Here is a 144,179-nt window from a genome sequence, read left to right as displayed (position 1 = left end):
AATTCGCTGTATCAGCCTCTACAACTTCTGCTGAGAGGCTGCTCCACTTATCTACCACCCCCTCAGTAAAGTAAAACTTCCTTCCGTTCCATCTAAGCCTCTGACCTTAGTAAATCTTCCCAACGTCCCTCAGCATCTGTCTTTAGTATGAGCTCTACAAGCGTCGCACTTCCTCCCAAGCCCCAAGTTTCGGGACTCTTGGCAGCTACCGATCCCCAAAGCCCCAAAAATGATTATATTAGAATAGAAATTTTTCGCCATTTATTTCAGCTTCACATGAAATCCGACAGCCTCGCCCAAAACAAGCAAAGAAACGTATCGCCAAGTTAAACAACGAGTCTTCCGAAAAATTCCAATTTCTTTGTATCTGGAATGAGCCAGAATTCTAAAACGAAAGCCGACGTCACCGGCAAAAAATAAACAAACAAATGTAAAGAGTGGAACCGGCAGAAGCTGCTCCCAGAATCCGGAACTTTTCATTGTAAAAATAGCCGTATTGGTAACAGCCAAAAAATATCCGTTTTATTTCCAAACTTAATCCCTATCAAGGCTGAGAACGGAAACTTAAAATAGAATCCGAGCCGTGGGGAGCGCATCCGGAGCTTCTTATCCCAGAAAATGAATGTATTTTACATTTTAGGATTCCTGCCCTGACGTTTCTCAAAGACTTAGATACAAACCCAGAACCTGCCCCAGATCGGCCCCCGCCGGCCCCCGTCTAGTCGCCCGTTTCTCCTGCTGTAACGACTCAAACCTTAATCAGTCGTTGGTCTCATCTTAGATTCAGGAGCCGTATGTCTATCCCATGCATGTTTAATACACTCCCTGTATTACCCTCTACCACTTCTGCTGGGAGACAGTTCCACTTATCTACCCTACATTACATCTAAACCTCTGACCTTCTATGATTGGAGAGGATGTGACTTTGTGCCCAAGATGGCAGCTTACATACAGGTCATGCTGCCCAGCCATGGAATCTGACTGACATCAGCACTCGCTGGACACTAACTTTTCCTTCTTTCTTCCCTTTTCCTTCTTTCTTCCCTTTTCATTCCGTACATAATTGAGACTCTGATCTAGATGTATCCAAAGAAAGAATATATCAAAGGTCACTCGGCAAGGTCTAACCCGAGCCCCTCACTGACCCCTTCCCTGAAACTCTGTACAGATCAGGACCTCCAAGTGTGCAGAATGTGAAGAGTTTGGGCAGCTCACAACTGCAACAGTGAAGCCGGATCTCCATCCAAACCTCCAATATAACAAATACCGTTTCTACCGGATACTCCGATGGAGAAGAACCTGATCACCACCAGAACAATTTGTGGCTACAAGAGTTTATCGGTCTTGACCTCCAACAGGTGGCCATCCAGCCCCACATCTCCCACCGCTAGACCTGCTGCTCGAGAGGACGACACGCTGGACCTTCTGGTGGAAGAACAGCAACCTTCTCCTCTGAATCGTTGGTTTTGGAACATCAGAGGCCGGACTCTTGGTCCACGAGAGAAGCTTTCCTGCTGATAACAAGTAATGCGTCCCTTCGGTGGAGTCTCCAGAGACGGTGACCACCGGAGAAACCGGAAACGAACCAAATCTAAACCAAAGTGCTAGAACAGAGCAAAGAGTCCGGGCGAGTCGAGTGAGTGCAACGTCCAAGAAGAAGACGTTCCTTCCTGCGTGGAGACGCCGAGGGCATAAAGAAAGCACCCTATGACATCATCCCGAGGAGGGAGACCTATAACGCGTGGATATAACGCGTGGATATAACGCGTAGATATAATTTGTGGATACAATGCATATATATACAATGCGTGGATACAATGTGTTGAATATATTGCGTGGTTATAATGCGTGGCTATAACGCGTGTATATAACGCGTGGATATAACGCGTGGATATAAGGCGTGGATATAACGTGAGGATATAACGCGTGGATATAACGCGTGGATATAATGTGAGGATATAACGAGTGGATGTAACGCGTGGATATAATGTGAGGATATAACGTGTGGATATAAGGCGTGGATGTAACGCGTGGATATAACGTGAGGATATAATGTGAGGATATAAGGCGTGGATGTAACGCGTGGATATAACGTGAGGATATAACGCGTGGATATAAGGCGTGGATATAACGCGTGGATATAACACGTGGATATACAATGTGTTTTGCGTGTGCGGGATCCGCAGGGATCCGGGATCAGTGTTTTTTCTCTCTCTCTGACATAATTCTAGGTTTCTGCGCAGTAATTTTATTCCCGTTCCCGGAGTTGTGTTGAAAGCCGTCAGAACGTCTCGCTGCGCATCTTTCCGAGAATAAACGAGGGGGTGACGAGGGGCCACTTAACCCCTAAATAACCCAGATGCTTTCATTGTTAGCTTTTGAGGCAGAAAGGCTTTAAACACCTTCCTGTAACGTTACATTTTATTTATATGGCGCCTGCAGATTCTGTAGCGTTGCTGCGAAATGAAGAATATCGTTATCACGCGGTTGTCCAATGTCTGTCCCGGATCGCGTGAAGTGCACAGCCGTTTGGCTCTATAGTACGGTTCCTGTTATTCACCTGCACTCAAGCAGGGATTTCAGCTGCAGCATCCGAATTAAGAGGTTTGTCCGGATTATTATATTCCTCCCCATAGGGTTATCTGTCTCCGTAAGAGAACGTTCATCGCGGACGTTCCCCGGGGACTCGTCTCGCGCTGTTTTTTTATCTTCTCAGGTTGGGTTCTCAATGATGAGCGGAATCTCGGGACGTTATTACCATATGCATGAGAAGAAATATAATCCGCTGGGGGAGAAAGACGAGCGATGACTCCGCCACGGCCACTTATCTTCTAACGCGCTATTTCTATTCCAACAACTAGGACACCATGCGCGGCTCTGTAACTGGGTCTCAAACACCGCGGCCCTGCCATGAGTTTCTAAATAAAGCTCTGTGAATCTACCTCTCCACAGGAGCTCGAGTAATAATACATTTATACAGAAGCCTTCCGAGTCCTGCCTGCCGGAGCACAACCCACACGATTCAAAAAAGAGAAACGTTTTAAAAGTTTCTGGGAGAGAAAATCCCAGGACCCCCCCAGCGCTGTATATACACTAATATAACCCCCAGCGCTGTATACAGTAATATAACCCCCAGCGCTGTATACAGTAATATAACCCCCAGCGCTGTATATACAGTAATATAACCCCCAGCGCTGTATACAGTAATATAAGCCCCAGCCCTGTATACAGTAATATAACCCCCCGTGCTGCATACAGTAATATAACCCCCAGCGCTGTATACAGTAATATAACCCCCAGCACTGTATACAGTAATATAACCCCCAGCGCTGTATATACAGTAATATAACCCCCAGCGCTGTATACAGTAATATAAGCCCCAGCGCTGTATATAGTAATATAACCCCCAGCGCTGTATACAGTAATATAACCCCCAGCGCTGTATACAGTAATACAACCCCCAGCGCTGTATACAGTAATATAACCCCCAGCGCTGTATACAGTAATATAAGCCCCAGCCCTGTATACAGTAATATAACCCCCCGTGCTGCATACAGTAATATAACCCCCAGCGCTGTATACAGTAATATAACCCCCCGTGCTGCATACAGTAATATAACCTCCAGCGCTGTATACAGTAATATAACCCCCCGTGCTGCATACAGTAATATAACCCCCCGTGCTGCATACAGTAATATAACCCCCCGTGCTGCATACAGTATACGCCATTTTGTCAGTCAGGTGATATTTTGGGTGACTTTCCCGGCTCAAACACCTAACTGAGCTGATGCTTTATGGTAATGCTAATGAAGTCCGTTTCTCCATAGACTATTATTAGTCAGAGAGTCCATCTGGGTGATTAAGACTGAGCCATTCTATAGTTCCCCACAGGCAGTATGATAAGGAGTCGTGGGGTTTAGTAGATCGGGGATCAGATAACAGAGCGAGAATCATACAAATGATATGCAGCTGCCTGAAAACTTATTAGGCCAATATATATCTACTTTAAATGTAATAAATAAATAATTTCCTAGCGGGGCTTCTGTGCTCCGGCAGGGATTTGATTCGCTGTTTGTAGCTGGGATGCCCCTCAGGTCGGTGCCGTGTTGTAATATGTGAAGCGTATCCTCAGGTCTGACGTTGGAAAATTTTTTAATTATAATTTAAATAAATTTTCACTGCCAGCTGTTATCTTTTAACGATTTCTTGAGTTCTGGAATCAGCTTTAATCTCTGCATATGGGCTTTCATTTCTAAGCAGGCGCCAGACGCCATCTTCTAACCCCCCACCCAAAATGTAATAAAGAATCGCCCCCTGTAAGCGTTAGTCACTAACAAGTGCCATTAAATGCCCCCCCCCACCTTATGCCCTCATTGTGCCGCAGCGTTCTTTTCTTGGAATTAGAAAGTTGTTCTAGAATGTGGAGAAACTCATAAACTGTAAAGATTGGATATTCTTCCTTCAAGAAAACGCGACAGACTGCAGCGGGGAGGCCATTCCAGACGGACAGATTGAGGGGAAACGCATCGCTTGGACCCCCACTCAACGCTTTTCAGCACAAAAATCTGTACCAGCACTCCGCGATCTGCTAAACTGGAACCGTACATTTATTTATATATATAATATCTCGGAAATCACCATTATGACATCATTATTTTGAAAACAAAAATCTTTACATAGAAAAATAATTTAAAGGGACACTAAATCCGCGATTCCTCCAAGGATTCGTCCTGCTGCAGGGGTGCAGAGCGCACAAAACGTCGAGGGGGTTTTCAGGGCGTCTTCTTGTTACTCGTCTTCTCTGTCGTTCGTTGGCTCTGAGATGCAAATTAGAGAAGCTGGAAACTGGATGTGAGTTTGGTTGTTGGGACTGTCCTGACCACCTCAAGACTCTTGGGAACTATGGAAGTATCTTAAGTTTAAACGCTTCACACCTTTTTTTTTAAATAACTTACAACTTCTGCTGGGAGGCTGTTCCACGTATCTACTACCCTCTCAGTAAATGAAAAGTTCCTTATATTCTACCTAAGCCTCTGAGCGATTGATCGATGGGGGTGACGCAGAGGTTCGGTCTGCCCGGGGCATTTCTCTATTTGCAGGGGGGCTGCGGAAGGCTGCAGGGGGGGGCAACGGGAGGCTGCGGTAGGTGGAGGGAGTCTGCAGGGGGCGGCAGGGGCAGGGCGAGGCTGCGGGGGGTGGAGGAAGGCTGCGGGGGGGGGGTGGCGGGAGGCAGCTCGTGGCTGAGTCAGCATGTTAACTTGACATCTGGCGGGGGTCTGCCGCCTGACCGCCGGGAGCTGTCCACTTCAGCACCGACAAACAGCCAATTACCCGCTTAATTACCCCGCAGAGAAAGCTGGACTTCGCTCTGTAACGGGGCGACCTGTTATTCCAGTTACCCGGCCCGGGGAGTACACACCCCAAACACCCTCAGCAGGTAGTTACGCGCTGCTCCTACTCCCTGAATCCGCTGCCCTGTTTACTGCCCTACTTGCACCCTCCTAATACCCTCAGCCAGAAGCCATACGGATTTACGGTATAGAAACGTAACATTCTATGAGGAATCGATACATTTGTTTCTTTTCGCAGACATTCCGGGAAGCGCCCGGAGCTTAATCATCACCGCCGACCCCCCGCCTGTGTTATACGAGGGTCCGTGAGCACCCTACGAGCCGGCGATGAGAACCCGGGTAACGGTAACCGGCGGGATTCACGAGATTTAACCCCAGCGGATGCTTCATCGACGTCAGACGGCCGCCTCGCTGGCTAAAAATAGAGCGCAGGGTGAACGCGGTGAGAGAAGCCCAGACATGTGACGCGGCTGTCATAAACCCGGATTAGATAAAATTATAAGTCGGCCCTGGATGGAGATCCAGATGGCTCGGCGAGGGCCGGGGGAACCGGAAACGCTTAATCACTTCTGACGAGACGTGTCCCATCCGGCCCCCGTCTAGTCGCCGGTCTCTCCTGCTGTAACGACTCAAACCTTAATCAGTCGTTGGTCTCGTCTTAGATTCAGGAGCCGTATGTCTATCCCATGCATGTTTAATACCCTCACTGTATTACCCCCTACCACTTCTGCTGGGAGGCTGTTCCACTTATCTACCACCCTCTCACACCTAAAACACTACAGTATTCAATATGTAAACCAACCCCTCCCCACTTTCCTCCCAGTTCAGTTTCTTCTATGTGACCGGAGTGGAAAATAAAAGCACGCGGTCTCTGCTAATATTAAACCTGATGCAGATGCTAATGGCTGAAAATGCTTTCGATGAGCGTGAGAACGAAGTGACGTGTTTGTTCTGCAGCCAACCACAAAGAGAAACAAATGACTTTGTCACCTAAGTGAGGCGCGGCAAAAAAAGTTAAATACTAGCAAAAATGAAAAGGACTTTTTTCTGTAACATGTATACTGCATTTCATATATATATATATATATATAGATATATATATATACACCAGTATATACCGTATTGGCTCGAATATAGGCCGCACTTTTCCCCCCCACTTTAAGTGGTAGGCAGCGGGGTTAGGATACAGATCTCCCGCAGCGGTGCAGGGGACCCGCATCCTACTCCCCGATACGCTCAGACACGGGGGGGGGGGCCGGCACGGGAGGTTGTCTAAGCGCATCGTGCGGACGGTCACCGGCTGGGGAGGTTGTTTACCCGCATCGCCGCAGCCGGTGACCGTCCGCACGATGCGTTTTACCTCTGCCCCCAAGACTTACCAGAGCAGACTCCCGGGTGTCTTGCGGGGCCGGCGGGGGACACCTACGCAATACGCGTATACAACTTCCGGTGCCGGCACATCCGCTGAGTGTTGTACACCAGAAGTTGTATACGCGTATTGCGTAGGTGTCCCCCGCCGGCCCCGCAAGACACCCGGGAGTCTGCTCTGGTAAATTGGGGGGGGGGACAGTGGCAGCATATCTCGGGGGGGGGACAGTGGCAGCATATCTCGGGGGGGGGGCAGTGGCAGCATATCAATATATATAAATATATATAATATGCAGCTACATATACTATATATATACATATATATATATGTTTTTTTAAGTCTGGGGCCGCCGGGGGGCCGGTAATATAAATGTGGCCCCCTAAGCATTTTCAGAATCTGGATGAAACTTCCAATGTCACCCACTTTGCTGAATTTAAACATTTTAAAACCAAGTGCAGCTACCCAGTAATCAGGGCTGGGCTAACAATGGGTTAACATGGAGAAATTGCTCCAGCGCCCCAGTGCTGTGAGGGGCCCGTATCTCACATGTCCCACGAAACGGTGGTCTGATTGGGTCCAGCGACGTGGTCTCCCCCGAGAGGGAATCCATTAAACCAAGATAATAATTTCAGATGAGACACAAAGCTTCATGTGCTGAGTATAATGTCATGTTATTATATTATTATCATTATTATTATATTATTATTTAGAATTAGTTATATTATTAGGTAGAATTATTATTATTATTAAGTAGAATTGTTTATATTATTATGTAGAATTATTTATATTATTAAGAATAATTATTATTTTTATTATTATTACTATTTAGAATTCTGTATATTATTAAGTAGAATTATTATAAATTATTTTTATTATTATTTAGAATTCTTTATATTATTAAGTAGAATAACATTACCTGGTGGAATAAGATTTAGGTAAATGGGGGAGAGAGCGTCGGCTGCAGTTCAATGCGGATAAATGTAAAATAACGCACTTATTACGGTTTGACGGGGGCCGGATGGGGCCGATCTGGCAGACATTGCTCAGGTTCCGGATCAGGACGCGTAATGCGAGATATTGCGGAGGAGACTCTAGAAATGTAAATAAAAGATCACATTCCCAAAAATGGCATCTATTGAGAATTTGTGTTTTTGTGACGTTCTGCGTGAAGCGATGGAATTAATGAATAGACATTTCTTTTTGGGGACCCTTCTTTATCCCATTGTAAGGGCCCCGTGACGTTAGGGCCCCGTACCCCCTGCCGGATTTCCACTTCAAAGGATGGCAGGAAAGGCCGCTTTATTACCCCCCCCCCGCGTTAATTAAAATAATAAGCGGGGTATAAATTAACTATTAATCACAAGAACCGGAGAAACGGGGGGGATGTGGCTACTGGGTACATGCAAAATGCCCCATACTTCCCAAGTGTCCCTGTTTACTTGAGCCAGTCCCTCTTTCAGGGTTGTATTTCTGGCAACCAATTGCCCTAAAGTGGGGTCCCTCGCAATTCCCAAGAATTTTGGGAGCAAATGTTTCCCCAGACCTGCCAAAAAAAACAACAAAATGCACAAAAAAAATCTGTCGGTTTTGTCACGGATCTGGCTAGTCCCAGCGACTACCTCCGCTGTCTTGTGCTCCCTTAGCCTGGGACTCCACACTTTCCCCGGTTCCCCAGTCACTCGCCGAGACTCAGTGTCGGGTAAAACCAAACGAAGACACACATTATATATATATATATCACACACACACACATTATATATATATATATATATATATATATATCACACACACACACACATATATATATATATATCACACACACATTATATATATACATACATACACACACACACACACTATATATATATATATCTATCACACACACACATTATATATATATATATATACACACACACACATTATATATATATATATCACACACACACATTATATATATACATACATACACACACACACACATTATATATATATATCTATCACACACACATTATATATATATACACACACACACACACATTATATATATATATATATCACACACACACACACACACATTATATATATATATATATCACACACACATATATATATATATCACACACACACATTATATATATATATATACACACACACACATTATATATATATATATATATATATCACACACACACACATTATATATATATATATATATCACACACACACACACATTATATATATATATATCACACACACACACATTATATATATATATATATCACACACACACATTATATATATATATCACACACACACATTATATATATATATATATATATCACACACACACATTATATATATATATATATCACACACACACACATTATATATATATACACACACACACATTATATATATATATATCACACACACACATTATATATATATATATATATATATCACACACACACATTATATATATATATAATGTATATATATATATATATACACACACACACATTATATATATATATATATATATATATCACACACACACACATTATATATATATATATATATCACACACACACATTATATATATATATCACACACACACACACATTATATATATATATATATCACACACACACATTATATATATATATATATATATATCACACACACACATTATATATATATATATATATCACACACACACATATATATATATATATATCACACACACACATTATATATATATATATATCACACACACACACATATATATATATATATATATATCACACACACACACATATATATATATCCAGCAAAACACACATTAACATAAAACAAGATATTGGGACACAAACCGCCCCCTTAATCTGCCTCCCAGAGACAACAGGGGCAGTAACGGGATTAACAATACAATAGGGGGGAGACTGATTTATACAACATTAAACTGAAACAATGGCGGCCTCTCCCTGGTGGCAGATCCTGGCTGTCTGCTGGAGATAATCCCCTCAGCCAGTGATGAGATGATACTGCTGGGGGTAGCCACAGAAGTCTCTACAAACCCAGGGCCCATAGTCAATAGGGAGGAGGCCGGCAGTCAGGCTTCTCCAGTGGTCCCAGTGATGGAGGCTTCCGTCACAGGTTTATCTTCATGTAAAGGGTTAATAATGGTGAAGTGGGTGCGGAGAAGAAAGTGTTTACATGAAAGGAGGTCTCTGAAAAGCTCTGCGTCACTCGTCCCGAGACATAAAGGAGACGTTTACTATGGCAACGTGCGGCTCCTTTCATGCCACATCGTTCACAATTCATTAAGTCAACGGCCATCAACAGGACGGGCAAAGCGGCTCCTCCCCGCCCCCGCCCTGCTCACCCCAAATCTGCATCTCCCCTTTAATGCCATCACTGGACCACCCGCTTCGTTACGGCCCCAGCTACAAACTTTCCCAAAAAGTCGTTAATGGCCCTTATAGAAACTGAGACAGGGCAGGAGGTAAAGATGTTCTGAATGGAGTCACCTGTATTCAAGCGGGGATTCCAGCTGTGATAAAGCAGGGAGAAAAGCACCAATCAGGAGGCTGGGATATCATTAAATAAGAGGAGAATATGAAGACTCCAGATTGTGTGACTCCAAGAATCTGCCCATTCCCCCCCCCAAGACCTTAAAAGTGGGGTAAAAGCCTGAGAATCTGCCCATTGACCCCGAGGCGGGGGTATGTCGCGGGCATGTTGTGGGAATGTCGTGGGCATGTCATGCGTATGTTGTGGGTAAGTCGTGGGCATGTCGCGGGTATGTTGTGGGTATGGCGTGGGCATTGTATGGGTATGTTGCGGGCATGTAGTGGGGAATGTTGTGGGTATGTCATGGGCATGGTATAGGTATGTTGTGGGTATGTCGCGGGTATGTTGTGGGTATGGCGTGGGCATGGTGTAGGTATGCTGTGGGTATGTCGCGGGTATGGCATGGGTATGTTGTGGGTATGGCATGGGCATGGTATGGGTATGTCGCGGTTAATGTTATGGGTATGTCATGGGCATGGTATGGGTATGGCGTGGGTATGTTGTGGGTATGGCGTGGGCATGGTGTGGGTATGTTGTGGGCATGGTATGGGTATGTCGTGGGCACGTCATAGTGAGTCCATAGAGTTCTCGCAGATACCAAATGCCGCAGCTCCTACAAAACAGGACGGGTTTTACCAAACCACACAAACCAATGACGTCCCTCCGGCCACCGTGTCCACGCACAGCAGCCGCATCGCCCCCCAAACCGCCCCTTCCCGCACTCCCCACCGTCCAGCCAACCTGGGAGCAGCTGCCTACAGTTACGGAGGCTCAGAGGTCACAGCAGTCTCCCCCACTACGCCCAGGTAATCCTACCATGACCATGCCTAATAGAGTTAACCCTTCCTCGCGGCCATGCACTCCACTTACAGCACGGCGTGAGATTTAACCCCTTGCTACCTGTCCTTAGTGTAGCCATCGTGTTAACCCCTCGGGAACAGAGACCGGAATCCCCCCCACAGTACTGTCCGATCGCTCATACAGGAAAGACCATATGTCCCAAGTGTCCCTATTTAGTATGACCAGTCCCTCTTTAGTCCCCAATCACTGTGCCGCTCCTTGGCCATTTAACATGTTGGGAATTATTCATCGATGTTAAAAATAAATCCCTTTTGGGGACCGGCGGCCAGTAATTTATCCCGTCCCGTCTGTCGGCTTCAGGGACAGCTGGTATTCTGATTACAGAACGTCCATCCCTGCTCTGAGAAGACAGTCCCTCCACTCCGGGGAAGCAAGGAATTAAAGCGACAGCCTCTGCAGCCTCGTGGTAATAAATCCTGACAGAATCGTGCGGCTGAGCGCTGCGCCGGGGAGCGGGGGCATTAATGCTGCAGGAAGTCTCTGGGGCAAAGAAATAGGTTTATGCAAAAAAATAAAGTTTGCTGAAAAGAATGTACATAAAATACATACATATATATAACACATACATTTATATAATAAATACATGCATATAACACATACATTTATATAATAAATACATACATATAACACATACATTTATATAATAAATACATGCATATAACACATACATTTATATAATAAATACATACATATATATAACACATACATTTATATAATAAATACATATATATAACACATACATTTATATAATAAATACATACATATAACACATACATTTATATAATAAATACATACATACATATAACACATACATTTATATAATAAATACATACATATATATAACACATACATATATATAATAAATACATACATATATATAGCACATACATATATATAATAAATACATACATACATATAACACATACATATATATAATAAATACATACATATAACACATACATTTATATAATAAATACATACATATATATAACACATACATATATATAATACATACATATATATAACACATACATTTATATAATAAATACATACATATATATAACACATACATATATATAATACATACATATATATAACACATACATATATATAATAAATACATACATATATATAACACATACATATATATAATACATACATATATATAACACATACATATATATAATACATACATATATATAACACATACATTTATATAATACATATATATATAACACATACATTTATATAATAAATACATATATATAACACATACATTTATATAATAAATACATACATATATATAACCTTATGTTTGTCACCCCATTTCCCTCTAGATTGTAAGCTTGCGAGCCGGGCTCTCTCCACCGAATGTATCGTTTTGTCTCGTCTTGTCAGACCCCTTGAATATATGGATTGTATTAAGCGCTGCGTAAACTGATGGCGCTATATAAATAAAAGATAATAATAATAATAAACACATACATTTATATAATAAACACATACATATAATACATACACATAACACAACAAATACATATATATACTACATACATATATATAATACAACATATACATATATATAATACATATATATTATTATTATTATTATTATCCTTTATTTATATAGCGCCAACAGTTTACGCAGCGCTTAATACAATACATAAATTCAAGGGATATGACAAGACAAGAATTGACAGACTAAGACAAACCGATACATTTGGTGGAGAGAGCCCTGCTCGCAAGCTTACAATCTAGAGGGAAATGGGGTGACAAACATAAGGCATAGAGAAAGGGTGAGAGGTATTGTGGGGGTTGTATCGATGACAAGGAAGTTCTAGCAGCTAAGATGGTTGTGGCTTCTCTGAAGAAGTGGGTTTTTAGATGTTTCTTGAATGTCGGGAGGGAGGGTGAAAGCTGAAGGTTCGGGGGGAGATTCCAGAGATATGGGGGCAGCTCGAGTGAAATCTTGTAGACGGGAAAAGGAAGAGGTGATGAGTGAGGAGGAGAGCCTCAGCCCATGGGAGGAACGTAGGGATCGAGTAGGAGAGTATTTGCTAATGAGGTCAGAAATGTACGGAGGAGCGGTATTATGGGGGGTATTATATGTCAGTACCAGGATCTTAAATTTAATTCTAAAGGTAATTGGGAGCCAGTGGGGGGTTTCACAGAGGGGGGAAGCAGAAGAGGAGCGACGTGCAAGGAAGATGAGCCTAGCAGCCGCATTAAGGATAGACTGTAGAGGAGAGAGTCGAGACAGTGGAGTGCCAACCAGAAGAGTGTTGCAGTAGTCAAGACGGGAAATGATAAGGGAATGAACCAGGGTTTTTGTGGATTCTTGGGTGAGGAATGGGCGGATACGAGAGATGTTTTTTAGGTGCAGGCGGCAGGATCTGGCGAGGGACTGAATGTGAGGGATGAAGGAGAGGTTTGAGTCAAGGATGACCCCAAGGCATCGGGCCTGGTTAGTAGGAGAGATAGTCGTGTTGTTAATGGTGATAGAGAATTCAGGTAGTGGAGTGGAGATGGAGGGAGGGAAGATAATGAGTTCAGTTTTAGAAAGATTAAGTTTCAGGTAGTGTTGTGACATCCATGAAGAAATAACAGACAAGCAATTGGTAATACGGGACAGGAGAGATGGAGAGAGATCAGGAGAAGACAGGTAGATTTGGGTATCATCTGCATATATATAACACTTACATATCTATATATATATAGAATACAACACATACATATATATAATACATATATATATATATATATATAACACATACATATATATGTAACACACACATATCTATATATATATATATATATATATAATAAATACATACATATAATACATACACATAACGCAACAAATACATATATAACACATACATATATATATATATAGAATACAACACATACATATATATAATACATATATATATATATATATATAACACATACACATGTAACACACACATATCTATCTATATATATATAATAAATACATACAATACATACACATAACGCAAGAAATACATATATAACACATACATATATATAACACATACATATATATATATATATAGAATACAACACATACATATGTATATAACACATACACGTACATATATATATATATATATAAAACACATACATATATATTATACATTCATGTGAAAAGCACAGGGGACAGGTTGCTGGAATGATCGTAGTATAAAAAGCAGGGAAGCAGCGCATGTCCAGCTGGAAATTTGCTAATCAATAAGTTACATACGTGTCATACCTCAGGGGCCCCTAACCTGTACCTATAATATCTGAGCAGGGACCCCACAGATATGCCTGTAAAAGTATTTGCATTCCATTTGCAATTTAACATCATATATAATATATACATAAAATGTTTACCTCTCCTCTTTATATGGTATCCATCCACCCCACATGTTTATTTCAGTGTTCAAAATACTCTTTCAGTTATCCAGTAGGGGTCGGATGAGGTCATGCTGTGACATCATAGGTGAAATCATTCCTCCTAACACCTCAAGCCTCAATATACCCCACAGTTAATGACTATTAACCATTCGGTGTCAGCGAAAAGCCTACATTAAGAGCTGTGATGATAAAACAATTTTTTTAATACTTTCTAATTTTTTTTTACAAAAACAAACACATTGGCTGTTTGCAGAATAGAGAATTAGTTTTTTTTTGCCCCCCAAAAAGCAAATATTATATTACAAAAAAATCCTCTCAGCGTGTGATATTTACCAATTGCCCCTAGATAATCTGTCTTTGTATATAGGTACAAAACAATTAGCTTGTCATAATTGCACTAATTTGAGGGTGCGTGGAATAATCGTGATGTCACGCCTCTGGGAGGAATTTTAAAAGAATCCAAAAAAAGGTGCCAAATATGACATCATTTACAGCAGTTGAAGACGTGCTTTTGCGCCTGTATTTTATCTGAATGAAGTCACCTCAGGTGTTCGGAGACAGTATTGGAAAATGTCTATTTATTGACATCCCCAGTGAGGTGACATAACCACAAAAGTGCAGAAGTGAGGTAATATAGTCCCTCAGGTGTGTGCTTCCCCTGGGTGAGGTGTTGCCAGGTGTGATCCGCCCCACGCACGGATACACTCTGTGACAGGTCCTACTCCACCTCACAACACAAAACCTGCGGGACCCGCCCATCTGTCAAACAACCACGCCCCGCCTCTTCCATTGGCTGACATCCCGGGTCCACGTCAATCATCGCTGTCACCTGTATGGTTTAATCCTTCTTGGCCTGTCTCCGCCCGTTCTCCCCTCTTGGCGCTGTGGATGGGCCGGGCCGTCCCCTGGGGCCGCTGAAGGTGAGCTGAACCAAGTAGGGAGGAAGGGGTGTGTGTGTTGTATATGGGACAGGAGGGGGCGGAGTTAGCTAGAGGCGCTGTGTCCTCCGATTGGGTCAGTGCTGGATGCACCTGCAGCAGCTGCCGCTCCGAGGACTCCAGGCTAAGGGGGAAACCAAGGAGCCCGGGAGTGAGGAGGTGATCCCAGGACCCGAGGAAGACGTGATCCCGCCACAACTTTCCTCTGGCCAGCTCCTCATCAGCTCTTACCCCGGGCTTTCTCTTCGATACCGCTCTGCGCTCAGTAACCCCAGCCCCCCTCGCTGAGTGGCCCCAGCAACTCAACTCCCCTCACGCAGTGCCTTCTGATTACTGCACCCCAATCCTACCCACAAACCTATCCCACCTAACTAACTCCACGCCTCAATACTACCCCACTAATACCACTGCCCCTCATAGTACTGCCCCAATTTATTTGGGGTTATCCTGCCTTTAGTTGCACCCTAATTTCCCAGTGTACCCCAGTTATTTACTCCCCCCCATCTTTGCCTTGTGCTTAGTAGCTGATACCCCTGGTCCCGCACCATCGCCTGTTTCTGTTTTCTATCCCCAATCCTGTTATCAGCAGCCTCCTTTTCTCCTCATTCTGTCACCCTTACCAGCTGTGCCACCCCCTCCATCCTGCCTCCTATTTACTATCCTCATCCTCCCCTGTTATTTGCCCCTTTTCATCTTCACCGTTTGCCTTCCTTGGTGCCCCCCCCCCACATGGAAGCCATGCCCTGGTGGCATCCCTAATACTTGGCGGTTAATCCTCCCTAATCCCTCTGCAGAGCTGCCCTCGCCTCATGCCCCCCAGGGGGTCACCAACCCGCTGCGGCCATGTCTCTGCTGTGTGTCCGAGGTGAGTGCGGGGTAAAAATGGGTGGAATCCGGGTTATTATCACTCTGCTTAAAGTTTGTAATTGTATGGGATGCTCCTGTTTAACATCCTGTGTCCATTAACTGCTTCAGTGCCATTCGTGTGTTTAACCTCATGTGACCAAGGTGGTACCCGTTATACTCCTCACTGGCACTTCAAGTGTTACTACGTTGCCTGGTAACACTTGGACCTTTTAACAGAAAGTGGAAGCCTTTGACCCGGCTCCAATTGGACCTTTACATAGGAAGTGATGTTTTCCTTAAGCGCAGTTTGCGTTAAAATGATGTCATATGAAATTTCTTACAAAGTACCGGTTTGAATCCCCACCTTCCACCCCGGAGCCCCCGGATGACGCGGCCAATACTTGGATTTCCTTTGGATCTCCATTCACAGCTACAATGTCTCTGCGGAACTTGTCTGGGATGGGCCCCTGTGTAACCCCCCCGTGCTCCTGGTTTAAGAAGGCAATTTAATGCCCCCCTCCCTGGGCAATAACAGTAAATTGTGTTTTCCAGTTTGCACTAATGTGCTGCTTTTAACCGTTTCACGGCCATGTCTACATATTTGCGCGCCGTTGAAGTAGGAAGTCCCGTCTGTGTGTTCTGGGCTGTAAGTTGTGGGTTGGGAGGCAGGCGGCCGGTTGGGATGTGATTAGTGGGATTTGTTCCCTGTGTATCTGCCATAGTAGGAATTTAGCAGTGGTTAAATCACAATCAGATCACGATACCCCCCCCCCCGTAATCCCGTTCCGATCCCCCTGAAATCTTAGAATTTAGTTTTTATCACGCTTTTGAATTTATATTTCTAACATTGAAGCTAATGTACGGAATGTATGTATTATCTCTACATACCTCCCAAGTGTCCCAGTTTAGTTTACCCAGTCCTTTATCGGCCCCCAAATCCCCCGATGCCCCTCTTTTCTAGGGAATCAGAGTGTTGGTAAAGCCCTGAATCCAGCCACCCTGCACCCCGTAACTGCCCCCTCTCTAAACCGGCGCCGGGCGGTAGGTGATTACACGAAGCACAAGAACAGGATGTTGTGTTTAGTGTCGTACGTATGATATGACATCATATATCTGCGTGTATAACCGGTCAGAGGGAAACGGCCAGAAAGGAAGTGAAAATAAACGGGGAAAAACCGCAAAAATAAACTGGCAGAACGGTAATTCCTCGAACGCTTTACTCGTTCACCAGATAAAGCCCTATCAGGTGTCAGGAACCCATTTAAAGGATATTGATGGATTCAACTAAAGACGTCAAACCAGGTCCCTCTGTATTAATCAGTCATAACCCGGGGAACCCCAGATATGTATATATATATTATATATATATATATATATATATATATATATATATATATATATATATATATATATATATATATAATGCTCGAAGGGGGGAGATTTCTGTTGCCCTTCTGGATAGTTCTACGTCCCCTGCACTAGAATGGCCGTATGTGGGGGGCAATCCTGCCAGATGTGCAGATTTCCAGCGTATGGCCTGTTTTAGGGGGCCGGCGACATTCACATGGTGGGGTTGTTGCCAAGTGGCCTAGCAATTAAGCAGCCCAACACGCTCCATGCGCGCTATCCATTCCTGTCCGAAACACATTTACTAAAAGAGAGGTATAGAGAATCCATAGAAGGATCCAGTCATCGTGGAAATGCTACCTGAAGCCCTTCTTAAAGACTCTGGTGGTTGCTACATAAAATACCCAGAAAAAACTTCAGGCAGTGGCACAAAATCTTTAACTCGGGGCCAGCTCAGGTGGCAGTTGCCCCGTTGCCAGCCTTCCCCTGAACACGCATGTGCAGAATCATCACGCTTGGTCCCCGCGCTCTGAGATAAAGTATTCGCTGTGGACACCGGTGGAATATCCCGGCCGATAAATACGGGCCGGCGCTCCGGTAAACCGGATATTCTCGGCAGGCGGCCGCTGTGAGGCTCATGGCTCGCGGGGTTAAATCACCGCAGCGGTATTAGGCTGTCTTTGTGCGGCCTGTGTGTGTTTGAGGCTGCGTTTAACCCTCTACATGCTGTGGTAACACTCAGCTGCTGAACATTTCCATCCGTGAGCCAAGAATTATGATAAACCGAGCGATTAAAAGGGACGGGAACACCCCAGGCGGGGGAGGCCATCTGACCCCAAATATCTGCACTTTGTTTATTTTGGGGGGAAGGTATTGTCCGCACCCCAAAAAGGCTTCATATGAGACCCAAACTTATTCAGCTGCAGATACTTAATAAATATATGTAATCAGCCATAACATTATGACCACCTGCCTAATATTGTGTAGGTCCCCCTAAACGGTCCGCGGCACCGAGATGTTGAAGTCCTGTAAGCTGCGAGGTGCGGCCCCCATGGACACATCCCAGTGCCGCGTGTTCTCCATGTGATGTAAAGGAAAACGGGATTCATCAGACCGGCTGCCTCCTTCTGCCGCTCCGTGGCCCGGGTCTTATACTCACGGGCCCATTGTAGGCGCTTCTGGCAGCGGATGGGTGGTCAGCATGGGCTCCACGGCCCCCACACGCAACAAACTGCGACGCTCTGCGTGTTCTGACTATTCACTCGCTGCGTAATAATATATCCCCCCCCCCAATGACAGGAGCCATGATAACAACTTTATCCGTGTTATTCCCTTCACCTGTCAGTGCGCTGAATGTTATGTCTGTGTGTAATACTGTGTGTGTATATATATATATTGGCTTCACTAAGAAATGCCCTTATTTTTGGAAAAAAACTGATTTTGTCCATTAAAATGACATGAAGTGGATCAGAAATCCAGCGCAGACGGGGTTAATGTTGTAAATTGCTCTTTATCACTCCCATCACTCCTGTGTCCCAATGGCCCTTTATCACTCCCATCACTCCTGTGTTCCAATGGCCCTTTATCACTCCCATCACTCCTGTGTTCCAGTGGCCCCTTATCACTCCCATCACTCCTGTGTTCCAGTGGCCCCTTATCGCTCCCATCACTCCTGTGTTCCAGTGGCCCCTTATCGCTCCCATCACTCCTGTGTTCCAGTGGCCCCTTATCACTCCCATCACTCCTGTGTTCCAGTGGCACGGTGTGTTCGCTGATCCCAAAACCACGGGCAGTAACATGGAGCCCCCCCACTTTATGGAGGAAATTGTTCCCGTTCTGCCACTAGAGCGCTTCCGAGGCCGGGTTCCGAGGCCGGGTTCCGAGGCCGGGTTCCGAGGCCGGGTTCCGGTGTCAGACGAGACGATCGGCTCGCAAGCTGCGTTCTGCTTCGTCCCCGCGGTGTCCAGCGGGGTTGAGGTCGGGGCTCTGTGCGCCACTCGAGTTCCTCCTCCCCAAACTTTAAAGTGAATGCAGTGGAGGGCGAATGTGGCGATCGCCGGTTCTTAGCTCCTGAGTATTGATCCGCGCGGAGCCGTCTCGTACTATTGGGTTAGGGATCGCGTGTGTGATCCGTCGCCGCGGTAATTGTCAGTTTTATGTAAATGTTTGTATGCAGAAATGTCTGTTTGCGACATTCTTGGGATTATTCTCTGAGTATTAAAGTCTGAACTCTGAACAACCTCTCGGCGTATTTACTCTCACAGATTCCCGGCTGCCGCTCTCATCTATCGACCCGCACAGCCGATTGGCTCCGAGATATTATTTTCTATCACCCGTTCCGGGGCAAATAAAAGCCATTTTGGAAACTTTGTTCGCCAACAATACTTTTTAGTGGTAGATACACAATATCCATGACTAATTTATTATAATTCTGGATTTATATGGCGCCCTCGTATTCCGTAGTGCTGGGAATTCCCGTTAAAGACACTTTTATAGCTTTTACTGTGATTCATTTCACTTTTGTCGCCTTTCCGCGGATTAATCGTTTAAAAGGCCAAACTGGAATATCTAATTCCCTGTCCCAATCAACCATTCAATAATAACCGGCAACTTAATAGGAGAGAGATAACGGGGAGGAATAAGATAAGATGTCTGCTCCCGTCGGACACATGCAAATATACACGGCTTTATTTCATGCATAGAGTTTGAGAACGCAGGCTTTGGGGAAAAGCGGCCGATCCGGTTTAAATTCTCTCTTCTAGCTCTCCGGCACGGTGCAGAATGTTCATTTCTTGTGGCTTTTAACCATTTACACCATTTATTTATTTTCTTTTGAATGGTACGGTATATATTCTATATAATATGGTATATATTCTATATAATATGGTATATATTCTATATGACTTTTTTGCTATTAAAACAACTAAAGTACCGTAGGTGATCCTGGAATTGAACCTTAAAGGGGCAGTTTAATGTCAGATGCCCCCACTCTAGAAGACTGCATATTAATGCACCCTGTAGGTAAGGCATCTGTGGGTATTTTATTGTGCATTCTTCACATATAGCCGGCAGAAGCCGCCCTTTCCTCTGACGGTTCTGGAAACATTCAGATCGTTGGAGGCGCTTTCCACCCGCACACCTCTCAAATACCACGCCTGGGGTGCCGGGCAGCAGAGCTTGCATTCTACAGTGTCCCAGGCAGCGGAGATCAAAACTGTGGCCCCCGGATCCTGCTGTCCCTCCAAGATCTACTTCCGTCCCGAAAAGCAATACAGAGGCAGAGCTCGAGGGATAGAGCTGCAGAATCAGGACTGTCCCACGCAAAGCGGGACAGTTAGTTCAGATCGGCCCTTCCACACAGCGCTCCCCGAGCCAGTGCTGGAGACGGCTGGAGGCGAGGGCATCGCGATTAGTCTAACGCACCCCCCCCCCCCAGGGCATTTAACTTGGGGAGGGGGGTCAAATGAGGGCATTCTACAGTACATGTGATGGCCGGAGTGTCCATTTGAACAGAACTTTTCCATATGGAATATATGGCGGGTTCTCTCCCCGACGGCTGCGGCGTCGGCATACGGGAAATGAACGATATCGCTACGTCTGTGTGAGCTCGCGTCCGGCAACAAAGGGTCCGTTCACTAAACGGAGCGTTGGGCCCCTCGACTTCACTATACATAACATGAAGCTGCAGAAAGTCCTTGGCCGGCCCTGGATAATGGATTGTCAAATACGTTAAGGTTCTTGAAATGAATTGAATTTTGTGGGGCCTGGTCAGACCTTCTCGCTGGACGGACCTGTTACTGCTGGCCGTTCATAATGAATAGTTATGCGCATTTAGTGAATATACCCCCAAAGTGTAATTTTTTGCGGTCTGCTATAGATAAATATTGTTTTTTCCGAGCAGGAGATGGATTTTTGGTCACCAGAAGCCTTTCTCTTCCCGCTGACTTTTCCGTGTTGTAAAACCCCCCCCAAAAGTTACAATTTCCGATGCTGTCAAATGTTAAAAAAAAAACCCACCAAAAACCCCTAATATTTTATGCTGAATGCGTGTTTATGATGCAGGTCGGTGCTGCTGCTGGTGGCTGATGTATATTCGCTATATGCAGGTATATGTCAGAGTCCGCGCATGCAGCAGAGCTTTTTGGGTAGATGGGATTAGATTGTGAGTATGAGCGCGGAGCGTGGGAATAGTTCCTCGGGAAAGTAAATATAGATTAAATCCTTTTAGTCAAAGAACCGTTCCGTTTCATGCTTTGTTGGTCTATAAAGCTTTCTTAACCCCGTCTGTCGGACGTATAGAACAGATCTGATTAACGGTGTGAAGCCCTCTGTACAGGGAGCTCCCCTACGCAGGAGTGATGGGAGTGATAAAGGGCCGTCGGAACACAGGAGTGATGGGAGTGATAAAGGGCCCTCGGAACACAGGAGTGATGGGCGTGATAAAGGGCCGTCGGAACACAGGAGTGATGGGAGTGATAAAGGGTCGTCGGAACACAGGAGTGATGGGAGTGATAAAGGGCCGTCGGAACACAGGAGTGATGGGAGTGATAAAGGGCCGTCGGAACACAGGAGTGATGGGAGTGATAAAGGGCCGTCGGAACACAGGAGTGATGGGAGTGATAAAGGGCCGTCGGAACACAGGAGTGATGGGAGTGATAAAGGGCCATTGGAACACAGGAGTGATGGGAGTGATAAAGGGCCATTGGAACACAGGAGTGATGGGCGTGATAAAGGGCCGTCGGAACACAGGAGTGATGGGAGTGATAAAGGGTCGTCGGAACACAGGAGTGATGGGAGTGATAAAGGGCCGTCAGAACACAGGAGTGAGTGGGAGTGATAAAGGGCCGTCGGAACACAGGAGTGATGGGAGTGATAAAGGGCCGTCGGAACACAGGAGTGATGGGAGTGATAAAGGGCCGTCGGGAACACAGGAGTGATGGGAGTGATAAAGGGCCATTGGAACACAGGAGTGATGGGAGTGATAAAGGGCCATTGGAACACAGGAGTGATGGGAGTGATAAAGGGCAGTCGGAACACAGGAGTGATGGGAGTGATAAAGGGCCGTCGGAACACAGGAGTGATGGGAGTGATAAAGGGCCGTCGGAACACAGGAGTGATGGGAGTGATAAAGGGTCGTCGGAACACAGGAGTGATGGGAGTGATAAGGGCTGTCGGAACACAGGAGTGATGGGAGTGATAAAGGGCCGTCGGAACACAGGAGTGATGGGAGTGATAAAGGGCCCTCGGAACACAGGAGTGATGGGCGTGATAAAGGGCCATTGGAACACAGGAGTGATGGGAGTGATAAAGGGCCATTGGAACACAGGAGTGATGGGAGTGATAAAGGGCAGTCGGAACACAGGAGTGATGGGAGTGATAAAGGGCCGTCGGAACACAGGAGTGATGGGAGTGATAAAGGGCCGTCGGAACACAGGAGTGATGGGAGTGATAAAGGGCCGTCGGAACACAGGAGTGATGGGAGTGATAAAGGGTCGTCGGAACACAGGAGTGATGGGAGTGATAAAGGGCCGTCGGAACACAGGAGTGATGGGAGTGATAAAGGGGCCGTCGGAACACAGGAGTGATGGGAGTGATAAAGGGCCGTCGGAACACAGGAGTGATGGGAGTGATAAAGGGCCGTCGGAACACAGGAGTGATGGGAGTGATAAAGGGCCGTCGGAACACAGGAGTGATGGGGAGTGATAAAGGGCCGTCGGAACACAGGAGTGATGGGAGTGATAAAGGGCCGTCGGAACACAGGAGTGATGGGAGTGATAAAGGGCCGTCGGAACACAGGAGTGATGGGAGTGATAAAGGGCCGTCGGAACACAGGAGTGATGGGAGTGATAAAGTGCCGTCGGAACACGGGAGTGATGGGAGTGATAAAGTGCCGTCGGAACACGGGAGTGATGGGAGTGATAAAGTGCCGTCGGAACACAGGAGTGATGGGAGTGATAAAGGGCCGTCAGAACACAGGAGTGATGGGAGTGATAAAGGGCCATTGGAGCACAGGAGTGATAGAGATTCCATTAAAAAGCCGTTTTTTTAGCTACAATAGTCATTTACAACTTTAACCCGTCTGTGCTGGATTTCTGTTTCATTTCATGTTATTTTAATGAGAAAAAAAATCTGCTTTTCTTTCAAAAAGTGCAGCGAGTTCACAGCTGAATATTTAGCATAAACCTAAATCCTAATATAGTGACAGAGAGACCAATAGATCTGGAATTATGAAATTAAACTTCTTAAGATTAACTTTTCATTGGTGAAGAGGTAGAAAAGAAGCTGCAGCTCCAATCGATGGCAGAAAACGGCTCTCGTTGAATTTAGTGGGAGCGTTTTCTGCGCATGGAGAAAGTTTGGTTAGATGTATAAACCCAGAATTTGATGGCAGATAAGCCCCATTCTCCCCGTCTAGTCTACCCATGATGTAACAACTCAAACCTTAATCAGTCGTTGGTCTCATCTTAGAATTCAGGAGCCGTATGTCTATCCCGCGCGTGTTTAATACACTCACTGTATGACCTTCTACCACCTCTGCTGGGAGGCTGTTCCACTTATCTACTACCCTCTCGGTAAAGTAAAACTTCCTTACATTGCATCGGAACCTCTGACCCTCTAGTCTTAGGATATAAATCCTTCAGACACTTGGTGAGCCAAGGGGCGACCACGAGACAATTTAAAGTGACCCCCCAGCTATCACCGGCATTAAAGTACATCTGATGGCTTGAGTGTCTTTATAAACAGTATGTGGGTGACCTGCTGTTTGCTCGACATTTTATTTGTGAAGAGGGGATCAGGATGAGAGCCGACTCTCTATTGGCCGCTTTCTCTCGCGGCGGCCCGTACGCCGTCTCAGAAGAACGCAGAGGGTCTTAAGCTCCGCGGTCATTGTGAAGAACGAAAAGCTATGGATGGTGCTCCAAAAAACTGTAGGGCCGCAGTGTATACAGAGGAGAGGGGCTCAGACGCTCTGGAATAAAATAATGCCTGGAATAAATAAATAAACGGGGAGACTTAAGAGGCCTTCTATGCGGATACTCGGGTCACACAGATACTTTGTAACTTCCAAAGGGTATAACTTTGTATCCCTGCCGGTTACATTCGCTAACTTCTTGCCAACTCCAACGCCAAACTCTTAGTGGATGACCCCGCCTGGCCGTGGATGACCCCCCGCCTGGCCGTGGATGACCCCCCGCCTGGCCGTGGATGACCCCCGCCTGGCCGTGGATGACCCCGCCTGGCCATGCGTGCGTACGAACGCTTTCGGTGTAATATGTTTCAGGGAACATTCATTTTACTAGAATGTACAGAATGTGCTGTCAATCAAAAAAGCTGACTTATTAATTGGCTGACCGGTTATCAGGCGGTTTAAGGGTTACTCGGGGGCAGATTTCATTCTCCAGAATAATCCGCGCGCAGCATTCTGTACTGCACACGGCTGCCATGAATATATAATATATATAATATAATATAATGCTGAATTAATGGTCTCCGTTCTGCCTTCCCAAAGAGGTTTATTTAAAGGTGATCTGTGAAACCGCAAATGTTCAAATATAGAATATAGAGGATGGCAGATAAATGGAACAGCCTCCCAGCAGAAGTGGTAGAGGGTCATACAGTGAGGGGATGAAACATGCGTGGGATAGACATACGGCTCCTGAATTTAAGACGAGACAACGACTGATTAAGGTTTGAGTCGTTAAAGCAGGAGAAACGGGGGGACTAGACGGGGGCCGGCGGGGGCCGATCTGCCGGCGGGGTCTATGTTTCTGCAGGTCCCCTCTGCTCTCCACGACGGGGCCGCGATCACCGTGCGGGATGACTTAGCGCGGCCGCCTGGCACGCGGGGCTGTGATTGCGAGGCGTTTGATACGGGCGATAGGATCTCCAGCGCAGGCGCGTTCAGACCCCGTCTCTTAAAATAACCTCAACAGCCGCTGCGCTCCGCGGAGATAATCGCAACGACGTCCGCAGCGCTTGTGAAAATGGGATTAAGCCGAAGCGCTTACCGGCTGACGACCAAATAGTTTCACGTCGGACAGATTTCCTCTTTAATTACAGAGTTTGAGCCGTTTCCCCCGGGAGCGCTGCTCATCGTTTACAGGGAGAAACACTGTGCGCAATACATCTCCGGTGTGTGTATATAATATATATAATGTGTCGTGTGCGTATATTATATATATATATATATAATGTGTAGTGTGTGTGTATATAATATAATATATAATGTGTCGTGTGCGTATATTATATATATATATATTGCAACCTGCTTATTGTTAAGCTATACGATGAGAAGTACGCGGACCCCCTCCTAATTACGGAGTTGTTATTCGGATCGGCGGGGGTTGACAGGGATTTCCCGGCGAGTTGTTGCTGAGGCCGCGTGAAGCTCTTAATCCTCAGACTCGACAGATTTCTGAGAACGGGGTGATAATGAATTTTTTCACTCCAGGAGTTTATGATTTCGGTTCTGAGGCTCGTGGCTGATCTTCACACAAGCGTCAGGGGGGGGTCTCGTGGCTGATCTTCACACAAGCGTCAGGGGGGTCTCGTGGCTGATCTTCACACAAGCGTCGGGGGGGTCTCGTGGCTGATCTTCACACAAGCGTCAGGGGGGTCTCGTGGCTGATCTTCACACAAGCGTCAGGGGGGTCTCGTGGCTGATCTTCACACAAGCGTCGGGGGGGGTCTCGTGGCTGATCTTCACACAAGCGTCAGGGGGGGGTCTCGTGGCTGATCTTCACACAAGCGTCGGGGGGGGTCTCGTGGCTGATCTTCACACAAGCGTCAGGGGGGGGTCTCGTGGCTGATCTTCACACAAGCGTCAGGGGGGGGTCTCGTGGCTGATCTTCACACAAGCGTCAGGGGGGTCTCGTGGCTGATCTTCACACAAGCGTCAGGGGGGGGGTCTCGTGGCTGATCTTCACACAAGCGTCAGGGGGGGTCTCGTGGCTGATCTTCACAAAAGCGTCGGGGGGGGTCTCGTGGCTGATCTTCACACAAGCGTCGGGGGGGGGTCTCGTGGCTGATCTTCACACAAGCGTTGGGGGGGGGGGTTGTGTTTGGTTGCGGCTGATCTTCACGCAGCCCGGAGGTTTTCAGCGTATCCTGAGAGCGTCGGGGGTCTCGCTGCTGGTGAAACAAGCTTTTCTTACGGAAGGCTTGTGTGATCTTTGACCTGGGGGGGACTCCACGTTAACATGACCCCCGACATTATTCAGGAGCCGTATGTCTATCCCATGCATGCTTAAATTCCCTCACTGTATTACCCTCTACCACTTCTGTTGGGAGGTTGATCCACTTATCTACCACTCTCTCAGCATAATAATATCGATGTTTCTTTGATGAGATCCTAAAGCCAAGTATTGTAACGCCTGGGATTGTGTGAAAACACAAATTTACCTGCATTCATTTTTGCCGATACAAGGTTAATAAGGTATGAACACACAATAGTCATTTACGACGTTAACCCTGCCTGCGCCGGATTTCTTTCTGATCCGTTTCAGGTTATTTTAATGGACAAAATTTTCTTTCACAAACAGGTACGTTTCTAAGTGACCCCAAACTTTTGAGCAGTAGTGTGTTTGCGTGTGTGTACATATAGATATGTATAGATATCTACACACGGTGCCGATTCCTTTCCGTAAAGGGCTTTTAATGTCGGCTTTGGATTTATTTCTAGTAGAAGCAGACGCTCCCGGAGGGATTTTCTCCGTTTTATTAGGACGTCAGGCCGATGCCATCCTTTTGTTTGCCGCTAAACACAGAACCAGCAGCTGCTGCGCTGAGACTGCATCGCGCTTCATCTCCGCTTATTATTTTTAGGGTCTTTTGTGTTTTTCTAGTAAAGGGCTTGGAATATCTTTAATTACCTATTGGAAAAGCAAAGGCTTCTAGATGGCTTGGACTAGCCGCGTGCCCCTTAGGCCGGTGATCGCTGGAGAGCCCTGTGTGGTGGATGAAGAATAAGATGTTATTGTGGAGAAGACGTTCTTCTGAAGTTTTTATTTTTAATAAAATGAAATGTCGTCTTCTGTTCAGCGACGGTTTGTTGTATGTTTTATCTCAGCCCAAAGGCCAACGCGAGTTTTTTTTTTTTTATCCTGCTACCGTCTATGGGGGAATTTTCCTGCGTCACGGAGGTCTTGCTGTCCCTGATGGCCCCGTAGAAATTCCCAGGCGTAATTCTCCTCTCCAGAGTGTCTCTTTCGAGAGGTTTGTCGGGACCAGGAGAGACTGCAAGACTTCCAGGAGGCAGCAGCGCTAATAGTCGGCGACCGCAAAGCTGCATGAGATGCTGTCATTTATTTATTTATATTTGCTCATTAATTCATTATGGATAGATCTTGGGTCATATCTCCTGGGGCAGCATTTATTAGAGTGATGTTTAGTTGTATATATGTGTGTTTTATATTTTTTATGCTTTTTTTGTATAGCACCAAAAATGTGCGCAGCGCTTGTTACAATACATACATTCAAGGGTTCTGACAAGACGAGACCGATGCATTAGGTGAAGAGGGCCCGGCTCGCAAGCTTACAATCTACAGTTTATTTATATTCACTGCTCAAAAAACAACATAATTATAGGCAATTAGCAAGACCCCCCCAATAAAGGAGAGGTTCTGCAGGGGGTGACCACAGACCACGTCTCGGTTCCTATGCTTCCTGGCTGATGTTGTGGTCTCTTTTGAACGCTGGCGGTGCTTTCACTGAGACGGAGTCCACAACCCACACAAGCGGCTCAGGTAGTGCAGCTCATCAGGATGGCTCATCAATGCGAGCTGTGGCAAGAAGGTTTGCTGTGTCTGTCAGCGTAGTGTCCAGAGCATGGAGGCGCTACCAGGAGACAGGCCGGTACATCAGGAGACAGGCCCGGTACATCAGGAGACAGGCCGGTACATCAGGAGACAGGCCGGTACATCAGGAGACAGGCCGGTACATCAGGAGACGTGGAGGGGGCCGTAGGAGGGCAACAACCCAGCAGCAGGACCGCTACCTCCGCCTTTGTGCAAGGAGGAGCCCTGCAAAATGACCTCCAGCAGGCCACAAATGCGCATGTGGCCACTCAAACGGTCAGAAACAGACTCCATGAGGGTGATATGAGGGCCCGACGGCCACAGGTGGGGGTTGTGCTTACAGCCCAACACCGTGCAGGACGTTTGGCATTTGCCAGAGAACACCAGGATTGGCATAATCGCCACTGGCGCTCTTCACAGATGAAAGCAGGTTCACACTGAGCACGTGTGACAGACGTGACAGAGTCTGGAGACGCCGTGGAGAACGTTCTGCTGCCTGCAACATCCGCCAGCATGACCGGTTTGGCGGTGGGGTCAGTAATGGTGTGGGGTTTCTTTGGGGGGCCGCACAGCCCTCCATGTGCTTGCCAGAGGTAGCCTGACTGCCATTAGGTACCGAGATGAGATCCTCAGACCCCTTGTGAGACCATATGCTGGTGCGGTTGGCCCTGGGTTCCTCCTAATGCAAGACAATGCTAGACCTCATGTGGCTGGAGTGTCAGCAGTTCCTGTAGGAGGAAGGCATTGATGCGATGGACCGGCCGCCCGTTCCCCAGACCTGAATCCGATTGAGCACATCTGGGACATCATGTCTCGCTCCATCCACCAACGCCACATTGCACCACAGACTGTCCAGGAGTTGGCGGATGCTTTAGTCCAGGTCTGGGAGGAGATCCCTCAGACCATCCGCAACCTCATCAGGAGCATGGCCAGGCATGTAGGGAGGTCATTACGCACGTGGAGGCCACACTCACTGCTGAGCCTCATTGCGACTTGTTTTAAGGACATTACATCAACGTTGGATCAGCCTGTAGTGTGGTTTTCCATTCTGATTTTGAGTGCGACTCCATATCCAGACCTCCATGGGTTGATGAATTTGATTTCCATTGAGGATTTTTGTGTGATTTTGTTGTCAGCACATTCAGCTATGTAAAGACGGACGGACGTCATCCGATTAGTTCATTCATTCAGATCTACGATGTGTAATCTTAGTGTTCCCTTTAATGTTTGGAGCAGCGTATAACAAAATATCTAACAAAATGCAAAGCTAGTGAACAGAAGAAAAATCCAAATCAAATCAATATTTGGTGTAAAAAAAAAAATCAATGTTTGGTCTTAAAAAGGCAGCCTTGCAGAAATTGAGGGATTTTGAAGGCATATAGTTAGGGGCCGGATAACAACACACAGGGTCGCTCCGCTGCCTCAGCACGGTCTCTCCCAGGAAATCCCTTCGAGACAGACGGCGGTTTCCAGAGTGTTCTGTTCAAGGTCGTGGACACGTTGGTCGGCCAAGGAAACTCGAGTGCTTTCTTCCCTTCGTGAGTTCGGGCTGCGTTTGCGCAAGTTGGGAATTTAGTTCGAATGAACGGTCTCCTCAGTGCTGAGAGGTGCAGGCAGACACTTCTCCATCGTACGATCCCGCTAGGGAGGCATCTGATCGGCCCCAAATATATTCCGCAGCGCGACTACGACCCCAAACATACAGACAGCGCCATTAATAACTCCTCGGGATACGGAAGATCAAGGAGTTCTGGAAGAGAAGGTTTGCCCCCCCCGCAGAGTCCGAGTCGAGTCGATCTCAACGTTAACGAGTCTGACTGGGATTACATGAAGAGCCCAAACCTGCAGAAGAACTCCAAGAAATCTGAAACGACCCCCCTGCCGCGTTCCTTAACATATCGTCTGAAGGCAAAGGGCGGTCGCACCGAATACTGATCTAATTTAGAATTTTTCTAGCAATTAACTTTAAACATGACTGTTACTGACAGCCTCCTTACTGCACAGCACACTTTATACCCCTCTGGGGATCATTGGGGGGGATTAGAGCCCTCAAGCATCTTAACTTCTCTTTAAAAAATACTTTTAATGTCATGTAGATTGTAAGCTCCTGTGCATAGGGCCCTCCTTACATTTTGTTTCTGTCACATTGTAATACCCGGTTTACCCATTGTACAGCGACGCGGATTATGATGGCGCTATATAAATCAATTCCAAATCTGCCCGATGTCTTATTTATTAACACTGAGGCTTTGGGGTAAAAGAACCCATTAAAGGACCAGCCTCAGGACGCAGGGCAATAAATACCTGGGGTTCCTCCTCTTCAACCGATAGTAAAATACCAAAGTGGGGCAATTATTTTAAGGCGTGTGGCTAGCAAGATATTTTTATGTTGCTGTTGGTAACTCGTTAAGGCGTTTAGAACAATAATGTATTTAATTTGCACTTCATTTATAAGCCCATTCGGTTAATTAGTCATCACTTTTGCTGGGAATGCTTAATTTTCATGTGATGCAAAAGTAGACATGGAGGTTGTTGCCATAGAAACTAATAAGCTTCCTCAGTGTTCCAGATTGGCTAAGATTTATTGGCCTGACGTGTGATGGGAGTGCGATGAATGGTTTTTTGTAGAGGTTTGATGAGGCCGCGACCCGCTCTGAGAGTCCGAGCCGTACGATTCCTCTGACGGGTCGGGGGGGGGGGGGTAGCGTTTGGTTGTCTTTGGAGAAGTTCCCGGGGATCAATATTTACGCTCGCTATGCTGGCACATTAACGGCCGCTCCCGCCATCGCACTCAATCGCTGAAAGGACCTACAGCTTGTGCGTTCTGTTCGTCGTTGGTCGTTATTATGGAGTCGCCTCCCGGCATCTGATGTCATAATGTGACATAAAACATTATCTGATCAGCTTCAGGACGGGGAATTACCTCTCGTCTCCTGACACCCCGGCAATGGATCCCTGAACAACTTACCTTCCACCTCTGCTTACCTGGACTCCAAACCCCTGATGCCCCAGGGGTCGGAATGTTTGCTGGGTATGAGGGGATCGCAGGGTTCTACAGCCCTAAAAGCCCCGATAATGTGTATAGAAACAGCTTTATAAACTAATCGGTCTTCTAAGAGCCCCACTCAGTTACACAAATAGCGGCACAAAGTCACAAAAAAAGTCAAAAAAAGTGGAAGAGGGTAATACAGTGAGGGTATTAAACATGCGCGGGATAGGCATACGGCTCCTGAATCTAAGACGAGACCAACCACTGATTAAGGTTTGAGTCTTTACAGCAGGAGAAACGGCGACTAGACGGGGGGCCGGATGGGGCCGATCTGCCGGTGGGTTTTCCGCCCCTCTGCGTTGCCCGTGTGTTAATGCGTTGGAACAGGGGGCTCATTAGTAGGTAGGTGACGTGCTGTGTGACCCTGCGCACTTCACGTGTAATACCTGCCGACGGCGTGTGGGGCTTCACCCAGTGCTGACAATATCTGTGTCTAAAGCGTCAGCTCCTCAGCTTGCAGTTCATTCGCTGCGATATTTTCCTTCCCGCTTCTCCCGTCCTGCGCATGTTTCCATTGGCTGCCGTCTCGCTGTGAGCCACCCTGCGTGCTGTCTCCGTGTTTACCGCTGTGCGTCGGGGCTCGGATTTGGCCGGCTACTTCATGCTTGTTTTGGCTCCGTAGACCGGGAAGTAGGAATTGGCAGCATTGAGTCGTTGCCATGGAAATCTGCTTGTTTGTAGCCGCACCGGTGCCTCGCTGTATTTACGGGCTGTAAATATTGCGACGTAATGCCGCAGTTTGTCGCCGTGAAGGTGATCGCGCCCGCTTCCTCCGACGCGTTTCCCGGGCAGGTATTGGAAAACCTTCTGTCTCCGGTTCCCGGCCGCGTCTCTGCTGATAGCGAGTGAATCGCACCGCGCCGTAAACACGCCGTGCGGAGAATAACATACGGGTTTATTTACACCGTTTAGTTTATAAAGCCCTTTCCTGCTGTTTCGATACACATTATCGGGGCTTTTAGGGCCGTAGAACCCTGCGATCCCCTCATACCCAGCAAACATTCTCACCTCCTAGAAAAGAGGGGCATCAGGGATTTGGGGAACAAACAGGCACTGAATAAACTGAATCGGGACACTTGGGAAGTATGGATTTGTATTGTTGCTGGTAACCTGACTACATCCAGCGTACAAAATGTCGTTATTTGATAAGCTTTAACCTGTCTGTTAACCAGCGTTATATGGTAACGGGCCGTGTAGGGGTTAACGGGCCGTGTAGGGGGTAACGGGCCGTGTAGGGGGTAACGGGCCGTGTAGGGGGTAACGGGCCGTGTAGGGGGTAACGGGCCGTGTATACGTCGTGCTTTAGGGGTTATTCACTAAAGCTGGGCTTGGCAGGAGAGTTTGCCGGAGATTTTGCATTATAAAGGGCGAGCCCTGCACGATGTATAGTTCAATTACTGAGCAGACTTTGCAGAAAACTTTATACGGGATTATTAATGCTGCTCTTCATAAAGATAAAGTGATGAAACTGCAACTCTCCTGCAGGTGCCTTCTTTAGTGAATAAACCATCCTGTTTCCCTTTTTTGCTGCCAAAATGATGAGAATGTAATGTATCGGCACGATTTAGAACGGACGAGACCTTCCCGTTATACGCAGGGCTTGCGGCGCGGTATCGGTGGGTCGCTGACGGGCTCCGACCCGCTCGGTTTGGGTCTGGGGCTGCTGTGCCGGTGAAGCTGCAGCAGGGAAGATGATCCGCTTTTTTTTTTTTGTGTGTATAGTAATGAAATGCCGCTATTTCATTGTTCCTCCCCGTTTCGTCCTGCTCTGCGTGATTCACTGCCTTTTAGATTATTATTATAGTTTGCATTCGTTTATTCCTCCAAAAAGCGGGCGGACTGTGATTCAAAACAAACCCGTCGGCGCGGAAGTGGATGCTAAATGTTTCTCTAATTAATTAAAAGGTTCCTAGCGCGGCCCGGATCCAGCGCCCTGCCGCTCCGTGTTTGCACAGGTGCTCGCTCCGTTACTACGGCAACCTCGTAAACAAAGAGGCTCAAAAAATTGAGAAGCCGGAAAGGATTCCGCTTATTTCAAGAGGAGAATATAGAAGCCCAGAACCCCCCCCGGCAGATCGGCCCCATCCGGCCCCCGTCTAGTCGCCTGTTTCTCCTGCTGTAAAGACTCAAACCTTAATCAGTCGTTGGTCTCGTCTTAGATTCTGGAGCCGTATGTCTATCCCGCGCATGTTTAATACCCTCGCTGTATTACCCTCTACCACCTCTGCTGGGAGGCTGTTCCACTTATCTGCCACCCTCAGTAAAGTTACATTTCCTTCCATCTCTGCTCCTCTAGTGTTAGATTCTGGTCTCTTGTTGGAACTTTTCTCCTCCTTTGGAATAAACTTCGTTAAATCCCTTTCTGTATTTAAATGTCTCTCCTGTCCCCCCCAAGCCGGGACGCATTTGCTTTGTGGATGTATTAACCCCCCCGGTTTGCCGGTGAAATGAGTCCCGGCTCTGAAACAGTATAGAACAGGGGAATCAGAATTGTATACATGCGCGGGCCGCACTCATTTATCACTGTGAGAAAATACGGCCTTTAATAAAATATGCAGATTAAAATAAAGTAAATGACACAAAACCTTTACTTTTCCTCTCACTGATTTCTGGGATTTCTGGGCCTACAAATTCAGGATTCTGGATAATTAAGAATAAAATAGTTCTATTTATTTTAGGGATGCACTAAAATGAAAATTCGGGACCAAAAACAAAAATTCAGGGTTCACTTAGCTGAAAATGACCCCCCCCACCTTTAAAAATAATAATAAAAACTCTCATTTTTTATAAAAGTAGGTAACACACCACAATTGGACAAAAAAAATTAGCAATACGACTTGGCATGATAGGAGTGTGATCGCTAACAGGCCGTCGGATTCATACTGGTGGCCGGCAGGACTCGGAGTGTTGGCTCTGCCGGCTGATGCCGCCTCGCTCTGGGTTGACCCTTTCAGAACGAGTCCTTTGGCTTCTCCCGGGCCCCGGCGGGTTCACGGTGTTTGGACTCGCAGCAACTCTGTCCTCATATTCTGTCCTCACTGCGTGTGGAGTATTACCTGTATAGATAAATCAGTGACCGGCCCCTGTATAATGTATAGATAAATCAGTGACCGGCCCCTGTATAATGTATAGATAAATCAGTGACCGGCCCCTGTATAATGTATAGATAAATCAGTGACCGGCCCCTGTATAATGTATAGATAAATCAGTGACCGGCCCCTGTATAATGTATAGATAAATCAGTGACCGGCCCCTGTATAATGTATAGATAAATCAGCGAGCCGGCCCCCCCTGTATAATGTATAGATAAATCAGTGACCGGCCCCTGTATAATGTATAGATAAATCAGCGAGCCGGCCCCCCTGTATAATGTATAGATAAATCAGTGACCGGCCCCTGTATAATGTATAGATAAATCAGCGAGCCGGCCCCTGTATAATGTATAGATAAATCAGTGACCGGCCCCCTGTATAATGTATAGATAAATCAGTGACCGGCCCCTGTATAATGTATAGATAAATAAGTGACCGGCCCCTGTATAATGTATAGATAAATCAGTGACCGGCCCCCTGTATAATGTATAGATAAATCAGTGACCGGCCCCTGTATAATGTATAGATAAATAAGTGACCGGCCCCTGTATAATGTATAGATAAATCAGTGACCGGCCCCTGTATAATGTATAGATAAATCAGTGACCGGCCCCTGTATAATGTATAGATAAATCAGTGAGCCGGCCCCTGTATAATGTATAGATAAATCAGTGAGCCGGCCCCTGTATAATGTATAGATAAATCAGTGACCGGCCCCCTGTATAATGTATAGATAAATAAGTGACCGGCCCCTGTATAATGTATAGATAAATCAGTGACCGGCCCCCTGTATAATGTATAGATAAATCAGTCACCGGCCCCTGTATAATGTATAGATAAATCAGTGACCGGCCCCTGTATAATGTATAGATAAATCAGTGACCGGCCCCTGTATAATGTATAGATAAATCAGTGACCGGCCCCTGTATAATGTATAGATAAATCAGTGAGCCGGCCCCTGTATAATGTATAGATAAATCAGTGAGCCGGCCCCTGTATAATGTATAGATAAATCAGTCACCGGCCCCTGTATAATGTATAGATAAATCAGTGACTGGCCCCTGTATAATGTATAGATAAATCAGTCACCGGCCCCTGTATAATGTATAGATAAATCAGTCACCGGCCCCTGTATAATGTATAGATAAATCAGTCACCGGCCCCTGTATAATGTATAGATAAATCAGTGACCGGCCCCTGTATAATGTATAGATAAATCAGTGAGCCGGCCCCTGTATAATGTATAGATAAATCAGTGAGCCGGCCCCTGTATAATGTATAGATAAATCAGTGACCGGCCCCTGTATCATGTATAGATAAATCAGTTCTCGGCCGCCTGGGAAGCGGGATTCTGATGCATTTTGGGAAATATGGGTTCGTGGAATCGCGTTATCTCACCGCCTTTCCATCTTCGTATTACCGTGTAATATATAGAAAGGCTAAGAATAGATGTGCCGGGACGTGACGGCGCTCCGCATGGGGCATAATGTGCCGGATAATTAAATATGCAGCGTCGGGGGATGTCCGGTCACGTCTCTGCTTGCACCGGGCACGTCGGGAACGAAACTGCCGGATCCCAACGCGTTTTCTGTAATTATTTGCAGCTGTCAATCATTTTGGGGTTCCATAGAACTCGCTTTATTCCCTGCCCCCCCCCCTAAACATCTAAACTTACTGGGGACCAAAGCTCTGAGCATCCTGAACTTGCCACATCTTCCACCAGTCAGCACCACATGGGGGGGGGGTTTGGGGGTTTTGGTAGGGGTATAAAGAGACCCTTTAAGGGCTCCCATTGACTTCAATGTTTTCCGGCCACTGATTGGTTGCTGCAGAAAGTATATTGGTGCCGCCGTAATCCACTACTTCAGTCATTCAGACCCCGGACTTCAGACTAGGGGCCCCGGTATCAGTGCGTGGCCCTAGCTGGCTGGGGGGAGCTCACTGCATGCTGTAGCGGGGGAGGGGGGGTGTATATATATATATGTGTGTGTATATATATAATATAAATAAATCCTCGCTACAGCTTTGGATGTTGGCTCTGTTTAGAAAGCCCCCGGGCCAAACTGCAGCTTCCCGGAATGTATTTTTAATGACGAGTAAGCAGAGTAAATACAGATGCGGTTTGGCCGGGCAGCGGGTTGCCCGGCGGGTGCAGAATGCCAGGATAGGCAGGTTAAAAAAAACACACAAAGGGTGATCGCCGAAGGGTTAAACGGTGCAGGAAATCAAATATTTGCCCAACGCGACAGACGGCGTCCACGTGAGATGAAAGTTGGGAGCTCCCCGCAGCCGTCAGATGTACGCTTTAATGCGTGCCGACCCTTCGTGTTCCCACCATGTACCCCTTGGAAATGCATGGTGGGGGGGGGGTCCTTTTGCCCCAACAATGACAATTTACCTCCAGTCTGAGCGCATAGAAAAGGGGGGCGCGGGAGGGGGGGTGTAGGTAGAATGTTTGCTTGGTATGGGGGTATCGCAGGGTTCTACGGCCCTAAAAGCCCCGATAATGTGTATAGAAACAGCAGGGAACGGCTTTATAAATTAAACTTGGTTACATCATCTATTGAGATTTCCAGAAATGCATATAAAGAGTTAACCCCGTCATTTAGTCATAATTTAGGGTTTGCCGCGGATCACCTGACCCTCGGTTTACGGCTTTCTAATCCTTTACGGTCCCTTTCTTTGTATATTTCATTTTCTGTTCTATAAAGGTGCGGCCGATAACCGGGACGATGCGGTATTTAATTTTGGATAGAAACCGTTTTTTGCAATCATGTTTTCTCGATTTCTTTACTTTCTGTGACGTTATAAACAATTCTTTACTAATTTATACTATCGATGGGGGATTTATTTCAATATATATTTCTTCAGTAAATCATTTTGGTTACAATTTTTTTTGTTTAAATATTTGACTAATCTCACGTTCTTAATCTTCAGAGCGCAGGGATTGGGGTTTTATACAACTTTTTTAAATAATTTTTTATGCTTTCCTTGATATTGCGCTATATACAGACTAATCAGTTATTTAAATCAAACGAATCCAGTGTGTGAAATTTCTAACGAAGCTGCAAAAGAGATGTTTACATAGTAATGAATTCTACGACACGTTACATACTTTAGAAACATTTTATGTGGAATTAACTTTTTCTGTTTTTTTTATTTTGCAGTTAAAAAGGCCAAACTCCAGGGGCCCCCAGGTGAGATTTCCATTCATTTTATTCCAATTATGTTTCTGTTAATGCGTCTCCTTCGGACAGTAAGGGCCCGTTCTATCCCTGTATATTCCTCATATTATATATTATATACTCTCCCTCCGTATAACTAATCCCGTCCTTATAACCCGTTATATACTGTATATTCCTCATATTATATATTATATACTCTCCGGGCGTATAACTAATCCCGTCCTAATAACCCGTTATATCCTGTATATTCCTCATATTATATATTATATACTCTCCCCCGTATAACTAATCCCGTCCTTATAACCCGTTATATCCCTGTAAATTCCTCATATTATATATTATATACTCTCCGGCCGTATAACTAATCCCGTCCTTATAACCCGTTATATCCTGTATATTCCTCATATTATATACTCTCCGGCCGTATAACTAATCCCGTCCTAATAACCCGTTATATCCTGTATATTCCTCATATTATATATTATATACTCTCCGGCCGTATAACTAATCCCGTCCTTATAACCCGTTATATTCTATATATTCCTCATATTATATACTCTCCGGCCGTATAACTAATCCCGTCCTTTAACCCGTTATATCCCTGTATATTCCTCATATTATATATTATATACTCTCCGGCCGTATAACTAATCCCGTCCTTATAACCCGTTATATCCTGTATATTCCTCATATTATATATTATATACTCTCCGGCCGTATAACTAATCCCGTCCTTATAACCCGTTATATCCTGTATATTCCTCATATTATATATTATATACTCTCCAGCCCGTATAACTAATCCCGTCCTTATAACCCGTTATATCCCTGTATATTCCTCATATTATATATTATATACTCTCCGGCCGTATAACTAATCCCGTCCTTTAACCCGTTATATCCCTGTATATTCCTCATATTATATATTATATACTCTCCGGCCTGTATAACTAATCCCGTCCATATAACCCGTTATATCCTGTATATTCCGCATATTATATATTATATACTCTCCGGCCGTATAACTAATCCCGTCCTTATAACCCGTTATATCCCCCTGTATATTCCTCATATTATATATTATATACTCTCCGGCCGTATAACTAATCCCGTCCTTTAACCCGTTATATCCTGTATATTCCTCATGTTATATATTATATACTCTCCGGCCGTATAACTAATCCCGTCCTTATAACCCGTTATATCCCTGTATATTCCTCATATTATATATTATATACTCTCCGGCCGTATAACTAATCCCGTCCTTTAACCCGTTATATCCTGTATATTCCTCATGTTATATATTATATACTCTCCGGCCGTATAACTAATCCCGTCCTTATAACCCGTTATATCCCTGTATATTCCTCATATTATATATTATATACTCTCCGGCCGTATAACTAATCCCGTCCTTTAACCCGTTATATCCCTGTATATTCCTCATATTATATATTATATACTCTCCGGCCTGTATAACTAATCCCGTCCTTATAACCCGTTATATCCCCCTGTATATTCCTCATATTATATATTATATACTCTCTGGCCGTATAACTAATCCCGTCCTTTAACCCGTTATATCCTGTATATTCCTCATATTATATATTATATACTCTCCGGCCGTATAACTAATCCCGTCCTTTAACCCGTTATATCCTGTATATTCCTCATATTATATATTATATACTCTCCGGCCTGTATAACTAATCCCGTCCTTATAACCCGTTATATCCTGTATATTCCTCATATTATATATTATACACTCTCCGGCCGTATAACTAATCCCGTCCTTATAACCCGTTATATCCCTGTATATTCCTCATATTATATATTATATACTCTCCGGGCGTATAACTAATCCCGTCCTTATAACCCGTTATATCCTGTATATTCCTCATATTATATATTATATACTCTCCCCCGTATAACTAATCCCGTCCTTATAACCCGTTATATCCTGTATATTCCTCATATTATATATTATATACTCTCCGGCCGTATAACTAATCCCGTCCTTATAACCCGTTATATCCCTGTATATTCCTCATATTATATATTATATACTCTCCGGCCGTATAACTAATCCCTTCCTTATAACCCGTTATATCCCTGTATATTCCTCATATTATATATTATATACTCTCCGGCCCGTATAACTAATCCCGTCCTTATAACCCGTTATATCCCTGTATATTCCTCATATTATATATTATATACTCTCCGGCCGTATAACTAATCCCGTCCTTATAACCCGTTATATCCCTGTATATTCCTCATATTATATATTATATACTCTCCGGCCGTATAACTAATCCCTTCCTTATAACCCGTTATATCCCTGTATATTCCTCATATTATATATTATATACTCTCCCCCGTATAACTAATCCCGTCCTTATAACCCGTTATATCCTGTATATTCCGCATATTATATATATTATATACTCTCCGGCCGTATAACTAATCCCGTCCTTATAACCCGTTAATAAACATGACATCAGAGAGCGGCTGGTATTGTCCCCGTATGTATCTGTATGACATCATATTCTCTCTAATTGTCTCGTGTATTTTACAGTTAATATGTTTAGGATTTTTGGGCCGATATTTCTGGCTTCTGGCTCGCATCAGTAGTCAAAGAGCGGAGTTTAATTTATAATGAAACCTCTTCCCGGGGTGCGTCGGGTTGGATATCTCGCTTGTGGCCCCTCACGGCTCCCGTTCGGTTCCCATTAGTTAGTTACAGGGTGGCGGATCTGGAGCGGACGCTTCTGTGTAGATGTCAGCAGGCCGTGCTGGAGATCGCTGTCTGTCGCAGGAATCCGGAGCTTTTTGTTAATACGATAATCCGAGCCGGTATTCTGCCTTCCTGCCACAGTCTGTTTAACCCTTCGAATGACAAAGGTGTGGCCTGGGGCTTCCTGGATAAAGTGATGAAAGTGCCCCGGTGACGGCAGCTATGGTGCTGCTTTCGATTGGGGGGGGGGGGGGTGAAGTCATTCTGTCATCTGGCCCCTCTGTGCTCTGACCTCACGGCCGGCTGAGAGTGCTGAGAGTTATAATCCTTAGACTTCATCGCAGACACCTGCGGGACATCCCCGTCCTCAGACGTTAACGTGGAAACCCTCAGGTTAATTTACGAAATACTTTAACTCTTACAGTGCCACACTGGTAGGCTTCAGGTCCGTGTCTGCTAAACGCCTGATGAGACGTAGCGTGAAGATGAACAGGTGCCTCCTTTCATGGGTGATGCTTATGAAAAATGTCGGCTGCAGGGCAGCTTTAAGATCGCGGCCGCCCCGCAGGATACGTGGATTTCCGATCCATCTGCCAGCCGTCCGCTAGGTGCGGGAGCGTGCATGCGCGGGAGCCATCCGGCACGGAGGTTTAGAGAGGACATTTACCAGGTGACCCTTAAAGAGGCTTTTCCTTGACCCTCGGACTATGTTTGGAGCCCAGAGGATACAGGAATTCCTCCCCGTATCACGTGTTACCGGCATGCAAGGAGAGCCTGTGCCCGGCGAGCGCATGTTCTCGTGTGACATCATAACACGCTAACGTCTCGTTACATTGTAAGCGGTGTCGCTGCTCGTGTCAGTCATGTTTCTGTATTAAATGTATATTCACTCAATAAGTTCCTGACCGGTCGCTCTCACACGCGTCGCCTCAGATTGTCCGGCGGGTCGCTGCCCCGCGGCGTCGTTCGCTTCGATGGATCTGCTTTGTATTTGTGGCAATTGCGACGTCATTTGGGCTCTCAGTACTGACCTAGAAATACTCAGTTTTGGCGGTTTTGGGAATCTACATGATTATTCCTCCCCGTTCCGTTATCTATTTTCTGTTGCTGATTGGTTCAGGCAGCCTTTATAAGGGGTGGGGGGGAATAACTTCAGGGTGGAAGATTAATATGCTTTTTTCCACCAAATTGGCAGTGGTGCATGCGCGGTTAGAACATTGGGTTGTGTTTGATTTTCTCGTATTCCCAGCGCTTGTTTTGCTGGTTTTTGTGAATTCGCCGTCTCCCGGTGTCCCCCTCTTCCCACCCCTCACGTCTGCTGTGATCTAGCGTGGGGCAAATCTCCTCGTGGCGCACGCAACTACCAACAGCCCCGGGCTGAGAGTCAGACCGAGTCCTGGCGGATACCCCGTTGGGTCTGGCCGTAGTATTTACATATCCAGTGAATTGGGGGCCATGCTGGAAGGGGGTGGAGGGTGGGATTCCTTGGGTGAGATGCCCTGTGACATCATATTCTGGGTGGATCTGTACATGATGTCATATGCTCTAATGATCTAGTGTGCGACCCTATACACTATGCAGGGGGCCGGCTCGCTGATATAACTATACCTTATACAGGGGACGCTCACCGATTTATCTATACGTTATACAGGGGCCGGTCACTGATTTATCTATACATTATACAGGGGCCGGTCACTAATTTATCTATACATTATACAGGGGGCCGGCTCACTGATTTATCTATACATTATACAGGGGCCGGTCACTAATTTACCTATACATTATACAGGGGGCCGGCTCGCTGATTTATCTATACATTATACAGGGGGCCGGCTCGCTGATTTATCTATACATTATACAGGGGCCGGTCACTGATTTATCTATACATTATACAGGGGGCCGGCTCGCTGATTTATCTATACATTATACAGGGGGCTCGCTCTGACCCGGCGCTCTCCTCCTTTTCTTTTCGCAGATAAGTATAACACGTACGTGACGTTAAAGGTGCAGAATGTGAAGAGCACGACGGTGACCGTGCGAGGGGACTGTCCCTCCTGGGAGCAGGACTTCATGTTGTAAGTAACTCCATTAATGACTCTGTGTGCACGCTTATTGCCCGGCCCCTAGGCAGTTACCCCAGGGGGGTCCATTATAGAATCAGCGGGCAGATCGGCCCCCGTTTCTCCTGCTGTAACGACCCAAACCTTAATCAGTCGTTGGTCTCGTCTTAGATTCAGGAGCCGTATGTCTATCCCATGCATGTTTAATACCCTCACTGTATTACCCTCTACCACCTCTGCTGGGACGCCGTTCCACTTATCCACTATCCATTAGTTTTTGGCCTCTTGCGCCATTCCCTGCACCTTGCTAAATAAATACGGCCTCAGATCTGCCCCATTTAGTGAATGTTTAGCTCAACTGTTGTGGTCTGACGCCCTCTAGTGGGCAGATGTGCTAAGTGCCGGCCTTATAATCAATATAATGCAGTACAGAAAACCGTTCCAGTAATTGGGGGGGGGAAGGGGGCTTAAAGCTTTTTATTATTATTATTATTATTATTATTTTAAAGTGTTCATGAAATCCGCCTCTCCTCGTTTTCATAGGAAGCTCTTAGCCTTTTGTCTCTACGCGATACTCTACTTACTGTCCCGCTCGCCCCATGTATGTTTAATAATAATAATATACAATGTTTCTGATACTTTGCGCCGTTTTTTGTTTTTTTAAATGTTTTTGCCCCATAATATAAAGTTTTCAGGCAGCTGCATATCATTTGTATGATTCTCGCTCTGTTTTATCTGAGCCCCGATCTACTAAACAAACTCCCCGACTCCTTATCATACTGCCTGTGGGGAGCAATAGAATGGCTCGGTCTTAATCACCCAGCTGGACATTCTAATCAACGCAAGTCTATAGAGGAACGGACTTCATCAGCATTGCCATAAAGCATCAGCCCAGTGTGGTGTCTGAGCCGGGATAGTCACTGACGGCAATGGCGGTCTCCCGATTACTTTGTTACACACGCGTGTCCTTAGAATGTTTATATGAACCCCCGGTGTGAATCGTAGATCCCCGTTTTACAGAATTTTATAATTAACACATTCGCTGCCGGAATCTTTGGCCGTCCGCGTATAAGCCTGAGGTTATGCCAGAGGCGGTAGGCAGGTATATGGCGGCCGGAGGGTTAATGTCCTGCATCCTGTTAACCCTTTCCTGTGGTATATTTACATGTTGTTTCGCCAGTTATACAGCTTTTTTCCTCTTTGTTACGATTTTGGTTTAAATTTAAGAATCTAAACGGTTTATTTGGCCATCTGATGCCCGGCGGGCTGCTGGCCAACGGCCCCCGCCGCTCCCGCTCTCCCCCGACGCTCCCCTGATCTCCTGCGCTGTGCGCGGCCGGCCTCTGAAATAAACTTCCTCCTCTACTTCGTTAAATGCATTTAAATGTTTCTATCACATCCCGTCTCCCTCTCCCAAGTCTCACATATTGATTCTGAAAGGGGAGGAAAAAGTGTCTGTGATAATCGAGCTGCTGGCTGCTTGTAGTAACTGTCTGCCTGGCTGGATATTGTAGTCCCAACAGAACCGGTACTAGATTTGTTCCAGACTCACTGCAATGTTCCCTGTTTCATTATCTTACACATAATGTAAGTAAGCTTTACTTGGTGGATAAATGGAGCAGCCTCCCAGCTGAAGTGGTAGAGGGTAATACAGTGAGGGGATTAAACATGCATGGGATAGACATACGGCTCCTGAATGAGACCAGCGACTGATTAAGGTTTGAGTCGTTACAGCAGGAGAAGCGGTGACTAGACGGGGGCCGGATGGGGCCGATCTGCCGGCAGGTCCTGGGTTTCTGTCCGGCGGGTGGGAGAGACGTCTTCGCGTTTGCTCCGGATGCAGACCGTGTTGCGCCGGTTACTTTCTTGTGGCAGCTTTAAGCGCAGGTGGGAGCCGAGTCGCTGCACGGAGAGCCGGACCCCCCCGACGCTGAGAGCCACGGGACGGCTCTGTGATAATTACCGTATTTGCTCGATTATAAGACGACCCCCCAAAATCTGAATATTAATTAATTAAAAAAAAGAAAAAGCCTGAATATAAGACGGCCCTATAGGAAAAGTTTTACCAGTAAATGTTAATTCATGTAAACCATGTGAACTATTTGTTTGTTAATAAAAGCTATGATTGAGAAAAATATTTTTTTTATTTCCTTTTTTTTTTCCAACCTGCCCCCCCAGTTATGCACATCTGCCCCCAGAAATGCCTTATACCCGCTATATGCCACTGTGCCCCATGATATATGCCTTTTGACCCCCTATGTGCCACTCGGCCTCCAGAAATGCCTTATACCCCTATATGCCACTCTGGCATTTAGGGGGTTAAAAGACATATTATGGGGCAGAGTGGCATTAAAGGGGTTAAAAGGCATTTCACAGAGCACTCTGCATCCAGAAATGCCTTACACCCCCCATTTAACACTCCCCCCCCCAACTTACCGGTGCTTCTGAGTTGGGGGGGGGGTGCATAACACAGGAGGATCCAGGTCCCCTGCTTCTGAGCCCCCGGTGCTTAGTCCGGCTCCATGCGAATCGCGTGGAGCTCTACACGCTGCCCGGAATAAGCACCGGGGACTCAGATGCAGGGGACCTGGATCCTCCTGTGTTATGCACCCCCCCCCCAACTCAGAAGCACCGGTAAGTTGGAGGGGGGGGGGAGGATCCGGGTACCCTGCATCGCTGCGGGGGATCTGGATCTTAGTCTCATAATCAGACCTATTTGAGGTCTGATTATAAGACGACCCCAATATAAGACGAGGGGTATTTTTCAGAGCATTTGCTCTGGAAAAAACCTTATCTTATAATCAGGCAAATCCGGTAAATGGAAAGCCCCCCGGTCCAACTTTACATCGACTCGGCATCCTTCCCTCCCGCTGAGGCAGTCGCTGCGGCTTTACCGTCCAGTAGATGATATGTTTAGCGCATCGGGGGTCTCACTGCGGCTTTATGAGATGCCGGTGGGGGGATTTCCTGGGGTAGTTCTAAGCTTGTCAGATAAACTCTAAATGAGACCGTCCACAAAGCTCAACATCCTGCGTTTAATGAAACGAGTGATAGGAGTGAGAGGACTCTCCGGTGGTGTTACAGGGTCACCGTACCCAAGGCTGGGTCCCCCTGTTTGAGGGCTGAGGAATCACCAGTCAGTCCCTCATACGGATCGCACTCAGCTATCCACGGATCATCCAGACCACCATTCGTAGTAAACCAAGAAGAACTCTCTTTATTACAAACACACAGAATTTATATACAATCTCAATGCAATGTGTACCGAACCCAACCCCCAATCCCATCACTCCCATCCCATCACAAATCCCATCAGTATACAGGGGATGTATCAGGTGAGGGGATTACAGAATACAATGGGTTCCCCCACCTGTGTTATCCCCCCTGTAGTGCGGGGGCCGTCTGGGCAGACAGGGCTGTGCTGGCTGATTAAGAGCCCCAGCCAGATTATAGGATCGTCTCTTTGAAGGCTGGGGCTGAATCCACATCAGTCTCTGGGCCGAATACACAATAAACACAATATAATATATTACCGGGTCACGGTATACGGAACCGGACACAAAAGTGCTCCGTGACCCGGCTAAACTTCATATGACATATGAGCCAGCTAGCCTGGCCCTGTCACAGATCTCCCCCTTGACCAACGGTCCGGCAGACCACGCAGATCCACACGGGTCTGCTGCAGGCTGTCCGAGTGGACAAAGTTCAAAGGTGCAGGCCTTAGTTCATGGCGCCCTTTGTCAGAAGCATCCAGAGAAGGTGGGCCAGGGCCCTGGTTGCCCAAAAAGATAGTCAGTAGTTCTCTGTGAATTGGAGGACGGTCCCAGCTCAGCCGGGGGCACATGGCTATCCCCCTCACCGGGGTAACAGGGGCACGTGGAGACTCTTGCTCCCTAGTCTTGGGAACTGAGTCTGGGGCAGCTGCCAGGCCAGGGTGGTTGCATGGAAGGAAAACCCTGCTGATCGGGCCGGGGGCACTCGGGGAACCAGGGAAACACGTAGAGGTAGTAAGAGGGGCCTCTACCGGGACACTGGAGTGACCTAGGGGACACTCTGGGACAGGAACAGGTGCCCTTACAGGGTTATTGGGCGAGCTAAGCAGCTCTGCAGGGTACTCAGGGGACCCAGGGGAATACTCCGGGGCAGGGACAGGTGCCAATACTGGACCACCGGGAGGGTTAAGCAGACCCTCGATCTTCCTCTCTGGGACAGGTGCCTCTGCCTGGGCACGGGGAGAGTCAGAGGAACACTCTGGGACAGTGACCTGGGCTTCTAGGAGGACACTTGGGGAACCAGGGATCACTTCGGAGAACACAGGGATAGGAACCAGGGCCTGCGCCAGGCTACTGAGAGGACCCAGGGAACTCGGCAGCCCCTCTGGCGCCCTCGCTAGGTTAGGGAATGGTTACCTCTACTGGGTCACCGGGGACTTCAGTGGGAACCTCTGGGGCAGTGACCCGGGCTTCTTCCAGGACACTCGGGAAATCAGGGGGACAGTCTGGGGCACTGGCTTCTACGGGCATAGATAAGGGTTTGGTGAGGGGGATTGTGCCACTTACTCGGGAGGTGGGGACAGTCATCTCTTCTGCCTGGGTAGAGCAGCCAGGGTTGTTGGTGAGGACTTGGGTCGGAGCTTTTGGCTTCCTCCTCCGCTTCTTCTTGCTGGCGAGGACCTCGGTTCTTCTCGCCAGGGCAGGGGCCGCAGAGTAGGTGAAGAGGACCTCGGTCCCACTCCCGCAAGTTGTAGTACCATGCTCCCAGTCTCCTTGTAACTCCTGGAGCTCCACTCTCCGCAGCAATTCTTTATAGTCCCTCTCGAGCTGCCATTCCTCTTGGACCAGGCAATCCATAACAGCCTCCAGCTCGGGGGGAATAGCATAAACCAGGACTTCTGCACGGTTGTCCCAGATTGTATCCCTGCGGTACTGGCAGGGGCTTCCGAAGGACGAGTCAAATTGGAAGGCATCATATATCAGTCCTGGGTCGACGGGGCAATACAGCATCAGAGGGTCGCTGTGGTCTTCACCTGCTAACTGCTGGGAGAATCCCTGGTAGCGGCTCTGGAGGTCGAGCTCTGCATATATGAGACCCCTCAATTCGTCTTCCCACTCCGGCAACGGGTTCTCCCCCAGGAGTGGAACTCGTATATCCCACATTGTCCAGTACTGTGCCCAGTACGTTTCAAAGTGGGGATGGGAGAAATCATCCCTCCAGTCTGCAGGCGCAGACTCTAACTGCCATTGCTGGTGTTCCAGCTCACACACCTCGGCTGTAACCCGGTCTCTCTCATCCTCTGGTTCTCGGAAGGGTTGGATATCCTGGTATGATATTTTGGGGGTCTGTTCCCCTAGTCTGGGAGATACAGACCCACTCTGGCTCAGTTCCTGGTGACACATTTTAATCACCGCCGTCACTTGCTCCGATGTAGCCCCTCCTGGGTACAGGGATAGGTGCCATAGAATGTTCTTTTGTAGAGCACTCAGTCCGAGGCTCTCCTCTGGGCCATCCTGGTGCCGGTCCATCTCTCTGCAGTCCGCAATCAGAGTAGCCTTTCCTTTGCTACAAACCTCCAGGAGCTCTCTCGGTGTCTCTCGTCTGCAATCCCAGTTGGTGGTTTGGATTTCACCCAAGTCGTGGGATTCATCCCACCGCTGCCAACCAATGTTACAGGGTCACCGTACCCAAGGCCGGGTCCCCCTGTTTGAGGGCTGAGGAATCACCAGTCAGTCCCTCATACGGATCGCACTCAGCTATCCACGGATCATCCAGACCACCATTCGTAGCAAACCAAGAAGAACTCTCTTTATTACAAACACACAGAACTTATATACAATCTCAATGCAATCCCATCAGCCACATCCCATCACAAATCCCATCAGTATACAGGGGATGTATCAGGTGAGGGGATTACAGAATACAATGGGTTCCCCCACCTGTGTTATCCCCCCTGTAGTGCGGGGGCCGTCTGGGCAGACAGGGCTGTGCTGGCTGATTAAGAGCCCCAGCCAGATTATAGGATCGTCTCTTTGAAGGCTGGGGCTGAATCCACATCAGTCTCTGGGCCGGTTACACAATAAACACAATATAATATATTACCGGGTCACAGTATACAGAACCGGACACAAAAGCGCTCCGTGACCCGGCTAAACTTCATATGACACATGAGCCAGCTAGCCTGGCCCTGTCACAGGTGGCAGGAGCCGCATCCAAGATCTTCTCCCTGTTCGGTAAAAGTCGTGAAACGTGTCGTAGTCCGCACCGGACAGGCGAGAGGTTTGAGTTCCGATTCCGCCCCTGAGTGGCGACGCTGTCGTTGTGGATGCGGCCCCCCCCCGTCTTTGGAGGGACATTGGTGGAGGGTCCGGGTCGAGGGTCTGTATTCCTAGTTAACCTCAGGTGGGGCTCGGTCGGTTGCTTCTCCCCGAGTCTCCGCTGGCCACGGCTGGATCTGACGTACGGAACACGCGAGCCCCCCGACATCCAACGGAAAATCCGAGCGTCGTTCTAATAGAACGCGTCTGTGGGGGGGGGGGAACTCGTGGGCCGGGGCTCTCCTCGCGTCGTTATTATCAGAATAAAGCTTGGATTTTACTTTGGATAACGCGGGCGTCGTTATTCTGCTACGAGACCCCCAAGTATTATTATTTATAGTCATATATATATATAGCGCCATCACATACCGCGGTGCCAGTATCCGCCCGTACGGTGCGGGGGTCTTATATTATTATTATTATGCGATTTACTCCCCGTAACGTTGGCAGCCGATCGGCGCGTCGGTTCTGGGAATCGTATTTTAGGTGAAATCTTCAGGTTACTTCAATAAAATTAATAAAAACCCCAAAATGCACAAACTGTTTGTTCGTTTGTAGAATATTTTTGCAGCGTTATAAGTATTGCCTTTAATAAAGAAATATTACATTTCCGCTCGTGTCCAACGTTCCTGCTCGGAATCATTGTGGATTCACAGTCCGCCCGGGATATATCGCTTTGTCTCGTCTCGTGCGCCCCGTTGAGCCTGCGTGTCGTATGAAGCGCTGCGGGGGATTGTTGGCGCTATATAAATAAGAGAATAATAATAATAACAGTATAATAATCCGTTACCTCGGTTCCCCAGCAGGGGGCAGCAGAGCCGCAGTAATCCAGCTTCCGTACGCCGCTGATATTCTCTGCGCTTGCTTCAGTTACTCGGCGGTTCTGATGAAGGTTTTTGACGGTTCGCTCCGCTGTGGTGTCCGGGGGGCCGCCGTCGGTTCTTCAGCATATAACGTGTGGTTTCCAGATCTATTATAACACATTTAACCCTTAATACCCCCTCTGCCACAATGAATTTGGTCCCCGGGGTGATTCAGCTCCGTCCTTCGCCGCGGTGGAAAGTCTTATTTGTGTCCGTCTGTCCCTTTCAGCCGCGTCTCCAATGCTTGCTGCCGATCAGGATAGTTACAGAGACATCCCGCCGGTTGCCAGTGGCCCCTGAGGATCGGCTGGGGCCCGGTGCCCATCTGCACGGCCAGGGCCTGTGTTACCTGCTTACCCCGCGATGTGTATTTTATATATAAAACTTTTGCTTATTTTTTGTTATCTATTTTCTAGTGAAATCAGCCGTCTGGATCTGGGGCTCCTCGTGGAAATGTGGAATAAAGGGCTGATTTGGGACACCATGGTGGGCACGGTGTGGATCCCGCTGCAGACCATCCGCCAGGCGGACGAGGTGAGCGACGTATGCAGAACGCGACGGACAAAGACAGGGCATCCGTATCCTACGTGTCAATAACACCAAAGACCGTAGACTTTAGGGGTCTGCAAGTAATGTGCGGACCCCGGCGCATGCATGACTGGTCACCCATAGAACGCCAGCAGATACTGTAGCGCTGTCGATATCATTGAGATGGGCTGTTTGAGATTTGCGCATGGTAAGACGTACTGCTGCAGGAGGAGGCGTGGGGGCTGGTCCTGGGAGCTGACAATCTCTGCCCTGCTGTCTATGGAACCGTATGCGTCTTTTATATTTAAATAGCGGCCGGGACTGACTGTGGTTCGGGGTTTCTCCGCGGTATGTTTGCATTCTGCGCATGCGGCGTCGCTGTCCCCTGACTGATGGCGGCTGGCGGATCCGTTACCGTTTTTTTGCAGTTAAGGTTATTATAAGGTGCAAAGTGATAAAGGTGATGCCGTCTCCATAGCAACGAGCGGAATGTTCTTGCCGAATGCAGCATTATTGCCACTATGCACCGAATTATACTAAACAGATAAACTTATAGTCATCTTTTAATCAAAACTATTCTTTAACCCCTTCAGTCCCGGATGGTTTTCATAACCAAGGGACCAAAATATTTGATCTTTTTACTATATATTTATCCTCCTTTTCCGTATTTACTGAAAAAATAACTTTTTGCAGTGTGTACTCTACTGTAAGCATCTCCTGATTACGCTCATACCCCACATAAATATTATTATATTCCAGAGGGCCAGATCCATGCTTTACATATTACCCGATATTGCATATTTTTAATACTATTGACTTAAGGGGTTTGAGGGTAGTGATTTTTAATATAAGAGGCCCTTTTTTTTTTTTTTTTTAAACAGATGCTATTGCTTTTTTTTTTTTCCCTCTGGGGGTCTCTCATACATTTTTTGACAGTGATGTCATCAGTGGGCTCCCAATAAGTTTTATTTATTTCATTTATGTTTTTTTTGGTTATTTTTGTTTGTTTTTTATTTATTTATTCTTTAAAATATATTTTTGGAAGGAGGAGAAACAGTTTTTCCCTCCATCTCCTCCTCCTGATCGGTTTGTGCTGATCACAGAGTGATCAGCAAGCAGGGCTCCAAAGCTCTACATCGCAGATTGCAATAATGGAAATCAGCCAGCAGGGGGAGCAATGGGAGAGCCCAACATTGTAAAGAGAGACCCGCTGAGGCTCTCCTGTCCTCTGGGAGTTGTTTGCAGTGACACCTACCGGTTGGGTGATTGCCATTCCTTGAATGACGGTGTACCGGCACTCGCAATCAGTTGTCGGGCAGCCAGCAATTCTGGTTTCTGCCGACGGGAAAGTCCGGGCAGTCGATAGATGATCTGATATTCCTGTCGCAACAGTCAGGACGTACCTGTACGTCCTAATGGTCTACTTGCCATGGCGGGTGTTGTTACAATCTCCCGAGACCCCCTGATTGATTATTGAGCGCAAAAAGTTTCATGGCTCCTCTCACTTGCCCCTCTGTAGCCACTAGACGTACGGAGTGACTTTATATACGCAGAACCTTTGGTTTGGTAAACAGGTGGCATCGGTAGGGACTGTAGAGCTGCAGTCGAAGCAGTGAGCAGCTATATATTATATATATATAATATATAATATATATCTCATGCTGTGCTTCAGGATTAGTTTAGTAAATTATGTGTGGTTGGCATCCTGGGGTAATGTATAACTCTGCCGGGAGCCGCACAGACATCTCCGCTCCGTAACCTAAATCCAGTATCTATCCCTCAACAAACCAGGCCGGGGTAACAGCAATTCCTATGATTCCCAGCCAGCATTTATCTATAACCTATTCTGTGCGTCTACTCCCAGTGCGGAGAGACGGCTGACCCTGTAGGGGGGAGCCCATTCCTGTCAGCTAACACCCCACGGGAGATAGAAACCTGGAACCCGCCAGCAGATCGGCCCCTGACGGCCCCCTTCAAGTTGCTCGTTTCTCCTGCTGTAAAGACTCAAACCTTAATCAGTCGTTGGTCTCGTCTTAGATTCAGGAGCCGTATGTCTATCCCATGCATGTTTAATACCCTCACTGTATTACCCTCTACCACCTCTGCTGGGAGGCTGTTCCACTTATTTATTTCTCTTTTGCACGGAGTAGAGGCACAGAAATGGGTTCCTCTTCTCGAGCGGGATGGCCCCTGGAATAATGTTATTTCTCGTGTGTTTTCAGGAGGGTCCCGGAGAATGGGTGGCTCTGGAGTCCGAGGTCTTGATGAAAGACGATGAGATTTGCGGCACCAGGAATCCCACCGATCACCGGATTTTGCTGGACGCCCGCTTTGAGTCGCCCTTCGGTGAGTCTCCGCGGCGTTCGCTGATTGTTACGGCGGGTTCTAGAGTCCCGCGGACTTCACTTTTTTCTCTTTATCCTTCGTTTGTTTCCTGGTGGGGTCGCGGTGAGACCCCCAATGTCCCACTTTGTTGGGGTAAATATGTGAATAGACGGCGATCAAAACCTCTATGAAATGAAACTGCCTAATAATCCACCCCGATTAAATGTAACCTGACGGGATGCAGCAAGTAAATGGTTAATTTTACTGCTGGCGACCAGCCGACCGACCGTCCAACCAACCAATAGGCTCTGAAGGTGAGCAGGTGGGAGCCATGATGTGCTAGGCCTTCCCTAATAGCCCCCTTGGTTCTGGGGCTCTGGGCTATGGAGGGTTAATCGCCACATGATTATGTTTTGCTTACCTTTCTAGATTGTAAGCTCTTCTGGGCAGGTCCCTCCCTACCGTTTGCTTTCTTAAATCCAAATTGGTATATGATGCACTACTTGCTGTACAGCGCTACCCAATATGGTGGCGCTACATTAATCCATAAACACAATGTGACCGACCCTGAGTCCTCCCAGCGCAGGTGGCTGGAACACGGTTCGCAACAGGAGTTAAACCGAAAATAACCGGGCCGGCGGCGTCCTCGTCCCGTGAGGGGATCGGCTCTGACAGCCGCTGAGAGACGTGCGCCTGATCTCATGTAATGACTTCCTTCCTCCGCTCCCACGGGGGATGTATGATGTCACTCGCGCTCCGACGGATGAAAGCTGTCACCGACAGATCACCTGTCACGAAAGGCCCTGTACTCTGGATATGTAACAGCCCGACACACAGGCTATATCAGCTATACTATGAATGTACGAGGGCCGCTTTACGTGTGTAGCATACATAATCCGCTTAACTTCATCTTCCCGGGATCTGTGTGATTATTCCTCCCCATTAAGCTATCGCCTCCTTATTGTTAAGTTGCTGATTGGCACAGGCAGCTTTTGTCAGCGCATAAAGACGAATTCGGGGAATGCTGACTCTGCCACAAGCTGCCACCCATCTCAGAGATCAAACCTATGTCAAAAATAATTGCATTGTGATCCAAGAAAGCGCCGGCTGAGGGGGAGGGGAACAGATGGAGACGAGCGTCATGTGACGAAATTATCATTATTTTCATTTAAATATCCCTGGAAAGGTGAAAATATGGAGTTTGGTTACATTTACACTTTTGTCTTCTGCCTTTTCTGTTTTTATAATTTGTTTCATTCCACAAAATCTTTGCGTTTCTTTACTTTTCTAGGAGGTGAGAATGTTTGCTGGGTATGAGGGGATCGCAGGGTTCTACGGCCCTAAAAGCCCCGATAATGTGTATAGAAACAGCAGGAAACGGCTTTATAAACACCATTCTTCTTCTTCTAAATGCCCCACCCAGTTACATGAATTACCCCACCCACAACCATGCCTCCAACCACACCCCTAAAACAAAAAAAACCCTTTTCCTGCCACTAATTGGCTGTTTCAAGCTTCCAATCAGTGGCAAGAATCATTAGACCATATAAGAGAAGAGCAGCTGCTGCAGCAGTAGGGCAGCAGCTTCCAGCTCAGGTAAGGGTTTTTTTTTTTTTTAATATTAAAGTCCTAACGGAGGGTGAGGGTCACTCACAGAGTACTTTAGTATTAACTCTTCTGTAGCGAGGGTGTCGGGGACATGAAACTGTCCGTTTAAAGGGACGCTGCTGGCAGCGCATGCACTTTAACCCCTTCAGTCCCCTATGGACGTACCGGTACGTCCAAAAAACGCATCCCAAGAATCCCCTATGGACGTACCGGTACGTCCTGCCCTTTTTGCAGCGGCAGGGACACATCGTTTGGAAGCCTGGACTCCCCCTAACTGCAGAAGCCATCATCGCCGGCTTTCTGCTGCCCGATCTCCTGTAACGGCTTCCGGCACAAACGCCGGAAAAAGGTAATATTTTTAAATGCCGATGGAGCTTTCCCTTCCGGTTCGCGAGGAAAGGAAGATGGTTGGATAACGCTGGCTCTGCCACCTCATGCCGCGGGGCTTCTTGGAGCAGAACAGCCCCTTATCTCTAAAACAATTACAACAAAAAAGGCAATTTTAATAAATTCAGACTAAAAACTATAACTGCGACAGAACTCCTCACCAATACAGCCCGATATTTCCTACTCTTATTTCATTCATTTTTTGTGTAACTGCTGGGCTGGACTTTTTCCTCCCCACGCTCTACGGTGTATGCGGTGTACAGGTAACGGTTCCTGCTTGTCGCGTTTCTCTCCAGGCGCAGGCGGCTGCCGGCGGTGTACCGGAGGCTGGCGGTATGTCGCGGTTTGGCGTGTGTTGCTGTGACCTGATGTGCACGGAGTTTGACTTAAACGCCGGGGGTTACGTGCGAAGAGCCAATTCTGACGCTAAAAAATAAACTTTCCCTTGGTTACCGTGGCGATTGCACCAGATTGACTCTCTATGTAATACCACGTTCTGCATGCTTGCATTCGGGTAGCAGGGTGGGGTGGGGGGGGGATCTCCTGGAAACATTGTGTCTCCTGCTGTTTGGAGTGGGGATGATTTATTATTCCGGAGCGCAGGTTCCGGAGCCGGTTCCGTGAGTAAGCGTGTGGTTTTGGTTCGGTCGGAATGTATTTCGTGCTCCGGGACAGTCGTCTCTTCTGCCGTTAAAGTGTTTGCCGCTCTCTGCCGTGGCCCTGCGTGCCGGGGAGTCTCTGCGGTATAGAAATTGCCGTTTCTTACCCCGTATTCAGTGCATTATTCCGGTTTGTTTCTGTTCCGCAGATCTCCCGGAGGAGGAGGCGAGGTACTGGACCCGGAACCTGGAGCGCATTAATTCCCGGGGAGACGCTGGAGAGGTGAGTGTGGTTTTCGGCTCGGCGGCCGGCGGTCAGCGGCGTGACAATCCCGACCGGGAGTCGCGCTGTTACAGCGTCCCTTTCTGCCGGGGGGGAATAAAGGAAGCCGCTGTCTGTACCGGTGGGATATGTGGACACGGCCCATGTCTCGCTCACCACGAGTCCACGACTCCCATCATCCTCAGCCAGAGCCTGCAGAGTATTATATTGAAGTGAATCTGTTTGCCATCAAATGAATCCGTTCTCTCATTAATGAAAAGTCTGATTAGTTGGTTTCCGCTCGTTATGAATGATCCAAAATAACCGATCCCCTGCGATAAACCGAGGGAACTCATCAGCCTCTCTCTGTTTCTCTCCCTCTCAAAGCTTTTTTTTATCTTTTTCTTTCTCTCTTTCTACCTCCCTCTCCAAGCCTTTTCCCCTCTCTCCTTTTCTCTTTGTTTGTCTTTTCCCTCTCTCTCTTTTTTCTTTTTCGCTCTTTTCTCGCTCTTCTCTTCCCTTTTTTCTTTTTTCTATCCCCCCCCCTTTTTTCTCTCTCTCTCTCTCTCTCCGTCTTTCTCTCTCTCTCTCTCCGTCTTTCTCTCTCTCTCTCTCTCTCTCTCTCTCTCTCTCTCTCTCTCTCTCTCTATCCGTCTCTCTCTCTCTATCCGTCTCTCTCTCTCTATCCGTCTCTCTCTCTCTATCCGTCTCTCTCTCCGTCTCTCTCTCTCTCTCCGTCTCTCTCCCTCCGTCTCTCTCCCTCCGTCTCTCTCCCTCCGTCTCTCTCCCTCCGTCTCTCTCCCTCCGTCTCTCTCTCTCCGTCTCTCTCTCTCTCAAAGTCCGTTCACCACTTTTTGTTTTATATTTAAACTATTTCTTATTATTCTCACCATATCTATCTATATAAATAAATATATCATCATCATCATCATCATCATCATGTTTATATAGAATCTTACATGAGATATATTTTTATATATTTTAAACTCCCCGCGGTAAACACGATGACCGTCCCTCTGGGAGTAAAGCTGTCCGGCCGGCCCTTTAACGAATGGACTTTTCAGTATTTAGTCTTCTGAATGTTTTAAGGATCTCTTCCCCCGTTTTTCGGCAGTATTAGTTACAGAAGCAGACGTTTCCTCCCCGTGTTTAACTCAAACATTAGCCGCGGGGAGAAGGATTCGTACCTCGTCCTACAATTACCCCCCCGCGCCGGAGATGAACTCCCCGCCGCTGACACTCCGGTCACAATTGGTGTAAATAAAAGGAAAGCGTGTGTTTTCGGTGCATTATATTATCGGGAGAGCAGAGGCCTCCGCGGCCCCCTTTATCTATAATCTGCCCCTCGTTACGTTCCTGGCCCGGGGGGGGGGGGGTTCTAGAGTTACGATGCTAAACATATTCTCGGAGATGCTTTTAGTGGAAATGTTTGCCAACCCGGCTGCTGGAGGAGAAACGCGGGTGACCACGAGCAGGGCCGCCGTCAGACACCTAGGGACCCCCAGCTCTTTCTGCCACTACGATCCCTGCTCCCCCCATGACCATTAGTTCTCTGGAAAGAAGGCACTCGGCCCAAATCCCCAGAAAGGCTACTAGCCCGGACATAGATAGCAAGCCACGGGGGCCAATGACGGCGTCAGTGACAGATCACGGAGTCTGAGACCCGCTGCTCGTTAGCCTCTGATGCCGGCCCTGACCCCAGGGACGTGACAATGGCGTTTCCGTGTTAAGTTTCCTCGAAATCATTGTCGAAATTGTTCAGAAATAGCAAATTCCCAAAGAGCCCTTTGCTTTGCTGAGGATGATGGGAGTTGTAGCTCGCTGATAGCCGGAGAGCCCCGTTTTGCCGGAATAAATCCCGTATGGTTGTGTTTTTTTGTTTTTTTTTGTAAACGCCGCTCTTGTGTTTTTCAGTTTTCCTTCGCCGAGGACGTTCAGAGGACGCCGTTACCGGTTGCGGCCTCCCAGTGCTGTAAGTGACGGGGCCGGTGCGAGCGTCCGCCTTTACCCGGCGCGTTTCGTAATTCTGTTTATTTCCACGTTCACAATGATTTTCTTTATAAAAAGGGGGTGCGAGAGGCTGTTTTTGATGGGAAATTTATTTCAAATCAGGTTTTTCATAAATTGACTGATTTCTGGGGAAAAGTCCATAAATATTCCCAGACGGGTCTGCCTTTTCTGTTTTAAGCATACATGATTGGGTGGGGTGTCTGGGTTCCCTGTTTTAGTTTGGCTGAGTGTGTTGGGAGTCCTTGGACCCTAAACTTTCTCGGGGTTAATTGCGTGAATCTGTGCTATCTGTAGGACTTCGTATCTTAACGGCAGGCGGACCGCGACCTCCGTCCTACAGCCGGGTCCAGCCTGTAAGCCTCGTTCTCCTGTATTCCAGGGAGCGGAGAGCTTTAAGGGAGCGGAGAGCTTTCTTTTGAAGGGTTAATTTAGAAATCATTTTATCGCACTTTTATCTGTATGGAGTGACAGGGGTCTAAATCTGCCCCCCCCTCCCCCGGGGACCACAATCTGGTTGACTAATTACAGCGCGGTCTGTAACCGGGAGCTAAATGTAATAATAGACAATATAATATAATAAATACTACTAATAATAATAAAAGGAAAAAACATAAACGTATCAGTTAGGGGCACCGGCTCTCAAAAGACTTCAGGACAAAATTACAATTCCAACTTTCTGACAACCAATGGGGTGGGCAATGCCCGGGTCTTAAAGGGTTAACGTTTAACGGCAGGGCTCCGCTAACGAGGTGGAAGTGGAGCAGCTGCGGTAAGGTGCCGCTTTACCGCTAGATTAGCCCTCATCACGCGGCGCTGCGCGTCGGGTCGGATCGCTCCCTGATTTCACATCGTCCGCTAAAACATCTTCGTTTCTTAGAAACGGGAGAATGCGCTGCTTTTTATGGATTTTTGATTCCTCAAAACCTTCAAGTATTGTGTTTTTCTCTTTTTCTTTAACACTACAAAGTTAAATGCTCCTTTCCGATTGTTGTTTCCATGGCGACTGCTCCACTTTTAGAATGTTGCATCAGGAGTGTTCTTTGTAAGCGTAATATCTGTACGCGAGACGTTGGGCTATAATCCACCCCAAAAAACCAGTAAATAGTTTGGAAGTTCGGTCACCTGGGGATAACGTAACGCCCGACCATCTCGCTGCTCTTCATCGCTTCTTGGAAACGTTGTACCGGCTCTAAAAATACCCGCTGATTAACGATCCGATTTGTTACAGCGAGCAGATGAAGCGCTAAGTTAGGGAAAAAATAAAAAAAAAGACCCTCCTCCGATTTGCAAATTATGTATTCCGTGACAAACGGGGAAAACTATACCTTCGGTGACATCGTAATTAAGAGAGTGATGTCGTAATTGAGGAGACAGATGGCAGCTTTGCCGGGTGATAAAACCATGTTATTACCAGGGCTGGGATCCTGTTGTCATGGAGAGAATGAACCATTTCTGGGCTATTTATTGCTGCCATCGGGAAGCAGGAGACAGATCATTAAAAAAAAGGGTTAATTAGAATATAATTATTTGATGGTTTAAACTTCTTTCAAGAGGCGAGCGGCGAGGAAGCAGATGCAAGCGAGAGAAAAAGGTTATCGGGAAGCGAAGAGCCAACTTTGGCTGGATAGAGGAGCTGCGCATGTGCCGGTGGCTGTAATGCGCTGCATGAAGACCCTTTAAGACGGATGTGGCGTACGGGGCGACGTCTCGAGCGCCAGGCAGACAGCGTCTGGACAAACCCTTAAAAACGTTCCGCTCTCCACGGGGAGAAGAAGCTGCATCTCCCTGTGGAGAGCTGAAGCTTCTCCTGGTGGCCAGGCTGGCATCGTAGACGTTCATTACCGGGGTCCTCAGAAGCCCACCATTCTTGCCAGGAACTTTGTATCAAAGATGGCAAACTCATGGACAAGCAGTACATCTCATCAAACGTTGAGGAGGACCTTGCTCAAAGAGCTGACAATCTAGGAACATTTAACCTGCCCAGGAGAATTCTCAATATACCGGTGTTATCTGGACTTTAATCCATTGTGTTGATTTATATATATTTTTTGTTGCATTTTGATATATATATGAAGGTGGGGGGGGGGATCCTCGGGTTAAAGGGACAGTTTAATGTCTCTGACGCCCCTTCTATAGAAGACAGGAACTCCAACGCTCTGTAAGGACTTTAATACGGCCTGAAGCTGCAGCTCTGCAGGAGCCCCCCATGCATTTGCTAGGAGGGGGCCCCCCGCATCTATCATACGCATTAAAGTGCAGTTAAAAAAAAAAAAAAGAATGCAGTTTGGAGCCACCAAGGAATTTATCGCAGACTCCGGCGAAACCGCGCAAGAAACGGAAGCTGAGAGTAAGCGGTTCCGGCCGTCGATTGTTCATCTGCAGCCAATACGGGGAATAAATGTTTCGGGGCCGGCGGAGCCGCGGTTTGGAAGGATTTAACTTTACAGGAAGGAGATTTTCACGAGATGGAATCTCCAAGATGCCGGGAGCCTGAGCCGGGCCGGAGGGTCATACGAACAAAAACGGGGGTCCGCCGTCAACTGGGAACCCCAAACAAAGTTATAAAAACTTATTTAGATATATATATATATATTTAGTTTTTTTTCCCCAGACAGTTGCTACGGTAATCTGTTCAATCAGCTGAAACATTCCATTGGTTGTCATGATTATAAGATATAGTATTTGACGGCAATTCAGCCCATCTAGACTCAGCGTTTTTAAAACTTTGCCTGGGCCAATCGCATAGCCCCGGGGCCAATCGCATAGCCCCGGGGCCAATCACAAAGCCCCGGGGCCAATCGTATAGCGCCGGGGCCAATCGTATAGCGCCGGGGCCAATCCCATAGCCCCGGGGCCAATCAATCACATAGCGCTGGGGCAACATAGTAAACGTGGAGCGATGACCGGAAACTTTCCATTCGTTGTTACTTTATATCTAACCCACAATGTGTCAGAATCTCCTAATCAGCAAATCAAACCCCAAAAACTCAAATGCACCGGTTCTCCACCTATTCTCCCTGCCCGTATACCGACGTCTTCTCCATCGTATGGCGTGTTTCAATGTGGCTGGCGTGTTAGCGTGTGCTTTATATGTAGCTCATGGTGCACAGGCATGTTCTGCCCTCCGAACCTTAGTTTCTGAACGTTACTTTAGTCGCCATAGAAACTGACCCATTAATTACCATTATTCTTATTATTTTACTTTTATTAACCCGTTTCGTGTATTGACCCTGTGGATGTCAGAAGGACGCAGTCTGCTTTAAATTCTATTCTGGCTCTTTAGCGGTTAAATGATATTATTTGGAGAAGACGAATCGGATTTGTAGTTTTTCTGCATCTGCCGGAAGGAAAGCCTTAACATTGGGAGTTTGTCCACGGAACGGGCGCCGGGTGTTTCTGTTGCCATGGAGACTGGATAACTAGGTTTTTCGCGGCTTTGCGATATTCCCGGTTTAAAGTCTGTTTTGCTTGTTTTCTTCCCCATTCCGCTGTCCGTATAGATCTATTATTTAATTAAGAGGAAGGGAGCGGCGCATGCCCTGTGTTCCGAAATCCCCTGCATCGCCACATCAAATGGGACAGGGTGGCAGACATGTTTGCTATTTATTATGTGTCGATAAATGATACATTATATATATATATATATAATGTATCTTTTATCCATTATATATGTATATTATGTGTGTGTGTGTGTATATATATATATATATATATATATATATATATATATATATATATATATATATATATATATATATAATGTGTATATATAGAGTCTAGATGGGCTGAATTGCCGTCAAATACATATACATATATATATATATATATATATATATATATATATATATATATATATATATATTATACACACATTATATGATATATATGTATATGTCCAAAGCCGTAGAAGTAACAAAGCTCAGCCCGTGCGGCTTTGATACGATCACCTTGCTCTAAGCTCCCCAATGACCGTTCACCCCTCTTCAATTAAAGGGTTAAATGGGCTTTAACAGTTAAACAGCTTCCTGAGTCCTTTTCTGTTTCCGTTTAAATACTGCGAGTCCCATCATACCCCACGATTTATCCGAATGCTGGGAGTTATAGTCGGGTTAAAGTTGGAGAACCTCTAGAATGTCGCGTTATTCCGTAAAAAGAATGCTCCGGTGACAATTGTTTGTTGGTTGTTTTTTTTTTTTGCAGGAAAGAATAAATTCCATGTTTTTGTCCTTCAGCTTCACGCACCGTCAAATTGCTTACTTTCTCCAAACTTGCCAAAAATGATGTTTTAAACTTGTTTTGGGGTCCATGCATTAGCATGCCGGAAAATGCAATAACATTCTTGCAACAAGGAATGTTTTGGGCATTCTAAGCGGGGACAATCGCGTCCCTTAATCACTAAAATATTATTATTATTTTTTGGTAAACGTGATGTTCTCCTGCGGTTGTTTGTTTCCGATGCTTTGCGATATTTTGCCGTTTGCGATATTTCTGTTCTCCCAGCAGCCGTTCCGTTCTGTTTTCCGTGCCGTGCGTTACCGACACCGAGAGCGAGACTCGCACCTTTCATCATTTATGCTGAATTTTTCTTTTTCCCCTTTATTGCTCGCCGCCATATCTATTCCCCAGGCGATTGGAGTTATTTCGGATGGGGAGAGAATCAGAGTATGTAACCGTTCCGCTAAAGGTTGTCTTCTGCTGCATGCTTCATGGTGATACAGTATGTGGATATTCATGCATACAGGTTTACGGCTTCATCCCCTTTCCAAAACATCTGGAGCATAAATGACCAATTCCCAATTGCCCTCAGAGATAATAGTCTTAAGATAGCACTCTATACGATAACCCCCCCAGGGCGGTATACAATAGTATCCCCCCCAGCACAGTATAGAATAGTACCCCCAGCGCGGTATAGAATAGTATCCCCCCCCCAGCGCGGTATAGAATAGTATCCCCCCCCAGCGCGGTATAGAATAGTATCCCCCCCCCCAGCACGGTATAGAATAGTATCCCCCCCCAGCGCGGTATAGAATAGTATCCCCCCCCAGAGCGGTATAGAATAGTATCCCCCCCCCAGCGCGGTATAGAATAGTATCCCCCCCCCAGCGCGGTATAGAATAGTATCCCCCCCCCCCAGCGCGGTATAGAATAGTATCCCCCCCCAGTGCGGTATAGAATAGTATCCCCCCCCCCCGCGCGGTATAGAATAGTATCCCCCCCAACGCGGTATAGAATAGTATCCCCCCCCCAGCATGGTATAGAATAGTATCCCCCCCCTAGCGTGGTATAGAATAGTATCCCCCCCCCCAGCGCGGTATAGAATAGTATCCCCCCCCAGCGCGGTATAGAATAGTATCCTCCCCCTAGCGCGGTATAGAATAGTATCCCCCCCAGCGCGGTATAGAATAGTATCCCCCCCCAGCGCGGTATAGAATAGTATCCCCCCCCCCAGCGCGGTATAGAATAGTTTCCCCCCCCAGCGCGGTATAGAATAGTTTCCCCCCCCAGCGCGGTATAGAATAGTTTCCCCCCCCAGCGCGGTATAGAATAGTTTCCCCCCCCAGCGCGGTATAGAATAGTTCCCCCCCCAGCGCGGTATAGAATAGTTTCCCCCCCCAGCGCGGTATAGAATAGTTTCCCCCCCCAGCGCGGTATAGAATAGTTCCCCCCCCCCCAGCGCGGTATAGAATAGTTTCCCCCCCCAGCGCGGTATAGAATAGTATCCCCCCCCAGTGCGGTATAGAATAGTATCCCCCCCCCCAGCGCGGTATAGAATAGTATCCCCCCCAGCACGGTATAGAATAGTATCCCCCCGCCCCAGTGCGGTATAGAATAGTATCCCCCCCCCAGTGCGATATAGACATTTCATGCATATCCCTGCTTGAACATCGGGGAATCAGCCGGAAGTTGAATTTTGCAGGGAGAGGGAGTTTTCGATTAACGATCTGGAATTGTTAGGATTGTCTGCTTTGGGGTTCCGGTTGTTCCGAGTTCTCCGTATCTTCTTCAGTTTACTTAAAACCCAAAGCGTGGCTCTACTCATTTAAATATTTAAAATGTTATTTGTTCGTTGTGGGAAAGGAGACTTTCTTGCTGCTCGATCTGTGACGTCCGCCTCGCGCTCCCGATGTCGGAGGATCAGGGAACCTATTGATTTCCGGAGCGACGGCTCGAGCCCGGCGGAGAACTCGGGGTTTCTCCGTAATAGAAAATGACATCTGATTTCTGCCGGGAATTAAACCGACCGCCGGCCAGAGCCCCGACTCCTCCAAACCGCTCGTAATAGAATTACAGCCGGGATACGATTGCCACATCCACGGATCCTGACGAGAGAGCTTTTACGTCAAAACTTAAATTAAAGCAACATGCTGCTGGGCCGGCCATTTAATAGTTAAAGAGACATCATGTGACGGTCTCTTTTCAATTTTGTGATAAATCCCCTTAAATCTTCCTTTCTTGCTAATGCTGCGATTAAATAAAATTTAAAATAAATAATAATTGCTATAATTTGATGGGGGTATGATTGTCCTCATAATAGGGCAGTAATAGAGCCAGAAAAGGATTTGCCCGTGAATTTAGTATTTGATGCTAAACATTTTAGTAATAAGTGGAATAACCTACCAGCAGAGGTGGTAGAGGGTAATACAGCGAGGGTATTAGACATGCATGGGATAGACATACGGCTCCTGAATCTAAGACGAGACCAACGACTGATTAAGGTTTGAGTCGTTACAGCAGGAGAAACGGCAGATTAGACGGGCCAACGGGGGCCGATCTGCTGGCACATCCTTTTTCTAGGTGCCTTCACCCAGTAATAAAGTGTATGCATGAATATCCCGTGTGATCACAGAGACGAGCATGCTGCATTGGTTCTGCGGATATACCCTCAGGATTTGTTTCGTATAAAGATATCGAGTTGCCGGTACCTTTTAAATGATCTGTGGCTTGGTGAGCCCCCCCCCCATCCTTCACAGAGAGAGTAATAGGGTTTTCCTTTTCCAAAAGACATAGGGTTGCTTCATGTGGTGCTGGTGTTATTGCCGATACTACAACATGTTAGCGGATAAAGCCCCTTTCTGTGCCTCCTACGTCACGGAGAGCCGCCGTCTGCTGCGTCTCTCTGTATTGCATTCTGCTAAATTTAAACAGTGAGAATAAACCATGGAATTTGATAAAGAAAAATGCATATTACTCCCTCTTTAATGGTTTCTCGGCAGAGCTACTTCCTGTTTGCTATTACATCAGAGGAAGTAGTATTCTGTCTGCTGTTATTCCCCCTGATCACTTTGTTTTTTCCTTTAATATAAATATAGCTTGGCTTAATCCCATGGAGGTGCTTGGTAAATGCTGTCTATTTAACGGCACTCTAGCCGGAATCGTTCGCTGTGTCCTCTGATGTCATACTACATCATAGTTTATAATGGGAAGCTGGCCTCTAAATTCATGCTTGACCTCGCTTCAAGAAACTCGGTCAGTAAATGGCAAGCTTCTGCTTTCTACGAGTCTGACGATTAATTCCTTCGGCTCGCCTCATGCTCAGGTTTTCCGAGTTCTAGAGCCCCGTCCCTAAACCACGGGGTAAAGCGTCCCAGCCGCTGCTGTGTGGATACGTTACGCTCGAACATCCATAACATCCATACCTCGTATGCCTCCGGGAGTCTTCTTCATAAGGCTTTTAAAAGCTGCAGCCCCACAGACGGGGAAATCTAATTGTGCGTAAAATATTAATGTAAAAAAAAACCAAAACAAAACAAAAAATGTTAAAAAAAAAATCCAATATTGACCATTGACCGGTCAAAAGCTGTCTTGTGAAGAAGCCTTCCTACTAAAAGCGGACTGGACAATCAGACCTCTTGTCTTTCCTCTGTGGATACATTTCTGCTTCTTCTGTCTTCATACAATAACTAATTTCACCAGATTATAGAATATTTTACAAAAACAAAATTCACAAATGCAGAAGATCACGGCGATTTGATTGTCCAAGAGACGTCCGTTGGTGGTGGGTAGAAATGTAAATGGTGGTGGGTGAACCCTTCCTATGTCTGTGTTACTTTGTTGTGGTGACATCCATTAGAACCTTTCTGGATGGTCATCTCTTTTTGGATAACCGTCTCCTTTGTCTTGTCATGGAAGCTCATGGCATCATACGGAACCCACTGGATGATTGGGAATTCCAAAGCTCCGTTCAGTTGGCCGGAACTTTTCCATATCTCCGATTCCACAATTCACTCGCCCAAGAACTGAGAACTGGTTCCCCCGTAAAAAGTTAAACCTATAAAGCCTTCCATCAGCTTCCTTATTAAGCATGAACTCTGGTGCAGCTCTGGTGGAGAATTTCACATCCAAGATCGAGATACTCGTTTTCTGTGCTTAATGGGTCCACGGCGACGTTATTATACGTCACAAACAAAAATCCCTTTTGAAACTCATCACTTTAAATGTGACGGGAGTTCCTTTCCGTTTTATTGAGTGACTTTTAGTGAATTACTGATATTTCCACCAGATCCTGCCCATCGGAGCGTCCTGACCGTAAACGTTCACTTTTAACGGCGGATACGTTTTGTGATTTAGCGTTTAGAGGCGAGAGGATGAAGTGTTTCTTTGCGCTTTTTATATTTCTGTTTCTAGCGTTTGAAGACCAGGACAGCGCCGTGGATGACCGGGACAGTGACTACCGCAGTGAAACCAGTAACAGCATTCCACCGCCGTACCACACCACCTCCCAGCCCAACGCCTCCGTACACCAGTTTCCGGTGCAGCCTCGGCTTCAGCAGCAAGGAGGCGGCTCGCGGGAGTCCTGCGCGGACTCCGTGCAAAACTACGAATTGGATTTTCGAGACCGGAGAGCCAGAAGGTAAGCGGAGTGTTGGGATCAACGCCCAATCCGCCTGAGATTACTTACAAATAATATACCCTGTTTCCTAATATACCGAATATTAAGCCATTTCATGTCTGACTTATACCTTCCACGGCTAATCTTTTTCATTTTGTCATTCTGTCCTTATTTTCATTCTTTTTCTCACGCTTTTTTTTATACGCCTTCTATTTTTCTTGCTTTTTTTTTTTTTTTTTTTTAGGTTCATGGTTTGTTTTTTTTAATTAGTTTTCAAAATTCATAGGAAACAAAATAATGAGAAAAGGTGAACCCCCAAAATGTTAAGTCAAGTCGTAGCGAATACTCGACAAATGCAAACCAAAAGCTAGTGTAGAAACAACAAAATACATATATATATCTAATAACATTATTATTCGATATTTAGTTACTCTAGTTTAATTGAAAGCATAAATGATATTGATAATATGAAAACAAGACAAACTGGCTATATTTTATATATATATATATAATATAGCCAGTTTGTCTTGTTTTCATATTATCAATATAATTTATGCTTAAATTAAACTAGAGTATTTAAATATCTAATAATAATGTCCCCCGAAATACTTGTTTTAAAGAAAATACATTTTGTGCCATTAGTACATATTTTTTACTGGAGAGCCATATAATTATTTTTATATTTCCAGTGTTTAAGATAATTTTAATGTACAGATTATGTGTTCTATATAATGGAAAGGGCGGTAAAATATGACCCATGACAGCAATGTTTTCCCTACGGTTTATTCATTTTCGGTACTTCAAAGGCCTCGTAAATGAGAAATAAGGTAATTAATCGTTACAATTTAATTAACTCACATCAAGGTGACTGATACGTAATAGCAGAACAGGCAGATTATTGCATACAGCAAATATAATAAATAAACATTATAGTTGGTGTGTAAATGTTTTATTTTATTATATATTTTATTTATTAGATATTTTATATATATTATATATATATATATATATATATATATATAATATAAATGTATTTTTTATTATATTTTTGTTTTATATTAAAATAATTTGATATTAAAAAAAAAAATAGTAAAATGAAAATGAGCGACCGAAATCTGAAGGAAATAATCCTGTTCAAGATTGTAGAATCAAGACTGTAAATTCATGTAGAAATCTTAGCTTTTTTTATATTTTTGCATATCTTTTTTTGTATTTAACGACAGCTGACTTTATTCTATTTATTATATAGTATGTTTTTATTATATATTTTATTTCTATTTTCTGTCTATAGGGTTAAACTCTGTGTGTGGTCTTAGTAAATAACATTGTAGCTGCTATAGAATTCCTAGGTAGACTTTATAAAGTAGGAAATGTTGGATCCTCTTGTGAAATAACCAGGACTAAGCCCTGTCCCTTTACCCCCAATACAGAGATGAGACGTCTTACCCGCCACGTGGCCGCTAACGCTTGGTATTCACTTAGATGTTGGCATGGAAAAAATGAATGCCAGGCTTGGGTATTAGAGCGCTATGAAAGCTGTTATAACTGCAAAGCAACCTGCTAATTATTTACTCGGAAGAAGCAGTAATTAATATGTACTTGTCTGGAGAGTGTGTTTACCCGCGCAAGAAGAATACAAAATACAGACAGCAGAACGGAGGGGCTTGTTTAACTAAGTGCAGAGCAGTCAACGTTCCCCTCGTTCCGTCCCTGCTTCTCAAAAGCGATCGTCTGATGGCATTAATAAAATTCCTTTTGAATAAATAATGTAACAAATATTCATAAAGAAACATGTTATTTACCGGCAGATCCTGCCTGCCGAGTCATTCTTATTACAGCGAAGGGGCTCATTGGCCGATAATCCTGCGTTTCTGCAGCTTCTCTTTAACCGCGATTATTATCGATGGAGAAAAATATATATATTTTGGAAATATTTAATATTCTATTTTAACATTGCATGCAAAATGTCATTTTTTTTCAGGAATTGTTAAATTCTGTAATATTTTCCCTTTGTTTTGTGATTGTATCGTATACATTTATTTACATTTTATTCTCTATTTTGGAAGCACAAGCGGGTAACGATAGTGTGTAATGTACATACACGGAATGTTTTACGTTAAACTGTAACAGAGCCATAAAAGGATAGTTTTTGGGACATTTTGGGAATGATTCTTCGTTCTGGCTGCATCTCCGTAAAAACTGCTTAAATAACCGAAATCTCTCCTAACTTCTCTCCTACCCTTCACTTTCTCGATCTTCTTTCCTTTCAAGGCGATATGATAGCATAGAGTCCAGCGCAAACGGACGGACTGATCTAGAGTCTGCGTCTGAATCTAGCCAGCTGACGAGCCGCCAACCTTCTCTAGAAAGCAGGCATTCTCTAGATCTGTCGGATAGGTGGGTTCTTTTAGTCGGCTTTGTGCGTTGTGATTGTGGTCACTTGCGGTGTCGCTAGGAGCCACGGCGCGCGTCCGGTTTGTTGGTTCCCGTGCAGTGCATGCGCTTTAATGTTCAGATTTTGTGTTCCGTGTTTGAATTAATCCACCATTAATGTATAAAATGTATAATCTCTACTGTTTATGATCCTAGGAAAATGTGCGTTTCTTTGAAATACTCATCCTTGGCCGTGTTTAAAGGGTTAATGTTATAAACATACATGATTCAGATGGGGTGGAGGTTACAGCCGACACTTATGTTTTCTTTATAAATCTCCTTTTTTTCTTTAATTATTTTTTTCTGTTTCTCTTACCTTTTTTTTATTTTTTTTCCTTCCTTTTCTTTATTTTTCTTTACTTTTACACGGTGCTTGGCAGTAACGGCTCTTTAGTTAGAAAGGATAGAGTTAGGGTCGTTCCGGTAGAGACAGAAGCCTGGGAGGATGAATGTGAGGAATTAGGAAAGCAGCTCATTGAAGAGTTTCTCAAAAAGAGTCAAAGGAGCCGACGGGTGGCAAAACTGTCGGAGAGGAACTCGGAGTTCCAGAGGAAACAGAATCCCGGCACGAGCTGCCAGCCGGTTCGTAAATCTCCAGGAGTTCGTCAATACCCAGAGGAGTACAACACCATCGATCGACGGAGGACCAGAAAAACACTGCAGTCCAAACATAAGGTTAAGGATCCCCGCCTGTGCTTAAGTAACGAATGTTCAGACAAGCGAGCGGAGCGTTCGCGGTGTTCTAAAACGGAATGCGCTAAGGAGGTCTTACAGGCGGACTCATCTCTATATGGCTGCTATACTGAATCTGTACAGTCTTGTTACCCGGTTCTGAGACCGTATAAAAATGGTCTGTTGGTGAAGATTGGGAGCGATAGGTATAACCATTTCACTAGCCAAGAACTTAAGAATTCGTCTGAGACTGAAGATTCACTAGTATTGCCCGATAAAGCGCCAAAGATTTTGGGTCACAGCTCATCTCTGGATACGCTCGAGGAGTACGATAGCAGTGCGTCTGATAGTCGGCCACACTCGCCCACTTCAGATGATGACTTTGAAGAACTTTCTTTGCTCTCACAATCTTGGGGTGACCCCGGTTTGCTCTATGCCAACGCATTAGGATCAGGTCCCTTAAACTCTAGTTGTGAAACTGGCCATCACGATAAATCGTCCACCCGGACCTTGTCTAGCAAGTACGGTTTCTCCATGAGGAATCTTAAGCTGTCGCCCGTAGAAGAACCGAGTGAAGAATACGCGGACACGATGGATGAACTGCAATGTCTGGTAGAATCGGTTTCGGAATATCTGGCTGAAAAGGAAGAAGAAATTAACAAGTTCCATTCTCTGCCGATCGGCAACATCAATTGCAGCAGCGTCCCGCAGAAGCCAAACGCCAATGCGCCGGTGACTAAAAACATTGTGAAATCGGAGGAGCAGAGTATGAAGAGCAGCCCCAAATCGGAGCCTCTACCGGATTTGTCAAATATAAAAAGTACGGTCAACTCATTCTTCAGCTCTTTCACCGAGAAAGTTGGCACCGGCGCCAAGCACATTACCGGGTCGGTGGAAAAAATAGTCTCTTCGGCACCTGAGAAATCGGAAAATCCCACCATTGGGGGAATTTCAAAAATATTTCACGGCAAACGTACAACCAACAAAGGTTCTTTAAATGTGGAAAACCGTAAGGAAGGGGATAAAAGGAACTCTGACGGAACCTGTCCTATTAGTGGCTCCAAAGGCATTGAAGAGACAGGTAATAGCGAGGCTACATGCCAGACCTCTCCAGGGCTCGGCGGTTTGGCTGCCGGCAGAGTTGACCGTCCGCCATCTCAAAAGACGCCCGACTCCATTAGACCAAGGTTATTTAAGCCTCCAACCGAGAAATTGGACCTCGGCAATCCAATTCAGGTCTCTACTTATATAAGACAGCCTTTAAAACAAAAAGAGACACCCGCAGTGAGTGTAATGGATGTAAATGAAGGGACATGTGATAGTAAGGCAACGGCAAAAGGCAGACGTACCCTTCCGCTTGCCAAAAATGTACCGGTTAAAAATGTGGCGGAATCAGAAAAGTTTAATATACATCCAAATGGTCATCATCATCAACTGATGGGTAATTTGGGAGAAGCTGAGGGAATTCACAATCGTGAAGCTGTTCCAAAAGCCAATACAGAGTTTTTGCACCCTATTAAAAAGTCCTTCAGTCAGATTTTCACCCCTTCGGAGAGTTCAACATCAAATCAAGGAAATGTGGCACCAGCGAGAAATTTTAAATCGGAAAACGACCTTAGTAAGAGTGACTTTTTCTCCTTCGGTAAGAAAATCAAAATCCCTTTCTTCACATCTTTGAGTTTTCCTTATAGAAAAGAATCAGAACAAGAAAGTCGGGTGGCAGCTTCATCTGATGGGTCTTCGGCGAGAACAGGGCTCTGTAGAGATGAAACTTATAATGACAATCCTAAGAGGGAACAGTCGGACTCCGGCGCCATTGACAGCGCACCCTCTGCTCACAAAAGCGAGAGAAGAAAAGCAGATTCTACGAGTAAGAGAGACCTAACCATGCCCAGGAGTCTAGATGTAAAGGAAAATGGTGGCATTGATAGTCATGGATCACTCGTTGGCCCCGTTAACACACAGTGTCACGAAGAAACAAATAATTCCACAAATAGAATGTTCGCCAATCATTTAGACCATCATCGGCCCATAAATATCCAAACCGGCCACTCTCTTTGTGGGGATTTGACCCCCAACCAAAATGTAGAAAACAAAGGTGCCACGAAGGGTCTCATCTCTAGATTGTTTAGGTTTTCTTCTACTGAAAATCTTTCCACCACTAAAGAAAAGTTCGCCGAGGATAATGAACTCAGTCAAGGGAATACATTCCCCGGTCGGCTTTCAGGGTTCTTTAAGTTTGCGTCATGCGAAAACTTGTCAGTTAGGAAACCTGGCACGGGCGGTTGTCTTACTCCAGAAGTAACGACGGAGGAACTCACACGTCACAATGGAAAGAAACCCAACGAAAACCGAAGAGCAAACAATCCTTTACCTGTGCAGGCTGAATGTAATGAAGCCATAGAACATTCCGGTGCAAATCATGGAATCCATGCCAAAAGCAAAGGACAAACTTCTGACAACAAAGACCTCAAAGAGAAATCGCTCTCCAGGAACGTTTCCGTTCAGTTCGATGCAGACTTTGAAAGCCCTGGGTTGTGTTGGATGGACGATTTCGATAACCTATCTGAGCAAAGCAATCAGTGTTTGTTTGAGTCTAATCCTCTAATCTTTCATAACCGTGAAAGTAAGGATGAAACCAAAAGCCAGTCGAGTTTTGAGTGGGAGTACGATAATCTGGAATGGGGCAACCATCAGTGTGACGGAGACTTGCCTGAAGCTCTTCTGACGTCTAATGAAGCTGGTTATGCCCCTGGTGAAACCGCGGAATTAAATGACTTGGTCCTCAACCTCTGCAAGAAGGATAGAGGTCCTAATATGGATTGGATCTCCTTTGTTCAGGGAGAAGAAGGCATAATAGATTCCAGTGGTATGTGGCTTATAAACAGAGCAGAATTTTCTCCAATTGAGTTTGATTCTAGAGTCTTAGTTGAACTTTCGCCAATGGACTTGAGTTTCACATCTGATTGGGACTATGCTTTCTGGACCTTGATTGATGAGGAGCCTCTAAACTTGGATGAAACCATGAACTGCCCTCCAAACGATGAGTACTTTGAGTGGATGGCGTTACTCGAAAGTGGTCTCTGGTGGGCATCAGAGAATGGTGATTGTGGATATTACGTGTACAGTGATGGTCTATATGTATATTCTCTCTTGACCGATCCAACGGGGGAATATATTTATGTCTGCACTCCCGACTGTTACATAGACGGCGGAAATGCGCAAGAAACTGATTATTTTCCAGTGGATGATACAATAATAGTCTGTGGGTTCAAGGTTCCCCTGAGCTATTATATTCTACCTTGGTTCGTTGTGGAGGATCCAGCTGCTGATAAACCTCTGGATCTAGCGTTAACGAAGAGCAGCCATTTAATGAATATGGATTTGGAAACTTTCTCCCACATGTTTGAAGAATCCATCGTCTATCAGAGGGAGCATCCTTTAGATTTTTCATGTTGCAAACTTCAAAAACTAAAGGTGGATCTTAGGCCTGATGGGAGCGCAGGCATCACCGAAATATGTCCAGTGGTACTTGATTTAAGGAAAGGTTCTAGCTCCTCTTCAAGGTTAAATAATCAAAGGTCAAACAACACTCAGCCAAGTCAGACTTCTGACTTCCTTGGTTTTCAAATCTTCCAGCATGCCAAGAGAGAAAACTTTCAGAACGCGGACAATCAATACCCGGAAAAACCTTACACAGAGGAGAAGAAAACGGTTTTCAGTCCTGTAACCTCTCTCATTTCTTCTCTTGGTGGTCTGCTTGGCAAAACCGCCGACACAAAGGTGTCTTCTGCAAATGGGGAAAATCAACCGGCTTCAGTAAAGGATTTAAGAGAAAACTCGCCTGTAGATCTTAAATTTGCTTTAAGCCAATCAAACACTAAGGGTTCTTTGAATGGCTTTAACACAGACGAGACAACAAGGTCACCTTCAGGGGACGTGGTGCTTCAAACAGAGAAATCTAATGAGAACAGCTACTCTCTGAATACAACCTATGGACAAGTGACTGCTCCAAAACCCATATTACAGATGCCAAACTGGAGCGGTCCGACCAAGTACACCGAACGGTACCTCGCACGTTATAATGAGGCAAAAACACCGGCTGGTACTCCTGGACCAGACAAATCGGCTTCGATAGAGACTGAGAATGACGCTTCAAGAAATTCTGAAAACACTAAAGTTTCTGGGTTTTTTAACTTTTTCAAGAACCAAACTGATACGGAAAGTTCCAACGTGACAAATGAACCGGGGCAAATCTCCATCAAACCCGTAGCGTCCGGCGCAAACGCCGATAAAATGAAAGAGAAGCAAGAAACCAAGGAACCCTTGAATATTTCGTCCATACTTGACTCCATTGGAGAGCTTTTTAAAATCGAATCGGCTCCGAAGAACTCGTTTTTCGATAAGAAGCCTGAATCAAAAATCCCACCTGGAGAAACCAAGACGGAGCCTTTGTTGAGTCGGAGCGACGTAGAACCATGCAGCGCGGAAATGCGTAGGACCAAGTCATTGAAGAAGCAACTGACTATTCGAGAAGAAGCCCAGAGAATGCATGAAGGCGCTGATCTAGTAAGCGGTGGGTTAATAGGTGTGCGTTTACCTAGCAAGAGTCCCGATCAAGCGGAAAAATATATGAATTCTCCGTTCTCGCCAAATATCGTGAAGTCTGAGGTGCCACCACCGAAGCAACATAGCCACCCATCCGTCCCGCCTGCAGATCGTAACCTTACGATTACGTCTGAGAGCGTCCCTCGAGGACCCGAAACGAAGCCGTTTACCAAGAACGCGGAACAGACGAGCCAAATAACAGACGGTCTGTCGCAAACGGCAAACACGATTTTTTCCTTTTTTAGCAGGTCTGGAAAACCCGAAGCTTCTCCGCCAAAAGCCGAGAATCCTTCAGAAAACAAAAATTCCGAGTCGGAAGGGATTTTCAGACTGCCTTCTTTTTTCTCATCGAGTAAAGCGAGTGACGTTCCGGATTCAGCCCAAAGCGACGGTTTGTTTTCGAGCTTCTTTGGGTTTCCAGTTTTCGATGACAAAAAACAAAGCCGTTCGGAAACATCAAAAGCCACCAAAGATGCCAAATTTAATTTGGGATTGGACGGGACACAGAGTGATGCGTACGATACAACAGAGGGTTCTTTTGAAGATACAACATTATCTTTAGCGGATAAACATGAAGAAACTGTTGCTGAGGAATGGCTTGAAAGCGCGACAGAAAATGTCTTTAATCCGGATGATGAGAGTCCGGGTTCTCTGTGTTCTGTTGAGTTCCAGAACTTAACGCCTGAACCCGATGAAAGCTGCTTTCTACATGAAGATGTGGTGGATATTATCGCTGCTGACGACGCAGAAGACTCCGGATCTTTTATCTCTGACCCTAAATGTTACAGTGAAAGCTCGTCTATCTTGGGCGCTCAGAACAGCTTTGCGTCAGATCACACGGACAAATCTCGGGACAGTTTGCAGGAACCGGCCAGCGCTACACCCCAATATATAACGTCTTCCAATGAAAGAGACTTTGATCAGAATGAGCTCCAGCCCCCGACGCAGAATAAAGAAGATAAACCGTTCTTGACGCCCGTAGACGATCCTTTAAGAGCCAACCCACCTAAAACGCCCATCGAAGAAAAATCTGTGTTCGATTCTTCGGTTGAGATGCTTTCCGGCTTTATGTCAAAAATCAACATTTTCTCTGGAAGCTCGAACGAGACCCCGAAGAGAGCAACTAGCTTTTATTTTACGCCCGCAACGTCGTCCTCTTCCATGCCAAAGAAAAACTCTTTATTTAACTTTTCGCCTGCTCCCCAAGCGGGTTCTTTTTCTACGGACTTGTTCGGCATATTTAAGGCTTCCGGTGAAACGCCCAATAGATCTGGCGGCGGCCCCCCGAAGGCTACCGTCAGGCCGCTAGACAACAGGGGTAGGGGGTTATTGAAACAAGCTAGTATAGGCAAGATCCAAACGGAACGCTGGAACGCTGAGAATTCCGCAGAAACAGGAGAAATTCCTGTTGCAACTAATCGGATAGAGGCTGTAAACGTCCAAATAGATCGTCTTCCGGAAGCCTCACAATCATGCGTAGAAAGCAGAACTTTGAGTAACGATGAAAATTCCACGAATGATATAAAAGCACCTGATCCGAGTCGTGTCACCCCAAACCTGTCCGCGCGCAAGAAATCGAGTCGTTCGTTGGACTCAAACGCTTCCTGCTTCTCCTCGATGGAAAATAATTCCGTTGCCGACGACCGCGATGGAGAACAAGCTGGAAATATCCCAATATTTGATGATTTTGACCCAAGTAAAGCATCCGCTGAGCTGTCACCCGATCAGTCCTCCCCGCCGCCTGCATCCTCCGACCCGGGATTCATTTCTACCTTTAAGAAGCTGTCTGGTACATTGTTTGATCCGGGCGATGAGCATCGTTCCAGCAAACGCTATAACAGTCAGTCCCCTGTTTTCGGAAGCAAGTTGGAGTTTTCGTTCCTTTGGCCAAAAGAAACGAGTGAAACCCGTCCTGAAAGGGATTTACGCTCGGAGGAGGGCACTTCGGCGAAGCAAAGCTTAGCAGTCGAAAAGGAGTCCTACCAAAGGCCGTCTGTCGGATGGAGGGATGTGGAAGAAGCCGGCAGTCTGCCCTGTAGACCTCCCGATGAAAATAGTTCTGGCCAACTACATTCTAGCGGCTTTGAGTTGTCTGGTAAGACGGAGCCGGAGGAGACGCCGGAAATCCAAAGTAACGGCCGGTCTGACGTCCCCGACGTCTCGCCAACTTCAGCGCCTGGTTCGGAAAATCTTCGGTCATCGCTGGACGATCCAGATCACTGTGAGAAGAGCAGATCTAGATCAGGCACCGGAAATTCTAGAGCCGCAACTCCTCCTATATGCGCTGAAGAACGGTCAGCGGAACCAAGTGTAACGGAGCCGGTGAAAATGAAAAGGCCAGTTTCAATATTTAATTTATTTTCTTTATTATATTAAGAGCATAATAAATGGTAAAACCCCAAGAACCATTTATAATGCCCCCTGCGGTGCAGATTCCCGCTGTGTAGTTCTAACGTAGCCGAGTCCTCCGCTATTAACGCTTACCGTTCTGGTTGTAGTCCGCTGTATCTGTAGCCTTGTGTTACGTGGCAACCTTTGATTTAGTATTTTTTTTTTTTTGCCTCCCCACCAAGTCACCAAACATCTTCTCCATTAACAACCAAAATGGCAGAACATCGGTGGTGACCTTAGGGCTTGCCTTCCGTGCCGTTATTGCTTATCGAAGCTGTGTAGTCTCCGCGTGTTTTATGAAGGGGGGGTACTTGGAAGGCTGGTCGACGTTTAATAAATGATCCATCCCTCGTCCCCTGAACAGACGAGAGGTGACTTGGTCAGGCGTCTCCCGGTAGCGTCTGAGAATGACCTGTGATCGCTTGTGATTCCGCTGGCGTTGATGTTAATGGGTGGAGGGGGGTCTATTCAGTAAAGTTTTAGAGATTTTGGTAAAGATTAGGGAGTTTAATCTGAGTTGCCGGGACGGAGTGGACATCAAAGCGAGACTAAGCAACGTCCAGAGACCTTTTTGTTTCACGAAAGTCCTTTCTCATTTTTATCCTTCTCCCCGTTATTTTTTCCCCCTATTTTTTTCACTTAGAATTAGATTTTGAACACATCCGGTTTACTCGGCATGAAGAACGCCCTCCATGTTTCAGTCCCATCGTTACAGACCAGCAATGGACCTAGTACCCTCTACTACGTGTTTGTAAGGAGCCGGCGCGGAGGCTGCAGCTGCTTCCGGCCTTAATGAGCTTTTTGTTACTTTTGTTTCAGACGAGTTCTGATTCTTTTGGAACCGAAACATTTGAGAGCGAGGGCTGTGTAGATGGGATGAGTCGGTGGCCCCTCCGGCAGTAGAGGCCGGATAGAGGCTTTACGTAGCCGGGCCGTGTCACCCACCGGGTGCCCGTCTCGTTCCGCAGATCCCCTCCGCGTCTCTGTACTCGTAAAGCAGTGATGTGATCGGAGCCGATTGAATGAGAGCCTTCGCTGCCTTGAGTGCAGCTCGCCCCCGGCTCTTGGCGAACGAGGCTTTAAGTGCAGCACCTGTCACTCACGGAGCGGGGACTAAACCGCCGACCCCAATCAAAGCGCGCGGTCTGTCAGCCGGCTGAGTGTGTAATCGCCCGATGGCTTCGCGCTCTATCTCGGCTGCCAGGCGTCAACGCTCGGCGCGAAAGTGGAATTGTTGTTGGAAATCTCATTAACGCCGTTTAGCCTGTCGTGCGCGACCTCGGGCAGAAATCTGTAAGCCTCCATCATCTCGCGCGCGGCGGTAATAAGCGTGCTGTATGGTATTCCGCTGGTTAATCCCGCCTGCGGCACGCCTGGTCACAACGCCAGATCTGGTTATGTGTACCGGCACACGCTCACCCAGAGCTACCGGTTCCGGCGCGGCGTCCGCCGCTCGTTACACCGAATCGATTGTGTGCCACACGCAGAAACAACAATGGGTTGCCATGGAGATTGACTTCCGTGCTCTCCGAGATGCCCCTGCCGGAGCCGTAAACCCCCCGATGGTTATTTGCATCGTTCTGTAGAAGAGTTGGGCTGCGGGTTCCACGTGGAGTCTGTCCGGCTCGTGCTGCAGTAGATTCCGTTCTTTAGAACCCAGCCGTAGAATTTGTTTCCCGGCGTTCTAATCGCTTACACACAGACAGCTTTGGCTCCTGCTAGCGGCTTTCCGTGTGCGGTTATTAGGCCCCTGTCCGCTCGCTCCTGCGCCGCTCTGTTGTTTGATTGGTTGAACCCAATGTCCGCTCCTCACCTAATCTCCTTTCCTTTTTTCTCCCCCGCAGTCCTGGTGGCAGCAGCCGCTACGGCTCTTCCGGGAACGTCAGCCAAGGAAGCTCGCAGCTCAGCGAACTCGACCATTTCCACGAGAGCCTTCAGTCCCTGGAGCTGGAAGACGAGCGCCGGGAGCCCGGCTTCTCCTTCCGTACCTCGGCCCGCGTGAGAAGGAGCGATCAGGAGTGGTACAGCGACCACGAGCCGGCGCTGCCGCTGCCCCAGGAGAACCAGGTGGTTCTGGAAACCGTCGCAAACAAAATACCCCCGGAGCTCGAGCGGCCAAAAGAGGCTACCACCGAGAGGCGAGAGAGGCAAGTAACCCCCCCCCCGGTGGTCTATGGACACGATAAAGTCTTCTATGTACCAACAGTCCGCATGTGAGAGACGTTACTCGTTATTCTAGTTTAGTTTGTCATGATCTTTCACAGCTTTGTGAGCTCCTTCCTTGAGCACAGGTGGTTTTCTCATTAGGTCAGATGGTTGGGGTTGTCTCGCTCTCAGGAAAACAATCGGACTTTAAAGTAGGAGATTAAAGGATGCGGAAATCGTTATTAATATTCCATCCAGAATGTGATAGGACGCCGGAGATTTTGTCGCAGCAGGACTGTGAGCCAAGTGGCTTCTCTCCTTAACCACAGATAGGAATTCCCGCTAACGTTTCGTGCATCCGCGCAGAACTCATTTATTTTACTAGAAGCCCTGGAAATGCGATGTCTTCTGAAGTTTAATTTATTATTAATAATAATAATAATATCATTGAACAATTCCTTTGAAATCTCTTATTTTCAGCTTCCATGAAGATGTCGGGCCGCCACCTTTTTCACCGGCCAGAGCTCGCTGGCTTCGCGCCATTAACAAGGTCCGAGTGGAGATGCAGCAGGTAAGAAAAACTTCAATTTTAGCCCGTTTATGAAAATGAGATCTGAATGGAGGACCCCCCCCCCCAAAAATGTCTCAAAAAAATAAAAAAAAATTCTGGTTGCGAGTTTTGTACGGGATATGATGCCATAAAATCCCCAGCCTTTACATTAAGGAGGACTTGGGGGCTTTGCGATTATTATGAAGTGTAACATTTTATGTAAATTAAAGTAAATCATGATTATTATTATTATTGTGGAAATCGGTTTTATTAGTAATCTATTGAAGAGATGTCTTGATTTGTGGTTGTGCTCCGAGATCCTTGATCTCTGGTTGGTCGTTGGATCCGGAGCGGCTTATCCTTGGTTGGTGATCGTGTCCCAAGATCCTGGATTTTCATTTGTCGGTGGGATCCACAGCTACTCATTTAGTATGAAGTACTTGATTGGTGGTTGGTTTGTGATCCACAGCTGGTGGATTCGGATTGGCTGTTGGGTCCTGTTTTCTGTGCAGCTTCTCTGATACGACGTCTTAAATTTAACCCCGTCAGCGCCGAAGAGCTGGATAAGACGCAGAGCGCCCATCCAATGCTATGTTTGTTGCTTTATTCATGGTTTTTTTCCCTATTAAAACTCCTCTTAATATTGAAATTAATTGGCATGGATTAGATTCGCAGCCGGATCTGTGTTCTATTCCTTCCTTTATAAAGGAATTTTATTATTATTTAAAATAAATTAATTGACGTAAACTTTTGTAGGGTTCTAAATTGATTTGATAGGAATATTTTTCTTTGTTCCTTTGGAATTCAGTCATTTTGTTATTTGGGATGCGTGACGAGGCGACGGCAGAGAGGACTCAGTCGCTTCTCGCGAGTTAATTACTTTTCACCCGAGATGTTTAGTGTTTTCTGCCGTCTCGCAATCGATAATAAAGGTTTTCACAGATAAGAGGACTGAAGGTTTTTTCCCCGTCTTCGTCTTTCTTATTCAGCGAGAAGCAGGGATTTTATTCTCGTTCCTAAACTGGTATTTTAAACATCCCTTTTGTGATGATTTTCTGTAGCGGCTCTGCGCTCTTTTGTGCTTCTGCTTCCTGCACCAAGGTGCTTTTATCTCCAAATCCCTGCTTATCATCATTATAACCGATCTTTATATGATGGAACCCCCAAGCCGACCTGGAACCCCCAAGCCGACCTGGAACCCCCAAGTCTGGAGATGGAAGCCAAGAAGAGCATGGAGCTGCTAGACGAAGTAAGAGGAGCGGCCGGGACTGGAGATCAGGCTCCCTCTATAAGTGTTTGCTGGTAAATGGAGTATAAGTAAGGATCTGATGTTTGATGGAGGAGCTGCTTGGATTGAACCACAAATCTTTGGCCCTTCCAGTCGCCATGCAAATGCGTTGGGGGGGGGTGTCTGCCTTTGCCCGTTTCCCCAGCTATTTGCCCCGCAGGAGGCGAGTTCTGGTGTGTGATGTACGCACCTCCAGTCCGCCCCAGTGCTGAGGAACGTGGCTGGAGGGTCCCATTAGACCCCCCCCTGTGCACAATCACCCCCCGCCACTGATTTTAATACATGTGATTTCCTGACACCGGTTGGCTGCTTCAAGTAGCCAATTAGCGTTGAGAATCTTCTGCTCAAAAAGGAGATGGGAAGCTGCAGTTTCTCTATAGGGGAAGCCTTCGGACATTAAACTGTCCCGTTCATACGGCGATACCCCGTGGCCTCAGAGAGCGGCCTAACGCATCCAGAGCAAAGAAATCTCAGGACTTTGCTCTTTTCTCCATCTATTTTTATGAAAGCCTGCAATGTGACTCGGGAGAGCCGCCGCACCGCAGAGCCGCCGCACCGCAGAGCCGCCGCACCGCAGAGCCGCCGCGCCACAGAGCTCAGGGGCAGCTAAATCCGGCCGACAGCCGCTCTCATTATTACCAATTCACAGACTCTCAGTGAGTGCCGCGTTCTTCACGCTGGAAGAAAAAGCTCTTAATCATCACCCGGGAAGAAAAACCCTGAAGTACTAATGAAGAGTCAGAGAAGAGAAACTCAACCTGCGCAGCGCTGATCCCGCCATCCGGCAGCGAGGACCGCGTCGGGGGAATACGTTTCTTCATACACATATATATCGTCTTAAGGTTTATTTATTGTTACAAATTATTTGCCTGTTGGTGTAAATTCGGGACCCTTTGACTAAAAATAAATAAAATTACCGTAATACACCAGCTATGACTGCGTGCCGCCGTCACCACGGATTTACCGTAATACACACTATGACTGCGTGCCGCCGTCGCCATGGATTTACCGTAATACACACTATGACTGCGTGCCGCCGTCGCCATGGATTTACCGTAATACACCAGCTATGACTGCGTGCCGCCGTCGCCACGGATTTACCGTAATACACACTATGACTGCGTGCCGCCGTCGCCATGGATTTACCGTAATACACACTATGACTGCGTGCCGCTGTCGCCATGGATTTACCGTAATACACCAGCTATGACTGCGTGCCGCTGTCGCCACGGATTTACCGTAATACACACTATGACTGCGTGCCGCCGTCGCCACGGATTTACCGTAATACACACTATGACTGCGTGCCGCCGTCGCCACGGATTTACCGTAATACACCAGCTATGACTGCGTGCCGCCGTCGCCACGGATTTACCGTAATACACCAGCTATGACTGCGTGCCGCCGTCGCCACGGATTTACCGTAATACACCAGCTATGACTGCGTGCCGCCGTCGCCACGGATTTACCGTAATACACTGACTGCGTTCCTGTTCTCAGGATCTGCAGGATTATTCCTCCCCAATAAGTTATCGCTCTCTTACTGTTATGTTGTTAATTTATATGGAAGAAAATAGAAATGATTGTGTTGTTCCAAAAAAAGATGGCGTCTGATCGAACGTGGAGAAAGTGGGGGTCTCGGGGTTGAATCCCCCGTCCACGCCGTAAAGAAATGCTGTTTTTTAGAGGTATTTGTTGAGGGGGTGGGTTGTACTTTTTGATGAGCACCTGGTACAGAAGCCACCTCTCCTGGGTGTCCGACCCGCTACGTTTATCGAATGAGAACTGCGGCTTTCCGTTAAATTAAAAAAAAAAAAAAGATTTTCTGAAACATTTTGTCCCGAAGCGTTGGGCGGATTACGTCTCTGAAAACCTGTTTTAAATGAATAGAAAAGCTACAGTAATATTAATGACATGTTCCGGGGCCCCCGGACCAAACCATAATCCCCCCCTAATCCCGGAGAGAGAGGGGCTGCCCCGGACCTCCACAACTAATCCTCATCGTAATCCTCCACAATCACCGCAAACCTCCAAACGTCTGCCGAGCCCGGCGCCTGCCGCCTACCTCTCAGCCGAAAGCCAACGCGCGCAACCTGACGGCCACAGGAGAAAACACCGGGGAGGAATCATGTTATACAGGGATTAAAAGGAGGCTGCGGGGGTTTAATACAAACTCACCTAGAGAGTTTACACCTAAACGCAAAGACCCTCCTTCATCAAACCCCCCATTAACATTAATATACACCCCCAGCGCTGTATACAGTAATATAACCCCAGCACTGTATACAGTAATATAACCCCCAGCGCTGTATACAGTAATATAACCCCCCCAGCGCTGTATACAGTAATATAACCCCCCAGCGCTGTATACAGTAATATAACCCCCAGCGCTGTATACAGTAATATAACCCCAGCACTGTATACAGTAATATAACCCCCAGCGCTGTATACAGTAATATAACCCCCAGCGCTGTATACAGTAATATAACCCCCAGCGCTGTATACAGTAATATAACCCCAGCACTGTATACAGTAATATAACCCCCAGCGCTGTATACAGTAATATAACCCCCAGCGCTGTATACAGTAATATAACCCCCAGCGCTGTATACAGTAATATAACCCCCCCAGCGCTGTATAAAGTAATAACCCCCCAGCGCTGTATACAGTAATATAACCTCCCAGCGCTGTATACAGTAATATAACCCCCCCCGGCGCTGTATACAGTAATATAACCCCCCAGTGCTGTATACAGTAATATAACCCCCAGCGCTGTATACAGTAATATAACCCCCAGCGCTGTATACAGTAATATAACCCCCCCCCGGCGCTGTATACAGTAATATAACCCCCCAGCGCTGTATACAGTAATATAACCCCCCAGCGCTGTATACAGTAATATAACCGCCCAGCGCTGTATACAGTAATATAACCCCCAGCGCTGTATACAGTAATATAACCCCCAGCGCTGTATACAGTAATATAACCCCCAGCGCTGTATACAGTAATATAACCCCCAGCGCTGTATACAGTAATATAACACCCAGCGCTGTATACAGTAATATAACCCCCCCGGCGCTGTATACAGTAATATAACCCCCCAGCGCTGTATACAGTAATATAACCCCCCAGCGCTGTATACAGTAATATAACCGCCCAGCGCTGTATACAGTAATATAACCGCCCAGCGCTGTATACAGTAATATAACCCCCAGCGCTGTATACAGTAATATAACCCCCAGCGCTGTATACAGTAATATAACCCCCAGCGCTGTATACAGTAATATAACCCCCAGCGCTGTATACAGTAATATAACCCCCAGCGCTGTATACAGTAATATAACCCCCAGCGCTGTATACAGTAATATAACCCCCCCAGCGCTGTATACAGTAATATAACCCCGGCGCTGTATACAGTAATATAACCCCCCACTATCTATCATTTTCTCCCAATAAACTCCCTTTATCTGCAGACCTGGAGCCGCTGTTGCTGTCAGTCATGTGATATTTTGGGTGACTTTCCCGGCTCCAACAGCTGATGCTTTATGGCGATGCTAATGAAGTCCGTTCCTTCACAGACTTTCATTGGTCAGAGAGTCCAGCTGGTTGATTAAGACTGAGCCGTTCTATTGTTTCCTGTAGGCAGAGTCGGGGGGTTTGTTTAGTAGATCAGATAACAGAGCGAGAACAAATCGCTGATATGCGGCTCAGACTGGAAGGAGCAGCAGCCCTGTTGGTATTGCCCCTGGGGCAGATTCTGGGGCGGTATGCTGCAGTCTGGCCCCGGATCCCGGTTTGAGTAGCAGAGAAGGTACCCCGGCTTTGGGACTGGACTGTGTTGGGAGGGGGCCTGTTCTGGGTCACATGACTGCGCTGGAATTACAGAGAGATTAAAGGTAGTAGTCCTTAGCAGAGATGCCCTTTTATTATCTAAATGCCCCGACTGAATGGAGACGCTGCATCAAATACCCCCCAATCTCTGAAAGACCCGCAGAGGCTGCCGCTCAGAACCAGACGGGTCTTCATACGTCGCTGCACAGCCGGCCACCTCTGGAGGAAGGCGCATCTCCCCGCACCGCAGATATCTATAAATACTCTAATTTTAGGCTGTGGGACTCGTGAGACATTTTATGTGACTTGGGGGAGTAGATGAAATAAACCGGGCTGAAGCAGGAATTGTTTGCATCACTTTAACCCCCAGTTTAAACGTCATTTGTAACAGTGATTGGGGGCAGCTGGTGTAGAAAGAGTTAATTGGGAGCTCAGAAATGATCACGTATAGGGTCAGAGGCTTCGGCTTTACAAAGATGGTGATGAATACGTGGAACAGCTTCCCAGCAGAAGTGGTAGAGACTGATACATGGGATCTGGTCTGCCTGCTTTAGGTTTTAAATGCTAATCATTTGCTGCGGTGAAAGTTCAGAGAGTAAGGGGTTAATCTGCGGGATAAATGCCTGTGGTGGGGGGGGGGGATAGAGAAGGTGCAGCGCCGTGCACACGGATTGCCGGTGGATCTGACGCCCAGCACGGATAGCGTGTGTACTCGTCGGCGTGTGGAGAGGGAGGAGGCAGACGGGGAGGATGCTGTGGGGTATAAGTACCGCGGGAGGCAGCTGGAGAGGAGGAGTGAGTGTTGCTGCGGGGACGGCATCGCTTTCTCTCTCTCGTACGTTCCGAGGTCGATGTTTCTCGCGCTGACGGCACCGGCTTCTAACCCATGCTGGCAGAGAAAGCGTTAACTGGATTGTTCCAGCCCCCGTGGAGGGCCCAACATGTAACACGGTGTAGCCTGTGTGCCTGCGCTCGTCACGTCTGTAACTGGGAGACCGTTTTCCCGCACGTCCGCCTCTGTGGCGTCTCTGGATGCTGGGACTTGGTGTCTTTTCCCGAGCGGCCGAGCCGAGTAGATCCGGGGAGCCGACGCCGAATCAGGACTTGAGTTCATTCGCCTCCAAACTTTATTTCTGTTTCTTTTTGGGGTTTCTGTGGCCGGCTTGCAGTGCTGGGGGTTGTGGTTGAAGCGGTAAGGTAAGTGTTAATGTGCGTGATTGCGCGGAGGGCAGGAGCCGGCACCCCGGCCCCCAGTTTATTGCTGGTTTGTAGTGGTCGTCGCAGCACCTGCATCGTAACGATCCTGTCTGCAGGGTGGTCTTCCGTCCAGGACATCATTATTAGCGAGAGGCATGGGGGGCTTCCCTAAAGCTTTGGAAAGGGTTAACCCTTCTGTTACTCCCAGATCCTTGGCATTACATTTCATTCTGCTGCTGTAAGGGTTAATCATATTTCCCTATTGCCCCCTGGGGCAGTTCACTCGATCCATGCGTGCGCTCCGCAGCTCTGTCGGCTTCTGTAACTTGTTGGTACCGTGAGCCCAAAGTATCCGGTACCAGCACCAGCCAGTACCTGCCGCAAGTGTCATGGAACCCCCTGTTAGCCCGATACCCGCACGGAACCCCCCCCCCCCGTTACCCGCACGGAACCCCCCCCCCCCCCGTTACCCGCACGGAACCCCCCCCCCCGTTACCTGTGTCTCACGCTCCGTGCATACGATGAGGATTCGGTCTGCGGTCGGTAGGTGAAGGCGGCTCGGCCGGACTCTGCAGTGCTGGATAATGCGGCGAATGCCAAGAACATGAAGAGAGAAAAGATTCTTACCCCGCAGTGACCGGGGCACCATCTACTAAGGGGGCTTTAGACATGTGACTGCTTACTTTGCCCTTCTGTCTTCCCCTGATGCCCCTCTCTCCTCCCCTGATGCCCCTCTTTTCTAGGAGGTCAGAATGTTTGCTGGGTATGAGGGGATCGCAGGGTTCTACAGCCCTAAAATAATAACATATATATTGTGTGTGTGTATGTATGTGTATATATATATACAGGCTGTGTGGCTCGGATCGGGTTAAGTCTTATATTCCCCCCCCATTCCTGGGGGGTCGTCATGTGGAGTTCATGGAATGAAGCGATGTGTTACAGGTTTAGACGGCAGGGGATGAATGGAGGTGACAGGAACACGGGACGTGTAATAAAGAGAATAACACGGGACCTATATTACAGGGAATAACACGGGCCGTGTAATACAGGGAATAACACGGGCCGTGTAATACAGGGAATAACACGGGCCGTGTAATACAGGGAATAACACGGGCCGTGTAATACAGGGAATAACACGGGCCGTGTAATACAGGGAATAACACGGGACATGTAATAAAGAGAATAGCACGGGACCTATAATACAGGGAATAACACGGGACGTGTAATAAAGGGAATAACACGGGCCGTGTAATAAAGGGAATAACTCGGGACGTGTAATACAGGGAATAACACGGGCCGTGTAATAAAGGGAATAACTCGGGCCGTGTAATAAAGAGAATAACGCATGACGTGTAATACAGAGAATAACTCGGGACGTGTAATACAGAGAAGGAGCAGCCTCTCTCTCCTTCGAGCCGCGCATGTTGGAATCCCTTAGGCTTTCATGGTTTTCCCAGCGAATCGTTCCCCGTTTAATTTGCCCTCCTGAACTCTCTCCATAACGCCGTCGATATCCCTCGTTAGATGGGGTCTCCGCAGGGTTAAGGGGTATTCGGAGTGTTATGCCCTGTGTGTCTGACGCTTAAACCGACAAACTCCGCGGCTTCGATCCTCTGAACGTGGGAGCCGGAGGGTAACACCGCCGCCGCCGCGTTTCACATTTAGCAGAAATGACAAATGAACGGGAAGTGTTAGAGAATCGCCCGCGGACGTCTCATTCCGGCTCGCTGAAGCTGCCGCGCGGGGCCCGGGGCCACTGGGTGCTTCACTGTAACTCTACTTAATCGGTAGCCCTTAGAATTGGCACCCGACGGGTTAACGCCGCCCTGCTAAATTATTGTTTTGCCGCAGTTTAGGGCTTTTAATCTCCCGATAGAGGTGGGGGCCGAACACCCTTAATTTAAACAAAGAACCCCAAATGCACCCCCTTGTAACGGATTTTTGGTAACGATGGAGAACCGGCCGGCAGATCAGCCCCACTCGGCTACGAGAGAAAAGGCCAGGACTGGAGGGGAGGAATAGGAGCCGAATATTATTATAAGTGCCAGGATGAGGCTTATTCACTAAATGTTGCGTTGTAGATTAATATCCCGGCAGATCAGGCCCCGTCCGGCCCCCGTCTAGTCGCCTGTTTCACCAGTTAATCAGTGGTTGGTCTCGTCTTAGATTCAAGAGCCGTATATCCCATGCATGTTTAATACCCTCACTGTATTAGCCTCCACCACTTCTGCTGGGAGTCTGATCCACTTATCTACCACTCTCCCAGTAAAGTAGAGCTTCCCAGCATCAGACCTTCGTGTGTACGGAACATCATAGAGGAACCTCAGCCTGCGCATGACTGGGTGACTGTTACAGGGTCACCGTACCCAAGGCTGGGTACCCCTGTTTGAGGGCTGAGGAATCACCAGTCAGTCCCTCGTACGGATAGCACTCAGCTATCCACGGATCATCCAGACCACCATTCGTAGCAAACCAAGAAGAACTCTCTTTATTACAAACACCCAGAACTTATATACAATCTCAATGCAATGTGTACCGAACCCAACCCCCAATCCCATCAGCCACATCCCATCACAAATCCCATCAGTATACAGGGGATGTATCAGGTGAGGGGATTACAGAATACAATGGGTTCCCCCACCTGTGTTATCCCCCCTGTAGTGCGGGTGCCGTCTGGGCAGACAGGGCTGTGTTGGCTGATTAAGAGCCCCAGCCAGATTATAGGATCGTCTCTTTGAAGGCTGGGGCTGAATCCACATCAGTCTCTGGGCCGGTTACACAATAAACACAATATAATATATTACCGGGTCACGGTATACGGAACCGGACACAAAAGTGCTCCGTGACCCGGCTAAACTTCATATGACACATGAGCCAGCTAGCCTGGCCCTGTCACAGTGACCCTGTAACCTGTTACAGAATCGGCCCTGCCAGCTCAGAGTTACTGAGACCCAAAATCCACGCAGGATTAAAGTCAAGGATGTATTAGAAACCCCGTTATGTGAATGCCATGGGAGCAGCCATCTTAACTTCCAGCTCTCATGATGTGCATGATTATTCCTCCCCATTAATTATTCCTCCCCTTCAATGGAAGTGGATCTGGCTGCCTAAGAAAGCAGAATAAGGAAGAGAGTAGTTCTCTATACAAGTTTTTTTGCCGCAAACTGACATAAATTAGCTTCCCTGGGTTGCAAAAATCCTGTTCTTTATCCCCTCAGCAGCGGCCCACCTGCTCTCGATCAGCAAATGATCCTCTTTGACCCAATATACTAACGTCCTGAAAAATTAACTGCCCCACAATGCAGCCGTTAACGCACTGGGTGCCAGGACAGTGACCCGAGTGAGGACCTACGGCGCGTTTACCTGGTGTACAAACACGGCTGCCTCTTATCTGGAATGACAGCGATTTCTTACCTCGGGTGCCCCCATCTCGGTCACAGACTCATCATCAATCCTCACCTACTGTGTATCTTAAATCCACAGCTTCCTCGGCAAACCCTGAAAGCAACGGAAGTGGAAACCCGGCTGCTGTGATATATATAATATATATACTATAATATACTATGATACACAGCGTTACCCGGCTGCTATTATATATATAATATGCTATTATATATATATACTATAATATACTATAACATACTATGATACACAGCGTTACCCGGCTGCTATTATATATATAATATGCTATTATATATATATACTATAATATACTATAACATACTATGATACACAGCGTTACCCGGCTGCTATTATATATATAATATGCTATAATATATATATATACTATAATACACAGTGTTACCTGGCTGCTATGATATATATACTATAATATACTATGATACACAGTGTTACCCGGCTGCTATTATATATATAATATGCTATAATATATATACATATATATACTATAATACACAGTGTTACCTGACTGCTATAATATATATACTATAATATACTATGATACACAGCGTTACCCGGCTGCTATGATATATATAATATGCTATTATATATATATATATATATATATACTATAATACACAGTGTTACCCGGCTGCTATGATATATATGATATATATACTATAATATACTATGATACACAGCGTTACCCGACTGCTATAATATATATAATATGCTATAATATATATATATATATATATATACTATAATACACAGTGTTACCTGACTGCTATAATATATATACTATAATATACTATGATACACAGCGTTACCCGGCTGCTATGATATATATAATATGCTATTATATATATATATATATACTATAATACACAGTGTTACCTGACTGCTATAATATATATATACTATAATATACTATGATACACAGCGTTACCCGGCTGCTATGATATATATAATATGCTATTATATATATATATATATATATATATATATATATATATATATATACTATAATACACAGTGTTACCCGACTGCTATAATATATATACTATACTATAATACACAGTGTTACCCGACTGCTATAATAGATATAATATGCTATAATATATATATATACTATAATATACAGTGTTACCCGACTGCTATAATATATATAATATGCTATAATATATATATATATATATACTATAATACACAGCGTTACCCGACTGGTATAATATATATAATATGCTATAAAATATGTATATACTATAATACACAGTGTTACCCGACTGCTATAATATATATAATTATATACTATAATATACTATGATACACAGTGTTACCCGGCTGCTGTGATATATGTAATATATATACTATAATATGCTATAATACACAGCGTTAGCCGGCTGCTATAATGTATATAATATACTATAATATAGATATACTATAATACACAGTGTTAACCCACTTCTATAATATATATACTATAATATACTATGATACACAGCGTTACCCGACTGCTATAATATATATAATATGCTATAATACACAGCGTTACCCGGCTGCTATAATATATATATAATATATAATATAGTATATACATACACATATACACTATAACACACAAAATTACCCGGCTGCTATGTTATATGTAATATACCGTATATACTATAATACACAGAATTACCCAGCTGCTATAATATATATTATAATATACTATAATACACAGCGTTGCGCGGTTACTGGATCTCCCACCTCTGAAGGTACGTTATCAGACCCCCCCCCCTCTGTAGCTGATATCTGTGTTAGAGGTTAACGAAGCGCTTCTGAGCTTTCTGCGTGGCGGCACAAAGATCCCCCCATTATACAGCACTGCAGAATCTGCTAACAATCGCACAGAGCTTCCAAGCCATCAGTCGTTGGTCTCGTCTTAGATTCAGGAGCCGTATGTCTATCCCATGCATGTTTAATACCCTCACTGTATTACCCTCTACCACCTCTGCTGGGAGCCTGTTCCACTAAATCAAGGATCCCTGAGTGGTTACATGTGCCGGTTTCCTACTGGATTTTGTGATCTGAATGACAGGTTACTTGCCCCCTAATAAAGCCGCAGCAGTGTATGACGCTCACTGTTTTCTCATCCTGGCCACCAAATGTAAGAAATTCCTGATTTCTATTTTCATAAAACAAGAAATACGACTAAAAATTAAGATCACGAAGATCTTCGACGCTTTCGATTTTTTCCTGGGGGAAGTTAATGAGGGAGACGGGGTAACAGCAGCCACGATCCTAACGGCATTTCCATGCTATGTATAGGCAGAATATTCAAAGAGGGCAGTTTCCATAGCAATGCATTGCTGTCTTCGCCTAAACTGAAGTATACAATGTATTTATATATGGGAGTCAATCTTGTGATATTTAAAGGGTTAAGATTAAGAAAAAGTAACCAGTTTTCTTTTTTTAACCCCCCCCCATTTTTTGATTTTTTTTTTTCTAAAATATGCCTTTCATTCGTTTTGTATTATGATGCATTAAAAAATAGCAAGTTTCGTATACTCTCCAGGTAATATTGACAGCGGGTCAATGCTGTACGGGGGGCCGAGAGAGCCCCGGTCTCTGGATTGACATATAGCGCTATGACAAAGAACAGGTTCTGCAGACGATGATGTTTGCCAGACGAAAGCTGAAAAGGAAAGAGAATTGCGATGCCCTTCGGCTCTGGAAATATTCAATAAAAGCCCTGTCCGGAAAGCAAAGAATATCTCTGTGCGTTAGAGAGAAGATGAAGCGGTTACTCCAGGGACCGGCAGAGAAGACGTCTCCGGACCATGGCGCCGACCCCTTTGTGTGCGTAATAAAAAGAAAATCGGACGACATGGACCTGCAAACCCCGCGTGACACCACGGAAGAGACAGCGGCCGCCAGGGAAGACGTTAACTTCTGCGCAGAGGATTCCGAAATGAATTGGGACTCGGGGTTCCAACTACCGGACGGCTCGGAGGAGCCGACCAGCCGCGACGTCTCCGAGGAGACTTCATCGGGAGAGCAGAGCGCCGAGCTTTTCTCTCCATGTCAGGACGAGGGGCTGTCCCCGTCGGACAAGCAGGATATGCCGACCATCAGCATCACGATGAGCTGGCGGGAGATTACGGAACGCAACCGGCTTCTCTGCCAAAATAATCCAATGGAGTCCAGCACCGAGAGCAGCTCGGCAACCGTCGACCGGTCTGGGGATGTCATAGAATACATCATCAAGGAGCTTCAGGGCATTAGTCGTATCCAGGAGGAGATCGCCGAGTTAAGGCAGCACCTGAGCGCCATCAAAGGTTCCGTGGACGAGGTGTCTTCTTGCGTCGATACCGTCCTCAACGAGATCGAGGGCTTGCAAACTGGATACGGGTCTTCTCCAAAAAGTTCGTCGAGCGGGGACTTGTGTAAGGATACCGAGAGCGACGGAACCGCTTTATGTTTTTATGGCCTCTCTGAGCGCGAGGGAGAGAATACCTTGGACGCCATCCATTGTTTCCTCAACGATAACCGCTGCTTTAGCGGCATCGAAGGCAGAGACTGTATAAAAGACGCGTACAGGTTGGGTACGGACGCAAGCCGGTTGTTGGAACCCAGACCTGCAGTGGTTACTCTCGCTCACCCCGATCACAGAGACTTCATCTTAACGAAATCCCTCCACTTAGAAAATTCCAAAGTCAGAATCGTACCCTTCGAGGAGCTCGACGCGGAGGTCCGGCAGAGAGCAAACTCCCTCTCTGTGCTTCAGCGAGGCTTGAGGGAAAATCGCTGGAGCTCCTTGAGCCTGGACAAGGAAGTGGTAAGGACCGACGACGCGGGGGGCGAGCGCAAGAGGGAGTCCTTTCGTATCAGATACCAGAATACGAGCGCTGAGGCGCCGCGTTTAGGGGAGGAGTTCCTCTTTGCGCAGAAATGTACTTTGGCTAAAAAATGCCGGTTAACAACAGAAATGGAGGCATCCGGCGGCGACGTGAATAAAGTGAGAGAGAGCCGCGAACAGTCCTTGGAGAAAAGCGTCAGTCACCTCTGCATCCGTCTCGACTCTCAAGAATCTCAGAAGAACATCGATTTTACCGGTCTGCCTTCCACCGAGAAAGCGCCCTGCAGGTGTTCTCGGCTGCTGTCCCGCTCCAGCCAGCTGAATAAGTCTGCCGAGCTGGCCGCCGAGGCCGAGATCGCGATACAGAGGTGCTGCTCCGTCGTAGACGAGCACGAGAGAGGGTGCCGGGGCGAAGGGGACCTCGTCTCCTGTGACTCCCGGGTCCAGTTCCGCAGCATGGAAAAAATTAACGTCATCATAAAAGACCCGTCCGGTAGCTTCACGTCTTTAAGCTTCGACGACACCGTCAATAAATGCTCGGACGGGACCGTGGCGGAAACCCTGAAAGAAGTCGTCCACATAGACCTGGATGGTCAGGATAAGAGCGACCGCGTGTTCAGAGACTTCCTGCACCAGCCAGACGAGAACATCGATATAGTAGATATTAAGTTCTACGCGAATAAGCTAGGAAAGGCCCTCAACCATTTCCGGTCAGCCTTGAAGGTCGTTTTTAACAAGCTGGAGAGCCCCGAGGTCTTTATGGAGAATGAAGAGACCGGGTTCGCTGTGGGCGAGTGTGACGGCATCCATCAACTCAACAGCGTCGGCAGCGGGCACTTCAATGACGTCCCGACGCATTCAAGCAGGACCAATAGCTACAGCTCGAGCTCCAACTTAAAAGAAGATGCTTACTTCGTGCTGAACGGCGTCCCCTCTTTGCCCCACGAGTCTTCGATACCCTCTTTGATCCTTTCGCCCGACGTGGACGTCCACCCCGAGCAGCCCTTGACCTCCGGCGAGCAGATCGTGGATGGCAACGAACCGGCGGACGGAATAAAGGAAGGGAAGCCTTTGAGGCTCGATCAAGTCTGCGCCGAGACGATCTACCTCAACAAGTGCATCAACAACTTCAAGAACGTGCTCAAGGAGAAGAAGAAGATGCAGAGGAAGCTCCTGAAGGACATCGTGCAGGAAACCTTTTGGATGTCTGCAGAAGAAATGAGCTCAGGTACGCCGGGTGGCCGTTAGTTCGTTACTTGTTCAGAGGTGAGGGAGGTAAACGTTGTATTTCTGTTCATTGTATAATGTTTATGCTCATATTCTAGTGTCCTCTGTCTTAAGTTGGATCCAAAACTTTGACCCAAGAGCCTCGTAAATTAAATTTGAGATTTAATTTTTTTTGATAGCTACAATGAATCTTCATTAGATCATTGTGTCCTAAACTCACAAAAGCCAAGTTCTAGATCATAAAGCTGCAGCTTCCCTGTCTATCCCGGATAACCTTCACGGTCCATGCTTAGGTGCTTGGTGGATCCGACGCGTTCGGACAGGTCTTTACGACCCCCCAAAACGTTGTTCCGGCTCCATGCCCTGTCTGTATCAAAGACCTCACTTGCATTTCTTTGTTAGTTTTTTAAATTGGTGATCCCAGTCCTTGAGGGCCTTGGACCATTTGGGATTTAAGCTCCATACCTCCTTTAGCACAGGTGGACCACTCATCGTAACTGATCGGTGGTTCGCCAATGTTAGTTTGTATCCGAGGTCTGCAGGAAGGAGAAGCTTTGTACTCGATGTTCTGTATTGTTTCTCATGCGCCATTGTTAAGAGTCCCGTGGTATTCGCATCGATTCACGTTCATTGAAAGTGTAAGAGGTCAAGAAGACGGGCGGTGGTCCGGCTCCTCCGTACGCAGCGAGACCTCCGTCTGTAGAGAGCTTTACGGAGAAGCTTTTATTATTCTCTGTCATTTCTGTTAAGGATAAGAAGATACAGAATGAAAATACCGGTTACAAGGTGCTCCGCTTACCCACCACATTCCCGTTAAAGAACGACTTTCTTTAATTCCTTCCCTTTCTGAAGACACGTTACATGTTACACATGGGGGGGGGCACTTTCGGGGTCTGACACATGTTTAGCGGCAGACGTGCGAGGGGGCGCATGGGACGTCATAAAGCGCCTGAGGAAGCCGTCTGGTGCACGCGAGTCCTGCGGCCGCGGGGTTGTTGGCGCGGGTGGATTTGTGGGAACGGTGCTGCTGAGATGGAAATTACCCCCTTTGTACTTCACGTTAAGTCTCGGGAGAGCAGAGAACGGGCCGTTAGAGAAAGGCACTCAGTCAGCGGGTAATTTCTTTTGGAATGGTTTCTTTCCGCTGCCTCCGCGGAGTGCCTCCTGATGTAAAGTAATTGCTAATTACCGCTAATTCCCCGGCAGCGAGAGCTGCTCTCCTGCTTGTCTAAACGATTCGCAGGTAGAATTCGGGGCACTTTTTGCTTTTTTTTCTTTCCATTGTCCCTCTCCCCTCCCCCATCCTTTCCCTGCGGCCCGTGGGCTGCTCACAATTCTGCCTCTCGTTTCGGAATTCTGTTTGTCGGCGGGGCGGGTAAACGGGGTAAAAACCCTCTCGTTGAGGTCCCGTTTACCTCTCCGAAGATGACCCTCCGTCGTAAAGCGAGAGATTGCTGAAATATTTCCTGATGTCCCAGCGGACAGGTTAGGGGTCCTGGTGGTCCGGACCGGATGCCTCTGAAGGATTAACGGGAAGCCAAAGAGTTAACTTTCCTTAAAGATCCCGCGACGGCTCCGGAGTATTTTTGTTTCTCGGCGTATGACGCCGGTGGCTCCCGTGCCGGTTCTGTCAGCGGCGTCGGGGATCCTTCGTGGTTCTTGGCGCGTCTAATCGCTCGCATGACGGTCAGCGGAGGCGCGGCGCGTGGAGAAAGCGAGAAGCCTGTCCGGATTTCTCCTGATATCTCACGATAATACAGATTATTGGTAATAAATCCGCCATCCTCTGTTTGTTTTATTAGTCGTGTTAAAGATCGGGCCCTACTAAATCTTTATGATTTGGGCCCCCAGATAATCTAAAGCAGTCCCTGTCCGCTGAACAACCCCCCTGGGGCCGTGATAGCCGGTGCACCCTTTCAGTGCCAGAGGAAAGATAAATGGCCAGTGATCCAGTCCATTCATTGGAGGATCGGGCTGGTTCTGGCGTCGCAGGTTTCTACTCGTGATCTGGTAATTACCAAATCCTGGAAATTGAACCCAAAGTATGTTCTCGGTTACCTCTTGGGGTGGGATTGGCTGCGTACGTATATTATGATTTGCTGAATGGGGTCCGGTTATTTGCCCCCCCATGCGCTGGAAGGTTCCGCGGGTGATACATTGTAACGATGTCCGTGCCCAAGTAACACATGTAGCCTCTAACTATAGAGATTGTCTTCTTGACCTCTTATATCCTTTCATTTTTAACCCTTTTGGTGCTACTGCAGTGCTGCTCACCCCCACTAGCACTCAAAGAGTTAAACCCTCATCTCATAACACGCTTCCCATTTGTTAGCCGTGTCCTTTATAAAACTGCACCCCGTGGCCTGGTCGGGGCAGATACCGGCGCTGCTAACCAATTCTGTTTTCCTTTTTTTTTCTTATTTAATTTGTTGTTCCCAGAGGGACACCGAGCAGAATACCAGGTTATTTTACTGTCGCCGTTGGCTTGGTGATGTACCAATGCCCCTGTGTGACGATGTACCCCTCCTCCAATGCCCCTGTGTGACGATGTACCCCTCCTCCAATGCCCCTGTGTGACGATGTACCCCTCTTCCAATGCCCCTGTGTGACGATGTACCCCTCCTCCGATGCCCCTGTGTGACGATGTACCCCTCCTCCAATGCCCCTGTGTGACGATGTACCCCTCTTCCAATGCCCCTGTGTGACGATGTACCCCTCCTCCGATGCCCCTGTGTGACGATGTACCCCTCCTCCGATGCCCCTGTGTGACGATGTACCCCTCCTCCGATGCCCCTGTGTGACGATGTACCCCTCCTCCGATGCCCCTGTGTGACGATGTACCCCTCCTCCAATGCCCCTGTGTGACGATGTACCCCTCTTCCGATGCCCCTGTGTGACGATGTACCCCTCTTCCAATGCCCCTGTGTGACGATGTACCCCTCCTCCGATGCCCCTGTGTGACGATGTACCCCTCCTCCGATGCCCCTGTGTGACGATGTACCCCTCCTCCGATGCCCCTGTGTGACGATGTACCCCTCCTCCGATGCCCCTGTGTGGCGATGTACCCCTCCTCCGATGCCCCTGTGTGACGATGTACCCCTCCTCCGATGCCCCTGTGTGATGATGTACCCCTCCTCTCCTCCGAAGCCCCTGTGTGACTATGTACCCCTCCTCCGATGCCCCTGTGTGACGATGTACCCCTCCTCCGATGCCCCTGTGTGACGATGTACCCCTCCTCCGATGCCCCTGTGTGACGATGTACCCCTCCTCCGATGCCCCTGTGTGACGATGTACCCCTCCTCCAATGCCCCTGTGTGACGATGTACCCCTCCTCCAATGCCCCTGTGTGACGATGTACCCCTCTTCCAATGCCCCTGTGTGACGATGTACCCCTCCTCCGATGCCCCTGTGTGACGATGTACCCCTCCTCCAATGCCCCTGTGTGACGATGTACCCCTCTTCCAATGCCCCTGTGTGACGATGTACCCCTCCTCCGATGCCCCTGTGTGACGATGTACCCCTCCTCCGATGCCCCTGTGTGACGATGTACCCCTCCTCCGATGCCCCTGTGTGACGATGTACCCCTCCTCCGATGCCCCTGTGTGACGATGTACCCCTCCTCCAATGCCCCTGTGTGACGATGTACCCCTCTTCCGATGCCCCTGTGTGACGATGTACCCCTCTTCCAATGCCCCTGTGTGACGATGTACCCCTCCTCCGATGCCCCTGTGTGACGATGTACCCCTCCTCCGATGCCCCTGTGTGACGATGTACCCCTCCTCCGATGCCCCTGTGTGACGATGTACCCCTCCTCCGATGCCCCTGTGTGGCGATGTACCCCTCCTCCGATGCCCCTGTGTGACGATGTACCCCTCCTCCGATGCCCCTGTGTGATGATGTACCCCTCCTCTCCTCCGAAGCCCCTGTGTGACGATGTACCCCTCCTCCGATGCCCCTGTGTGACGATGTACCCCTCCTCCGATGCCCCTGTGTGACGATGTACCCCTCCTCCGATGCCCCTGTGTGACGATGTACCCCTCCTCCGATGCCCCTGTGTGGCGATGTACCCCTCCTCCGATGCCCCTGTGTGACGATGTACCCCTCCTCCGATGCCCCTGTGTGATGATGCACCCCTCCTCTCCTCCGAAGCCCCTGTGTGACGATGTACCCCTCCTCCGATGCCCCTGTGTGACGATGTACCCCTCCTCTGATGCCCCTGTGTGGCGATGTACCCCTCCTCCGATGCCCCTGTGTGACGATGTACCCCTCCTCCGATGCCCCTGTGTGATGATGTACCCCTCCTCCGATGCCCCTGTGTGACGATGTACCCCTCCTCCGATGCCCCTGTGTGACGATGTACCCCTCCTCCGATGCCCCTGTGTGACGATGTACCCCTCCTCCGATGCCCCTGTGTGGCGATGTACCCCTCCTCCTATGCCCCTGTGTGACGATGTACCCCTCCTCTGATGCCCCTGTGTGGCGATGTACCCCTCCTCCGATGCCCCTGTGTGACGATGTACCCCTCCTCCGATGCCCCTGTGTGATGATGTACCCCTCCTCCGATGCCCCTGTGTGACGATGTACCCCTCCTCTGATGCCCCTGTGTGTCCTGCCCTTGCTGGGTTTTGGGATCTGCAGCATGCGCTACTTTATTTGAGTCTTTAGTCGCCTGTCCTGGAAAGGGTTAAGAGCTGTGTGGGGTCCAGCAGAGTCTGTTCAGTGCCGGGGAGCGACTGGGGCAGTTTGCTTTTATTCTCATATCACGGAGGCGGTCGGCGTCGCAGCGCCTGCATCCCGCGCTCACCGGCCGTTCCCGCACCGTCAGACAGGACCCTGGCAGCGCTGCGGTGTTTTGGGACTCCAGACGTAACCCTGAGAGCCGGACGGAGCCGTTTCAATGCTTTTATTCAGGATAGGGGCTATAAACCTGTTGTCTGTCCACGTGGGGCTTCCTGGTTTAAAGCTCTGTGGTTCGCTCCCCGATGGATCCGTTCCTCTGACACCGTAGGGTTAAACGCCCTCACTGTGCTTTTTCTCTGCTCTCCGCCGAGCTCCCGCGCTCCTTTTCCCTGTGAGATGTTGGCGTCATTCTGCTGTGACAAGTCTGAGGACTTTAGGGTCTTTTTACTAACCCTGGAAGAGGGTTTATCCTCCGCTACTTAACTATACATTTTCAGGGGCCAACCGCAGTGAACTAATTAAAAAAAAAAAAAAGCTGTATAATGTATAGTGAAATTGGCGAGCCGGCCCTGTACAATGTATGGTTAAAAAGTGATATAATCTTCACAGGCATTAAATTACTGTAAATATATTTTCATCGCAGCAACAGAATTTTATGGCATCATATCCGGGGAACGAATGTCTCGCTATAGTGTCAGCATTTAAAGGGAATGTTTAACAGCCAATCGCAGCTCTCAGCTAGGACACATGCGATTGGCTCTCCTGTTGGCTCCGAAGGGGGCGCTGCCGCGCATGTGCAGGGAGCGAGCATCAGCTGATCAGTAAAGCCGGGTGTAACGGGACACAATTATTTTGGTTATGTTTAATGTTTTTATGCATCTTTTGCTGTATATTTGTATAGTTTGCGCTCCTCATCTGCTCGGGTTATTGGTGAACGATTTGGTTCCGGGGAGCGTAGGTGTGATGAGAGGCGATAGCGATGGCCGGGGGATCCTGCTTCACAAACGCTTTCACTTCAGCTCTTAGGAAGCGGTTTGTACGAATGTCACGTAATACACACGGCTTACTGCTGCATTGATTAAGCCTCCTGTACATGCGCTGTAGCACTTCCTACTGAATGACAGCAGCGGCAGCCAATCACAGCTCTCCGCTGTCATACGGTACAGAGCGTGTTCTTAAGTACACTTCCTGTTTCCGGGAGGCGGGAGCGACAATAATAATTTTTATAGCACAGAAAGCTCATTTTGCTGGGGTGAAATAAAAAGCAACCGGGGGTGGGGGGGGCCAAGGATTCATGATATTATTGGTTTGGGGGGAACCGGCCGTCGGGCGCACTGAACAGGCTCTTTGTGACCTGTGGTTGTGTGTGTTGTGTCCCCGGTGGTGCGTGTGTGCGTGCGCAGGGATCTCACGCATGGCGTCCCGGTACGGACTGATTCTCTTCTTTTCCTCCTCTCGTGTAGAATCAAGACGATGGAGATCCCTCGAAGCCGCCGTGGTTTAAGGGAGGGTGAGTGACCTTCTTACTAATATTTCTATGTCGTGGTTTGTAAAGTTTACGCAAACTAAAAAACAAGACCGTGGGTAGAATTTCCGCAGTGCGTGGAAAATACTTTATTTGTTAAAAATGTATCCGACGTATGTCTGTCCGTCACGAGCGGTCAGAGAACGTCATAAACGTTATATAGATAAAAGCAGGGCAGGGTTTGGGCTGTCGGACGTTACTGAACTTCACTGGAGGTCTGGGGTTTGGGGGCTTTCTAAGAGAACAGTACAGGAAGGGTTTGGGGGGCTCTCCGGGAGGCTGTATATCACTGTATGGGTTTGGGGGGGCTCTCCGGGAGGCTGTATATCACTGTATGGGTTTGGGGGGCTCTCCGGGAGGCTGTATATCACTGTATGGGTTTGGGGGGCTCTCCGGGAGACTGTATATTACTGTATAAGGACGGTCTGGGGGGCTCTCCGGGAGGCTGTATATCACTGTATGGGTTTGGGGGGGCTCTCCGGGAGGCTGTATATCACTGTATGGGTTTGGGGGGGCTCTCCGGGAGGCTGTATATCACTGTATGGGTTTGGGGGGGCTCTCCGGGAGACTGTATATCACTGTATAAGGAGGGTTTGGGGGGCTCTCCGGGAGGCTGTATATCGCTGTATAAGGAGGGTATGGGGTTTGGGGGGCTCTCCGGGAGGCTGTATATCGCTGTATAAGGAGGGTTTGGGGGGCTCTCCGGGAGGCTGTATATCGCTGTATAAGGAGGGTTTGGGGGGCTCTCCGGGAGGCTGTATATCGCTGTATAAGGAGGGTTTGGGGGGCTCTCCAGGAGGCTGTATATCGCTGTATAAGGAGGGTCTGAGTTTCCGGGGCTCTCCGGGGAGCCCTCATTTCCCAGACTGGTCCCGTTTCCAGGCGCTCGATGCTCTCCATATGTCTCTGCTTTTCTGTTGCTGTACTTGAGCGGCGTCCAGGGCTGATATTTATCATACATGCGTTGCAAACAGAAGGCTCGCTTTAATAAACACCTCCAAGTGTTACGCCTTCCAAAGAAATATTCATTCAGACGTCGCCTCCATGTTATAATCCAGCCGTGAAATCGGCGCCTGCAGCGGGGACATGGCAGCACGTGTTCCCAGCCATGAAAGGGTTAATAAGCCGGTTAATTAGCGGGTGAGGTTGTCGGACTGTCATGGTGGATGATGATGTGGCCAACGTTCTACGAGGTTTTTAGATACTCAATAGATTTAGGTTCTAGAACGTGGGCTTTTCTCACGCCCAGGATGTGTCCGAGGCTTTCGGGGGTCCGCATGTCCCTTTAAGATCTTAGAACGCGTCTTCGGGGTCCGTCGGATATCTCGTTTATCTCCTCGTAATACACGTCCGATCCGTCTGCCTTCTCTTTACTTTTTGTTTTATTAATTCATGTTCTGGTAGCCGAGCGGCTTTCAGGCCTGGAGGAAGACTTTTCATTTTATATAATTAGTGAATCTTCTACATTTTTTTGGGATCAAACATTTTTTTCAATTATTATTAAATTCAGATGATTTCCCGAGAGCTCCGGACTCTTCCGAATCTACTCACTGCCCTTTCTTAAAAGACCTTAAACCCAAAAGCACCTGAAACCCAGCGGTGTTATCTCCATAGCAACAAATGGCATGGTCCAATCAGCAGACGCATTCCAGTAGTGGATGCAATGACTTTCCAAACTTTGCACAGGAGCTGAATTTACAGTTAATTTTATGTACAAAAACTCAAATTTATATCCCTTTTTATTCCCAGATTCTATCAGTACCAGACTAATTAAAGTTTCAAAAAATCATATTCTTCCATATATTCCTCATGTTATATATTATATACTCTCCTCCCCGTATAACTAATCCCGTCCTTATAACCCGTTATATCCCTGTATATTCCTCATATTATATATTATATACTCTCCGGCCGTATAACTAATCCCGTCCTTATAACCCGTTATATCCTGTATATTCCTCATATTATATATTATATACTCTCCTCCCCGTATAACTAATCCCGTCCTTATAACCCGTTATATCCCTGTATATTCCTCATATTATATATTATATACTCTCCGGCCGTATAACTAATCCCATCCTTATAACCCGTTATATCCCTGTATATTCCTCATATTATATATTATATACTCTCCGGCCGTATAACTAATCCCGTCCTTATAACCCGTTATATCCCTGTATATTCCTCGTATTATATATTATATACTCTCCGGCCGTATAACTAATCCCATCCTTATAACCTGTTATATCCCTGTATATTCCCATATTATATATTATATACTCTCCTCCCCATATAACTAATCCCGTCCTTATAACCCGTTATATCCCTGTATATTCCCATATTATATATTATATACTCTCCTCCCCGTATAACTAATCCCGTCCTTATAACCCGTTATATCCTGTATATTCCCATATTATATATTATATACTCTCCTCCCCGTATAACTAATCCCGTCCTTATAACCCGTTATATCCTGTATATTCCTCATATTATATATTATATACTCTCCGGCCGTATAACTAATCCCGTCCTTATAACCCGTTATATCCTGTATATTCCTCATATTATATATTATATACTCTCCGGTCGTATAACTAATCCCGTCCTTATAACCCGTTATATCCTGTATATTCCTCATATTATATATTATATACTCTCCGGCCGTATAACTAATCCCGTCCTTATAACCCGTTATATCCCTGTATATTCCTCATATTATATATTATATACTCTCCGGCCGTATAACTAATCCCGTCCTTATAACCCGTTATATCCCTGTATATTCCTCATATTATATATTATATATTATATACTCTCCGGCCGTATAACTAATCCCGTCCTTATAACCCGTTATATCCCTGTATATTCCTCATATTATATATTATATACTCTCCTCCCCGTATAACTAATCCCGTCCTTATAACCCGTTATATCCCTGTATATTCCTCATATTATATATTATATACTCTCCGGCCGTATAACTAATCCCGTCCTTATAACCCGTTATATCCCTGTATATTCCTCATATTATATATTATATACTCTCCTCCCCGTATAACTAATCCCGTCCTTATAACCCGTTATATCCCTGTATATTCCTCATATTATATATTATATACTCTCCGGCCGTATAACTAATCCCGTCCTTATAACCCGTTATATCCTGTATATTCCTCATATTATATATTATATACTCTCCGGCCCGTATAACTAATCCCGTCCTTATAACCCGTTATATCCCTGTATATTCCTCATATTATATATATATACTCTCCCCCGTATAACTAATCCCGTCCTTATAACCCGTTATATCCTGTATATTCCTCATATTCTATATTATATACTCTCCGGCCTGTATAACTAATCCCGTCCGTATAACCCGTTATATCCTGTATATTCCTCATATTATATACTCTCCGGCCGTATAACTAATCCCGTCCTTATAACCCGTTATATCCTGTATATTCCTCATATTATATACTCTCCGGCCGTATAACTAATCCCGTCCTTATAACCCGTTATATCCCTGTATATTCCGCATATTATATATTATATACTCTCCGGCCGTATAACTAATCCCGTCCTTATAACCCGTTATATCCTGTATATTCCTCATATTATATATTATATACTCTCCGGCCGTATAACTAATCCCGTCCTTATAACCTGTTATATCCTGTATATTCCTCATATTATATACTCATGGCCGTATAGCTAATCCCGTCCTTATAACCCGTTATATCCTGTATATTCCTCATATTATATATTATATACTCTCCGGCCGTATAACTAATCCCGTCCTTATAACCCGTTATATCCCTGTATATTCCTCATGTTATATATTATATAATCTCTGGCCTGTATTGAAAGTCCTCTATTGGATCTTATAGCGAAGTGTCTGTGGGAAGCGGACTTCGCGTGTTTACTGCTCTTTAACTGTAAAGAACCTTTTTCGCTGCTTTTAATAAAAATTCCTTTCTCTGAGTCTGAATGGACGGCGTCTTGTTCTTTGCTCAGTCCTATTAATGAACATGACATCAGAGAGCGGCCGATATTGCCCCAGTATGTATTGGTATAATGACATCATATGCCGTATATGTTGCTTTTTTTCTAGTGTTAAAGAAATGTTATATTCTCCAGCCTTTTAGCATATCTGACATGTTCCTTTCCTCTTAGTTACTTTGTAGCCGTCTCTGTCCGTAACATTCTTTTTAGGATCGAGTGCCCAGACTTGCTGGTGGATAATATGTTGGCCGGGTTCCGTATCGGTGAATGATACGCGAGGCTCCTCCTGTGATTATAATTACATTTATAAATCCAAATGGACCGTGATCTCCGGGTCTGGTCATATTCCCTGTGGCTGCACGCTGGCTTACTGGTTTGGCATACTGGTCTAACGCTGTCACATTCTAACGTTATATTGCAGGCCCGGCGGGGGGTTATACGGCATTGACAGTATGCCCGATCTGCGCAAGAAGAAGCCTATACCGCTGGTTAGCGATCTGGTAAGTCTTTCAATCCTTTTAATTTCTCTTATAAGAGACCAAGGAGGCGCGTGGGCTCTTTGTGCTTCAGCAAAAGGTCCCTTTAAATGTGACTGTAGCAGCTTCAGGGCCAAACCTGGACTGTGGGGACAGAACTTTGTAAAGCGGCGGCAGTGGGGGGTTTACTCTAGTGGGATCCTTTTGGGGGTCCTCATTCCACATCCCCTCGAGAGGTCGCCTTATGGAGTGTGTGGGTGGACGAGGCCATCTCTTCTGTGGGCATCGTGGCCGTTGTTAAACACAATGTAACGGCTTACCCCTCGGTAGCCGGACCGCCGGGCGATACCCTGTAGCAGGCGCCCGCTCTTCCACGTGTTAATAGTTTTACCTTCTGTTGGTGGGATCATTCAAGCAGACCTGGATGGGACACGAGGCAGTCGGCATGTATGGCTCTTGTAGTATCGGCCGGCTCTCCTCCTGCCCGGACGTGTCGATGTTCCGTTTAGCATTTCTCTGGTTTTATTAACCTCTTATAATTCTTTCATTTGCCTTCACTCCATTTCTGCAGGCTATGGTAAGTGGTGGTCGTCTCGCCTCGAGCTGAGTCGAGGGTTTTGTGTACCTCCCCCCCCCCCCCGGGCTTTATATTTAGAACGTACCGCGCATGCACATCGCTGATTTTATGGAGGGTCCGGATGAAATGATCTCGGGGGCTTATTAATAATGCATCATTATCCATACAGAGCTTACAAAGCTGCCTTAGCAGGATTAATAAAGTTTATAAAGGGATAGTCTCCCCCCTCCCTGTACATTCTAGCCGATCCTCTCGCCGTGCATCCCCAGTATGCTAATGAGGCATGATTTATTTGCATATGAGGTTTATCACATTACCTTCAGAAAGAGGACTGACCCAACAGTTATCTGGATCCATGCGTTTTCTTGTAACTCTAGTGACACATTTTAAAAAGTATCAAAAGTTATTTCTCAAAGATTCTGGTGCAAACAGGTCTTATTACCATAGCAACCGATGGAAAATTCCTGTTGATTAGACCATCACACTGGTCATTATGGTGATAAGCCCACTTTGTACCTCTGTACATAACTCCCCATTTGTATGCCAGGGACAGGCACATGAGACATACACGCATACATGTTACACGCCATTATATCCAGTGATGGGCTCTGAATGCGGTCGGACATTCCTGCCTCCCCCCCCGTCTGCCCTTCTTCCTATACCGGTGTGCAGAGAAGGTGCCATATTGCCTTTTTATGGATGGCGTTGTGTCGATCTCCCGGTCCTGACCTCGTACCGGACCCCCGGTATTTCAGATACCCCTCCGTTACCCCCGTAGGGTATTAGTGGTAGTATTTGCTTGCGGTGGAAGCGTTTCTTTGCCGTGTTGATAGTTACCTTTTTTGATTTCCTGCTCATTAGATCAATAACTTTTTCTTTTGCTGTAGTTTGGGGTAACGCAGCGGGAGGCGCAGGTTACATACCCCCCCCCCCCCGGGGCAGTGTCTGATTACTCGGCCCCCCTTTGCGTTACAGACTGGGGGTTAGTTATAAGAAATCATTCTAGTCTTCTCAACGTGCCAGCCGTGGAATGTTCCTCCTGATTGGTTGCCATGGAAATAAGACCGCTTTGCACCAGAATGGTTTTCTTACAAATAGCCCCTGATGACCTCGAGGAGTGCTTCTCATTTTTAGCGGTGGATGTTTTGTCTCCGTCATGGAGAGTGAGGAGTGGTGGGATGGATGTGTGGTGTTGGTGTTGGGAATCTCTTTGAGTAACACGTGCTGCCTTCATCGTAGTCCCTGGTCCAGTCCCGGAAAGCCGGCATCACCTCTGCGATGGCTACTCGGACTTCTCTCAAGGACGAAGACCTGGTAAGGAGACGTGACACTCGGCGGTGAGATGTTCTGGTTTATAGCGGAGCGGTTAGTTTAGGTCTGCCGGGCACAGATGGACGTCGGCCAAATGCACTTTTATACCCCCTTGAGGTCGTCGTCACGCGTTGTCGTTTTTTGGCCCGAGTTAATGTAGACATGGTGTAGCCTCCTGAGGGGTCGTTGCTGTTGTCTGTGTAGCAGAGGAAGAGCATCTGCAGCGATTCGATTGGAGGGGCCTTCGGACCCCCCACGCGATCGCGATATAAAGGGGCCGCGGTCCTGCTGTTACCGTGTCTTCCAGAAATCGCACGTCTACAAGAAAACACTGCAAGCCTTAATCTACCCCATCTCCTGCACGACACCGCACAACTTCGAGGTGTGGACCGCGACAACGCCTACCTACTGCTACGAGTGCGAGGGCCTGCTGTGGGGGATCGCCCGGCAGGGCATGCGCTGCTCGGAGTGCGGGGTGAAATGCCACGAGAAGTGCCAGGACCTGCTGAACGCGGACTGCCTGCAGAGTGAGTACCGCGCGGCTTCCCGGCGCCTTCCGGAATAATAATAATCAGTAATGGAAATGGATAAATAACGGGGGATGGTGGGGGGTTTCAGCGAAGCCATCAGGGGCTCTGCTCTAAAACAGCTGCGGGTGACCATTGATGCAACGGGGCATATCGTGCAAAACGGCCCCTCTACTCCAGGCCCTACTGCCCATAATCCTCGGCGCTCCGATGGTTTATAAGGATGGCGGTCTATCACGCCATCAAAAATAGTGTCCTGTGGCCCTGCACCGCGTGCCATTTGTAGGGTTACTCGCTTTGTACGCAGACCCCTTTATTACACCATAAGGAGGCAAGTTACAGGCTTTGAATACCACTTAGTAGACTTGGCCTCTGGTCAGGGGGATGCTATTATACAGCGTTGGAAGTCTTTCAATGCCCCTGCTGGTGCCATCTTGATGTTTTGGGGGGATTTTTAGATCTTCCTGGGGTAGTTGCTCTTTTTGTGGGGTCTTCTTGAAAGTTTTCTTCCTCTGGGAACCGTTGGTCTCATGGTGCCTGACAGGCCGGTCGGTACCGCGAACGCCTCAAAGACCTTAATGCTTCCTAAGGTGACAATGGCCTTCGATGTCCCTTCCATGTTTTCAGCCCATATGAGAGTTTTCTTGGCTCTCCGCGCTGAGGGAGAGACCGTTGTGACGTGGCTTTTTATGAAGTGTTTGACAGTCCATGCTTCTCGTAGGGGCAGCGGAGAAGAGCTCAAAGCACGGCGCCGAGGACCGGACGCAGAACATTATCATGGCCATGAAGGACCGGATGAAGATCAGGGAAAGGAACAAGCCGGAAATCTTTGAGGTGATCAGAGATGTCTTCAATGTGGGCAAAGTAGCTCACACTCAGCAGATGAAGACGGTCAAGCAGAGTGTCCTCGATGGGACGTCGAAGTGGTCGGCAAAGATCACCATCACCGGTAGGTGGCTGCTGGCTGCCTCATCATATCAGCGTGACGTGTATCTGCTTCCCCCTACACAGCAGCAGACCGGCCCCATCCGGCCCCCGGCTAGTCAAACCTTAATCAGTCGTTGGTCTCGACTTGGATTCAGGAGCCGTATGTCTATCCCATGCATGTTTAATCCCCTCGCTGTATTACCCTCTACCACTTCTGCTGGGAGGCTGCTCTATTTTTCTTTCTTCCATCTCAGCCCCTGACCCTATAATCTTATAATGATATTGATGTCATCTCGTAATGACAGCGCTGAGTACGCGGGGGGCTCCCGTCTCTTACATCTCCCTGCTTTCCTTGCAGTTTTGTGCGCTCAGGGTCTGCAAGCCAAGGACAAGACGGGCTCCAGCGACCCGTACGTCACCGTGCAGGTGGGGAAGACCAAGAAGAGAACGAAAACCATCTACGGCAACTTAAACCCCGTGTGGGAGGAAAAATTCCACTTGTAAGTTCCGTCCGTGTTCCGTCACGTCTTAAACACATGGCAGGAAGATCGTTATTTGGACCTCGCATTCAGGACCTCGCATTGGGATTGACAGATTAGGGATGGGGAGGAATAAATCCACAGGGGTAATATGTTTGTGAACAGACTGGTTGTGAGGGTCTGGCATTCAACGTGCGATTGTGTTTATTATTAGTGCACGACTATCCCGGGCTTTCGAATTACGCGGCCCTTCCGGTGCCCTCGGCAACACGCGGCAATCATGTCAGATAACATCACTAGGCGCCACAGTCTCCCAGCAGAAGTGGTAGAGGAGAATATAGTGGGGGGGATTTAAACATGCATGGGATAGCAGGAGACAGGGGCTGGATGGGGCCGATGTGCTGGCAGGTTCTGGGTTTCCAATCACCAAATGTCTGGATGTATTTGCCTCTGAACTTTTTTGTTGAGATAAAACAGCTCCCTTTATCACTCCCATCACTCCTGTGTCCCAATGGCCCTTTATCACTCCCATCGCTCCTGTGTTCCAATGGCCCTTTATCACTCCCATCGCTCCTGTGTTCCAGTGGCCCTTTATCACTCCCATCACTCCTGTGTTCCAATGGCCCTTTATCACTCCCATCACTCCTGTGTTCCAACGGCCCTTTATCACTCCCATCACTCCTCTGTTCCAATGGCCCTTTAGCACTCCCATCACTCCTGTGTTCCAATGGCCCTTTAGCACTCCCATCACTCCTGTGTTCCAATGGCCCTTTAGCACTCATCACTCCTGTGTTCCAATGGCCCTTTAGCACTCCCATCACTCCTGGGTTCCAACGGCCCTTTATCCCTCCCATCACTCCTGGGTTCCAACGGCCCTTTATCCCTCCCATCACTCCTGTGTTTCAGTGGCCCTTTATCACTCCCATCACTCCTATGTCCCAATGGCCCTTTATCACTCCCATCACTCCTGGGTTCCAACGGCCCTTTATCACTCCCATCACTCCTGTGTTCCAATGGCCCTTTATCACTCCCATCACTCCTCTGTTCCAATGGCCCTTTATCACTCCCATCACTCCTCTGTTCCAATGGCCCTTTATCACTCCCATCACTCCTGTGTTCCAAAGGCCCTTTAGCACTCCCATCACTCCTGGGTTCCAACGGCCCTTTAGCACTCCCATCACTCCTGTGTTCCAACGGCCCTTTAGCACTCCCATCACTCCTGTGTTCCAACGGCCCTTTAGCACTCCCATCACTCCTGTGTTCCAATGGACCTTTAGCACTCTCATCACTCCTGTGTTCCAATAGCCCTTTATCACTCCCATCACTCCTGGGTTCCAACGTTATGTTCGCTGATCCAAGTTTAAATTTAAAAGAATAATTGATGGTCAGAAAACCCTTTTTGTAATTATGTTACAGCCAGAAATTTCCGTGTTTTCCATGAAAACAGCCGAGTGACCCCAAACTTTTAACGTTGTTCTAAGACTGAGGGCCTCGCTTGGTGAAAATCTGGTTAAAAATGAAGGGACTATTTGATCAGAGCAGACGGGTTTTCCTTGGACCTTCTCAGTGTCTGTCTGTCACGCAGATGATATTTTTAGCCTTTGGAAAAAGCCCCATAACGGGGAACGAATTCCTCCATTCTCTGAAAAAGGGAAAATCGGCAGAAATAAAGCAGCTCTGCGCTCTGGGGGCAGACAGTATGTTTTCTGCATGCACACACAGAAGCTTTGTACTCTAGCACTGAAGAGGTTAACCCCTCACAGCCCATGTGCATATACACACACATAATCATGTACATGCACATATATATACACGTACACACACATACACGCACATATACACACACACGTACACGCACATATACATGTACACGCACATATATACACACACACGGACGCGCACATACACTGAAAGCGTAGAGGTTTTGTTACATTGTATCCCGTCTGTTGCCGCCGGGGTGGCTGCCGGCCTCCTGCGTTCTTGCACCGGGGCTGTTACATTGTATCTGTGAGCGAGGAGCCGGCTATGCCGCCAGTACAGCCGTCACCACATACAGTCCTCTCTCTGCAGAGACCGTCGGGACGTCCAGCCGGCCTGACCATTATATATATATATATACATACATACATACATACATACATACATACAGCCCGTCAGACACTGGCCACTTTTTGGGGGGCAGCAGATCCATAAACCAATTTACCTAGGCAAGTAGGTCGGCGCGTTCTGTCGCCGCGTTCCGTCGGCGCGTCGCGTGTTGTTTTGTCCCCCCCCCCCCCGTGGCAGTAAGTGGAGAGCGGGTGATGGGGTTTGACTCCCAGTCTTGCTGTTAAATGGAGAAACGACGTTTCCCCCGGGCCGCTGCATCTGTGACGCTGTCAGCCAATTAACCCCTCGCATCCTGACGGCTGCTGGGGGGGGGGGGGGACGACTGTGTATCTTTTAGCACAAATTTACTCGGGGGGGGGGGGTTTAGTGCGTCTCCTGCTTTGCCCGGCCGTACCCAAACACCCCGATCCCTCTATAAAATTATTATTAAAGGAAATGGCAGAAACGAACCCAAAAGGCTGACGCGGGATCAGAACGAATCTAATTACAGCCTAAAAATAATCTGAACGCTGGCGCCCCGGCGGGGTCTTAGAAACGGATTGACGGCGGCGGCCGTCTCCTTCTCGGTTATTTCGAGCTCGAGGTTTATTATGTTTTTTTGTTTCGTAGGATCGCGGGCGATAAAATGTTTAGCTCTTAAAGGGACAGTAGAGACCTTGGGTGGAAGCTGCAGCTCCCGGCCTCCTCTGTGGTCGGGGGATTCAGATGACTGGCAGCTTGAAACAGCCAATCAGAGCCAGGAATTTGCTTTTCAAAACAGTCTACTAAACGCTTTCTCAGTTTAAATTCTGATTTATAATGACTATTATTTTATATAGCGCCGTCATATTCCGTAGTGCGGTACGCCGGGTAACGATTGAGTTCCGCTCGTTATAAGACGGCCCGGACTCTGCCGTTGCTCCGGGTCTCCGCGTCGGGCGCCTCGTCTCCCCACCGTTCAGGAGCAAAAAAGTCTCGCTCCTGATTTATGGTTTTAGATAAAATAATGTCGTCGTTGTTGTTTTTCCCCCCCAGCGAGTGCCATAACTCCTCGGACCGCATCAAAGTCCGGGTCTGGGATGAGGACGATGACATCAAGTCTCGAGTGAAGCAGCGGCTGAAGCGAGAGTCCGACGACTTCCTGGGGCAGACGATTATCGAAGTCCGCACGCTGAGCGGCGAGATGGACGTGTGGTACAACCTAGGTGAGCGGACCCTGAGTATCCGCCGCGCGGGGGGCCGTCTGCGCGGAGGGGGACGTGCGCGGCTGCGGCAAAGTATTTAACACACGCTGTTCAATAATGTGTTAATACCACCCGTAACCGTTCGCTTTTCACATAGCGTTCAGGATTATGTATTTTTTCCTCCCCATTCCAGAGAAACGCACAGACAAGTCTGCCGTGTCGGGCGCCATCCGCTTGCAGATTAACGTGGAGATAAAGGGCGAGGAGAAGGTGGCTCCGTACCACATCCAGTACACGTGCCTGCACGAGGTGATTAGCGGCCCGGTGGTCCGCCCTGGGGTCTTCCTCTTCTCGTATGTTTCTAAGTTGTTACTTATTTTGGGGTCGGGGCCCCCAGAGGAGATCAAGCCTGTGTTTGAGGTGGTCCTGTCCAATATACACCTAACGCTGGCCCCTAGCCGTCGGATCGGACTACTCACTGCAGGAAGTGGCCGGCCCGCATCACAGCGGGGGAGTCCAGACCTAAACCCCACCGAGATGCCGGGATCGAGGCGCATGGTGCTGGAGCTCCTGGACATGGGTCCTCCTTGGAGCGTCGCTCTTGTGCCGCCATCGTTACGGGGTTAGGGGGCGCCTCCGATACGTTTGTTCTGATGGTGAATGGTTTGTAAAGTTTCCCGGTAAAAGTTATTCCTCCCCGTCTGGAAATGAGGCTCGCTGTATAAAAGCATTGAAGGATACTCTTTTTTGGGGGGGGGATTCTTTGGAAATTATCCATTTTTTTACTTGCCGAGGAGTCGGCTCCGAATGGGCTAAGAGATCACATTAAGGGGCCGATTACACGAGACCCCCCCCCCCCCCCTCCCCCGACACGAGAGCCGGCTTTCAGTGATCATAAAACCCGCCGTTAATACGTCTCCCGAGTGCGGCTCTTGGAGGTCGGAAATAGTTTTCATTCGATTCATTTGTGGTAAATTCACAATTTGCGGAGTCCGTCGGGCGCTTCCATTTAAACAGAATTCTAGATTAACCCTTCGCGTGCCGAGGCAGCAGGGTCACCGCTTTCTCCTCCAGTAATCCGTACAATGAATGCGCTCCGCGGGGCTCCTGCTTTGGTGAGCAAAACGTGTTTTTAGGTATTTAAGGCTGGATGAATAAATTCAGGTTAAACTCAAACGTGACCTGATTTTAAAGCTGCTGTTCCACTAACAGCATTAAAGGTTTAGTGTCACGACAGCCCCACTGCAGAAGAATATTAAATTACTCGGTAAGTAACCTAAACCCACCGCGAGTACTTTAACTGGAACAGCCTCCCAGCAGAGGTGGTAGAGGGTAATACAGTGAGGGCATTAAACATGCACGGGATAGACACACGGGCAGCGCCTCCCATGCGCTGTATAATCTGCCCCGGCCGGGGGCTTTCGCTGGCTGCCTGTTACATTCACCCCTCCTTCTCCGTCCCGCAGAACCTTTTCCATCATCTCACCGACGTTCAGGGCAGCGGCGGGGTGAAGATCCCCGAAGCCAAAGGAGACGACGCCTGGAAGGTTTACTTCGACGAAACTGCCCAGGAGATCGTGGATGAGTTTGCCATGCGCTACGGGATCGAGTCCATCTACCAGGCCATGACGTGAGTGCCACCCCAGGGGCCGCCGCGATGTAAATGGGGAGGCTGGTGGGCCGCCGCTCGATAGATATTATAGCCCGGCGGCCAGTCCAGCCCTGGTTCAGAGCGCCAGACACCGGAGAATGAAATTAGGACAGCGAGAGAGAATCAGGACTGTCCCGCACAAAGACAGTTGGGAGGCATACATAAGCACAGCCTGGCCTTATTGGCCTGCATTTCTCAGTCCGAACACGCCCCTCTAAGTACCTGACAATAATAAGATCCCGCAAAAATGACGCATTGACACGTGACCTGCATGCGCCGAGCAGACATCGGTGTCCCTTATGATGAGATGGCGAGGGTCTCGGCGGCCGGTTCCACTCCGGATCTCCCAGCCGCCTCTCACCCGAAGTTTGGAGCTTTTGTAAAATAAATAATCTAACACTAGAGAGTCAGAGACCGAGATGGAATGGAAGGAAGTTTTACTTTACTGAAAAGGTGGTTGATAAGTGGAACAGCCTCCCGGGAGAAGTGGTAGAGGGTAATACAGTGAGGGTAATAAACACGCATGGGATAGGCATACGGCTCCTGAATCTAAGACGAGACCAACGACTGATTAAGGTTTGAGTCTTTACAGCAGTTGAAATGGGAATACTATAGATGGGCCGACGGGGGCCGGCAAATACTATGTTTGTACACCAGCCGCTTCTCTCACCTAGCCAAAATAAATGGACAGACACAATGCATAGCTTCCAACTGTCCCAATTTGCCAGCAAAAAGTCCCATTTTTCATATGTATAAACCCCATTCAGGCATTTAACGTACATAGTCGGGGGTGGCGTTTAAGACGAGCCCCGCTTTGCACCGAAGCCCCCGCTGTTTGGGAAGCTGATTATTCCCGCGTCTCCCCCGCACTCCCCGCTTTAATCTCTGATTTTCCATCAAGCTTCATCGCGGCGGCCGCGGCACAAACCGTTCTCAGGAGTGATTACCCCCCCTCGGCGGGAATGTTTTGGTTTGTTTTTCTCTTTTTTTTTAATTATCTCGCTTTTATTTCTGCATTAAGACCCGATTTAGTCCGTAACGGGTTTTTTTTTGCTGGTAATAGCGCGTAATTTGTCGGTGAAATTACCGGATTCCATTAGCGGCACTAAGTGCAGCCAAATCCAAATCATTTCTTGTTCAATTGTATTCACTAAGTTTGAGTGCTGCCCCCCCCCAATACCTACACCGGGGGGCTTTAATCCAGGGCTTCGATTATCAGAAGGTAGGAGGTGGGTGGGATGCAGCGGCGTTAGCAGCTCCCCAAAATGTTTAAAAAAAAAAAATGGCCCAAGGTGGCAGGTTTTGTTTATTGGGTGTGGTTAGAGGTGTGGCTGGGGGCGGGGCTTCTGTGATTAATACGGTTTCAAAAATACTACCCCTGGTTGTAGTTTATTTTTTACCCCAGTTTGTAGTTTTTGCCCCGTAATATAAAGTTTTCAGGCAGCTGCATATCAGCCGTTTGTATGATTCTCGCTCTGTTATCTGATCCCCGATCTACTAAACACCCCGACTCCTTATCATACTGCATGGGGGAAAGAATAGAATGGCTCAGTTTTAATTACCATCATGACTCTCTGGCTAATGAAAGTCTATGAAGGAACGGACTTCATTAGCATCGCCATAAAGCATCAGCTCAATTACTTGTTTGTTACTTTACTGTATACAGGGCTGAGGGGGTTATATTACCGTATAGTCACAACACTTGGTGGTATGTTACCGCATATACAGCTCTGGGATGTTATATTACAGTATAAACAGTGATGGGGGGTTATATTAACATATACAGCGCTGGGGGTGGTTATATTACTGTAAATACAGAGCTGGGGGTTATATGACTGTCACGGAGCTGGCTAGTCCGACCGACTACCTCCGCTGTCTTGTGCTCCCTTAGCCTGGGACTCCACACTTTCCCCGGTTCCCCGGTCACTCGCCGAGACTCAGTGTCGGGTAAAACCAAACGAAGACCACACATTAACATAAAAACAAGATATTGGGACACAAACCGCCCCCTTAATCTGCCTCTCAGAGACAACAGGGGCAGTAACGGGATTAACAATACAATAGGTGGGGGGAGACTGATTTATACAACATTAAACTGACAGAATGGCGGCCTCTCCCTGGTGGCAGATCCTGGCTGTCTGCTGGAGATAATCCCCTCAGCCAGTGATGAGATGATACTGCTGGGGGTAGCCACAGAAGCCTCTACAGACCCAGGGCCCATCGTCAATAGGGAGGAGGCCGGCAGTCAGGCTTCTCCAGTGGTCCCAGTGATGGAGGCTTCCGTCACAATAACTGTATGCAGTGCTGGGGGGGTTATATCACCATATACAGCGCTGGGGGTTATATTACTGTATACAGCGCTGGGGGTTATATTACTGTATACAGCGCTGGGGGGTTATATTACTGTATACAGCGCTGGGGGTTATATTACTGTATACAGCGCTGGGGGTTATATTACTGTATACAGCGCTGGGGGTTATATTACTGTATACAGCGCTGGGGGGTTATATTACTGTATACAGCGCTGGGGGTTATATTACTGTATACAGCGCTGGGGGTTATATTACTGTATACAGCGCTGGGGGGTTATATTACTGTATACAGCGCTGGGGGTTATATTACTGTATACAGCGCTGGGGGTTATATTACTGTATGCAGTGCTGGGGGGTTATATCACCATATACAGCGCTGGGGGTTATATTACTGTATACAGCGCTGGGGGGTTATATTACTGTATACAGCGCTGGGGGGTTATATTACTGTATACGGCGCTGGGGGTTATATTACTGTATACAGCGCTGGGGGGTATTACTGTATACGGCGCTGGGGGTTATATTACTGTATACGGCGCTGGGGGTTATATTACTGTATACAGCGCTGGGGGTTATATTACTGTATACAGCGCTGGGGCGTTATATTACTGTATACAGCGCTGGGGGGGTTATATTACTGTATACAGCGCTGGGGGTTATATTACTGTATACAGCGCTGGGGGGTTATATTACTGTATACAGCGCTGGGGGTTATATTACTGTATACAGCGCTGGGGGTTATATTACTGTATACAGCGCTGGGGCGTTATATTACTGTATACAGCGCTGGGGGGGTTATATTACTGTATACAGCGCTGGGGGTTATATTACTGTATACAGCGCTGGGGGGTTATATTACTGTATACAGCGCTGGGGGTTATATTACTGTATACAGCGCTGGGGGTTATATTACTGTATACAGCGCTGGGGGGTTATATTACTGTATACAGCGCTGGGGGTTATATTACTGTATACAGCGCTGGGGGTTATATTACTGTATGCAGTGCTGGGGGGTTATATCACCATATACAGCGCTGGGGGTTATATTACTGTATACAGCGCTGGGGGGTTATATTACTGTATACAGCGCTGGGGGGTTATATTACTGTATACGGCGCTGGGGGTTATATTACTGTATACAGCGCTGGGGGGTATTACTGTATACGGCGCTGGGGGTTATATTACTGTATACGGCGCTGGGGGTTATATTACTGTATACAGCGCTGGGGGTTATATTACTGTATGCAGTGCTGGGGGGGTTATATCACCATATACAGCGCTGGGGGTTATATTACTGTATACAGCGCTGGGGGTTATATTACTGTATACAGCGCTGGGGGGTTATATTACTGTATACAGCGCTGGGGGTTATATTACTGTATACAGCGCTGGGGGTTATATTACTGTATACAGCGCTGGGGGTTATATTACTGTATACAGCGCTGGGGGGTTATATTACTGTATACAGCGCTGGGGGTTATATTACTGTATACAGCGCTGGGGGTTATATTACTGTATACAGCGCTGGGGGGTTATATTACTGTATACAGCGCTGGGGGTTATATTACTGTATACAGCGCTGGGGGTTATATTACTGTATGCAGTGCTGGGGGGTTATATCACCATATACAGCGCTGGGGGTTATATTACTGTATACAGCGCTGGGGGGTTATATTACTGTATACAGCGCTGGGGGGTTATATTACTGTATACGGCGCTGGGGGTTATATTACTGTATACAGCTGCTGGGGGTATTACTGTATACGGCGCTGGGGGTTATATTACTGTATACGGCGCTGGGGGTTATATTACTGTATACAGCGCTGGGGGTTATATTACTGTATACAGCGCTGGGGCGTTATATTACTGTATACAGCGCTGGGGGGGTTATATTACTGTATACAGCGCTGGGGGTTATATTACTGTATACAGTGCTGGGGGGTTATATTACTGTATGCAGTGCTGGGGGGGTTATATCACCATATACAGCGCTGGGGGGTTATATTACCGTATACAGCGATGGGGGGGGTTATATTACTGTATACAGCGATGGGGGGGTATATTATTGTATACAGCACTGGGGGGGTGATATTACCGTATATACAGCACTGGGGGGGTTATATTACCGTATATACAGCACTGGGGGGGTTATATTACTGTATACAGCGCTGGGGGGGTGATATTACCGTATATACAGCACTGGGGGGGGTTATATTACCGTATATACAGCGCTGGGGCGGTTATATTACCATATATACAGCGCTGGGGGGGTTATATTACCGTATATACAGCGCTGGGGCGGTTATTACCATATATACAGCGCTGGGGGGTTTATATTACCGTATATACAGCGCTGGGGGGGTTTATATTACCGTATATACAGCGCTGGGGGGGGTTTATATTACCGTATATACAGCGCTGGGGGGGTTTATATTACCGTATATACAGCGCTGGGGGGGGTTTATATTACCGTATATACAGCGCTGGGGGGGTTTATATTACCGTATATACAGCGCTGGGGGGGTTTATATTACCGTATATACAGATTTTATTAGGGGCTTCCCCTTTAAACGCCCTGAACGCATGATTTTGTATAAAACATGTAAATTGTAACAATAGCAGCGCTGTCTGTAGGACTCGGCGGTCTCTCCGCAGCCGCTGTCTGTTTGCTGTCACGTTTTGTTCCATTAAAGTGTCAGATCTGACATTTACACATAATGTCCCTTTTATTTCCAGAAATAGTAGTTTAACCCTTTGCTTCCCGTTGTCGAGCCGTTTGATACTTTGTGGCGTTTCTTTATGAGAGAGAAAGTTCAGGTTCATTTCTGATACGAAACAATCGCGCCGTCGCTGATCCCATTAACCAAACAATTATTATTATAAACCAGATAAAAAGCCTCATCTCAGGCAGATCGGCCCCCATCGGCCCGTCTACTCGTTATACAGGGGGCCGCTCGCTGATTTATCTATACATTATACAGGGGCCAGTCACTGATTTATCTATACATTATACAGGGGCCGCGCGCTGATTTATCTATACATTATACAGGGGGGCCGGTCACTGATTTATCTATACATTATACAGGGGGGCCGGGTCACTGATTTATCTATACATTATACAGGGGGGCCGGGTCACTGATTTATCTATACATTATACAGGGACCGGTCACTGATTTATCTATACATTATACAGGGGGCCGGTCACTGATTTATCTATACATTATACAGGGGCCGCTCACTGATTTATCTATACATTATACAGGGGGCCGGTCACTGATTTATCTATACATTATACAGGGGGCCGGTCACTGATTTATCTATACATTATACAGGAGCTTCATTACTTGCTTGCAAACTCCTAGTGTTCTGTGTGTCGGCGGCTGCCGGCTCTGCTCCGCTGCGATCTGCCGCTTGTTTGATCGGCCCGTGAAATGTCTGTTATCTGGTGAAGTCTTGCGTTTTCCCCCAAACACCAAGGAGCCGTCGGTGATCGGAGAACGTCGCTGGCCGGGTCGGTGGCTCCTTAAATAAAAAGATCGGAGTCGATTGTTGGCGCTTGTGACAGGGCCAGGCTAGCTGGCTCATATGAAGTTTAGCTGGGTCACGGAGCGCTTTTGTGTCCGGTTCCGTATACCGTGACCCGGTAATATATTATATTGTATTTATTGTGTAACCGGCCCAGAGACTGATGTGGCTGCAGCCCCAGCCTTCAAAGAGACGATCCTATAATCTGGCTGGGGCTCTTAATCAGCCAGCACAGCCCTGTCTGCCCAGACGGCCCCCGCACTACAGGGGGGATAACACAGGTGGGGAACCCATTGTATTCTGTAATCCCCTCACCTGATACATCCCCTGTATACTGATGGGATTTGTGATGGGATGGGAGTGATGGGATTGGGGGTTGGGTTCGGTACACATTGCATTGAGATTGTATATAAATTCTGTGGGTTTGTAATAAAGAGAGTTCTTCTTGGTTTGCTACGAATGGTGGTCTGGATGATCCGTGGATAGCTGAGTGCGATCCGTATGAGGGACTGACTGGTGATTCCTCAGCCCTCAAACAGGGGTACCCAGCCTTGGGTACGGTGACCCTGTAACAGCGCTATATAAATAAAAGATAATAATAGCTACCAAAAAAAACAAAAAACTAAAATAGTTCCTGCTTGGTGGCAGCCGAGATTTTCATGGTTGATCTGCTTGCCAGCAGCAGTGACAATTTAACAAGAATCCCCCAACCTATCAAAACTGTCGGAAAAATGGAAAATAAAGCACACAAAAACATTATTTATTGTTATAATATAAAATTTTCCCTCCTTTCCGCAGACACTTTGCTTGCCTGTCGTCGAAGTACATGTGCCCCGGAGTCCCGGCCGTCATGAGCACTCTGCTCGCCAACATCAACGCCTACTACGCCCATACCACGGCGTCCACCAACGTGTCGGCCTCCGACCGCTTCGCGGCCTCCAACTTCGGGGTGCGTTTCCTTTCCGAGGGCCGAGTTTCTCTGTAATATTCAGCGTTTTAATCGTTTTTATATCTTTATCTTTACAGAAAGAGAGGTTTGTGAAGCTCTTGGACCAGCTGCACAATTCCCTGCGCATCGATCTCTCCATGTACCGGGTGAGCGCTCTCCTCTCCGCCTCTCTCCGTAGAACGCGCTCGTCGGTGGCTGATAATTGGGTGATTTTATACAGAATCGGTGACGTTTTTATCCCGGATTTTCTGAAGGAGAAGATCCCCCCCCCCCGGTGATCCCAGCCGCCACGACGAGACCTCTCAGAATGTTCGTTATTTTCGAGGTTGACTCGCTTATTTTGGTCATTTCTGGTAAAGTCGGGGAACCTCCTCTCCAACTCGCTATAAACCCCTCGCCCGCAGAGCAGCCTTTTCTTCTTTCTGCCGTTTTGGCCGGATATTCAGGCCGAGCGATGACTTCACGCCGAGCGATGACTTCACACTCCATTCGCATCACTTTCCTTACATAACGCCTGCTTTTAGACTTCTGAATTTATCGCTTTTCTGGATTTAGGACATCGTTTGGGTGCAATTAGTATGAAGTTAGTGGTGAGAAGCCCAGGAGCGGCTATATATATATATAAGTGAAGTCTCCTTGAATAAATAGTCTTCTCCTTGCACATTAACCCCAGCGCTGTATACAGTAATATAACCCCCCCAGTGCTGTATACAGTAATATAACCCCCCAGCGCTGTATACAGTAATATAACCCCCCAGCCCTGTATACAGTAACATAACCCCCCAGCGCTGTATACAGTAATATAACCCCCAGCACTGTATACAGTAATATAACCCCCAGCGCTGTATACAGTAATATAACCCCCAGCGCTGTATACAGTAATATAACCCCCCAGCACTGTATACAGTAATATAACCCCCCCAGCGCTGTATACAGTAATATAACCCCCAGCGCTGTATACAGTAATATAACCCCCCAGCGCTGTATACAGTAATATAACCCCCCAGCGCTGTATACAGTAATATAACCCCCCAGCGCTGTATACAGTAATATAACCCCCCAGCGCTGTATACAGTAATATAACCCCCCAGAACTGTATACAGTAATATACCCCCAGCGCTGTATACAGTAATATAACCCCCAGCGCTGTATACAGTAATATAACCCCCCAGAGCTGTATACAGTAATATAACCCCCCTAGTGCTGTATACAGTAATATAACCCCCCAGAGCTGTATACAGTAATATAACCCCCCAGAGCTGTATACAGTAATATAACCCCCAGCGCTGTATACAGTAACATAACCCCCCAGCGCTGTATACAGTAATATAACCCCCAGCACTGTATACAGTAATATAACCCCCAGCGCTGTATACAGTAATATAACCCCCAGCGCTGTATACAGTAATATAACCCCCCAGCACTGTATACAGTAATATAACCCCCCAGCGCTGTATACAGTAATATAACCCCCAGCGCTGTATACAGTAATATAACCCCCCAGCGCTGTATACAGTAATATAACCCCCCAGCGCTGTATACAGTAATATAACCCCCCAGCGCTGTATACAGTAATATAACCCCCCCAGCGCTGTATACAGTAATATAACCCCCAGCGCTGTATACAGTAATATAACCCCCCCAGTACTGTATACAGTAATATAACCCCCAGCACTGTATACAGTAATATAACCCCCAGCGCTGTATACAGTAATATAACCCCCCAGAGCTGTATACAGTAATATAACGCCCAGCGCTGTATACAGTAATATAACCCCCAGTGCTGTATACAGTAATATAACCCCCCCAGCACTGTATACAGTAATATAACCCCCAGCGCTGTATACAGTAATATATAACCTCTACCACTTCTACTGGGAGGCTGTTCCAGTACAAATCTTTTTAAATACTATGTGCATTTATTGTGATTTGGAAGACATTGCACACAAGTAATGTTGAATTGCGTCACAAATCCACTGAACCCGGGTGGCTGCGAGTCGCTGGGGACCTGTGGCTTAGCGTTTTCCATCTGTCTAAAGAGTGGATCCAAAGTACGAGCCCAACAATGCCAAACAGAGCTGGCGCGGGGGTGGGGGGCGAAACAATATTAACCCCTGTGTGGCTGCTGATCCGGCGGTCCCTTTGGTTTGGTGTACATGGACACTGCCGTCCTCATTGTGACTCGGAGAGTCTGAGGTTCCTGCCGGGTCTCTCTCACCTCGTCGGCTGACAGGGAGTCGCTCGTCCGTTGAAAGGTTTCTTCCGGTGAATTCTGCGATGGAACCCACAGCACGCGGCTCCCTCCTCCCCATACATAAAATGTGGGATTTTGTCTCTTTTCACAGAACAATTTCCCGGCCAGTAACCCGGATCGCCTGCAGGACCTGAAGTCCACCGTGGACCTGCTGACCAGCATCACGTTCTTCCGCATGAAGGTAAAGTCCATGCGCAGGCCGCGCGGTCCTCCGACACAGAGACCTTTAAGTCCTGCACTTTGGGATGGAAAGTGTTTGAATAACCTCCGCTTTTAAAATAAAGAGCGACTAATCGCCAATTCTCAGGAAGTCTGTGAGTTCCAAACTCTTTCTTATTTCTTTCTATAATTAGTATCACCGTTCATTCCCATTCTTGCTGCCCCGTCAGAGATATTTGTGATAATAGCATTACGGAGGTACCTGCGCGGCCTCGTGCCACGGCTTTCAACTTCCTGCTTGGGCTGACGCGGGGAGAGAACAGGAAGCGGCTTCAAACTAACTCATTTGGCTTTATATATAAAGTGGCAGCCCCATTTACGCGTCCCCCCCCCATTAATTAATGTTCGGAACTCGGTCCTACGTATAAAAAGCGATCCTGAAAGGTTTAACACCATAGCAACAAGCACACTGATACGGTCAGTGAACAAAAAGTTGGTTGCCATGGTGATAAGACCACCTTTTGCACCCGTATCAACGATGTACCTAATGATCCTTGGACCGGTATTGGCCCAGTTATTAGTTGCCTGTGATCTTTGCCTGGCATTGTTACGCTCCCGGTACAGAAGAGGTTAATCCTCTCCTCCCACCCTTCACGGCCGGGCGCCTCGCTCCGCATGCTAAGTGGGACAGCCTCGTTAGTGCGGATCATGGCTGTCAGCCGGGGAGCAGCAATCAGCTCGCATCTGTCTGACGGCACGGCATGTGTCAGCGAACATTTAGCCGCATGCCAGAAAGCAGACACGCGGGACCTTTCCAGGCGGCCGCCCGGCCTCCCCTGCCCGGCCGCCGCTCCCCGGCCTCCCCTGCCCGGCCTCCCCTGCCCGGCCGCCACTCCCCGGCCTGCCCGGCCGCCGCTCCCCGGCCTCCCCTGCCCGGCCGCCGCTCCCCGGCCTCCCCTGCCCGGCCGCCGCTCCCCGGCCTCCCCTGCCCGGCCGCCGCTCCCCGGCCTCCCCTGCCCGGCCGCCGCTCCCCAGCCTCTGATTAGAAGGGGTAACAGTTGCTGTCTCTGGAGTGATGGCGAGATCATGGATTCTTCTCCTTGTTTGTCTCGGGTTGCGGGGGAGTCTCTGAGACGCCCGTCAGCCCCGCCACCTGCATTCATACCGCAGGCTCTCTCGGGTACCTTAATCATTCCCTCCTGGTCATCGCAGAAACTTCCAATATCCAAGGCCCGGGGCACAGGCGGGGTTGGGTTGCACTGTCAGGGAGTTTTCAAGTGCAGGATTCAGGGGTAAATGCTGGGGGTGGGGGGGCAGGCACAGGATTCAGGGGTAAATGCTGGGGGTGGGGGGGCAGGCACAGGATTCAGGGGTAAATGCTGGGGGTGGGGGGGCAGGCACAGGATTCAGGGGTAAATGCTGGGGGTGGGGGCAGGCACAGGATTCAGGGGTTAATGCTGGGGTGGAAGGACAGGCTCAGGATTCAGGGGTTAATTCTGGGGTGGGGGGGCAGGCGCAGGATTCAGGGGTAAATGCTGGGGGGGGGGGCAGGCGCAGGATTCAGAGGTAAATGCTGGGGGGGGGCAGGCGCAGGATTTGGGGGTAAATGCTGGGGTGGGGGGGCAGGCGCAGGATTTGTGGGTAAATGCTGGGGGTGGGGGGCCGGCACAGGATTCAGAGGTAAATGCTGGGGTGGGGGGGCAGGTGCAGGATTTGTGGGTAAATGCTGGGGTGGGGGGGCAGGCGCAGGATTTGTGGGTAAATGCTGGGGTGGGGGGGCAGGCGCAGGATTTGTGGGTAAATGCTGGGGGTGGGGGGCCGGCACAGGATTCAGAGGTAAATGCTGGGGTGGGGGGGCAGGCGCAGGATTTGTGGGTAAATGCTGGGGTGGGGGGGCAGGCGCAGGATTTGTGGGTAAATGCTGGGGTGGGGGGGCAGGCGCAGGATTTGTGGGTAAATGCTGGGGTGGGGGGGCAGGCGCAGGATTTGTGGGTAAATGCTGGGGTGGGGGGGCAGGCGCAGGATTTGTGGGTAAATGCTGGGGTGGGGGGGCAGGCGCAGGATTTGTGGGTAAATGCTGGGGTGGGGGGGCAGGCGCAGGATTTGTGGGTAAATGCTGGGGGTGTTCAGAATGATTTATTCTCTGCCAGGAGACGTGCGGCTCGGAGCTGGCGGTTTGAGCTCTCGCTGCCCGTGGTATTGTAGGGTATTCCTGTTCATTACCCCCGTTACCTGCCCTGTCACTCACACTGTCCCCTGTCACTCACGCTGTCCCCTGTCACTCACATGTTCCGAATCTCTCCATCACGCTCTCCCTGTTGGAATTGATTGCTGATGTCGTCAGGGTAACGTTCAATTATTTATCAAAGAATTTAAACCATGTAAAAAAAAAAGTGCGTTTTGGGTGCGTTCTTCCAATATTTCTACGTCTCCGCTCAGACGGGTGAAGGGGTTAATTCCGGGATCTTGCAGAATGACCCCCATGATGGAGTCACTCGGCCCGTGGCCCGTCGGCGGGCGTCTTGTGGACCCTGCTGCGGGATATGTAATTTGTGGCCAGTGTGTTAATTGTATCATTGTGTTACTTACTGAGAATACCCCCCAGAACCAGCCTGCCCCCCCCCCCCCTTTAGTTTCCCTGACAACCTCCCGCCTTGTCTCGTTCTTCCCAAAGGTTCAGGAGTTACAGAGCCCCCCTCGTGCCAGCCAGGTGGTCCGGGACTGCGTGAAAGCGTGTCTCAACTCCACCTACGAATACATCTTCAACAACTGCCACGAGCTGTACAGCCGCGAGTACCAGACCGACACGGTGGGTGTGGCTTCCGTTAGCCAATCGCTGTCCAGAGTCGAAGGGTTTGGCCTGCGGTAGGCCCGTCGGGGGCCGGTGTCCCGCGTGACGGAATGTCTCCCTATAAGTTATTACATTGTATGTGTTTTGTCTCAGAACAAGAAGCAGGACGTGCCTCCGGAGGAACAAGGTCCGTGCATCAAGAACCTGGACTTCTGGCCCAAGCTTATTACCCTGATCGTGTCCATCATCGAGGAGGATAAGAACGCCTACACCCCGGTGCTAAACCAGTAAGCTGGCGCCTGCCGGTGTTTGCCGGCGACCTCCGTCTGTGACCTCTGCTTCCGTTTCAGCTTTTCCTGAACCTCTGTGTGCTTTGTAGAGAACGTCTCCTGTCAGTCTGTCCCGCTGTCTGCTTTGTCTCTTGTTGTGTGAGTGATGAGATTCTTCGAGGGGCAAAACCCTTAATAAAACTCCTCCTGACGAAGGGTGAGTGAGGGGAGGCAACCCTCGTACTTGAATGCATCTCGACTGTCCATCCAATGCATGCTTCTCTGCACGGAATGTTGGACGGCGCGGGGTTAACGCTATAGAGCGGGGGGCGCAGACCTCCAGTACTAAATGCATGACGGGTAATACACCGATACAACGTAACGTTACTTAAAGGGGACATTCTGTGAGCGTAACCCCCCCCCCCGCGCTGTATACAGTAATATAACCCCCGGCGCTGTATACAGTAATATAACCCCCCCAGCGCTGTATACAGTAATATAACCCCCCCAGCGCTGTATACAGTAATATAACCCCCAGCGCTGTATACAGTAATATAACCCCCGGGGCTGTATACAGTAATATAACCCCCCAGCGCTGTATACAGTAATATAACCCCCCAGCGCTGTATACAGTAATACCCCTCAGCGCTGTATACAGTAATATAACCCCCCAGCGCTGTATACAGTAATATAATCCCCCCAGCGCTGTATACAGTAATATAACCCCCCGCGCTGTATACAGTAATATAACCCCCCCAGCGCTGTATACAGTAATATAACCCCCCAGCGCTGTATACAGTAATATAACCCCCCAGCGCTGTATACAGTAATATAACCCCCAGCGCTGTATACAGTAATATAACCCCCTGTGCTGTATACAGTAATATACCCCTCAGCGCTGTATACAGTAATATAACCCCCGGCGCTGTATACAGTAATATAACCCCCCCAGCGCTGTATACAGTAATATAACCCCCAGCGCTGTATACAGTAATATAACCCCCAGCGCTGTATACAGTAATATAACCCCCCAGCGCTGTATACAGTAATATAATCCCCCCAGCGCTGTATACAGTAATATAACCCCCCGCGCTGTATACAGTAATATAACCCCCCCAGCGCTGTATACAGTAATATAACCCCCCAGCGCTGTATACAGTAATATAACCCCCCAGCGCTGTATACAGTAATATAACCCCCAGCGCTGTATACAGTAATATAACCCCCTGTGCTGTATACAGTAATATACCCCTCAGCGCTGTATACAGTAATATAACCCCCGGCGCTGTATACAGTAATATAACCCCCCCAGCGCTGTATACAGTAATATAACCCCCAGCGCTGTATACAGTAATATAACCCCCGGCGCTGTATACAGTAATATAACCCCCGGCGCTGTATACAGTAATATAACCCCCGGCGCTGTATACAGTAATATAACCCCCCGCGCTGTATACAGTAATATAACCCCCCGCGCTGTATACAGTAATATACCCCCCAGCACTGTATACAGTAATATACCCCCCGGCGCTGTGTACAGTAATAACCCCCAGCACTGTATACAGTAATATAACCCCCCCAGCGCTGTATACAGTAATATACCCCCCCGGCGCTGTGTATAGTAATACCCCCCAGCACTGTATACAGTAATATAACCCCCCAGTGCTGTATACAGTAATATACCCCTCAGCGCTGTATACAGTAATATAACCCCCCAGCGCTGTATACAGTAATATAATCCCCCCAGCGCTGTATACAGTAATATAATCCCCCCAGCGCTGTATACAGTAATATAACCCCCCAGGGCTGTATACAGTAATATAACCCCCCGCGCTGTATACAGTAATATAACCCCCCAGCGCGGTATACAGTAATATAACCCCCCAGCGCTGTATACAGTAATATAACCCCCAGTGCTGTATACAGTAATATAACCCCCAGTGCTGTATACAGTAATATAACCCCCAGCGCTGTATACAGTAATATAACCCCCCCAGCGCTGTATACAGTAATATAACCCCCCAGCGCTGCATACAGTAATATAACCCCCCAGCGCTGTATACAGTAATATAACCCCCAGCGCTGTATACAGTAATATAACCCCCAGCGCTGTATACAGTAATATAACCCCCCAGCGCTGTATACAGTAATATAACCCCCAGCGCTGTATACAGTAATATAACCCCCAGCGCTGTATACAATAATATAACCCCCCAGCGCTGTATACAGTAATATAACCCCCCCAGTGCTGTATACATTACATGGTACATGTGAGGGTTTACCGTGGCCCCCGCACGTGGCTTTCTGTATCCGTAGGTTTCCCCAGGAGCTGAATGTCGGGAAGGTCAGCGCGGAGGTCATGTGGAATCTCTTCTCTCAGGATATGAAGTACGCCATGGAAGGTAAGAGAGCAAAACTTCACTGATGGATGTCAGACTTACAGAAATCGCTTTACACGACCTGTCCGCGTCAGGCCACGGGGGGGGGACTCGCTGGTTTAGTTTATTAAGCGGAGTCTGACGCGTTTCACAGGAACCTGTTTATTGGGGAGAATTCTAGCGATCGTACGTTTTCACTGCTGTTTTGTTTGGCGTGGGGTCTCGGTAAGGGACGCCTTTCACAGTTTAGTTCATTTGGAGGGTCCGGCACACGACGCGTTTCACAGCTGATGTATTGCAGTAGTGATTTGGGTTTAATAAATGTCACTCGTATGAACGTTTAAAAAAATATATATGAAATGGAGACCCCCAGACCGCATCCTGTATGTGTGAAGCGGGGCGTTTTATTCCCTGGTGTGAGGGTCTGACAGCTTATGCCCCTCTGTATGCGGGGGGTAGAGCCGCTCCCTGTGTATTGGTTTGGGGCAGGTATGTGGCTGCGCATGGAGGGACACGGCGCGCGCCCCTGTGTGAGTGGGCGAGGTATTCCGGACCCTCTGAGTCATTGGTGGCTGCGGGGGCTTTGTTGCCTTTGTAGATTAACCTCCCGCGCTCTGCCTTTGCTGCCTTTCAAGTGACTGCCGTGAAAATCACGTCTCCAGCTTTCAATTAACAGCAGCTCTGGGCGGCCGCGCTTCGCTCGTTCTTATTGAAATAGTTTCTCAATTAGCGCTGGGGGTCTGTGACCCCCAAGAGAGGTTTAACTCTTTGCAGACTGCTCCAGACATGAGCTCATGTGCTTGCAGCCAGATGAAGGGAGATGAGAGGCTGCGGGGGGGGGGTTGCGGAGATGCTGCGGGGGGGGTTGGCGGAGATGCTGCGGGGGGGTTGGCGGAGGCTGCCGGGTTGGGGGCTGCCGGTATGGCGGATGCTGCGGGGTTTTTCTCTCTTCCACCCCCCAGGGTTTGCTCCTCTTTGTTTGCGGGTTTAGTTTCTGTGCCCTCTGTTGAGTGAGTGGTCCCGGCTTTGGATGGATCCCGGCCCCGGTGTGGCCCCCGGTTCCTCGGTAGTTTGTAGCGAAGGTTCTGTAAGCCTTTGAGCTGGAGGATTAGCCCCCTGCAGGGGTAAAAAGGGTCACATTATGGAGGCTGTTCTCATGGTGTTTCTGGACAGGCAGGTGGGGGGTATATTGTCGATTTGCCCCAAGACTCTGATGCCCCCTCTGTGTGGGGCAGCATTGGGTTTGGGCTCCCATCACTCGGGGTCACCCTTCAGAGAAGAAGACACGTTTATAACACGCGTGATACGTTATATATAATACATTACGTGTACTATACCCGCGCACTAACCCCTCGTCTCCTGTCTTTCTCCAAGTCCTGGATAAAATAAGCGCTCTGCACTGGTTAAGCGGTAAGTCCCTCCTCGGCCGCGATCCCGCTTAGGGCCGCGCTCCCTTCTGCAGGCCGTTCCTTCCCTCGGCTTCCTCCCGACCGGCGTCACCGTTAGACTTTGTGCCTGCGGAACAGATTGGGGGAATCGCACCCCAAAACGCGCCGGGCAGGGAGTGTGATGCCTTCCATTAGCCTGCCCCGTGAGCTGACGCTTTATTTTCTGCTCTGCTTCTGACGCTGAGGATACAGAAAGGCAGTGATTGTTGCCCCCGTAGGCTTATGTTTTTATGTTTTATACCCTATTCCAGAACCGCCAGGAATAATGTAAATGTCTGGATACTTTTTGATCCAAAAGAAGCTTAAAAACCCCCCCCCCAAAAACAACAATTAAGCTATTTTTTTGGATTTGGCCAAAAAATCTTTGCTGCCCTCGCTGTAAAGAATCCCTTCTCCTGTTGCGTATAAAATCCCCGCTCTTCCCATCCCGACGACCTCTTGTTCTTTGTACATTTCTGTTAATGAGGTATTTATATCGGTCCCGCACATATTTATACAACGTTATAATATCCCCTCTAAGGTGTTTTTCTAGCGTATGTAGAGGCAACTTTTTTAATCTCCTCCTTTGCACCCTTTCTCGTTCTATGAAGTCCTTTTTAAGGGCCGGTGCCCAGAGCTGAATATCCACTCATAAAGAGGCAGCAGATCTCCTCCTCCCGGGAATCCGTTCCCCGTTTTATACATGCTATTATCTTATTGGCCTTTGCAGCTGCTGACTGGCATTGTGCACCGTCGCCGAGTCTGTTTCCACCATGTTTTTCCCCCAAAACAAAATCTCTCTTCTCCCCCACTCCCTATTGACCCTTTAGCTCGGCCTCCGTCCCCTCGCGTGTCCCGGCCCGTGGCTGATCTCTCTCTCTCCTGTATCTCAAGCTCCTGCCGTCTTTCGAATCCGCATGATCCATTTCATGGGTGGTAAGAACACGCGTGTCTAAAATCTTGTAGCGAGGCTGAGCGCCGGCGCCTTCCCTGCTCCCTGTAGCCCGCTGTGTAGATAGGTTCTATAGCCTCTACTAATAGCACCTATAGAAATGCTTTATACGGGGATATGTACCCTATATAACACGTATATAATAGTTTCCAGGCTCTAATGATCTATAGATATCGTACGCGCCGGCCCGGCGTATAGCGTTCACTCTGACAACCCGCTGCCGCGTAATAGATGCCGTATGCAGAGCTATACTGGCCTGTAGCTCATATGGGCTTTATATAGAGGTTCTGCATAAGCTCCTTGTATGTCATTATGTGTAACATTTGGGGGGGGTCGTTAAGAATGGAGAATGTAATTGCCACACGGGCAGCTAGAGCCAGACCACAAGAATCCGGAAGCTCAGATAGGTTTCATGTAATTGCCACGGTTATGTTTTGGTATAATTACAGCGACCAAGAGATTTCCCTTCTCATGATACATATAAAGGCAGGTTAACGAGTCCCTATGTGTATCAGAATCTCAGCGGTCAGCTCAAAAATGAGCAACAGCTGAATGTGCCAGAAGTGACGGCTTCTCACACACTTCTCTTTGAGCTCCTCTCCTCCTCGTTCAGATGATGTCCCTCCTCGAGCCGGACGCTTTAATTTCTCGGCATGAAGTCGGGCGCTTTCTTTTTTTCCCATCCCCCCGTTGGTTTAGCCCAAGGAGCGCGGGCAGCGCATGAAGCGGCTGTGTCGGGGCCGTGTGGGAGCTGCGGTTGGTAGGGCATCGCGGCAGCTGGGGTTGGAGAGAGGAATGGCGCTAACCGTGGCCGATGCGTCACCAAGTCATATTCATGGCAACAACCTATCAGTGCCTGATTTTGTATCACATGACAATGAAACGTTCCCTAAAACGATGGCAAAATCTTGGATGAGGAATAATTTCTGGGAGGGGTTTGGGTATTTAACGGGAATGCGAATTACACGGAACGCGCCGTTAATTAACAAGGGTCTTATTATATATCGGGGCATTTGGGTCCGAGCTGCCCAGCCCTGCAGACAGAGCTAAAGCTTCTCTTTTCGTTCCCCCGCAGAGCACGAGAAGCACCGGCTGTGTAAGAGCGCGGATTACATGAACCTGCACTTCAAGGTGAAATGGCTGTACAACGAGTACGTGCAGGACCTGCCCGCCGTGAAGGAGAAAGTGCCCGAGTACCCAGCGTATGTGCCCCGCTCCCGCCCCCCCCCCCCCCGGGGGGCTATTGTTAACTCGCCTTTACAGTTAGGAAGAGTCAGCTTCATGCTGTACAGATCCGCAGCCGGCTCCGGCCACTGGAAGCCAGGGCTCGCTGTGTGATACAGCGCTACGGAATAGGACGGCGCTATATAAAATAATAAGTCCGCTGTGCTGGTACATACAAGAATATTTGGTATGGAGGCAGAGGGTTTTGGCAAAATTGGGTTTTATGCAACCTTATTGGGCATCCAGTCTCCGCCAGTACAGGAACCCGCGAGGACCAAACACTAAATGTGCAGAAGCCGGGTTACTTTAACCAGATCTGGTATTTCTTGCTATATTTGCGCGTCTGTAGTCGGGGTTAACCCAGTTACTGGGAGCATCATGTAAAAGCAGTAAGAGGAGTAATGTTTGGGGCTTCCGCGCTGTACATGCGCGTAGATACATTGTTGTTCCGCCCCGTCTCACTGGCCGCGTCCTTGTGTTTAGGTGGTTCGAGCAGTTTGTGATGCAGTGGCTGGATGAGAACGAGGAGGTCTCTCTGGAATTCCTTCACGGGGCTCTGGAACGCGACAAGAAAGACGGGGTACGTCATCGCGTCCATGCGCAACAACGCAGCCAGCGACCCCGGGGGCTTCAGGTCCCTGACACACATTGAGACACGTTTGTATTCAGCTATTCCGCGGCATGGAACGTTCAGCGCAAGTGAATGTCTGCTCCACTCGGGGACCGCTACATAAAGATGTCTCTGCTTCAACATTCTGGCTTCATTTTTAATTATCCACAAATAGCGTTTCATGCTGCTTCTCAGTTCAGTTCAGAGGGCGCCGGATCCGCTGTTCTTTGAAGGTCTTCTAAAAGATCTCTGTAAATGTGATCCTCCGACAACCCGCAAAGATTAAAACTGTCGGGGGGGGGGGGGGGCTGCGCTGCCGACAGCAATTTAGATAGCGATTTCTCTATTGCCCAACATGCAGTCGTTCCGGATAATTCCAGGTCACCGTTTACAGTATTTCACCCGCCGTCATGCATACTGTGCCGCTAATCCCGTCCAAGGACAGCATCGGCGGTCGCCGACCAAGAGCTACGTTTACCAAAATGTAGCAGGGAAAAATAATGGCGTTTTCGGTTAAATAATATGGATTTGAAAGTTTTCAGATTCAAGGTAGGCCACTGATTTATTGTTCTAGTTGCTCGCTTGCCGGAGACCCCTGGAGTTACTTTGCTCCGGTAAAAGGACTCGTCTTCTGGCTACACATTGTTGCCCACGAGTGCCAGGGTAGCCAGGCGCAGGCGGACATGCGCGTCAATCCCAGCCCCTCTGCTGATGGAATGCAAATTGTAACACAAAGACTCGTAATGATCAAAGCGCATTAAGCAGGACGGGCCGCTGCCAGCAAGCCCACTAATAACACAGCGGGGGTTTAATTAATGGATAATGAAGCAATCAGTGGGAAGCGAGGCGGACGGTGCGGGGATTATTAAAAGGTTTATTTGCCCGGAGTGCGAGCGCGGAGCCACTTTGCTGCTTAACTATTCATCTGCTGGAAACCGGAGAGTGGCCGGATCGCCAGAATAAGAGCAACGGTGTCAACGTGGGACTGGCGGTATTCTATCGGGGTTTGGGCTCAGAAAGCTGCGGATACCCGTTACAGATCTCGGTTTTAAGAAGCAGTAAAGCGGTCGCCGACCGGTCAGCCGCCGGGTCGTCCCGAGAAAGCAGCCTGTAACGTGTAACGGGCGAGCTGCTTTCCCAAAAATGCTGGGGCGTTGGAACTATACGTTTTGCGTCTTAAAATGCACGTTAAGTATCTAGTGGCAGATTAAAGACTCCGTGAGAAGACGTTTGGAAGTGTTACGGGAGGAAGCCCACCTAGAGGCCACCAGTTTATGGGACATTCAGGGTAGTTTGGCTTTTAATTCACCAGCCGTCGGGCGCTGTGTATACGGCCGGCTTACTTGGGTACCTTTTTCTTTTCTGTGAATTTGCAGTTTCAGCAGACCTCGGAACATGCGCTGTTCTCCTGCTCGGTGGTGGACGTCTTCACCCAACTCAACCAAAGCTTTGAGATCATTAAGAAGCTGGAGTGTCCTGACCCGGTTATCGTGGCGCACTATATGAGGAGGTTCGCCAAGGTAAATGCTGTCCGGGGGCCATGGATTCACTAGTGTCCGGGGGCCATGGATTCACTAGTGACCGGGGGGAAAGATTAGGACCTGAGTGGGTCAGGCTGTCCAAGCCAGGGCTAGACGCTTCATCCATGTTGACCGTTGTGCATTGTGAGAGCCTGAGGTTAGACGGAACTCGCAAATGACAATAGAGCGGCTCGTCTTTCTACGTTCTCACGCCTGTATCTTCTTGGTTCCGATTGTTATTCCTTATGGGGTAGGGAGGCCATACTTACATTTGAACTGCCGATGCGTATGGAAACCGCATGTCGCCGAGCCGTTACTCTTGACTCTCTTGCAATAACTTTGTTGGGCGCAGAGTAAATGCGTTTTGTGTCTCTGTAGACCATCAGTAAAGTGCTGCTGCAATACTCCGAGATCCTCTCCAAGTCGTTCCAGTCCTACTGCTTTAAGGAGAAGCTGGTGAGTGTTTCATATCCACTGGTGGAAGCTTAACGGGTCCGGGCGGCTCCCGACACATTGATGTCTCGCGTGACATGACCTCCTTTCTTCTCTGTGGGCTTCTCCTGTCTTCTCTATCCCTTTCCTCTCCGGCCCCCCAAGCTTTCTCTCCTCTGTACCCCAAAGTTAAGCTAACTGGTAATAAAGAATCTGAGTACCGTCACCAAGCAGACCGGCTGCTGGAAAAGCCGCGATGAGTTCCTCGGCGTTCGTTGGTCATCGTGTCTCTCTTCCAGCCTTGTATCCTGATGAACAACGTCCAGCAGCTCCGAGTCCAGCTGGAGAAGATGTTCGAAGCCATGGGCGGGAAGGAGGTAATCTTTACCCGCTTTTACTCGGCCGTCCCGGGTTCTCTGACTCCAAAAGACGGAAAGCTGGTCACGCCGGGGTTTAAATGGTTTAGGTGTTTGCAGGGGGGGCCCGTCGATGTCTCCCCTCCTTGGTTGTGTTGTTGGCTTCGTTTTGTGTGTTCAGCTTTTATTTTGCTCACCTTTTTCACATTTCAAACCCAAGCATGCGCGATATACGCCGGTCTGGGAACATCGTGTCCGTGCCCCTCTTTATCCTATGATCATGCCGTACACGGGGAGTTCATAGGATTTCGGTAGCCGTGGCCCCTCGCTCTTTCATGGTCTTTACCTTAACAGATGAATCGCGGCGCTGTAATGGCCCCTCTCCGTTGTGTTCCTCTTTTCCTTCTGCCCCCGGCGCGCAGGTTGAAGTCAAAGCTGCCCTCGCGCCTCTCATGCTTCTGAGCAAAAATAGACCTCCCCGCGGGGAGCCGGCTTTCTTTATTTGGAAACGGAGATGCGATGTTCTGCTCCGGAGCTCGTTATTTTACCAGCGGGGGGCGCCTTTCACTCGGGTCAAACGTTGTATGAAGTCGCGTTCCTATAGAGGAGACGCCGGCGCGGTTGGATGCTGCCGGTGCACTTATGGGGCGCCGACGACCAGACGTTTGGATGATGAGCCTACAAAGGCCATTCCGGGCTCAGCCCCGGTCCCCCGGACCCCAAATGACTCCGTCTCGTTACTTAGCGCCTGTAATAATAGGAATGTAAAACAAAGTAATAAAAAAAACCTCCAATCCATGATTGATTAAAGTGATACACGGCGGCGCGCGCTGCGGAAGCTTTCATGCGCATGAAAACGTTGGTCTCGGGGTAAAACCCCCTAATCCGGATTCTTTATACAGACCGCAAAGCAGAACCCAAGTCTGTGCTCATTGGCCAGGCCGGGTCTGTATCGTCTGTGCTCATTGGCCGGGTCTGTATCGTCTGTGCTCATTGGCCAGGCCGGGTCTGTATCGTCTGTGCTCATTGGCCGGGTCTGTATCGTCTGTGCTCATTGGCCGGGTCTGTATCGTCTGTGCTCATTGGCCGGGTCTGTATCGTCTGTGCTCATTGGCCAGGCCGGGTCTGTATCGTCTGTGCTCATTGGCCGGGCCGGGTCTGTATAGTCTGTGCTCATTGGCCGGGCCGGGTCTGTATAGTCTGTGCTCATTGGCCGGGCCGGGTCTGTATAGTCTGTGCTCATTGGCCGGGCTGTGTGGCGGGGGTTCTCACCGCGTGCCGCTTTCTCTTTCCAGTTGGATCCTGAAGCCAGCGACACGTTGAAGGAGCTCCAGGTGAAACTCAACAATGTGTTGGACGAACTGAGCACCGTGTTTGGGAACAGGTGAGTGCAAGAGTGAGTGAGGGCTCAGCTTAAGTAACCTACGAGTGAGTGGGTACTCACCTGGCCTGAGCAACGAGTGAGTGAGTGGGTACTCATCACTTACCAGGCACATCATTTCCATACAGAGTCTCTGACCCCTACTTCTGGCTCTTGGTAATATTTCTGTGAGACCACAGGGACCACGGGGTGCCCTGAAAGCTCAGAAGGTGCTGAATATCCATGCGCAGACGCGGGGCTTTGTACGGGCGCCGTGATGCGGTCTCTGAAAGGTTTCTTTACAGGCGACTCGTGCGACGTTTGAGTCGGTGACGCTCTCCGCGTCTCTCTGTCTCTCCGTAGCTTCCAGTTCCGCATCGACGAATGCATTAAACAAATGTCCGAGATCCTGGGCCACGTGAAGGGGACGGGGAACGTGGCGGCCAACGCGAGGAACACCGTGGCGCAGGATGCAGACAACGTCTTACGGCCGCTTATGGACTTCCTGGATGGGAAGTGAGTGAGAGAAGGGTCTGCGACCGAGACGTTTCACCGCGTCCCCGGTCACTCAGTGAGCGGCCACCGCAAGCCTATAGTGCCCACTCCATCTCACCACGCATTCTCATATATGACGGTCTGCTACAGAATGGCACTCGCTCCGTAGCCCTCCGCGCGCCCGCTCTTCCCCTCCGCAGCCCTCCGCGCGCCCGCTCTTCCCCTCCGCAGCCCTCCGCGCGCCCGCTCTTCCCCTCCGCAGCCCTCCGCGCGCCCGCTCTTCCCCTCCGCAGCCCTCCGCGCGCCCGCTCTTCCCCTCCGTAGCCCTCCGCACATTCGCTCTTCCCCTCCGCAGCCCTCCGCGCGCCCGCTCTTCCCCTCCGCGCGCCCGCTCTTCCCCTCCGCGCGCCCGCTCTTCCCCTCCGCGCGCCCGCTCTTCCCCTCCGCGCGCCCGCTCTTCCCCTCCGCGCGCCCGCTCTTCCCCTCCGTAGCCCTCCGCGCGCCCGCTCTTCCCCTCCGTAGCCCTCCGCGCGCCCGCTCTTCCCCTCCGTAGCCCTCCGCGCGCCCGCTCTTCCCCTCCGTAGCCCTCCGCGCGCCCGCTCTTCCCCTCCGTAGCCCTCCGCGCGCCCGCTCTTCCCCTCCGCGCGCCCGCTCTTCCCCTCCGCAGCCCTCCGCGCCCGCTCTTCCCCTCCGCAGCCCTCCGCGCGCCCGCTCTTCCCCTCCGCAGCCCTCCGCGCGCCCGCTCTTCCCCTCCGCAGCCCTCCGCGCCCGCTCTTCCCCTCCGCGCGCCCGCTCTTCCCCTCCGCGCGCCCGCTCTTCCCCTCCGCGCGCCCGCTCTTCCCCTCCGCAGCCCTCCTCGCGCCCCCTCTTCCCCTCCTCGCGCCCCCTCTTCCCCTCCGCGCGCCCGCTCTTCCCCTCCGCGCGCCCGCTCTTCCCCTCCGCGCGCCCGCTCTTCCCCTCCCCAGCCCTGCTCTTTGGATTTGGAGGACGTGTTCCGTGTTTTCCTGTTCTGTAATTGCCCCCGTGATGGAATGACACGTGGGGTGAAATCGTGGCATGTAAGCGGTTTTTGTTTGGTGTCTCGGCAGCCTGACGCTCTTCGCCACGGTGTGTGAGAAGACTGTGCTGAAGCGCGTCCTGAAGGAGCTCTGGAGGGTGGTCATGAACACCATGGAGAAGATGATCGTTCTGCCTCCACTCACGGACCAGTCGGTGAGTGTGCGCTGCCGGTAGTGTAACCGCGCTTATTAACGCGGCCTGGCGAGTGCCATGTAATGCGTCTCCCGGGGAACGGGTTATAAAGCCGAGACCCCCGGTGCGGATGTGAGGACAGAATCTGTTCCGTTACGGATGTTCTCTGATGCGGGATAATCGGTTTATCTGATGCCGCAGCGCAGAGAGGAGTTCTGTATCCGCGGCGCTAGAATCTGCCCGTGTCATGTGATATTACAGAGCCCCCCCCCCCCACCCGGTCCCCGACGCTCCCGTCCTGACTGATCTCTTCCTCTCCTCTGGGACTCCCTGGTGATGCCCCTCAGATGATGGTAAGTATGGGGGGCGCTTCTGTTTCCCCCCGAGCCGCCCCTCTTCAGACCTTTAGTGCCTCCCCCGAGCCGCACATTGTGCCCCCCCGTGGCAGTTTGTGACTATTTAACCCTTTCATGGGCTCCGAGTATTTTGCACGTTAACCCCGTCCCGTTCACCGCGTGCTTGGTGCTGTACTGACGGGAGAGTATCGTAGGCTGATCTAACGCCTTTCCATGCAGAATGTCCTCTCCACTGGTGCTAACGTGGGTCGGTCTGTCTGGGGTGTCGGGGGCCGGTTTGTCGGTCTGCCTGGGGTGTCGGGGGCCGGTTTGTCTGTCTGTCTGGGGTGTCGGGGGCCGGTTTGTCTGTCTGTCAGGAGCCGGTTTGTCTGTCTGTCTGGGGTGTCGGGGGCCGGTTTGTCTGTCTGTCGGGGGCCGGTTTGTCTGTCTGTCGGGGGCCGGTTTGTCTGTCTGTCGGGGGCCGGTTTGTCTGTCTGTCAGGGGCCGGTTTGTCTGTCTGCCTGGGGTGTCGGGGGCCGGTTTGTCGGTCTGCCTGGGGTGTAGGGGGCCGGTTTGTCTGTCTGGGGTGTCGGGGGCCGGTTTGTCGGTCTGCCTGGGGTGTCGGGGGCCGGTTTGTCGGTCTGGGGTGTCGGGGGCCGGTTTGTCGGTCTGCCTGGGGTGTCGGGGGCCGGTTTGTCTGTCTGTCGGGGGCCGGTTTGTCTGTCTGTCAGGGGCCGGTTTGTCGGTCTGCCTGGGGTGTCGGGGGCCGGTTTGTCGGTCTGCCTGGGGTGTCGGGGGCCGGTTTGTCTGTCTGCCTGGGGTGTCGGGGGCCGGTTTGTCTGTCTGCCTGGGGTGTCGGGGGCCGGTTTGTCTGTCTGCCTGGGGTGTCGGGGGCCGGTTTGTCTGTCTGCCTGGGGTGTCGGGGGCCGGTTAGTCTGTCTGGCTGTCTTGTAGAGTTGGAATCTCTGCGCTGCTTTATGATGAGGATGGATCTTTGGGTCGTTTTCTGTGATATTTGGATGTTTCTCTGTGAATCCTGGGCGGGACGCGCGAGCGTCTGGCTGAACGCTGAACGATTTTCACCCCTCTTGCCCTTTCGTTGCTGGGGGGGCGGGCAGAACCCGGGGGGGGGGACTGAGGGCAAAACGCTAACTGCCCTGCTTACCCTTCCCATTGATGCTAATTTTGGTAAAAGGAGAGATTTCCAGCGTTTTGCTCGGACGCGCTGCCTGTCGTTATAGAGCTCGGCCTGTAACGCGGGTGCTTGTTGTGTTATTGTGGTGTTGTTGTGTCGGGGTTGTGTTATTGTGGTGTTGTGTCGGGGTTGTGTTATTGTGTTGTTGTTGTGTCGGGGTTGTGTTATTGTGTTGTTGTTGTGTTATTGTTGTGTTGTGTCGGGGTTGTTGTGTTGTGTCGGGGTTGTTGTGTTGTGTCGGGGTTGTGTTATTGTGGTGTTGTGGTGTCGGGGTTGTGTTATTGTGGTGTTGTTGTGTCGGGGTTGTGTTATTGTTGTGTTGTGTCGGGGTTGTTGTGTTGTGTCGGGGTTGTGTTATTGTGTTGTTGTGTCGGGGTTGTGTTATTGTGTTGTTGTTGTGTCGGGGTTGTTGTGTTGTGTCGGGGTTGTGTTATTGTGTTGTTGTGTTATTGTGGTGTTGTGGTTTCGGGGTTGTGTTATTGTGTTGTTGTTGTGTCTGGGTTGTGTTATTGTGTTGTTGTTGTGTCGGGGTTGTGTTATTGTTGTGTTGTGTCGGGGTTGTTGTTGTGTTGTGTCGGGGTTGTGTTATTGTGTTGTTGTGGTGTCGGGGTTGTGTTATTGTGGTGTTGTGTCGGGGTTGTGTTATTGTGTTGTTGTTGTGTCGGGGTTGTGTTATTGTTGTGTTGTGTCGGGGTTGTTGTTGTGTTGTGTCGGGGTTGTGTTATTGTGTTGTTGTGGTGTCGGGGTTGTGTCAGCGTTGATTTGTATGTTAGCTCCGGATGTCCCGCTGTGTACTTGCGCTTTGCGTTGTCTTCTGCTCCTCTTCCCATAACGTCTCCTCTCTATTTTTCCGCCCCGTGTTCTCAGGGGACGCAGCTGATTTTCACGGCGGCGAAGGAGCTGGGGCAGTTATCCAAGCTGAAGGTGAGTCCCGCGGGTCGTCCCCTGCTTAGCGTGTCCTCCCTGTGTGTGTGAATCTCACCCGGTGTCGCCGGTCCTCGTTCATGACAGCGGGGGAGGGCGTCAGGCGTGTACATGGCGTGTAAGCTGTATGTCGTCTGTCGTTGATCACACGCAAAGGACGAGTATTTATCCGTTGGGTATACGAAGCGCCCGGCGTAGTCTAGAAAATAAAACAAAGATTGAAACGCGCAGATCGGAAAGAAGCTCCATAGCCGTTGAACTGCAATCCCCATCATCCTGCCAGAGGATTGTGGGACTTGTAGTTTTCTATATATAGATCGATACAGAATGTGAAGCAGAGCCATAGAAACGCGTTACTCAACAACTAAACGGCTCTCAGCTGCTCCGGCCGCCCCGTTTCTCGCTCGCTTCGTCGCGTTAGCAGCTCGGTTGGGTCGCCTGTACGGTTTATAAGTCGCCGGCGCGCATGCACCTGCCGCCCCTCCGCTCCTTAACCGTTTCTGCCAGCTCTTGGGGTGCTGATGGCTGAATCTGATTGGGCTTTCAGGATCACATGGTGCGAGAGGAGACCCGGAGCCTGACCCCGAAGCAGTGTGCCGTCATGGACCTGGCGCTGGACACCATCAAGGTACGTGGCGCGGCGGGCGGCAGGAGCCTGGCTGCTGGCGTCCGTTCTGTCTGACGGGACTCGCTGTCTTCTTCCAGCAATACTTCCACGCCGGCGGCAGCGGCCTCAAGAAGGCCTTCCTGGAGAAAAGCCCCGAGCTGCAGTCTCTGCGCTACGCGCTGTCTCTTTACACGCAGACCACGGACACTCTCATCAAAACCTTCGTGCAGACGCAGACCGCGCAGGGTGAGTTACGGCTCCCCCTAGAGGCAGGCGGCGGCACTATAACCGAGCGGGGCATTTAGAAGAATAATGGGGTTTATTTACCCCGTTTAATTTATAAAGCCGTTCCCTGCTGTTTCTATACACATTATCGGGGCTTTTAGGGCCGTAGAACCCTGCGATCCCCTCATACCCAGCAAACATTCCGACCTCCTAGAAAAGATGGATACGGACGCCCTATGAATTGTTTTATTATAATCTCCACCCTGCTGTAAATTTACAGATTGTGACCCTCTAAAGTGTCAGGAAGTGATGTCACTTGCGGTATCTGTGTTACCTGGCAGGAAGTGATGTCACATGCGGTATTTGTGTTACCTGGCAGGAAGTGATGTCACTTGCGGTATCTGTTTTACCTGGCAGGAAGTGATGTCACTTATGATAACTGTCTGATGTGGCAGGAAGTGATATAATTTGTGCCATCTGTCTCCTCCTGTTTGTAATTCTTTCTTCCTTTCTCCCCGCCTGCTCTCTGTTGGTTTCATGGCTCAGTGTATTATGGGAAGGGTATTAGATATACAGCTAATGAGGACATTCATCCCGACGTGGGTACGTTATATAGCGCTGCTTAGTTAGTACGGACCCTGCCCCCCCCTCACCTGTTACCCATGCGCAGCCAGCCGAGCAGAAACCCCACACGCTGGTGACATCTGAAAACAGGGCGCTTTAGAAAAATAACCCTTTATACGCATTTTAAAATGTAATGAAAAGTATCTATTTTTATTTCTTTATTTTATCTTCATGTATCATTCGTGTGACGTGTAATTCCGCAATGTATCTACTTAAACTTATAGCTAAATATATATATTCTGCACTCAGCCACCGGCCCCTGTATAATGTATAGATAAATCAGTGACCGGCCCCTGTATAATGTATAGATAAATCAGCGAGCCGGCCCCTGTATAATGTATAGATAAATCAGCGAGCCGGCCCCTGTATAATGTATAGATAAATCAGTGACCGGCCCCTGTATAATGTATAGATAAATCAGTGACCGGCCCCTGTATAATGTATAGATAAATCAGTGACCGGCCCCTGTATAATGTATAGATAAATCGGTGAGCGGCCCCCTGTATAATGTATAGTTAAATCAGTGACCGGCCCCCTGTATAATGTATAGATAAATCAGGGAGGCGGCCCCCTGTATAATGTATAGATAAATCAGCGAGGCGGCCCCCTGTATAATGTATAGATAAATCAGTGACCGGCCCCCTGTATAATGTATAGATAAATCAGTGACCGGCCCCTGTATAATGTATAGATAAATCAGCGAGGCGGCCCCCTGTATAATGTATAGATAAATCAGGGAGGCGGCCCCCTGTATAATGTATAGATAAATCAGAGAGCCGGTCCCCTGTATAATGTATAGATAAATCAGCGAGGCGGCCCCCTGTATAATGTATAGATAAATCAGTGACCGGCCCCCTGTATAATGTATAGATAAATCAGAGAGCCGGTCCCCTGTATAATGTATAGATAAATCAGCGAGGCGGCCCCCTGTATAATGTATAGATAAATCAGTGAGCCGGACCCCTGTATAATGTATAGATAAATCAGTGAGCCGGACCCCTGTATAATGTATAGATAAATCAGTGAGCCGGCCCCTGTATAATGTATAGATAAATCAGTGAGCCGGCCCCTGTACTTATAGTGAAGAAAGTGAAACTGCAACTCTGCTGCAAACCCACCACTAAACCCCCACTTTAGCAAATAAAAAGGTTGCTTCTTTAGGGCAGGTGCCAGGCGCTGCCGTTAAGAATAGCCCCGTTGCTCGGTGGTGTCCAGCTCTGGCCCTCGCTGTAGTTTGGGGTTTCTCCCGGTGTCGTCCCGGCCCCCTCGGCCCTCTCTGTGCGTAGCGGTGATTTGCTCTGCGGGTAAGCGGCTCTTTGTGCCCCAGGCTCCGGCGTGGAGGATCCCGTGGGGGAAGTCTCCATACAGATAGACCTCTTCACCCACCCCGGAACCGGCGAGCAGAAGGTGACCGTGAAAGGTGAGACTCTCTGCCGTGCGGCCACTAGAGGGCGCCACACGCACTGTTGTTCTATACGCTTCGCTCGTTAACCGCTTTAATCGTCGGCCTCGTTACCCTGTTCCTTTTTCCCGCCGTGTGATTGGTTCGTTCGGCTCGTTGTCACAGTGGTGGCGGCCAATGACCTGAAGTGGCAGACGACCGGCATGTTCCGGCCCTTCGTGGAGGTCACCATGATCGGCCCCCACATGAGCGACAAGAAGAGGAGGTTCACCACCAAATCGAAGAGCAACAACTGGGCTCCGAAGTACAACGAGACGTTCCACTTGTGAGTGGGGGGGGGCTCGGTGCCGCGTAACACTCAGTGAGACGGATAGATTGCAAGCTCCTAGCGCCAAATGTTCGGTGTTAATAATAATTGTTCAGACGCCCCGATAGAATCTGTACAGACACAATATATATATATATTAGTAAATATTTCCGGCCCTGCGCGGCCCCCGCTTCGTCTTTTGGCTGTAACCCTTTATTCCCCGTTCTTTTTTTTTTTTTTTTTTTTCCTCCCCAGTATTTTAGGGAACGAGGACGGGCCGGAGTGTTACGAGCTGCAGGTCTGCGTCAAGGACTATTGCTTCGCCCGCGAGGATCACGTGCTGGGCATCGCCGTCATGCAGCTCCGCGACATCGCAGAGAAGGGCAGCTGCGCATGCTGGTGCCCCCTGGGCCGGCGGATCCACATGGACGAGACGGGCCTCACCGTGCTGCGGATTCTCTCCCAGAGGACCAACGACGAGGTGGCCCGAGAGTTTGTCAAACTCAAATCCGAGACGCGCTCCGCGGAGGAGGGGAGCTGAGCGGCCCCCGCGCCGAAACCAGGGGGGCCTCGAGGAACGGAATGCTATCGCGGGATCGTCACGGAAACCGGTAAAGACCGGTGTGAAAAAGGAGTATTTCTGTTGTGTATATAAATTATTTATAAGGAAAGCGGCCGGTGATGGAGGCCGAGGAGTCGCTCCTTAAAAGGGCCGTCTCTCGGAAGGACCCGGAAGTTTCTGGATCTCGTTTCTCTCCCTCTTCAGAAATAAGCTGACGCTCGGCGGCTCTCGCTGGATTTATGATATTTACGGCCGGATCCTCCGCAAGAGAGGCCACGTGAGGGCCACGTGAGGGCCCCGTTCGCCAAGCCGAGGGGCCGCTGCCAGTGAATTATATAACGGGGGTCCGCACCGCGACTGGATAACGTTTCGCTGACACGTTTATTTACGTTATTTTCAGAAAAAAGATGCTTTTAACGATGTTTT

The 144,179-nt window shown here is 48.2% G+C and overlaps 1 protein-coding gene across 1 annotated transcript; it reads left to right on the top strand.

Moving 5' to 3' along the window:
- Positions 1-37,814: 37,814 nt before the first annotated feature.
- LOC149276638 (uncharacterized) lies at positions 37,815-143,732 on the top strand. Its single transcript, XM_089503418.1, is given in 42 exon segments — positions 37,815-37,839; positions 42,540-42,639; positions 50,215-50,332; positions 52,549-52,672; positions 55,455-55,528; positions 57,422-57,479; positions 66,143-66,379; positions 69,382-69,442; positions 69,482-70,533; positions 71,542-76,382; positions 77,271-77,350; positions 78,296-78,664; positions 79,077-79,167; positions 100,076-100,122; positions 104,570-104,648; positions 106,441-106,515; positions 106,820-107,039; positions 107,761-107,988; positions 108,325-108,466; positions 111,569-111,738; positions 111,911-112,026; positions 113,184-113,347; positions 120,004-120,154; positions 120,232-120,300; positions 122,500-122,589; positions 125,242-125,376; positions 125,518-125,645; positions 127,944-128,029; positions 131,460-131,586; positions 132,092-132,188; positions 133,595-133,738; positions 134,117-134,194; positions 134,470-134,547; positions 135,822-135,910; positions 136,250-136,402; positions 137,470-137,593; positions 139,970-140,026; positions 140,574-140,654; positions 140,732-140,879; positions 142,810-142,902; positions 143,050-143,209; positions 143,447-143,732. Coding segments are annotated over 41 exon segments (10,725 nt in total). The 5' UTR covers positions 37,815-37,839; positions 42,540-42,634.
- Positions 143,733-144,179: the final 447 nt, after the last annotated feature.

Source organism: Sceloporus occidentalis, unplaced genomic scaffold (genome assembly GCF_023333645.1).
Source record: "Sceloporus occidentalis isolate IW3139 unplaced genomic scaffold, rSceOcc1.0.p SCAF_232, whole genome shotgun sequence".
In the NCBI taxonomy this organism is placed as follows: Eukaryota; Metazoa; Chordata; class Lepidosauria; order Squamata; family Phrynosomatidae; genus Sceloporus; species Sceloporus occidentalis.
Note: the sequence above shows the minus strand (reverse complement) of the source record. Positions and strands in the feature narration are given on the sequence as shown.